A 144,179-nucleotide genomic window follows, 5' to 3' on the forward strand; every position below is an offset into this window, starting at 1 on the left:
CGATCATATTTTTCCACTTCCACTTACACCCCCGTATCTCATGACCCAGGTGAATTAGAAAAAGTTTGTTATGTATGCCATTTTGTAAGTTAGGACTAAATCTTTCGATCGATATATAACTCGATCTGATCGGAAAGTCGTAGCAAATTTGCCTATCAGTGATTCATTAGTTCCAGGCATGACATATGTTCACGACGTGTGTAATGGCTAATGTTGGTTGATTTCATGTTTCATCGATTTCATGTTTCATTTGCCCGATCCTCTTTGGGGGAATTTTCAGATTTTCTCTGGGTATGGTCAAGGCCCAGTCGTCTTGAAGAAATATATACTCGCCACGCGCTAGCCTCGTAACTAGCAGCAATCACAACTTTTCCATGACGTAGCGGACAGTATTGATGCAAAGATCGCAACGGCCCACACTGGCGCCGCAGGCCGAAAAGCGTGTCAAAAATCTTTATTTTGACGAAAGCGTTCGTAAAAAGTAATATTACAAAAAATACAAACTAGCTGAATTATAGACAAGTTATGCGACTGATCATTTTGCTTTTGATTTCATCTGAAAAGTATGTTTATTTTTAATGAAGTCCTCAAAAAAAATTGTATTTACCAGCTAAGAATAAAACTAGTCGGCCGGTGCTACAGTCGAGCATACTCGACTGTCAGAGACCCCGTACTTACTTTCCAAAAGCAGTCACTTCTAAAAATTAAATAATATTTAAGATAAACTTAAATTCTTATACATAAGCCTACATAAATGTAAATCCTTAACAGAGATTAAATTAAGACCACATGTTCAACATGCAATACATTAGCTATTAAATTTCTCTTATAATATGGATATCGCCGATATGCCTACCTCAAGCGTTATAACTGGATTAGACGAGGACGATGTGCTGATAGCAACCTACGCGGATGACACTGCTGTGTTGACCAGAAGTCCAAGCATTTTTCTAGCTACGGAAGCCTTGCAGCAATACGTGTGCAGCTTTGAGAAATGGGCTGCGAAATGGAATATAGGTGTCAACAGCAGCAAATGCGCAAATGTTACCTTTGCTACAAGGACATTGTCGTGCAGCGGCATTACGATGCTGGGCTCCACCCTTATGCACAAGAGCTCCCACAAATATTTAGGTGTTGTACTGGACAGGAATTTCCAAGCACATACAACAATGGTCCGACAATCGGTAATGGCAAAGGCCAGAAAAATGGCGTGGTTATTGGCTCCCAGAAATAAGCTGTCATTGTACAGCAAAGTCACTATTTATAAATCCATATTAAGCCCCATATGGAAATATGCACTTCAAATTTACGGCATTCCGGCAAAAACAAACTTAAACAAAATCAGAGTTGCCCAATCAAAAATCCTGAGGCGAATATGCAACGCACCATGGTACATGCGAAATAGGGACATCGAAAGAGACTTAAAGGTTCCTAAAGTGCACGATGTTATGCAACTACAGGCCTCGAATTACGTTCAACGCCTTGGTGGTCATCCTAACGCGCTAGCCAGACGACTAACTACCAAACCCAGAAAGAGAAGACTCAAAAGGTGCCATCCATTGGATCTCCCTACTAGGTTCCTTCATTAATTTGTAAATTTTGTAAATAATATACTGTAAATAATATAATTCTATAGATGTATCTCCTGTGATCAATTGTTCCTTCCCTTAAATGTAAAACTAGATTAAGTTGCCACTAATGGTAGCAGAAAACCAGTTTAAATAAAATATACAAAAAAAAAAAAAAAAATGCAAGCACCAAAAACAAAAAAAAAAATAATAATAATAATAATATGGATATCAAAATTTTTTAGTTGATTTTTGGGCGGTAAAGGGGGCGTGTCCAAATTTTGAAAGAAACTTGATCTGCTTGCAAAACAGAGGAGCGTACATACCAAGTTTGGTATGTCTAGCTCTTATATATATATATATATATATATATGCTTTATAGGGTCTGCCACGACTCCTTCTGCCTGTTACGCACATATTCGTTAAAACAAACCCAATAGACCCCTCTACTTTTTTTAAATGCAGGGTCTAAAAAACGGTGTGTTATAATTCACAGAAACGGATGAAAATTTACGAGCCAAATAATACACGTCTGATTCGCTTAAACAAAAATCTCTCTATACATCCTTACCAGCTCGAATTATATATCATCGCTTTTAATATATTGGCTTAAAGGAAGAATTTGCTTTTTTTTTTTGAGCTTTCCTAGAAAATCATACAAAAAAAAACCTAAAGGAAAGCGTTCTTTTCTATTACTAGTTTAACATTAATTTGGATTTATTTGTAAAATGTTATAAAACTCTTTCAAGTCAGTGACAATACGTAACATTATAGATTATCGGCCGCCAGCTCTATAAGAACCACGATGCCTTTGTCTATAGATAGTAAATCCTCCAAGTCCAGCTAGACACGCCACAAGGACGATAATTCCAGTAATGGTCCATTTACTCATTCTAGATTTATAAGGTTTGGTCGTTGGTTTCGGATTTGGCTTTGTGGTCGTAGTACTTGGCTTGAGGGTAGTTGATGTTGTATTATGAGTTGATGGTAAATTTGATGCAGTAGTGCTGTGAGTCGGTAAGGTGCTAAGGCTCTTCGGTAATTGTGTTGAAGTCGTTTTCTGAGAAGTTGTTTTGTTATCCATGTCGCCGTCGGTTGATGTAATTGGATCGCAATCATTTTCTTCTGGTTCCTTTTCATAATATCCATCTAAGCACATGCATTTTTTTTCAATAACATTACACGGCTTATGTGGTCCACAGATCTCGCTACAGTAAGAATTATCCGGTTGCTGAACCTCATTTAATGTATCGGTAATGGGTACAGAAACGCCACAAGTCACATAGACGATCAGCAGTACAAGCAATCCCGATTTGGAGAACTTCATTTCGGAAATGTTTCTAATATTCAATGTTTATACAATAGTTTAAGAGAAGGTCGCCCACTGAACTAAGTAAATTTCACGAAAGACATTGCTATTTATATGTGCAAAACCCTTTGTTTTTTCAATCGTCTGGCTTTATTTCTGCTGGTAAGGTAGGAGTAACATGGTTTTAATAATACAATTACCCCTATTTCGGAGGCTTATGTAAATGGGGGATTAAGACCCGTAGAAATTGTTGTTTTAACTGCAGTCACTTCAGTGATTAAAATTTTTAATTTACTTTAAAAAATTGTACTTTGATACGCTGAATTTCCATCAGTTAATTATGGGCAAAAATACGGCAATTTTAAAATTAATGCACTGTGGCGTCTATCAGGAAAGTACGTGTCGCGTTGTTCAAAAATTTGAGTGTGGTTCGATTGAGAATTGGTTCCAGTAATTTATACAGAAAGTTTTATATATTTAGTAAAATTTTTGTGGCGTGTGGGGCTTTTCAAAGTTGGAGTTATTTTCGAAAAATTTCTAAACGAGAGAAAACATGCATTTTAAGTGCAACTTTTGATCACTATATATTTAAATCGATGTGAGGATTGGAATCAAACTAACTTAATTCTTTTATATTTAAAAGTAAGTTAGTAAAAAAAAAATAATTGACTTAAAAAAAACAATTGACTAAAATTTTTTTTTTCTTTGAACTTATAATTTTGGAGACCTTTTCAACTATAGGTTGATTTTCGAAACCGAATCTACCAATTTTGGTTCTGTAAATATTCAAGAATATTTATGTTAAAAAAAACCATTGCCATAATTGTGCCCGATTGGAGATTTTTTACTTTTAGTAACAAAACCCACGGTATTTTCCCATGTTACGCCATAGAGGTAGGCAAATAATTTGAAATGTTTAATTGCTTTACTGTGGCAGCATTAGCTAAAGTTGATGGGAAAAATCTCTAGCTATTGAACTGGGTGAGATATCGGTCTGAAATTTGAAAGATGTATTTAAAACACTTCAGAAAAAATTTCGAGCACAAAATAAAGGTAGGGGTGTCATGAGCGAGGAAAAGGTGCTCCCAGGGTAAAGACGACGCCCCCTCTGTTTTAAGTAAATAAATAATTTTTGTTTTAACTAATAAACAAAACATCTATATCCCTAGGCAACAGCCAAAAAATGATACAAACCAAATCCACCTTTTTTGATACATATGGAGCCCATATGACGAAAAACATTTTTTTTATAAATTATAAACCAATCGAAAATCAACTTGGTTTTATATCCTGACCGAAGTTGGTTAAAATCGGTCTACTACATCATATAACTGTCATAGGACTGATCGCGTCGAGAGAGATAAATATTTTACGGGGTCTCTGACAGTCGAGTAAGCTCGACTGTAGCACCGCGAGCGAAGCGATGATTTAATCCAGTATTTTTAGACCCCGTACTTAAAAAAGAACAGGGGTCTATTGGGTTTGTTTTAACGAAGGAACGAAGGAGGCAGAAGGAGTCGTGGCAGACCCTATAAAGCATATATATTCTTGATCAGCGTCAATAGACAAGTCGATATAGCAATGTCCGTTTGTCTGTCTGTCCGTCCGTCTGTATGAACACCTAGATCTTAGAGACTATAAGAGCTAGACATACCAAACTTGGTATGTAGGTTCCTCTATATTGCAAGCAGATCAAGTTTGTTTCAGAATTTGGCCACGCCCCCTTTACCGCCTTAACATCGACATAGGAAATTTCATATCCAAATTATAAGAACAATTTAAAAGCTAGTGGAAAACTTCTCAAGTTCATCAAGCATATCGTCTTCTGCAGCTGAACTTATGTAGGTCTGATTGGTCCCTATCTTTTTTAAGCATACTGCTGGCAATTCATAATTATGACAGCATTTCCTGTGTAATCCGTAGCTTATGAGTAAAATTGAGTTTTATGTTTGAACAGCCATTTTATTTCGAAGTTTAGATTAAACATTGTTCATTTGACTAAAGACTCTTTCCACCTCTGAGTTCGACCATTTCAGTGATAAAAGGCTTAGCGCAAATGATACTAGTGTCGATTTCGAGTTTCTTCATACAACTTTCAGGACTGATAAATTTGAGCCCGCTGAATCCGAAAAAAACATTTTTTTTGTTCGTCCTTTTCAGGATAATAGACAGGACCATTTTTTCGGCTTTTACCTTATAGTGACGCTAGTACCAACAGGGTACAGATTTGCTTTAAACAAAGCTTTATCCAACGGCGGGGTGGCTCTTTCTTGGTATATCTGACCAAATTTGGTTTAAATCGGTGCACTATATCGTATATATAACATAGTTGTCATAGGAACAATCTGGGTCAAATTCACCTTTAGTATGGAAAACTTTTTTATTTTCTGAAATATCTCAACCAAACTCACAGAATATGCATATAACTTGGTTTTGTACATCATGACTAAATTTGGTACAAATTGGTTTTCTTTGTCATATAGCTACCACAGAAACAATCATAATTTATGAACAAAACAATAACGAAATGCGAATTAAGTGTATGAAAAAAACCCTGTCGTTACTAGCGTTATAACGCTAGTTACCTTATGGTAACAAGAAAATAAAAAGCGTTTATTTACCGAAAATAAGTGTTTTTTTTCGAATTTTTTTCATAGTTAAAAAGAGCACTTTTTTACCTTTCTAATGATGTGTGCATGCATATAGTTCTGTACTTAAATTAGCTAAACGATATAAATTTACTTGCGACGAATTGCCAAATGCCGTTTTTTTGCACTGCAGACGAATTGCCAAATGCCGTTTTCTTGCACTGCAGAATATAGTGAGCATTTTAATTATTATTATTAAACGTTGGTCGACAGAGTTTAATGATACTTTCACCACGAAACTCCTTTAGGTTTCTTTAGTTCGTCCCATCCTGGAATACTGTTCATGCATTTGGAGCCCACAGTATCAAATAAACCAGAATCGAATTGAATCAGTTCAGTGGTTTTAACTGGGATCCCAAACTTCGTTTACCACCGTGCTCCCATAGGCTTCGTCTTCTCAATCTTCCGTCTTTAATTAATCGTAGGAAAACTCTTGGTGTTGTTTTTCTTCACAAATTGATTATTGGCGAGATTGATTCTAGTTCCCTTCTGGCCCGCCTAACCTTTTCGGTCCCCCGCAGGTCTACTAGGAATAACAAGCCTTTATTTTGATCTACATGCACAACTGATTACGCTTCACACGATTTGTTTCATGTTTTATGCACTACCTATAATAGCCTCTTTCAAGTTCTCTTTTCAGAACTCTCTCTCCCGCTCCCTTCCCTAAAATCCGCAATTTTCCAATACCTATCGTTAAATCCCTGACCTTACTTATACTAATAGCTTGTTATGTTACTTAATACTAGTCTAACATTCATTCTATAATTATTAACAATACTAATCACAATTGATCTGATTGGGTTTTTCTGGGTTTTCCCCAATCCTAGCAACAAATGTTGGTTCATTTATAATTTTTGCTTACCCCAGATCTATATTTATTTTTTTTTCTTTACAGTTCATAATTTATATTTAATTGTATTTGTATTTTTAATTTTAAACTTAATTTTTATACTTGGTAATTTTTTCTTTGCCGACTGCTTTTAGTCGTGCGTAAATAAATATATAAACTAGTCGGCCGGTGCTACAGTCGAGCATACTCGACTGTCGGAGACCCCGTAATAACTATGGAAAAAGCTAATAATGGAAAAAATAAAAAAATATTTAGTTAACTTAAATGCATATTCTATCAGTTTGGTTACGATACCTCAAAAAATTGTTCATACTAAGACTTGATTTTCATCCAATCGGTCCTATGACAGCTTTATGATATAGTGGTCCGATTTGAACCAACTTTGGACAGAATATATAAAACCAAGTTTAGTGCCTATTCTATTAGTTTGGTTACGATATCTCATAAAACAGAAAAGTTATTCTGACTAGGACTTAATTTTCACCCAAACGGTCCTATGACAGCTATATGATATAGTGGACCGACTTGAACCAACTTCGGTAAGGATGTATAAGACTAACTTAAATGAATATTCTATAAGTTTGGTTATGATATCTCATAAAACTAAAAAGTTTTTCATACTAAGACTTGATTTTCGCCTGATCGGTCCGATGACACCTATATGATATAGTGGTCCGATTTGAACCAACTTTAAACAGGATATATAAAACCAAGTCATATGCTTATTGTATCAGTTTGGTTACAATATCTCATTAAACAAAAAAGTTTTTCATACTAAAACTTGATTTTCGACCGATTGTTCTATATACCAAATTTGGTTTCACTAGCTTTTAAATTGTTCTTATAATTTTGTTATGAAATTTTTTTTTCGATTTGTGGGCGAGAAAGGGGGCGTGGCCGAATTTTGAATCAAACTTGATCTGCTTGCAATACAGAGGAACCTACATACCAAGTTTGGTGTCTCTATCTCTTATAGTCTCTGAGATCTAGGCGCTCATACAGACGGACAGACAGACAGACAGACGGACAGACGGACATTGCTATATCGACTCGGCTATTGATGCTGATCAAAAATATATATACTTTATAGGGTCTGCCACGCCTCCTTCTGCCTGTTACGCACATATTCGTTAAAACAAACCTAATAGACCCCAGTAGTTTTTTTAAGTACGGGGTCTAATAAAGGAACACTTGTTAACACAACAAAATCAATTTTCAAAGTCACTTGTACACAGCGCGCACAAAAGAGTTGAAAAAGAGTCAATGTAAAGTCAAATAGACATACATATGCATTAATCATTAGGAAGAGCAGGACAGCCATATGTGCAATTCAAAGATCTGTTAAGTGCACACATACATACATTTGTTGGCACGCGCCAAAACAAAAGAAGTTGCTAGCTAAGCATTCATATATATAAACATGCGTTCATGCATTTTTGGCTGTAAAACCTTAACAGAGATTAAATTAAAGCTGCATGTTCAACATGCAAAATGTTGCAATAAATAAGTTAACCAACACTTAAATCATATAGTAAAATAATTGAAGCCCAAAAAAGATAAATTTACTAAAAACATAAAATTACACAGTAAATTTATAATAAACATGAAATTTACATAGAATTTTAACATAGCATTTATACAAATACCAATATAAAATAATTTAAGTGAAATGATTAAACATGTATTCAATATTTAATGTCAATATAACATTCATAAATAATAATTTCAATAAATTTTAAAAATTAAAAAAATAGCTTAATATCAGCTGGAAAAAAAGTTGTTCCGCCGGAATCAGACCCGCAACAAAGTTGCAAAAAATTTTAACTGACAGAGGCTCAACGTGTTGAGCCACTCTCACTTGCGTTCAACCTCCCAAATGGCCATATTGCTTGTTTTAGTGCTCAATTACAAAGTAAAAGAAATAAATTATATTTTAACATTTAGTGTTAATATTACATTTTATGTAAGCCCTGAGTTTGTTTTAATATAAAATGAAATTGAATTCGAACATAAAAAATTAAAATCTTTCGCCCACGGCAGGACTCGAACCCACGAGCACCGTCCGCCGTAAGCCCACGACCGATTGGACGCCAATTTGTGTTATAATATTTCAATACAATTTTTATTTTATCAAGTTATTTACTTTAGTTTTAATTACTGCCACCAACGCGCCATCAACGAATTAAACAGCAAAATTTATTATTTGAATATCTTCGCTATTTACTGTGTGATCGGAATGAAATTTTCAGGAAAAATCTAGGACAATTATATCTTCGTTTGTGCAAAATCTGGGATTCCTGGCTTTCAAATTGCTCTTATAATTTCGTTATGAAATTTTCTATGTCGATTTGCTGGCGGTTAAGGGGGCGTGGCTAAATTTTGAAATAAACTTGATCTGCTTGCAATATAGAGGAACCCACATACCAAGTTTGGGGTCTCTAGCTCTTATAGTCTCCGAGATCTAGGTGTTCATACAGACAGACAGACAGACGGACATTGCTATATCGACTCGGCTATTGATGCTGATCAAGAATATATATACTTTATGGGGTCTGCCAAGCCTCCTTCTGCCTGTTACGCACATATTCGGTAAAACAAACCCAATAGACCCCTGTACTTTTTTTAAGTACGGGGTCTAAGAAAAATAATGCGTATTTTTCGATCAGCTAACTTCGAGAGGTTGCTTCAATCAACTTTTTATCGGTTAGAGACAACAATTTACTTTTAGAATATTATATATAAGTTAGTCTTATGTAAATATGTTGTTTAAAAACTAAATTTTAATAAATATCTATTGCGTGTTACCATATGGTTACGCTGGGCTATTCAGGTTAAAATAAGAACATATTACTAATACTAAGAATATTAATCTAATAAAAGAAAGTTCTTAAAACCAATATGTGCGTAACAGGCAGAAGGAGGCGTGTCAGACCCCATTAAGTATATATTTTCTTGATCAGCATTAATAGCCTAGTCGATATAGCAATGTCCGTCTGTCTGTCTGTCCGCCTGTCTGTCCGTCTGCATGAGCGCCTAGATATAAGAGACTATAAAAGATAGAGACACCAAACTTGGTATGTAGGTTCCTCTATATTGCAAGCAGATTAAGTTAGTTTCAAAATTCGGCCACGCCCCCGTTATCGCCCACAAATCGAAAAAAAAAATTTCATAGCAAATTATAAGAACAATTAAAAAGCTAGTGACACCAAATTTGGTATGTAGATTCCTCAACATTGCAGGCAGATCAAGTTTATTTATTTTTTTAATCGGACCACTATATCATATAGCGCCCATAGGAACAATCGGTCAAAAATCAAGTTTTAGAATGAAAAACTTTTTCGTTTAATGAGATATTGTAATCAAAGTGTTGCACTAAGCATATAACTTGGTTTAATATATCCTGTCCAAAGTTGGTTCAAATCGGACCACTATATCATATAGCTGTCATAGGACCGATCGGGTGAACATCAAGTCTTAGTATGAAAAACTTTTTTGTTCTATGAGATATCGTAACCTAACTTATAGAGTATGCATTTAAGTTAGTCTTATACGTCCTTACCGAAGTTGGTCAACTATATCATATAGCTGTCATAGGACCGATGCGAAATCAAGTCTTAGTATGAAAATCTTTTATGTTTTGTGAGACATCGTAGCCAATCTGATAGAATATACATTTAAGTTAACTAAATATTTTTTAATTTTTTCCATTATTAGTTTTTGCCATAGTAAGAACGGGGTCTCCGACAGTCGAGTATGGTCGACTGTAGCACCGGCCCATTAGTTTTTTTTTAGGTACGAGGTCTAAAAACTGTTGCCTTTAATAATAAAGAGAACAAAGGGGCTCCGCTTTTTTCATACTAAACCTTCATTTTCGATGTATCGTTCCTATGGCAGCTATATGATATAGTGGTCCGATCCAATAATAAAAACAAAACGTGATCTGCCTATGGTATCCTACATACCAGGTTTGAAGTCTCTAGCTCATATGTTTTCTTAAATCGACACGTTCAAACAGACGGACGGACGGACATGGCTCAATCGACTCGGCTGTTGATCCTGATCAAGAATATATATACTTTGGGGGGTCTACCAAACAAATTATACCCTTATTTGCCCAAAAAATGTAGAATTTTATTGACTATAACTTATTGAAAATTGATAAAGATGTCATATGTCAATTTTTCAAAAATCGATAAAGTGTAAGCTAAAACACCTTTATTTACCTGTAAAATGTTACCTGAGTAATTTAAGCCCTAAAAGCCCTCAACTCACCTTTCAATGATATATAGGACATATCTGTAGCTTCTATGGTTTGGTGGGGGCTAAAATTTGAGCGGGATTAAGCGTTTTCCCGCTAAGCTAGCGGTTTTTTTCAAAAAGTCGTAAAACAAACTTTTCTAGATTTTCGAAATAGAATAAATACCCATCATAACACATAAGGTTTTGTAGAGTTTTGATGCAGACATACAAACAAACAATCTGACTTTTAATTTAATTTAATTAAATTATCGTTTGAACTAGGTGTCGCATTTAGGTGATCGAGGTATCAATTGACGCGTATTTTTTAAAAATACAAAATATTATCAAAAAGCCCCAACGGACTTTCGATCGGCATATAGGTCGACCTGATCGGATAGCAAATTGTCAATATTAGCTGTATATATTGTTAGTCGCCTTTTGCACCCTTCGTGCTGCTTTCGTCACTAACGCGAACTTTCGTGCGCAGTGATTTTAAACACATTATTTTAATATCTTACATTTTTTATTTATTTTGAAGTAACTGGGGTCAGTTGCCTCCCTCTGCCCATACCTGCGTACCTTGAATTCGCCTATGACTCAGCTCATCTATGTATGCGATTGAAATTAAATTCAAGCACATACCAAATGCCACAAGCACCGCCAATCGCACGAATTGATAAAAATAACTATTTGCGTCAGTATAGTTTTAGACGTATATCCAAAAACACAATTGATATTCTGTAAAAATTGAGATCGGTTAATAAATATGAATATTCGAGTAGGTGGAGAAAACAACAGTTATGACTAAAATCGATAACTTTTTTTTTTTAATATAATACGTGTGAATTAAAAAAAAAATACACTGAGCCCCGATTGAAAGAAAAACTATTACATATTTTAAGTAGCTTGTATTGCTTTAAAAATTTTAACGGCTATAATTGTCTTTCTTTTTAGCCTAGCCTATCTTGTTGCGATTGAGAGGGATGTTCGAAATAATGGTAAGTAACGTCAATTACTTTTGGCAAAAATTTAAAACAAACTTCATTTGCTCCAACTTTATTTTACTTTATCTTTACAACAAAATAATAAACTAGTGGGCTGGTGCTACAGTCGAGCATACTCGACTGTCGGAGACCCCGTTCTTACCATGGTAAAAACTAATAATGGAAAAAATTAAAAAATATTTAGTTAACTTAAATGTATATTCTATCAGATTGGCTACGATGTCTCACAAAACATAAAAGATTTTCATACTAAGACTTGATTTTCGCACGATCCGTCCTATGACAGCAATATGATATAGTGATCTGATTTAATCCAACTTTGGACTGGATATTTAAAACCTAGTTATATGCTTATTGTATCAGTTTGATTACGATATCTCATATATAATAGAGTGGTCCGATTAAAAAAAGAAATAAACTTGATCTGCCTTCAATGTTGAGAAATCTACATACCAAATTTGGTGTCACTAGCTTTTTAATTGTTCTTATAATTTGGATATGAAATTTTGTTTTTCGATTTGTGGGCGAGAAAGGGGGCGTGGCCAAATTTTGAAATAAACTTGATATGCTTGCAATATAGAGGAACCTACATACCAAGTTTGGTGTCTCTAGCTCTTATAGTCTCTGAGATCTAGGTGTTCATACAGACGGACGGACAGACAGACGGACGGACAGACAGACAGACGGACACTGCTATATCGACTTGGCTATTGATGCTGATCATGAATATATATACTATATGGGGTCTGCCACGCCTCCTTCTGCCTGTTACGCACATATTCGTCAAAACAAACCCAATAGACCCCTGTACTTTTTTTTAAGTACGGGGTCTAAAAATGAAAATGCAAATCGGGAATGATATTTACGTCTCACGCAATCGAGACCGCTCGACGGAAGCATTTCTCAGTTTTCATGGGCGCAGATTACACTAGGCAACAAATTTGAGCTTTTGGCTAGAGCCAAACCCACTTTTTTTTATGAATATGGGACCCCAAACGACGAAAAAAAAAATTTTTTTTCAATGATGAGATTATTTTTGTAGAATTAATTTAAATTTGGTTTTTTTTTTTAAATTTTTTTTATAGGTGCGCCCACGTTTGTTATCACTTTTCGAGAATGTTAAAATCGATTTTCAAAAGCTTAAAATTTAAACCAGTATTTTTAGAGCTATCAATGTTATAATTATTTTTTACCTTTTTTTACTTTAAAATTCGATGAAAAGTCGAGAAAATATTTTACATTTTTCTATTTTATTTGCTTAGTTGCATTAATTACACGTCGTTTATAATATAATATTATTTTGTGTCTAGGCATGTTTTTGTCGATTGTGATGACTTCCTTGTGGAGCGGCATCACATTTAGTATGAAAATTATTTGTGATTTTTCAGATATCTTAACCAATCTCACACAATATCAATTTTTTGATATTTTACACATTTTGACCATATTTGGTTCAAATCGGTCTACTATATCATATAGCTGCCATAGGAGAGATCAGATATATCATCCAGAAATCTTAACTAAACTCTTATAGTATGCATATAAATTGGTCTTATGCATCCTAACCGAAGTTGGTTCAAATCGACTCATTATATCATATAGCTGCCATAGTTCCGATCGGTAGAAAATCAAGTTTTAGTATGAAAAACTTTTTTGTTTTTAGAGATATCTCAATCAAACTCATGAATCGGGTATCTTTAATTACATTACATCCTAACCAAATTTAGTAAATATCGGACTACTATATCATATAGCTGCCATAGGAACGATCGATGCGAACGGTCGATAAGCAACCTTTAGTGTGAAAAACTTTTTTATTTTTAAAAGTAGCTGTACCAAACTAACAAATTATAAACCGTGTATTGCCTTATACAACCTGTTCAAATTTGGTTGCAATCGGACCACAATAAACAAATTTCGTAAAACTTGTTTCATTGTTTATATGATAGTTACTTAGCCGTCTGTCCATAGATTTTAATGAATCATATCTTAAACGACGCGTAATTATGCAAATAAAATATAAAACAAAATGTGATGTCTTTTTTTTCGACTTTCCTCGAATTTTAAAGTTTGATATCTTTTAAACTACTGTCTTAAATCTGAAACTTTGTATTAATGTATTATAGATATATTATTTAATTATTAATAATAGATATATTCAATAGCTTTCAGAAAAAGTGAAGCTTTTGAAAATCGAATTTGACGTTCTCGAGTAATGATGAAAAGTGTGAGCGCAGTTCTGAAAAAAATAATACAAAAAGGAAGATATTTTAAAAAATTCTAAAAAAAAAATCTCACCATAAAAAAAAAATTTTTTTTTTCGTCATATGGGGCCCCAAATCTATTCAAAAAAGTAGGTTTGGTTCACGTTATTTTTTGGCTGTTGCCTAGTGTTATTATTAAAACTAAATGTATTCATTGCATTGGAAATTACATTAAATTGTGTGTAGTGAGAAGCTTGAGAGCGTTTGTTGCTGATAGGGGTCGCCTTCCAAGAGCCGAAATCTTCAGCTGCTCATTTGCTTTAGGAAACTAGAGCGAGAAACAACATAGAATGCACAGGAATTTGAGACGGACGTTACTAAAAGCCGCTGCGCTGATAACACTAACAGCTGTAGCGATAGCGACGCTAGCAACGGAGTCAGAGCTCTACGGCGATATACACATTGAGGGAGAATTTGAATCACTCAGTCAAACTCGACAGCGTCAACAGCAGCAGCATCTCTGCCAGCGTGAGCTACCGTAAGTTGGTCGAAGCTTAATACTCGATCCTAAGATAAACTACCGGTGTGCATTTATTAAAATCTCTCGAAATAGTTCAATCTTCTTTCAGACCTTGAGGAATACACCTGTCCGAGGTAATGGATCTACCATATACTACCATCGCATTGAATTGTGCTGCGAAGGCTATCGTCCGGATCCTTATACAGGTTTATGTGTTGCGGACTGTGCCCACATTTCGCCGGACAACTGCCGGAATGGCTTTTGTCGTGATCCCGGGAATTGTGAGTGCTTCTCGGAGTTTGTGCGCAATGAACAGGGGGCATGTATCCACACTTGCCCCATTGCCTGTCAGCATGGACGTTGCTATCTGAACGGCACTTGTGTCTGTCAAAAGGGCTATGTCCTCGACAATGAGACGCGTCTCTTCTGCCGTGCCCATTGTCCCAAGGAATGTGGCACGCATGAGGAGTGCGTTGCCCCAAGTCAATGTGATTGTGCAACTGGATATCGTCGCACCTCGGAACTAGGATGCCAGCCCATTTGTGCCCCAGACTGCGGCTACGGCAAGTGCGTGGCTCCTAATCAGTGTGAGTGCTTTCCCGGATTTATTAAGAGGCCGCAGCGCAATGTCTGCGAGGCTGAATGTTACATGTGAGTGATCCTCGGATCCGGGAGAATAAACACATCAACCCCAACATTTCTTCCTTCCAACATGACCCCAGAAACTGCGAGAATGGCTTTTGTGAGTCACGCTACAAGTGTCATTGCCGTGAGGGCTATCGTTTCGATATTAACAGTACCAGCTGTCTGCCCGAGTGTCAGGATAACTGTGGCCAGGGCAATGGAGTTTGCATTGCTCCGGGTGTCTGTCGCTGCTTCCAGGGCTACGAGCTGCGCGGAAACAGCTGTGTGCCAAAGTGCACTGGGTGAGTTCATAAGAGATTTATACTGAATGCAAAATATGATCATCAGAAATTTGAAACTTTTCATCTTCAATGACAATATACCAAAGAATCAAGAATCTTTGACTGGTCTCTTCAAGGAACAGTTCCGAAAGTTGTGAGGGGTTGTTTTTAAATGGTACGTCAAAAAGTTTGAAATTGGTAATTAGTTTTTATCTTTTCCATTTAAAAGTAATTATCTCCATGAAGATATCAAGACACGATATTCACATGCGAGGAATTAGTACATAGGATGAGAAGATACTTAAAAGTGCGCTTACACTAGTTCATAAACAAGTCAATTTTGATGCCAACTTGGTAAATCCTAGTGTAAACAGCGGTCAACTCAGTCAACTGTTGAGTTGAATGCAAATTGACAAAACGAAAAACGCCAGTTGACATTGTGAGTGTAAACATAGTGCAAACGCTTGATGTCAACAGTTGAAGACAAAATGACCACGTTGACAATGACAATTCAAATTGACTTCATGTTCATTCTTTTGTTATGCACATTGCACATTGATTTTGGCATCAATGTTTTTTGCTTAACATTTTTTCTGATTTTAACTTAAATAAAACTTATAATAATTTTAAATAAAACCAATTCACAAGTACATTATTAATTGGCAATTCTCCAGAAATGTCAACCGCAGCCCAAAAACACTTCAATTCTAGTAATAAAGCTTCTTAGTGACTTAAAAATGTGCTTCGTGTGTATACGCTCTGGGCACCCCTGTTTTAGAACCATAAAAAATATTAATAAAATATGAAATACAATAAAAATCCATAAAAAAAAAAAGTATTCCGAGAAATTGTGTAAATTTTAAATGTTTCTTACTGTACACAATAGTAATCAATTAATAGCGAGCAACACAACACAAAAATAAACAGCTAACTACGTAGACATATCGTCGCATTCCAGCGAAATGATCGTATGTTGATTTTTTGCGAAATTGAGATTTTAATGCAGAACGGTTAGAAAACGTCTGTCTCACATACTTGCAAAAAATTACAAATTGTTAACTACTTTAAACGTACAAAAATAAGGCGAGATAAACGAATTTTGAGCTCTTTGTTTTGCGTATTCTTTGGTCGTTTTCTTTTGTGCCGTTATTCCTTGGCGTTTTAATATTCTTTGATTAAGCAGATAAGAAGCGATGCTGCGAAAGCTTTAATTAGTGTTACGTTGAGTTTCAGTGCATAAAGTCGCAAGCATAAAGGTAAAATTATTAATTGCTTTAGTTGTGAGAAACAAATATAAAAAAATGTCATTTGCCAGAAACGATGTAAGTACTTTTCTACAATATGTATATGTATATTATATTGTATTTGAGCTCCCATTTAGATGTGATGATGTGAAGCTTAATTGTTTTTGTGCCATTGTAACTGTTAATATGTTTTTATATGTGAATTTTAGCTAGCCTATCGTATTTCAGTAAATGTGAAATGTAAGTGTCACTTCATTAAAAGTATTAGTTGATGTTTGATGTCCAGACTGACAGAACTGATCAATTGGTTTTTTATAGCTTGTTAAATCACTAGTGCCCTATAGCGACAGCGATGAAAATGAAGAAGAGTGCAGCGTCGGCGAACGTGGACTTAAAATACAACGAAAAAGAAAAGATGTTACAAAGAAGACACGCAACCGAAGTGTTCTTACAAACCCTTGTCTTGGGAAAAAATGTAAAAAGGATTGCCTAAGTGTGTCCGAAATTTCGCGGACACATATAAATGAACAATACTGGGGATTGTCAAAAGAAAGACAGGTATCATGGCTTCACTCTCGAATTAAGCCAAAGCATATTAAAAAAAGGCGAGCTGAACAGAAAACAAAGCGCGTATTGAGGCGGAACTGGACTTATGAATATACATTATCAAGTGAAGGAAAAATATTTCAAGTTTGTCAGAATTTATTTTTAAGAACTTTAAATATTTCCCAAATGGTTTTGAGGCGTGCACTAAAAGGACCCAATTGTTCTAAAAGCCAAAACAGGACACCACATAATAAAACTGACATTCGTAAAACAGAAATTGTTAAAGATTACATAAAAAAATTGCCAGCAGTACCTTCCCATTATTGCCGTCAAAATAATACCAGGGTTTATTTACCACAAGAATTAAGGAATGTTTCCAATTTATATAGATTGTATCTTACTTATTTAAGGGATCAAGACTTAAGTGACTTTTCTGTCTCTTGTCGAATATTCCGAGCCATTTTTAACACAGAGTTTTCAATCGGTTTTCATTTGCCTAAAAAGGACAAATGCACGATTTGCGATAATGAAAAGTATCTAAGTAATGAAGAAAAACTACAATTTCGTAATTCACAACATTTTCATAATCACATAGAAAATAAAAATTTAAGTAAAAATTTATTTCTAAAAGACCAAAGTGAAAGTAAGATAAGGAAAGAATTTCTTTGCACAAGTTTTGATATGCAAAAGGTTTTGCATACTCCATTTTCCAAAAATGTAACCCTTTTTTACTCACGCAAATACTCCTACTACAATCTAAGTCTGTATGAAAATGGTACACGAAATGGGTACTGCTTTTTGTGGGGGGAAATTGATGGCAAAAGAGGCAGTAATGAAATATGCTCAGCTCTTGTAAAGTATTTGCTTATTCTAGATAGTAAAAAAACAACATCAAGTCTAAGCCTTTATTGCGATAGTTGTGCTGGTCAAAATAAAAACAAGGCTGTGCTGGCTGGTTTAGCACATTTTTTAAAGACTTCGCAATGTTTGGGCGCCAAGTGAATGGCCGACTCTTATAAGAAATTCAAGAACACATCCATCCGGATACGAGTGCGTTGAATTGACGTACAAGGATTTCCAAAATTGGAATCGTTTTGCCAATTCATTGTTTAAAAATCAAACATTAAATTTAAGCAAATTACGTACAGCTATTTTGCACAACGGAGAAATGGAATTGAATTATGAATATTTCGAAAACACAAATACAAATAAAATTATTCAAATATCAAACTTGAATCAAAATATTAAAAGTTTATACAAGAACAAGTTAAGCATTTCAGAAAGGAAGTTTTTAGATTTAAAAAATCTATGCAATGTTAACAGTATACCTACTAAATATCATAGTGAATATGTAAATCTTAAAAATTGTAAAACAATCGTAGATTGTTTAGATGAAACCGATGAAGAAGATGAAAACTGAAGATGTTTGCCTTATGCAATATTTTATTTTTTTTTTATTTTCATATATACTTTAATTTCATACAGAAAAATATGATTTATATGAATTTCTTACTTAAGTTTAATAAAAACAAAATTTTATTTTAACTTTTTTTATATAAATAAATAAAGATTTTCTCATATCGTATGTTGAACTTACATTGTTTTGCACCAAAAACATGACGCGCGAAATGATCGTATGTTTAAATAAATTGCTGCTGTAAACACAATTGGCCATATTTAAAAAAAATTTAACAAGCATTCGTTATTACAACTATAAAATAAGATCTTTTGAAAAAATGGCTGCTAAAAACCAACTCTACTTTGAGAAAATTAAAAAAAAGCTTCTCCTGTAAAATCACATTTTTCTACATACGATCATTTCGCGGGAATGCGACGATATGTACGTACATTCGTAAATATATGAAGTCACTCACTACTATACAGAGAAATAATTTAAATTTGCGAGTGTACGAATAATTATTGTTCTCAGTGTATAGACCATATAAATGTACGCACATTTATACACAAGCACTATTTGCTGCCCAAAGAAAAGTGAATAACAAAAAAAGATTACATCTATAAATACATACATATGTACACAAGCACTGCAATTCACACACATTCATATGAATGGATGTACAGTGCTGCGTCTACGTCGCCGTTGGTTCGTAGAGTTTTGTTGCACAGCTTCTTCGCTTTTGAGCGTCGCAACACGCCGCCTTAGCACGCCAATGTACAGTGGCGCACAGCTTCTTGTAAACGATTGCAAATATTTGTACACTGTTGCTAATACATTTATATTTACTGTTTTATTATATAAATAAATATTTGTGTATTTATGTACAGTATGAACGAATTTTTAATCAAAATCATCATCTAACAATTGCTACAAGAAATACCCAGTGGGCCAAAACTTCGTTGACGGAATCATTAATGATAGCTTTGCGGGTTTCAAGCGGACAAAACGTCCGTTTTCAGATTCACGAACGATAGGAAAATGAATCACCTCTCGCTCAGTTTGTGGCAGCGAAAAGCTCGTTTGCGATAGCTCGAAAAAGTATCGTTTGCGAGCCTTTTGTGATAACTTTTGCGGATCTAAAACGTGCAAAACTCTCAGTTGCGTATCCGAGAACGATAATAAAACGAATCATCTGTCACTTAGTTTGTGTCAGCGAGACGCTCGTTCGCGATAGCTTACAAAAGTATCGTTTGCGAGCCTTTTCCAATACTTTTGTCGGACGCTTTTTATATTAAAAACGAGTCGGGAGTAATTGATTATATGATACGCTAATGATATTAAAAATGTATTTTAGATGATATTGTTTTTAACTCGTAAACAATATCGAAACAGTATCGGCAATCATATTACTGCGGACGGCAGTTCGCGTTAGTGACGAAAGCAGCACGAAGGGTGCGAAAGGCGACTAACTATATATACAGCTAAGTTGGAAAATTTGCTACGACTGTCCGATCAGATCGAGCTATATACCGATCGAAAGGTTTAGTCCTAACTTACAAAATGGCATACTAAAACTTTTTCTAGCGAACCTGGGTCATGAGATACGGGGGTGTAAGTGGGAGGGGAAAAATTTGTATGATCGCAGCTTGTGGAGCCGTTGGGGCTTTTTGGTAAAATTATTTATTTTTTAAAAATTTTTATCAAAAATACGCGTCGATTGATACCTCGATGACCCAAATCCGTCAACTGGTTCAAAAGATAAATAGTGGACTTTTCAAAATGAAATGAAAAGTTAGTTTCTTTGTTTGTCTGTTTGTATCAAAGCGCTAAAAAAGCTAAGATGTAATGATGGGGATTTATTCCTCTTTGAAAATCTAGAAATGTTTGTTTTACGACTTTTTCAGTTTCCCGCTAGTTTAGCGGGAAAACGCTAAATCCCGCTAAAATTGAAACTCCAACAGTTTCCAAACCATAGAAGCTACAGATATGTTCTATATATCATTTTGTGAAGAACAAAATTCAGTTTAATCTAAAAGTTTTAAACAAAAATATAAATTATTAAAAAAAAAAGCGAAAATTGGCATTCGGCACTGCGCAAAAAGTAATTTTTATGTACAAAGAAGCTCACCCTTTTTGCTCACAGTGCACAATGCCAATTTTCGATTTTTTTTTATTAATTTATATTTTTGGTTACAATTTTTAGATTAAACTGAATTTTGTTCGTCACAAGATTAGATATCAGAAATTTTGGGGCTAGAAATTGCTTTCGCCACTAGACTTTTGCCTCGTGTAGAGGTTTTTTTTGTGGGTCATTTGTAATTCGAAAAAAATACAATTTGCAATAATTTTATGTATTTTTTTTCCATTAAAAAAGCACGATTAAAAATATATTTTTATATTTAAAGCTAAAAATACAAGTTCATTTTATAATCTATAACTATATCTAAATTATTTTGTTTGTTTTTAATTTTTTGCTTTATTTGGACACACGCTCCTGGGCGTATTGAAAAATTTCTGTGTAGTTCGATCGAAATCACCATCTTCCAACGCAAATTTTTGTTAAAAGGCCGCTGCGAATATATATAAAAGAACAATTACTATTTATAATTTATATATGTATATATATATATGTATGTATATGTTATAAAAATAAATATAATCCTCTTAAAATTGTAGCGATCTTAGCAGGAAAATTGCTCTACGCTTTAATTTTTTAAAAAGCAAAGGGTATATTACATACAAGCTATAAATATAGCAAGACTTCTCAAACTATTAAGTTGTTGTTGTTGTTGCTTAAGGCTTCGCAGCGGCGCAGCACGTGAAAAATAAAAAGTGAACCATGCACGCCAAGCCCAACTAACTAAAACTTAATATTTTGATGCTTTCACCAATATATAAAACATATAAGTAGAATTCAGTTAAATACTTACTTTTTCTTCACAAGATACGGCACACGTGTTTGCGGAACTTCAGTCATCGCTCATTTGTTGTCCGCAACTTGTCCGATTCTAAGCTAATTTTCGAACATTTTGCGACATGCTCGCTCAACGTCCGCACTTTGGTCCACTCAAAGTGCAAATATTTGCAAGCGTGTTGAAAAAGCTGTGCGCCACTGTACATTGTACATACGACGCGCCGGCACGCTCAACAGCAAAAATCAAAACTCTACTAACAGACGACGCACACTGGGGCAGGCGGCCGAAAAGCGTGGCAAAAATCATATTTTTGACGAAAGCGTTCGTTAAAAGAAATAATAGCATTCGATAGAGAAAACTTCAAAGATTTCGAATCCAAATCAGGTACAAATTGTGGGCGAAACAGCCTCTCAAAGTTGACCCATTTTTCAGTACGCGCAAGAATGTGAAAATTTTATAAAAAATGCAAACTTTAAAACTGATTTGATGACAAGCTATATGACCGATCTTTATGTTTTTGTTTTCATATGAAAAGTACATGCATTTCTAATTAAATGCCGTAGAATTTTGTTCCTTCACTTGTTGACCTTTTATCCCAGCGATGTTTAAAAAAAGAACTAAAATTAGGCTATTTTTTGACTTTGATGGAATAGAACAAAAATTGGACTCATTTGGACTCGATCCCACTACCACAGGAGTCTTTGTTAATCAATTCTCTAACGAAATAGCCCCGTTCTTTCATGCGTCCAGCTGCGTCTGGGGAAGTTATAGGACAAAAACTGATTCAACCTCGCAAAAAAATGGTGATAGAAGAAGAAGAGCGCAGTACAATTACATACGTTTTCGGTATGACAGGCATCATACCAGATTTTCAAATTTTTTTTAATTTTTTTTTTTGTAACAAGCGTAATAAAACTTTTTTATATATTAAACAATGCTTTTCAAAGGTTGAAAAAAATTAAAATTAGTATTTCGGACAAAAAAAAAAGATTAATTGTTTAAATTTTACATGTAAAATATGCACTGAAAATATTTTTCAACTTTGACCAAAATTTTTGAATTAATCAGTGGGCCAGTGCAAACACTCATTTTAAAGCTTAAAAAGTTTTCTATCAATTGCTTTTTAAATTATGAAAATATCTTCACTGGTTCAAAAGATATGATTTTTGCAACGCAAAACGAGGATCTGCCCCACTGTGCGGCGTCGCGACGCCAAAGTCTCGCTAACGCTGTACATTTACATGCGCATGTATGAATTCGTATGTACATACATGCATACAACTATTAATTATTAGTTAACTTCTTAGTTAATACCGGCAGCGGTTTTGCAGCTCGTGTGTACATACTCACATACATATACTATATATGTATGCAGCTTCTTTTTGTTCATCACATCACACATTGCGTTTTTTTGCCGCCGGCACTTTTTTAAATACATACGTTGTTTTATAATAAATTGCTCATTGACATTATATATATTTACTCAACCGTACGTACATACGTATGTAAGTATGTATATTAGCACTTCACTTTTTTTAGACCCTGAACTTAAAAAAAGTACAGGGGTCTATTGGGTTTGTTTTAACGAATATGTGCGTAACAGGCAGAAGGAGGCGTGGCAGACCCTATAAAGTATATATATTCTTGATCAGCATCAACAGCCGAGTCGATATAGCAATGTCCGTCTGTCTGTCCGTCTGTATGAGCGGCTAGATCTCAGAGACCATAAGAGATAGAGACACCAAACTTGGTATGTAGGTTCCTCTATATTGCAAGCAGATCAAGTTTATTTCAAATTTCGGACACGCCCCTTTTATCGCCCACAAATTGAAAAATAAAATTTCATATCCAAATTCTAAACACAATTTAAAAGCTAGTGACACCAAATTTGGTATGTAGATTCCTCTATCTTGCAAGCAGGTCAAGTTTGTTTCTTTTTTGAATCGGTCTACTATATCATACAGCTGTCATAGGACCGATCGAGTGAAAATCAAGTCTTAGTATGAAAAACTTTTTAGTTTTATGAGATATCGGAACCAAACTCATAGAATATGCATTTAAGTGAGTTCTTTACATCCTTACCGAAGTTGGTTCAAATCGGTCAACCATATCATATAGCTGTAATGGTACTGATCGGTCTTATGAGGTATCTCAACTAAAACAGTATGCATTTTTCTTGGCTTTATATATCCTGACCGAAGTTGGTTCATTAGGGATCGGTCATGGTACCGATCGGGCGAAAATCGTAACCAATCTGACAGAACTTGCTTTGAAGCTGGTCTTTTACATCCTTACCAAATTGGAGCAAGTAGTTGAAAATGTAATAAAGCGCTCTGCAAGAGCGTCGAGTGAGCTAAGTATTTTTGAATTTTTAGCAGTCTTTGCATTTTTCATAATTAATACGGGGTCTCCGACAGTCGAGCATAGCTTTGGCGAGCGAGGCGAGCAGGGGGCGCAGCCCCTTAGGTTTTTATTAATTTATATTATTATTTAAAATTGTTATATTATACTTAAATTTTTTCGCCACAAAATTGGATATTGGAAATTTGGTTCAAATCAGTGTACTATATTTTATGATATAGGAACTATCGGGGTCAAATTAACCTTTGGTATGGAAAACTTCTGAGATATCTCAACAAAACTCACAGAATATACATTTAAGTTGGTTTTATACATCCTGACCAAATTTGGTTCAAATCGGCTTACTATATCACATAGCTGTCATAGGAACAATCATATTTTATGATCAAAACAGTACCGAAACACGAGTAAAATGTAAGGAAAAAACCTGTACCCTGTACTTCCCAGCGTTACCATATGGTAACACGAAAATTTGCCAAAAAAAAAGTGTTGTTTTTTTTTTCGAATTTTTTGTTATATTTAAAAAGAGCACTCTTTCACCTTTCTACTGTTGTGTCCATTGCATATAGTTCAGAACTGAAATAAGTTAAACGATTTATATTTACTTGCGGCGAATTGACAAATGCCGTTTTTTTGGACTGAAGAATATAGTGAGCAACGTAATGCGCATTTTTCGATCAGCTAACTTCGAGATATTGTTTCAATCAACTTTTTATCGGTTAGAGACAACAAATTACTCCTACAATATCATATTAAAGTTAATCTAATGTTAATATGTTGTCTAAAAATTTAGTTTTAGTAAATGCCTATTGCTTGTTACCATATGGAAAAGCTGGGAATATTCGGGTAAACAAAAAATTAATTAACATAACATTCATATAACATGTCTAACGTTAATTATACCATGTTAATATAACATTGATGTAACATGTATAGCTAAAATTTTATTATGTTACTATAACATTAAGATAACATGTGTACCTGCCGTTACCCCCACCCCTCCAGCCTGTGCGTACCACGGCTCGCAAAGCGAAACTTATTTGCTTAATATATTCGTTGTTTATTGTCCGATCGCAATGAAATTTTAAGCATACGTCATAAAGATGGCAATCTGTACTTGTTTGAAATCTTTACCTATTAAGTTGGCCTTGTAATTGGATACTTTAGTTTTTTGTCGATTACAGGAAAATTTTAAAGCAAACTTGATCTGCATGCGCAACATAGCAGCATTGTCACCGATTCGGTAGCTCAAGCTCTTATAGTCTCGGAGATACGGGTGATTGTATGTCCTCCATATATCGTATTTCCTCAAATATCTTCTTTGTCTATGAACCGATCTCGATGATCTCAGCACACCTCAGGACTTGTCCTTTCATCCTGTGTACCAAGTCTCAAGGCTATAGCTTTAAAATTGCTCTTGTTATTAGATTTTATATCATTTACATGGGCGGAGGTGGGCGTGGCCAAATTAAAAAAAAAAACATTATATAGGACAACATCCTCGGAGTATTTTTACCAAATTTGGTTGCTCTAACTTTTATAGTCTCGGACACAATGGTGTTCAGAGTAGTGTACCAAAACTGTCACAAATATAATAGGCTATAGTACCCATTTTTTGAATACCGAGCTATAAACACCAGAACCCTGTTGGTACTAGCGTTACCATATGGTAACAGTCGAAAAATGGTCCTGTCTACTCTCCTGACAAGGAGGAACAAAAATAATGTTTTTTTCGGACTCAGCGACCCCAAATTTATAAGTCCTGAAAGTTTCATGAAGAAACTCGAAAACATGTGGCTCATGGACATTTGGGCTAAGAACAAAATATTTATGATGAATGTTCTTGATTTTAGAAGTAGGTGTTTTTTTTCAGTGTAGGTCAGTTTCTGGTTTGGCTTTGCGAATAAGTTTGGGTATACTTGAAGAAGTTTGTTTTATCTGTCACTCTGAGAATTTGTCAAATGCTCAATTCTAGGTACTATGGTACTTACCTCCTTAAATTTCTTTTCTTTTATGGGAATGTTAATTTTGTTTTTTACTGTCATTATTTTTTTTTTGCTGATCACTGCTAACGGCAGTTCGCGTTAGTGACGAAAGCATCACGAAAGGTGCGAAAGGCGACTTAGAATATATAAAGCTAAGTTGGAAAATTTGCTACGACTGTCCAATCAGATCGAGTTATATACCGATCGAAAGGTTTAGTCCTAACTTTCAAGCTGGCATACTAAAACTTTTTCTAATTCACCTGGGTCATGAGATACGGGGGTGTAAGTGGGAGGGGAAAAATTTATATGATCGCGGCTTATGGAGCCGTTGGGGCTTTTTGGAAAAATTTTTGTTTTTTTTTAAATTCTTATTAAAAAAACGCGTCGATTGATACCTCGGTGACCCAAATCCGACAACTGGTTCAAAGGATAAATAAATTTAAAATTTTTAGTGGTCATCTCAAAATGAAATAAAAAGTCAGTTTGCTTGTTTGTCTGTTTGTATCAAAGCGCTAAAAAAGCTTAGATGTAATGATGGGGACTTATTCCTTTTCGAAAGTCTAGAAATGTTTGTTCTATGACTTTAAAAAAAAAACAGCTTGTTTAGCGGTTAGTTTTCTTTATAACTAAAGAAAAAAATTTTTTTATATGTGAAATACGTTCAACAACTAAATTGATATATTTTACTATCTGCCCGCATTAATGATAAAGTTACAATGTCAAAAGCAAAAGCAATTGCAAAAATTTCTGATATCCCACAAAAAAAACTCTACACGAGGTAAAAGTCTAGTAACAAAAGCAGTTTCTACCCCCCAATCCAATTTCGTGGCAAACAAAATTCAGTTTAATCTTAAAATTTTAAATAAATATATAAATTAATAAAAAAAAAGCGAAAATTGACATTCGGCACTGTGCAAAAAGTAATTTTTATGTACAAAGAAGCTCACCCTTTTTGCTCACAGTGCACAATGCCAATTTTCGCCCAGAATGCCATCGAATGACTTTAGAGTCGGCAACAAAAAGAACTTAACGCTTATGTCAGGGTGGCTCAAAAGGTTGGCTATTTTATGGTGCGTGACAGAAACACTGCCCCCTCTGGACACAGCGCTAAAAGGTTTCTGATTAGGTATTGGGATGGTAACGTACTTGGGGTGGATATAATTTCTATTTGAGCCTGTACTTATTAATATTTTCAAAACTGTTCCATTCCTTAGCTTGCATTCAAAATATGGAAGTGCGGAATGATCTATTCTAAACTAGTGGGCCGGTGCTACAGTCGAGCATACTCGACTGTCGGAGACCCCGTTCGTACTATGGCAAAAACTAATAATGTTGGTCCGATTTAAACCAACTTTGGACAAGCTATATGCAACCAATTGCTATGCATATTTAATCAGTTTGGTTACGATATCTCATTAAACAAAAGTTTTTCATACTAAGACTTGATTTTGGCGACCGGTCCTATGCCAGCTTTATGATATAGTGGTCCGATTTGAACTAACTTTGGTCAGAATGTATAAAACCAAGTTATATGCATATTGTATCAGTTTGGTTGATATATCCCATAAAACCAAAAAGTTTTTCGTACTAAAACGTGATTTTCGACCAATAGAAAAATTTATATATTCAGTTAACAGGTAATATATTTAAAACCCCTCAGCCAAAATTTATGTTTCATGTACCAAAAAAACGCAAAACTTTACCTACTACAACATAATTTAATAAAAATAGTTCGAGCCGTTTTGTCAGAAATCGCCAAAATGTAAGCTAAAAAACTTTATTTCAATTGTAAAATGTTTCCTGAGTACTTAAGCAAAAAAGTTTAAGGGTACGCCTCAAAACTACCTTTCCAACGACATATCTGACGCTTCTTTGGTTTGTTGTTGTTGAGGTTTCAATTTCAGCGGGATTTAGCGTTTTCTCGCCAAACTACCGATTTTTCAAAAGTCGTAGAACAAACATTTCTAGATTATCGAAAAGGAATAAATCCCCATCATCACATCTAAGCTTTTTTAGCGCTTTGATACAAACAGACAAACAGACTTTTCATTTCATTTTGAGAAGTTCACTAAAAATTTCAAATTTGTTTATCTTTTCAACCAGCTATCGGATTTGGGTGATCGATATATTAATCATTGCGTATTTTTAATTTGAATTTTGTATGTCATTTTGAAGGTTAGGACTAAACCTTTCGATCGGTATACAACTCGATCTGATCGGACAGTCATAGCAAATTTTCCAAATTAGCTGTATATATTGCTAGTCGCCTTTTGCACCCTTCGTGCTGCTTTCGTCACTAGCGCGAACTGCCCGCAGTGATAAAGTTCTAGTCAGTTAGTTAGGTAGGTTCAATTCAATACTTTCACTTGGCCAGCGGACGGTTGGCAACTGTCGGACTTAACCCGTCACGAACCGAAACTTAAAGACGGTTTTGCTTTATGGATTTTTCCGCTGGTCTCTGCTCGGGCGCCACTTTAATCCTTTTATGCTTTGAGTATAAAAAAATTCAAACTTTATTTGTCCAATGGGACTGTTGTTGTTGACCACTACATCATATAGCTGAAATGTCGAAAATAAAGTTTTAGTACAAATAAATATTTTATTCTTTGAGATATCTCCACGAATCTGATATAATATGCATCTAGTTGGGTCTTTTGCATTCTGACCGAGATTGGTTTAAGTCCGATTAATACCATATAGCTATCATTGAAACAAATAGTCGAAAATTGAATACAGCCCTCTGCACGTGTCAAGAATTATTGAATATATTTAATTTTTTTGTTTTCTGCTTAATTTCTTTAACCTCGTCAACAGCATAGATTTCAAATATTGCTGCAACAGCAAAACTCCCAATATGAATTATTTTATTGTTTGCCGAATTCATCATTCATCGATGACAGTGCATAAAGAAAAGCATTGAGAAAAGTAGGCATTTTATTAAGTTGTCATTTTGTTACAAAATTAAGTTTGTGTCAAATGAGTGAAAACTTCACAAATTGCTTGCATGCTAACCGAATTTTGTACTAAATCAGCAGTTGTTTCCCTTTAAATTGTGTATGTAAACTCTAATATCATGTACAACTAGGTGTCTTGTTCAACACTGTTGCCCTCTGTTGAGCAAGCTATTTTGACAGTTGAGAAGCAAACTTCATGTTTGCTATCTCGTTCTAACGCCTCTATCTCTGAGAGTCGAAAGAGCACGACAAAATTTTTTATGTTAGCAGCTGTCAACTAGCAAGTCACTGTGTTTAATACATCTTGGTGTTAGCTGAGACTCTTTCAGTTGTATGGGATGACTTCTCTTTAGGTTATTTGCTTAGTGCTAATATGGTAAAACAGCACATAGAAGATAAATTAGATTCATAGCCTATTTCCACGACAGCAAATTTGGCTCATTCGACGCCATTTTCATCATTTAGCCGAAATGTGGACTTCATTTCAGTACAAAATCCGAATGATCATTTTGGCTCATTCATAATGAATGAGCCGATTTTTTGTCATTCGACCCTGTGAATTTCAGTATTTTTTTTATCGAACACGCGATGTTTATCGATAAGCTCGTAAAAAAAAAGCAATTATCACCTTAACCAGCTGTTTTCATCAATAAAATCGGTAGGCATACAATTTGCGCCAATTATCATATCGTAATAAATAATAAAATGTTGTTATCGTCTGCTTTTTATAATTTGTGCACAGAAGCCGAACAGCTGCTTTGCTTTAAGTGTCTTAACAGCTTCACATTTGGTCGTGGAAAGTCAATATGAGGCACATTCAAATGTGAGCAAATGTGGCAAATGTGAGTGGTCGTGGAAATAGCCTATTAAACTTCGTTGTCGAATTTTATTGCTCAATTAAATTAACTTTAACAGCTTTCGATTGCAACAGTTAAGGTAAGGTCAGACAGGCAAAATATTTGTGTCAAAATCAAACGTCAGATGTTTGTACAAAATAAAAAAATTTTGTTTAAATTTTGGTCGTCGGTCATCCGTTAGGCAAAATCATCGAAATAGTTGGCAATGCTGATTTAGTACAAAACTCGGTTAGCATGCAAACGTTTTGTGAAGTGTTCACACATTTGCTACAAACTTATTTTTGTTACAAAATGACAACTAAATAAAATGCCTACTTTTCTCAATGATTTGCTTTATGCACTGTCATCGGTAAATGATGAAAACACAACAATAAAATATTTTATATTGAGAGTTGTGCTGCTGCAATCATATAGTATTTGCACTCTATGCTGTCGAGGAGGTTAAAAATAATATAAATTTAAATATATTCAATAATTCCTGACACGGCATGTTGTGTCACACGCTTAGGTCATAGGATGACTGGGGAATCGCTTCGCTCGTGGGTAGATGCTGCTAGAGTCGAGAGCGTACTCAACATCAGCCCAGGCACTTAGATGCCGAAGATTTCATGCCCTTGCCGAGCGTTTTTTTTTTTAATTTTCGACTATTTGTTTTAATGATTACTATAAGATATTAATCGGACTTAAACGAACTTGGTCAGAATGCAAAATACCCAAATAGATGAAGGAAAAAATTTGTTATCCGTACTAAAAATAAACATAACTTGACCTGCATATCACATATTAATTGTAAAGACTGTAGCTGTAATAGTTTATAAGATTAACGCAAAGAACACACGGTCAGGGCTGTTGATACAGATCAAGAATATATATACTCTATGGGATCTACCATATCTGTACGGCCAATATATCCCATTTTGTCTATTTGTAGTCGGATCAGGATAAGATAAAATATTAATTTATTTTAATTAAATATCTTATATTCACAAGAAATTGGTAATTAATTATGCTCCAACTTGTATTTTTAATAGTTAGAAATATTATTCAAGTCTTTTCATAGTCCTCAGCACCATTTTCTATTTTCAAAATTTAAAAACGTTTGCACAGTTTGTACTAGCATTTTTTTTGTAAGTATAAACGTACACAAACTATTTTTATTTAGTTCCTGGATAGTCACAATGTGTTCAGACAAGGGCAATTACAAAGCACAATTTTAGCTTAAAATGTGTGCAAAAACCTTTTCCCAAAATTTAGTTTTGAAAAATGTAGGCGGTCAGACGTTTGTGACAGCATTTGGGAAAAATTTAAGTCATTTTGACACAAATATTTTGCCTGTCTGACCTTACCTTTAGTATCGATAGAAAAAATAAAGTGGAATTCAAAACAGCTTGGTTTAGTCATTGCCGCCCGGTGTTGTTTTTCATGCAATATTTTATAGATGTTAATAAAAAAAAAACTTTTAAAATATACTTCAACTTTAAACAGTTAAAGAAGTGATGTTAAACGATTCTGAAAATTATCAACATTGTTAGAATTTCCAGTTTACAACTTTTAGGATTTATTTTAATGCTTTAAATAGCATTACTTAATATCAAAAATCGTATAATTTATGTTAGACATTCTATATCAATGTTATGTTCATTTACATTTCTTCTGGTAATTCAATTGTTTCTTAAATAAATATATAATATATAAACTTTATTTAGCTATGTTAATCTTCAAATGTTAAACTGGCAAATATTTATGTATGTCTGATGGTTAGTATGTTAAAGTTAATAGTGTCAACTAAAATGAGCCTCTGTACGAATGTAACCCGAATAGACCTAGCGGTACGATATGGTAACAAGTGATAGACATTTACTAAACATTTTTTTTAGACAACATATTAACATAAGATTAACTTGTATACGATATTCTAAGAGTAAATTGCTGTCTCTAACTGAACAATCTCTTGAAGCTAGCTAATAGAAAAATGCGCAATAAATTGCTCACTTTATTTTGCAGTGCAGAAAAACGGCATTTGGCAATTCGTCGCAATTAAATTTAAATCGTTTAACTAATTTTAGTACTGAACTATATGCAATGCACACATCATTAGAAAGGTGAAAAAGTGTCAGATATACCAAGGAGGAACCCCCCTGTTGGACATAGCTTTGTTCATTAGACTTTTTTCAAATATTTGTATTTTGTAGTATTAAGAAAACCTGTACCCTGGTGGTTACCATATGGAAACAGCCGTAAAAATTGGTTCTGTCTCTTATCCTGACAAGGAATAACAAAAAGAATGTCTTTTTTGGATTCAGCGACCACAAAATTATCATTCCTAAAAGTTTCAAGAAGAAACTCGAAATAAAGTTACTTAGAACGATTCGGGTTAAGCATCCTGACCAAATTTGGCTTAAGTCGGCTCACTATATCATATAGCTTCCGTACAAACGATCGGCAAAAAATTACCTCTTAGTATGAAAAAGTTTTTTGTTTTTTGAGATATCTCAACCACTCTTAACGATAATGCATTTAAGTCAGTTGTATACATCCTGAACAAATTTGGTTCAAATCGGTCCACTACATCATATAGCTACCATCTGAACGATCGGTCGAATATCACGTTTTACTATGAACAATTTTTTTATATTTTGAGATATCTTAATCAGGAAGAATATGCATTAAAGTTAGTGTTTATGCTAATCGACAGACTACACCATATAGGTGTCATTGGAACAATCAGTCGAAAATTTAATGTCTAAGGCTTCGGCGTGCCGAGAGGATTCTAAATGACTGAGGTACTGTTATATGTTGAAACTGTGAATTGATTTTTAAATTTGAAGTAAGCATGAAGCAAGAATTACGATTTAATGCAAACAAACAAACAGACAGACAAACAAACTGATTTTTCATCTCATTTTGAGAGGTCCACTAAAATATTTAGAATATAATTATCTTTTGAACCAGTTGTCGGGTTTGGGTGATCGAGGTATCAATCGACGCGTATTAGAATTATTATTTGATTAGAATTATTAAAAATAAAAAAATTTACCAAAAGGCCCCAACGGCCCCATTACCTGCGTTCATTAAAATTTTTCTCCTTCTCACTTACACCCCCTAATCTCATGAACCAGGTGAGTTAGTAAAAGTTTTAGCATTTCGATAGGTATATTAAATACTTCATCCATCTTCATCAGCTTCATCCATAAGCACGGGCCCCAGAAGGTTATTTTGATAATTGCAGAAACATTAGTAGATTTATTGAAAATAAGTTTTCATTAAAACTTACATATTTCTGCGAATTGTTCCTTAGCAGCCGCGACCGACTTAAGCATATTAAAACCTCCCCTCTATCTCAGGAATGCTTGCTGGCATAGATACAGCTCTGCTTCTTTCGCTTTAATAATTGCAAGAAAATGCAGAGCCTACTATGCAGTGTTGCTTTTTCATAGTCGTTAATAGACTTTCTGCTTTTAAAAGTGCAGACATTTAGCGTTTCAAATTCAGAAATATAAATGTGCTTCCTTTCCTGTCATTATTTGTATGCTTGGCACACAATAAAGACATATACTTACTACTCATTTCGTAGGAAAGAGCATGCTTATAAGAAGGAATTGCCCGGGGGCACACATTCTCAAAATTATTATTACTGGGATGCTCTGTAACTAGCCTGTGGGCAACTAAATTTTTACCAAGAAAATCAATTTTCCCTTGTCGGCCAATTTGTCTAGACTGTAAAGTTGACAGCAAGATGATAAAACGGCGCACAGTGGATCTGCCACCTCTTTTGCGTTGCAAAAATCATATCTTTTGAACCAGTGAAGATATTTTCAAAATTTAAAAACATTTGATAGAAAACTTCATAAGCTTTAAAATAAGTGTTTTCACTGCTTACTGGTTGATTCAGGGCTTTCGGTCAAAGTTAAATAATATTTTCAGTGCATATTTTACATGTAAAATTTAAAAAAAAAATTAATTATTTTTTGTTCGAAATATAAATTTCAATCTATTTTATTCTTTAAACAGCATTGTTTAATATATAAAAAAAATTTTACTATGCTTATTTAAAAAAAAAATAATTTTTGTTTTTTTAATAAATTTTGTATGATGCCTATGATGATAATCGTATGAAATTGCACTGCGCTCTTCTTCTTCTCACACTAGTATATTGCGAGGTTGCTTCAGTTTTTCGACTAAAAGTGTTCTTAGGCGCACCCAGATACATGAAAGACCGCGGTTATTTCGTTAGAGAATTGATTAACAAAGACTCCTGTGGTAGTGAGACCGAGTCCAAATGAGTCCAAGTTTAGTTCTATTCCATCAAAGTTAAAAAATAGCCTTATTTTAGTCTCTTTTTTTTAAACATCGCTGGGATAAAAGGTCAACAAGTGAAGAATCAAAATTTAATTAGAAATGAATGTACTTTTCATATGAAAACAAAAACATAAAGATCGGTCATATAACTTGTCATCAAATCAGTTTTAAAGTTTGCATTTTTTTATAAAATTTTCACATTCTTGCGCGCACTGAAAAATGGGTCAACTTTGAGAGGCTGTCACGCCCACAATTTGTACCTGATTTCAAAAATCTTTGGATTCGTAATCTTTCAAGTTTTCTCTATCGAATGCCATTATTACTTTTTATGAACGCTTTCGTCAAACAAATGATTTTTGCCACGCTTTTCGGCCTCCTGCCCCAGTGTGCGGCGTTGCAATGCGTTGTGGTATTTTAAATTAATATTAAATTAGTTATTTTTACTTTCAGCTCTTGCGGATCCTATGGCAAATGCCTGGCCCCTAATATTTGTGGATGTGGACCTGATGAACAGCATTGCCTGTATGGGAGCTGTGATGCCAATGGCCATTGTCAATGCCCGTTCGGACAGACGCACTTCATCGACCGATGCCTGCAGCTGCAGCACATTGCTAATCAGCTGAGTAGCCTAGATCGACGAAAGGATCGAAATCAGGAGTTGAAATATGAATTTTACGCACTTATTGGACGTCTGTTTAATTGGATGTGGGATTAAAATTTTAACAAATAATTCGAATAAAATGCATACTAGACGAGCTGACAGCTTTGACGTCCTTTAATTCCGCTCTTGATGAAACCGGGCTTGCAGATGCAGAAGTTGGGCGCACTGCAATAGCCATTGGGACAACCTTGGGGACAATGTGGCTGGCAAATGTTTCGCTGATGTTCATCCAAAATGAAACCAGGCTTGCACTCGCACTGGTTCTGTCCAATGCAGACACCATTCAGGCAGGGCACATCACAGTGGGGTAAGCACTGAGCGGTCTTACGATCCCAATCATAACCAGGAGCACATTCACAGGTCTCGGGAGCAATGCAACGGCCATTCTTGCAGGACCTGTTGAAGGATTCTTGAGTTGCAGTAACTGCACAGATTAGAACTTAGTTACTTACTGCTCGCAAATGGGTTCACAACGTCCTTCCACCTTCAGGTAGCCCGCACGACAACTGCAATGTCCCGGTGCTGTGCATTGTCCATTCTCGCATTGATCACAGACGGGGGTACAGCTACCGTCAGCCCCTTGGCGAAATCCCTGGAGGCAATCACATTTGTTGGGAGCCACGCATCGTCCATTGGCACAGCCTGGGTTGCACTCTGGTTGGCAGTACTTTCGGGTAACGGGATCCAGTGTGTAGCCCTCGCGACAACGACATTCATTCTGTTCAGTGCACACTCCGTTGCCACAGCCTAGGGGGCAGGTGGAGATGCACTTTCCCTCGACGGTCCTTACATGTCCAGGCATACAGACACAGGTATTGGGCGCAGTGCAAATGCCGTTGGGACAGTTGTCATCGCATAAGGGCTCACAGCGTCGATAGATGTGGGGATTACGCTCATAGCCCTCGCAACAGATCTGAATCCGACTCATATCCGAGGTGGTGCCATTGCCAATATCATTATCCCGCGACCCATGAAGTAGTGAGGCAGTGCTGTTAAGTCAGAGTTAAAGATAGAATGAAAAGTTAGATCTAATTAAGAAGAAGAACAAGAGAGGGTCGCTATAGCAACGTCCGTCTGCCCTTCTGTCTTGATGTCTGTATAAGCACCTAGATCTCAGAGACGTTAAGAACTATAGACACCAAAATTGGCATGTAGACTTCTTTTGTTTGCTTTTTTTGGGATAGGACCACTTTTTCATATAGCTGCCATAGGTCCGTTGGGTGGAAAATCAAGTTTTAATATGAAAAACTCTCCATTTCTATGAGGTGTTGTTATCAAACTGACAGTCGTAAATAAAACTTATTGAATGTGCATTAGAGTGGGTCAATTTTTTTTTTCGCGACAAAGCGGTTATGAAAATCGCAATCTACGATGAGTTCTAAGAAAGAATTGCCCAAGAAATCCTGGGTCTAAAATCAATATTGTGCTTCCACTTTTTACGGAGAAGCTATTGCTTAAAAAAAAAATTAAAAACCCAAATAGAGGGCGATTTATGATGAATTTAGAGATAAGAATGAGTTGGCGTTCTTAACAAGTTTTTATTAAATTGGGTTGTAAACATACTCACTTTTGTCAAGTTTCTTAGAAGATTCAATTAAAAAGTTCATTTTGCATTCAATGTTTACTCAATATAAATTGACCCACTCTAATGTGCATATACGTATTAGTTTAAGTTAAGTTTTAGTTTTTTCTATAGTGCTTTCGTGGTCTCCGACAGTCGAGTATGCAGAGAGCGCAACGAGCCGGGGGCTTGCAAGCGAAGCGAGCAGAGGGCGGAGCCCCTCAGTTCAATTAAGCTTTGACATTTATGTATGTTAATTATATTAAAACATTTGCTATCACTTTAAATAACATTCATTGTTTGTATAAAATCGCACTTATATTTCAATTTCATTATCAAGCAAGTGAGGAAGTCGAGGTCTGTAGTTCAATGTGTTATTTTGAATAGATTTATTTACTGATATAAAACTAAGTTAAAGCTCATGCAATGGAATCTCTTCCAGGGGCCGACGTGAACTTACGGAACTTCCTTGTAGCAGATGCCACTAGCCATTGCCGATCGGGTTTTATTAATAAACAACGCCGTTTCATCAAGAATTTGAGGTGCAGGAGTAGCCGTGTTCAGCGGCTGCACGTAGTGACTCGCAAATTGGTTTTGATTTCCGCCCTGATAGGTCTCGGCGGGCACAAAATTGGAGTAGCTGCCGTAGCTGTATTGGGTCTGCTCAGTGGCATTGCTAGAAAACTGTAGGTTTGCAGAAGCCGGCTGACGGGTCTTGATGCCAGCCGTCTTAAACTGTGCCTGGCCTGTACCGCTTAGTGCGAGTAGCATAAGCAGTCCGATAAAAAGCTGCCACGATGACCTCATCTCTAATGTCGCTTTTGAAGAGGTCACTTATTTTCAATTCTAGAACTTCAAACGTCTAAGCTTAACAACTGCTGCGTTTTAACTAACAGAAAATCAAATCGCCAATCGTCTCGAGCCTCTTCTTTCAGCTTTCCAGCTTTAGCTCTACGACCTTAATTCTAATCAGCACCTCGTATTGTGTCTATCAATAATCTGAAGGTTACTCTCCCATCTGCTGCTTCTTACGTATTGTTTTCGTAATTGTTGTCGATATTGTTGTTGCTGGAAGGCACTATCCAAGCTCGCAGCTGTTTATAAGCTCTATTTTTGAAGATGACATACTGAACTACCTGACAAACGCCTATTTGTTGTTTGTTATACCCTGTGCCCATTTAAAATTGGCAAAAAAGGGTATAATGTGTTTGGCAGAATGTATGTAACAGGCAGAAAGAGGAGTGGTAGACCCCATAAGGTATGTATATTCTTGATCAGGATCAACAGCCGAGTCGATCTGGCAGAGACTATAAGAGCTATGAATTAAATGTAATTTCGAAATATCTTCTATATTTATGGGTCAATCGCTTTAATATTTTCAGGGTCGTTTAATAGACTTACTTTCTACCTGATTGTTCAGTTAAGGAGTGATATCTTAAAAATTGCGCCTTTAAATCATTGTGTGCGATTTGTGGCCGAAGGGGGCGTGACATCCGAAATTGGAAACAAACTTTACCTGCGTATGGTATCCAGGAGCCCACACCCCATATTTGAAGTATCTAGCTCTTTTAGTTTCTGAGATAGACTTTACATGATATCGATAATACTTTTGCTTATCGCTCGATTCTTACTCGGAACCCAAAAAAAAAAATGCGTACTATTGCGTACTGTCTTTGTGCGCACCCTGCATATAAACCTATACATGTTGTCTCGCTCGCACGTTCAACTTTCCATGCAATTGTAATTATTGAATCACTGCGGACGGCAGTTCGCGTTAGTGACGAAAGCATCACGAAGGGTGCGAAAGGCGACTAACTATAAATACAGCTAAGTTGGAAAATTTGCTACGACTGTCCGATCAGATCAAGTTATATACCGATCGTAATGTTTAGTCCTAACTTACAAAATGGCATACTAAAACTTTTTCAAATTTACCTAGATAATGTGATAAGGGGGTGTAAGTGGGACGGAAAAATTTCAATAATTGCATATAATGGGGCTTTTGGGGCCTTTTGGTTAAATTTTTTATTTTTTAAAAAATCCTTTCAAAAAAAACGCGTCGATTGATACCTCAATCACCCAAATCCGATAACTGGTTCAAAAGATAAACTAGTCGGGCGGTGCTGCAGACGAGCATACTCGACTGTCGGAGACCCCGTAGTATGAAAATCTTTTATGTTTTATGAGACATTGTAATCAATATGATAGAATATGCATTTAAGTTAACTAAATATTTTTTAATTTTTTCTATTTTTAGTTTTTTTACTATGGCAAAATTTTCGCCCGATCGGTCCTATGAGAGCTATATGATATAGATGACCGATTAGAACAAACTTCAGTAAGGATGTATAAGACTAACTTAAATGCATATTCTATAAGTTTGGTTACGATATCTCATAAAACAAAAAAGTTTTTCATACTAAGACTTAATTTTGGCCCGATCGGTCCTATGACAGCTATATGATATAGTGCTCCGATTCGAGCTTTGAAGAGGATATATAAAGCCAAGTCATATGCTTATTGTATCAGTTTGCTTTAGATATCTCATAAAATAAAAAAGTTGTTCATACTAAAACTTGATTTTCGACCGATTGTTCCTATGGGCGCTTTATGATATAGTGCTACGATCCAAAAAAAAGAAATAATCTTGACCTGCCTGCAAGATAGAGGAATCTATATACCAAATTTGGAGTCACTAACTTTTAAATTGCTCTTATAATTTGGATATGAAATTTAGTTTTTCGATTTGTGGGCGATTAAGGGGGCGTGGCCGAATTTTGATCTGATGATCTGCTTGCGATATAGAGAAACCTACATACCAAGTTTGGTGTCTCTATCTATATAGTCTCTGAGATCTAGGCGCTCATACAGACGGACAGACAGACAGACAGACGGACATTGCTATATCGACTCGGCTGTTGATTCTGATCAAGAATATATATACTTTATAGGGTCTGCCACGCCTCCTTCTGCCTGTTACGCGCATATTCATTAAAACAAACCCAATAGACCCCTGTACTTTTTTTAAGTACGGGGTCTAAAAATTCCGTTTTGGACCGTGTTGGGCCTTAGTTTTTACCAGACGAGCTTGGGCCGTGTCGTGCCTCAAAAAGGAGGCTCATGCCCATCTTTAGTTACAGTTGTTAAGGGCCAGGCGCAGGAGATATAATTTTCTTCATTCGTTCCAAATAAAAGACTTAAAATAATTTGTTAGCTCTGTTGCGCCAACATCACCTCCATTCCGTGTATCTCGGTCATTCTGTTTTCTCACTAGGGCCCAAAAATACTTACTATTTTTGATGCTTTCTATTTGAGCTTCAATTCTTTTCTGAAACTGTTGCGGCTTCTCCAGACAAAGTTGCTTGGCTTGTATATGCCGTTTTGATGTTGATACGCCAGTTTCGCTTCTTGGGAGTTCATGCTTCTGAACTGGTTCAGTAGTCCGAGTACTACCTTCCTGGACAAGCGATCATTTTGAAGCACTACTTTTGCATCGTTGCCAATATTCGTAAATTTTTAAATTTATATATAATATAATTTATATATAATATTTATATATATATATATAAAGATATATAATTTTTAAAACCCAGCAATATTGAAAAGCTTATCTCCATAGGTGAGCGTCATTTTTTAATATTACTCGAAAATCACACAGCCGATCCTTTCACAAACTTATATAAATTTTAATTAAATAAGCTTCCAATAAGATATTAAACATTAAAATCTATGGTAGAGAATCGGCTAGGCATATTAACAAACCTGCCCGACGTGAATTGAGGGGTTTGCTTGAAATTATTATAATAAGGCTTTATTGAAAATTTAACAATATTTTAAGGACGGCACGAAGGGTGCGAATGGCGACTTGCAATATATACAGCAAATTTGGAAAAATTGCTATGACTGTCCGATCAGATCGAGTTGTATGACAAAATGACATACTAAAACTTATTCTAGTTCACCTGGGTCATGTAATACGGGGGTGTAAGTGGGAGGGGAAAGTTTCAATGATTGCAGCTAATGGGGCTGTTGGTGCCATTTGCTAAAATTTTTTATTTTTTACAAATTTAAATAAAAATTACGCGTCGATTGATACCTCGACCACCCAAATCCGATAGCTGGTTCCAAAAGATAAATAAATTTGAAATTTTTAGTGGACTTCTCAAAATGAAATGAAAAGTCAGTTTGTTTGTCTGTTTGCATCAAAGCGCTAAAAAGGGTTAGATGTAATGATTGGATTTGATTCCTTTTAGAAAATCTAGAAATGTTTGTTCTACGACTTTTTGAAAAAACCGTTAGTTTTGCGGGAAAACGCTAAATCCCGGTTAAATTGAAACCTCAATCGTTTCCAAACCATAGAATCTACAAATATGTTCTATATATCATTGGAAAGGTGTGTTTGAGGCGTTTTTTAAACTAAAGTTTTTTAGCTTTCATTTTGGCGATTTCTGACAAAACGGCTCTAACGGTTTTTATTAAATTTGAGTACGTTGTAGTACGTAAAATTTTGCGTTTTTTGGCCTATGAAACATTTTTTCGTTTTTGTTTTTTTATTACCTTGTATTTTTATTTAAAATTTTTATATTAAACTGAATTTTGTTCGTCACAAAATTGGATATCAGAAATTTTGGGGCTTGAAATTGCTTTCGTCACAAGACTTTTACCTCGTGTAGAGGTTTTTTTTGTGGGATTTTAAGTTATTTAAAAACATGTTTTCATTTGGAAAACAAATTAAATGTTGGCAGTTAAATAATACTTTTATAGATTGCAAATTTTTCATGTTTTTTTATCCACTAGGGAACTCCGCCCCCGGCCTGATTCGGTCGCGGTGAGCCAAGTTGAACACCGAAGTTTTTCTTTACGTATGCCAGCGATATGATATAGTGGGCCGATTTGAACAACATTTTTTTTTTAGGATGTATATGACATAGGCAGACACTTGTCGGTTTTCACATATCACCACCAAGTTTTATTTTTATCTTAATATTTACTTGATTTGCCTGAAATTAAAGGAAGCCTACATTTCAAATGTACGCCTAGCTTTTACCATCTCTGAGATCTTTTACACACAGGGAAATAATAAAAATAATTAAAATTATTTTCGTACTTGAAACTCAACTTTTCGAACTTGATTTCTCACTAAGAATGAAAATACTGAAGTTAAAGATTTCAATCTCAATTCAAGTGCGATATTTTAAGAACGAAATGTAAGTATTTTAGTATTTTTAATCTTAAAAAAACCTTAAACCCTTCTTGATTTGAGTACAGTTGAAACTTGATTCAATTCCTTTTAATTCTGAAACTGAGTAACAAATTATGTTCAAATTTGAATATAATACTTAATTTAAGTATTCTGCAAACTTGAGTCAAAATCGTGTACACTTAATTGATATGTACAGCGCCGTTGCGACGAAAAGTTGCTCCCGGGGCAAAGATTTTGTCGGCGCCCCGCCACCCCCTATAATTTTTTTTTAGCAACACATTTTTTAAGCAAATAAACAAAACAAAGATAATTCCTTCAGAATCATATTAAATTGACAACTCCAGTGTCAAAAATTTTTACTAAAATAAATTAAATGTTACTACAATAAAAATTTATAACATAATAATTAGCTAGTTAGCAGTTTGAACACTTTTATCTCCGAGACTATTCGAGTTAGAGGAACCAAATTGGGTGACAATACTCTTAGGATGTTGACCTATCGGAAGTTAATTTTAAAATTTGGCCAGGACCACGTCAGCCCTGGTTTTTTTTAGTTAAATCAAATATTTGAGACTTCTTTGACTTTTAAAGTGCTGAGTCGTTGCCATTTTATCCGCATATTGTCTGAATTTAACAATTCCATCCTGAATACATAATTTAAAAATACATGATAAAATTAAGAATTTTAAACTTTAATTTTATAATGGTTTGTTTTTTCTAAAATTGTAAAATTGATTTAAGGTCCCCCAAATTGAGGTAATTAATTGTTAGCTTTTATGAAAGAAAATCATAAATTACTTTACCCATATTTGGAGATATTCGATTGATTGACTGCTTAGTCTCTCTTGTCCAATTGATGATCGTAAGTGGTTCAAATTTATTTGAAGTTTGCTAAATAAACGATGTACTAATGCTGATGTGATGTGAAGGATGTGATGTGAATCGTTTAAAAATCGTTGTCAAATTCATTGTATGCTTTTCAAGTTCACTGTCCAATTTGGATTTAGTGTTAAATACCTGTTTATTAATTCAAATCATCAGAAACAATAAAAAGTGCCTCAAATCGCAATTTTAAAAAATGGAATTCGAAATGTAGCAGTTTCTGGTATGTTTTTGCTATCATCTGCAGCCACATATTAAAATTGTTTTCGCACTTTTCGTTTTCTGATTTATTTGTTTTCATGCTCAACCCCTCAAATTTTTTCTAAGTTCAAACTCATTTTGAAATTTTGGCGCCCCTAATATCTTAGCGCCCGGGGCGATTGCCCCCTACTTCTTATATGAAGTAGGTTTGTACTTTATTAAAGAGTTTTTATACTCATTTTCAGTATTTCGTACTTATATCAAGAATAAACTTTAAGTATTGAAAATACTTATTTCGAGTTCATTCTTACTTAATCTTAGTACGGTTTTTTTTTCTCTGTTTAGTTCATACGAACAGACGAACATAAGCAGATGGACTCGGCTGCTGATGCTGATAAAGAATATATATACTTTGGGGGCTCTGCCACGCCTTCTTCCCGCACAGCCCAGCACAGCTAGACCGCAAAGAAATATTAAGGAAATGTTGAGGAACATTCCCTGGTCATTGAGGAAACATCGATCCGTTTCTATGAAAATGATTGACGAATTTAACATTTTAACCAAACTTAGTCAGAACATATAAGACCATGGCAAATATATAATCCGTGAGTCTCGTAAAGTTACCTTCAGAAACAACTGAGTTATTTGTACCAAACTAGTTTAAGATTTTTTTGTACTTAAAATAGTTTTTTTTTTTTGAAGATTTAAAGGAAGTTAAAAATAAGAGAGTTTCGTGTCGAGCCTTAGAATTCTCAACTGGTTCCAGCGACGCAAATATGACGTTAAGCTTGGATCGCTTTTAAAATCAGCACCTATTTCGAAAGGTCCAACCAAAAATATACACCATTATTTAATAGTATTTAATTTTGATATTTTGCCTCATTTTAGTACACATACTAGTGAATGTTTTAAGATTAAAATTAAATAATTATGACAATGTTTTGTACTAGAAACAAGTACACATACATTGGGTTCAGACTTGAAATAAACCCAAAACGTACTTAAAGTATCCCCGAAAAATCTTATTTTAAGATTTCCGTACTTGCGAAAACCGAACTTGAAATAAGATTTTTGTTCTCAACTTTAGAAATTCCGAACTTAGACGGCTTGAGAGATCGTTTATACTTAAAAATGGCCATTTTAAGGGATGTTTTTTTTTTTTATGACATCCTTGTGGAGCAGCATGTCCTTTAGTATTAAAATTTTTCGTGTTTCTTGAGATATCTTAACCAATCGCACAGAATGTCAATTTTTTCTTGTCTCACACATTATGACCATATTTGGTTTAAATCGGATTACTATATCATATAGTTGCCACTGGAGGGATCGGTTCAAAATCAACCTTTCGTATGAAAACTTATGCTGTTTCTTAATAAATATATTATCTAATATCGCAGGTTGAGTATTATTTATTCCTACCAAATTTACTTCAGATCAATATAGCTGCCATAGGAACTATCGGTCGAAATTCAAGTTTTAGTATGAAAATTTTTTTTGTTTTTTGGAGTTTTCTCAATCAAACTTATAAATTTTGTATCTTTAATTGCCCATTGCATCCTAACCTTATTAATTACTTTTCCGTCTCATGGAGATACCATAAATTTTAATGAATCATAGCTAAAACGACGCGTAATTAATGCATTAATGTAAATAAAATGTAACAAATTTTTTTCGACTTTCCTCGAATTTTAAAGTAAAAAAAAACTAAAAAAAAAGCTTTACAGATTTCATCATTTCCTTAATTTAAAAATTGATGTCTTCTAAACTACTGGTTTAAATCTTAAACTTTGTATTAATGAATTATAGATATATTCAAAAGCTTTCAAAAAAAGTAAAGCTTTTGAAAATCGTATTTGGTGTTCCCCAGTAATGATGACAAATGTGGGCGTACCTCTAAAAAAAACTACGAAATAAATAAACAGATTTTTAAAAATTTTTAAAAATAAATCTCACCATGAAAAAAAAAATGTTTTTCGTCATATGGGACCCCAGATCTATTCAAAAAAGTGTTTTTAGTTCTTGTAATTTTTTGGGTGTTGCCTAGTGTTATTATCAGTTATCGTACGATTTAAAAAAGTCTTAGTACAACATGTTGTTGGAAATTTCTTGCTAAATTTAAGAAGAAGTAACAAATTTATAAAATACTAGAGGGCTCCGCCCTCTGCTCCCTTCACTCGCCAACCCCCTGCTCGCAAAATTAAAATGTGAAAAAGAAGTGCACGTTTAATATTTTCCTTGAATAAAATTATTATACGCTAAAATAAATAACTGTTCTATTTCAATAATTCGGACACTTGTTAATAAGGACAACCTGAAATTTTGATCACTCAATTTTTATCTATAATAACATATTTTGTAACCCGGGAACCTTAAAAATTTTTTTGATTTTGAAATCCGATCATATTAACGTGTTTGTATGTAAGAAAATAATAAAAGTAACAAAAATATGAGCAAGAGAAGTCATTTCAGCTGCAGTTTCTGTCATTTAAGAGCAAAGGGTCGTTTCTAACATTGGGTTTATTCGGCACGTTTTTTTAACAGTCTATTAGTATTCTTTACTTCTGATAGATCAGAAATTAGTTCCTTCTAAATGACATGTAACCTTCTTATACAAATCAGACTACTACGAATTTCACCGTTCGAACGAAGCAATTATTATCAGTTATCAGTTATTTGAAAAAGATTTGAAATTTTTAGTCTTTGGAAATTTCAAGCTGAATGCAATAAGTAGCAACAAATTTATATATTATAACATTTTTAGTAAAAGAAACCAATAATTGTATCTGGCAGAAAAGTTCGATAATTGGAGTGCAAAAGCAAATCTGTGAGTTTGGCTAAGAAATTTAAAAAATTAAAAAGTTTTTCATATTAATGGTTAATTTAAAACCGTCGTTCATATGGCAACTATATTATATAGTCATCCATTTAGACCAAGTTTAAACAGGGTGTAACTATTAGTAAAACAGACATGTTCTGTGAGTTTGGTTGAGATAGCTAGTAAAACAAAAATTATTTTCATACTAAAAGTTAGTTTCCATCCAATTGTTCTAATGGCAGCTATGTGATATAGTTACGCGATGTTTACCAAAGTTGGTCAGGGTGTAATAGGCAGTCTCAAATACACAATCTGTGAGTTTGGTTGATATGTCTTAACTCGAATCTGAGCAACTATTTTTCGAGTGTCTTCATAAAACGTTCAGGACTAATAAATTTAAGACATTCTTTTTGTTCGTCCTTGTCAGGATAACCGACAGGACCATTTTTTCTGCAGTTACCATATGGTACACAGAGGAGACAACTTAAGTATTTCGTACTTAAAACGCCACTTTCGAACTTGATTTCTCTCTAAGAATGAAAATACTGAAGTTAAAGATTTCAATCTCAATTCAAGTACGATATTTTAAGAACGAAATTTTAGTATTTTAGTATTTTAAAACTTAAAATAACATTAAATCGTACTTGATTTGAGTACAGTTCAATCTTGATTCAAGTTAGGGTTGTTGATAATATATCAAAAAATCAATATATCGATTTTTTTTTTTCAAAACTGATATATTCATGTCGTTGTATTTTTTTGTCCAAATATCGAAAATGCATTATTTTTTTGGGATATTTTATGATATTTTTGTGTTTGTCACTCTGAAGTCTGGGTAGCGAGCGAAAACGACCCCGAAAATAGTGAGCTGAAGTTATATCTCAGCTAGCTGGATGCTTCATCATGATGCTTCTCATCAGCTCTGGCAGCTCAGTGCCTCAGTGAAATCAAAGTATTGGAACTAAAAGTTCGTTCTTTTTTATACCCGTTACTTAAAAAATAAGTAAAAGGGTATATTGTGTTCGTTGGAATGTATGTAACAGGGAGAAGGAGGCATCTCCGACACTATAAAGTATATATATTCTTGATCAGCATCAATAGCCGAGTCGATATAGCCATGTGTGTCTGTCCGTCTGTTCGTCCGTCCGTCCGTATGAACAAAAGGATCTCAGAGACTATAAGAGATAGAGATACCAAACTTTCACTCACAGACTTCTATATACCCCACGCAGATCAAGTTTGTTTCAAATTGAAGCTACGTCCCCCTCCGCCCCCGCAAATAGCGAAAAACCTTTCGCTCGTCTGTTTAAACAAAGGGATCTCAGAGACTATAAGAGATAGCGTAACCAAATTTGACACACAGATTTCTATATACCTTACGCAGATCAAGTTTGTTTCAAGATTAAGCCACGCCCCCCTCCGCCCCCGAAAATCGCGAAAAACCACCACACCCACAGTTTTTATGATAATACTTTTTTTGTGAAAATAAACGTTATCTATTAGTATTATCTATTATCCCACTGAATTGCATTAAGATCGGACAAGTAGAATGGCAGTTATGGCGATTTAATGTTTTCAAAGTAATTTCTTTTAACAAAAGGATCTCAGAGTCTAAAAGAGATGGAATAACCAAATTTGGCTCGCAGATTTCTCTACACACCACGCAGGTCAAGTTTGTCTTACATTTTTATCACGCCTCCCTCCGCCCTCGCAAATCGCGAAAAACCACCACACTCACAGTATTTAAGATAATACGATTTTGTGGGTATTAGAGTGGCAAGTTGCTATTATCTATTATCCTATAAAATCGCAGCAAGATCGGACAAGTAGAACAGCAGTATTAACGTGCCGAAGCTCTTGACGACGCAAATATGACATTCGGCTTGAATCGCTACTCGACTCAACCCAAATGGTACCGATGAATCTTCAATGATGATGGAACTGGCATCTATCGATTCGTATTGAGCATACTCCTTGCATTTATGCAAGTGTGGTATGTTGTTGAGCGTGTCAAGTCACCGGTTACCATATAGAGAGGTCGCTAACCAAGGGGATTGACATTTAGAAAAATTATAAACATGAAGAAGTTGCTAATTTAAAATAACAAAAATTAATAATAACAAAATCCTTTTTTCCTTAAAAAAAAATTCTTAAAAAAATACTTTTATACATATTTAAGTTAAGTAACGGGTATCCTATAGTCGGGATCTCGACTATAACCTTTCCCACTTGTTAATATTATTTAATTAAATTCGCTTTGTTATATAACATATTACATCGAATATAAAAAAATGTATTATAGTATCTCATTACACACTATTATCGAAGTAATAACAGACCATGTTTATACAGTGCATTCAGTTACTTTAGTTGAAAGCGAGCTACCTTAAACCGCCTTTGAAAAAACTTTTTTAGTGCGATTTAACGTTAACAGGGATTCAGCGAAGATCGCTTTTTAAACCTGTCGATAATTTTTTACGCCGCTTTATATATACGTATAAACACATCGCTTTAAAAATGTACTACCAGACCGTATGGTTGTATATACAGCTACTAAGTTCCATTGGAAATGCAACGATATGCTAAATATTTAATTAATACACAATAATAACATAATAAAGTTGCACGTATAAATGTGTTGTGTTGTAAGAACTTACGGTTTAAGTTAAAATCAGGTTTAGCTGCTCTAAAAACATGGTAATATACTAAAATTAAAGTTATAAGCAATGTATCTTATTACATACAAAAATCAAAGAAATAAACAATGTTATGAATTCTTAGTATATATAATCTACCCACAAAAAAACCTAAACAACAACAATTTTAAATAAAAATATAAATTAATAAAAACAAAGCGAAAATTGGCATTGTGCACTGTGAGCAAAAAGGTTAAGCTTCTTTGTAAATAAAAACAAGTGGCAAAGGTTATAGTCGAGATCCCGACTATAGGATACCCGTTACTTAACTTAAATATGTATACAAGTATTTTTTTAAGAATTTTTTTTTAAGGAAAAAAGGATTTTGTTATTATTAATTTTTGTTATTTTAAATTAGCAACTTCTTCATGTTTATAATTTTTCTAAATGTCAATCCCCTTGTTTGGCGAACTCTCTATATGGTAACCGGTGACTTGACACGCTCAACAACATACCACACTTGCATAAATGCAAGGAGTATGCTCAATACGAATCGATAGATGCCAGTTCCATCATCATTGAAGATTCATCGGTACCATTTGGGTTGAGTCGAGTAGCGATTCAAGCCGAATGTCATATTTGCGTCGTCAAGAGCTTCGGCACGTTAATACTGCTGTTCTACTTGTCCGATCTTGCTGCGATTTTATAGGATAATAGATAATAGCAACTTGCCACTCTAATACCCACAAAATCGTATTATCTTAAATACTGTGAGTGTGGTGGTTTTTCGCGATTTGCGAGGGCGTAGGGAGGCGTGATAAAAATGTAAGACAAACTTGACCTGCGTGGTGTGTAGAGAAATCTGCGACCCAAATTTGGTTATTCTATCTCTTTTAGACTCTGAGATCCTTTTGTTAAAAGAAATTACTTTGAAAACATTAAATCGCCATAACTGCCATTCTACTTGTCCGATCTTAATGCAATTCAGTGGGATAATAAATAATATTAATAGATAACGTTTATTTTCACAAAAAAAGTATTATCATAAAAACTGTGGGTGTGGTGGTTTTTCGCGATTTTCGGGGGCGGAGGGGGGCGTGGCTTAATCTTGAAACAAACTTGATCTGCGTAAGGTATATAGAAATCTGTGTGTCAAATTTGGTTACGCTATCTCTTATAGTCTCTGAGATCCCTTTGTTTAAACAGACGAGCGAAAGGTTTTTCGCTATTTGCGGGGGCGGAGGGGGACGTAGCTTCAATTTGAAACAAACTTGATCTGCGTGGGGTATATAGAAGTCTGTGAGTGAAAGTTTGGTATCTCTATCTCTTATAGTCTCTGAGATCCTTTTGTTCATACGGACGGACGGACGAACAGACGGACAGACACACATGGCTATATCGACTCGGCTATTGATGCTGATCAAGTATATATTCTTTACACTTTATAGTGTCGGAGATGCCTCCTTCTCCCTGGTTCATACATTCCAACGAACACAATATACGCTTTTACTTATTTTTTAAGTAACGGGTATAATTACTTTTTGCGCAGTGCCGAATGCCAAGATTCGCTTTTTTATTAATATATATTTTTATTTAAAATTTTTAGATTGAACTGAATTTTGTTCGTCACAAAAATGGATATCAGAAATTTTGGGGCTAGAAATTGCAATTGCAATTGCAATTGCTTTTGCTTTTGACATTGTAAATTTATCAGCAGGCAAATAGTAAAATATATAAATTTAGTTGTTGAACGTATTTCATATTTAAAAAAAAAATTTTCTTTAATTATAAAGAAAACCTAGGGGGCTCCGCCCCCTGCTCGCTTTGCTCTCGTTGCTACAGCCGAGCATACTCTACTGTCGGAAACTTCGTTCTTACTTTGAAAATTCATACTAAGACTTGGATTTCGCCCGATCAGTCCTATGACAGCTATATGATATAGCTGTTCGATTAGAACCAACTTTGGTCAGGATATATAAGTCTAACTTAAATGCTAATTCTATTAGTTTGGCTACAATATTTCATTAAACAAAAAAGTTTTTCATACTAAGACTTAATTTATTACCGATCGGTCCTATGACAGCTATATGATATAGTGGTCCGATTTGAACCAACTTTGGTCAGGATATATAAAACCAAGTAAAATGCATATTGTATAAGTTTGGCTAAGACTTCTCATAAAACATAGAAGTTCTTCACAATAGAACTTGATTTTCGCCCGATTGGTCCTATGACCGCTATATGGTATAGTGGTACGATAAGAACGAACTTCGCTCAGGATTTTTAAAACTAACCTAAATGCATATGCTATCAATTTGGTTAAAAAATCTCACTAAACAAAAAATTTTTTCATACTAAAGCCAAAGTTTGACCCGATCGGTTCTATGACAGCTATATGATATAGTGGTCCGATTTGACCGAACTTTGGTCAGGATATATAAAACTAAGTTAAATGCATATTGTATCAGTTTGGTTGAGATATCTCATAAAACCAAAAAGTTTTTCGTACTAAAACGTGACTTTCGACCGATAGAAAAATGTATTTATTAACTTAACAGGTAATAACTTCCAAGCCCCTCGACCAAAATGTATGTTTCATTTACCAAAAAACGCGAAATTGTACGTTTTACAACATAATAAAATTTAACAGAAATCGTTAGAGCCGTTTTGTCAGAAATCGCCAAAATGTAAGCTAAAAAACTTTATTTCACCTGTAAAATGTTACTTGAGTACTTTAGAAAAAAAGTTTAAAGGTACGCCTAAAAGCCCTAAAACACACCTTTCCAAAGATATATAGAACATATCTGTAGCTTCAATGGTTTGGAAACTGTCCAATTTTAGCGGGATTTAGCGTTTTCCCGCTAAACTAGCGGTTTTTTCAAAAAGTCGTAGAACAAACATTTCTAGATTTTCGATAAGGAATAAATCCCGATCATTACACCTAAGCTTCTTTAGCGCTATCGGTTTTGGGACCTTTATTATTTTCTGTCTATGTTAAAGACCTTCCAAATGTTCTGTCTAACTGTGAAGTCCACTTTTATGCCGATGACGTTCAAATGTATATTCGTCGTACATTAGATCAAATAAATGAATGTATTAATATTTATATTAATAATATGGATCTAGAGAAAGATGCACAATGGGCAAAGGATAATGGCTGGGGAATAAGCCCTTTGTCTTCCTTGGGTTTATTCCCCAGCTATTATCCTTTGCCCATTGTTAATCTCTCTCAAGATCCATATTGTATACATTAATACATTCATTTATTAATTTGTTTAATCAGAATAATTTCTGCCAATCCAGATCAAACTGCTAAATGCAAAATTGTACCTGATACCTACTTTATTTTATGGTGTCGAAATATTTGCTCTCTGCAAAGCAAACGACATGAGCAAGCCAAATATTGCATTTATTGCAATCGCAAGATATGCTTTTAATGGTAGACTGTTTGAACACATCTCTGTTTATCCCAACAAAATTAAGCTCTAAATTGTAGACAGATTTTAGAGCACTGATTTTAATGCACAGGATAATTGTAACAAAGGAGCCTGCATATCTGTTAAAAAAAAATTAAATTTGCTAGCAAGCTGTGAAAGTCTCTTTTTCCTGTACACTGCTCGTTTGAGTAATGGTCTGCCTCACGCATTGAAAATAATAAGGAGTTCAACGCAATTTAGTAATAAGTTCAAATGATATTTACGGATATTAGATTAAACTGAAAAATGATGTGATAATTAAATCAAAATAACTTTAATTAATTTAATTTTATTAATAATATTATTAAATTAATAACTTTAATTAATTTAATTTTATTAAAAATAAATAATTTCACCATTACTAGCATTTTCAATAACGAGGTTTCAACTACCTCCTATCAACCGTGTATTCAATTCACTTGGCATATTGATCTCATTGATTCGCGAAAGAGCATCAGCAACAGTTTTGTCTTTCCAATTTTTAGCCCCAAAATTTATAATATCCAATTTTATGACGAACAAAATAAAGTTAAATATAAACATTTTAAATAAAAACCCGTGGGAAAAGCTATAGTCGAGATCCCGACAGTAAGATACTTAATTTAAATATATATAAAAGTAGTGTAAAAAAAAATTTTTTTTTAATTTTTTTTTTGAAAATTAACTATAATTATTATAATTTATTATTATAGGCCCTGAATCCCCATTGGGGCATGGCTTGTTGCTTAATTTGCCTCGTCCTCCTAATTATGAGAATCGAAAGGGAAGGTTTTTATAAAAATTTGAAAATTAGTATAAACTGATTTTGGTTATCAACTGCTTCATGTTCACAATTGTTTCAACATCCTCAGATTGTGAACTGCTTTTTATTAGCAACTGCTTCAGGTTTAATTCAAGTAGCAACTCAATTCAAACTTTTATGGTTTACAAAATATGGTATGAGATAAATTAGGCAAAAACAAAAATTATGCCTTTTGTTGGTTTACTGTCGATATGACATCTTCAGCAAGCAACACAACACTTGAATAAATGCGAGGAACATGATTTCAAGAGATGTTAATTTTCCAACCTCAGTACCGTTTCTGCTAGTTGACCAACAATTTAAACTTAATGCCATCTTTGCGTGACTAGAACTAGTTGAGAATTTTAAGGCGAAAGAATGATAAAAAGGTTTGAATGCCATATTGTGTTGCTGTTGTGACTTAGTTGAAACATAATACATAAGATTTTAGGCCAACTTTTAAATCTCTTTGACTACCGACCCCTCTACTGAGTAACAGGCCATATGATACAACCAACAACACACACATACGAATTGGGTTGCATCGATTGGCGATTCAAGCCGAATGTCATATTTGCGTCCTCAGAACCACTTGAGAATTATTTGATGCATTTTTGTTGAGTCTAATAATATTAAAACTATTGCATACTCTAAGGAGCTTACTTTGCTTCAAGAACTTTGCACGTTAATACTGATGTTCTACTTGTCCGATCTTGCTGCAATTTTATAGAATAATAGATAATAGCAACTTGCAACTCTAATACCCACAAAGAACTTATTATCTTAAAAACTCTGGGTGTGGTGGTTTTTCGCGATTTGCGTGACAAAAATTTATAACAAACTTGACTTGAAAAACTTTTTGTTTTATAAGATATTGTAAACAAACTGACAGAGCATGCTTTTAAGTTTGTTTTATACATCCTAACCAGTTCAAATTGGTTTACTTTAACATATAGCTGCCATTCAAACAAGTAGTCGAAAATGTAATGCAGTACTCTGCAAGTGAGTAGAATATTTTTCAATTTTTTACAGTCTTAGCTTTTTACATAGTAAGTACGGGGTCTCCGACAGTCGAGTATACTCGACTGTTGCACCGGCCGACTAGTTCTATGCTAATTTTAGCGATTTATATTTCTTCGTCTTACTTACGCATTTGATAGGTAATAAATTAATCTTAATAAGAATTTCGATGCAAATCGATAAAAGAAACGCGGAAATGATATTAACAGCGAATTATTACAGAAAAAATTCTATCAATCCATACGAAAAGAAACTGTGAAATCGTGACTTTTCGGGCCTACCGGGCCTCGGGCTTTTTGCTGCGGCCTGAACCCGAACGAAAAAAGGCCCGTTTACGATTTTCAGGCCTGAAGCCCGTGAATTTATTGAAGAGGCCCGCGGGACACGATGCCCGAAAAGGCCCGTGCCCATCTCTAGGCTGGAATATGCTATCGTCAGTAGACTTTTACCTCGTGTAGAGGTTTTTTTTTGTGTGATCTCAGAAATTTTTGAAATAGCTTTTGCTTTAGACATTGTAACTTTATCATTAATGCAGGCAGATAGAAAAATATGTAAGTTTTTTGTTTAATTTATTTCATATTTAAAAAAAAAACGTCAAAAAACAAATCTAAACGGTCTGATAGCACTGGATATTTCAGCAACGCAAAACATAACAAAAATGTCTGGCAGCACGTGATATTTCAGCAACGCAAAACAAAACAAAACTGTCTGGCAGTACTGGATTACTTCTGAACCCCTTAACCAAATGTTATGTTCCATATACAAAAAAACGGGAATTTGCAATTTAACAAAAATCGTTAGAGCCGTTATGTCACCTGTAAAACATTACCTGAGTACTTTAGATAAAAAGTTTAAAGGTACGCCGAAAAGTCCTCAAAAGTACCTTTCCAACGGTTTGGCTTTAAACTAGCTAAACAAGCGGTTTTTTTAAAAAGTCGTTCAACAAACATTACTAGATTTTCGAAAAGAAATAAATCCCCATCATTACATCTAAGGTTATTTAGCGCTTTGAAGCAAACAGACAAACAAACAAACAAGCAGACAAACAAAAAAAACTGACTTCATTTCATTTTGAGAAGTCCACTTAAATTTTCAAATTGTATTATCTTTTGAAATATCAATCAAACGTATTTTTGGTAAAAGTTTTTAAAAAATAGAAATTATTTAATCATTTGAATTTTGACCCTGATACTTACACCCCCGTATCTCATGACCCAGGTGAGTTAGAAAAAGTTTTGGTATGCCATTTTGTAAGTTAGGACTAAACCTTTTGATCGGTACATAACTCGATCTGATCGGACAGTCGTAGCAAATTTTCCAAATTAGCTGTATATATTGCTAATCGCCTTTCGCACCCTTCGTGCTGCTTTCGTCACTAGCGCGCACTGTCGTCTGCAGTAATTGCATTTATTTAAATCTAAGTATATATAAAATATTACTTATCGACAGAATATTCATTTTTTATTTACACAAATTGCAGAATTTGCCATTGCTGGATAATCTGACTCCCATTGCAACTGTTTACCTGTTCCAAATTAAATGCTAACATACGATTGCTTATGTATTTTCGTATGAGTGTATTTTTGGAGATATTTTTTCTGTTGATTTTACGCTATGTCTGACATTGTTACTTCTCTTTTTTTTATCAACTCCTTTTATAACTCGGTACGTCGGGTTTTTTTTTTTGAGGCGATTTTCTATTTCGATATTCAACTTGATCTTAAATGTGGATGTACTATATGTACCTAGTGTTATTGCTCAAATTGACAGCGAAGGCATATATTTCGGTAATTTTTATTGTATTCAGCGCGGACACTATTCAAAACAAACTTTATTCATCGTATTTACGACAACGTGACTCCATTCTATAATATCCGGGGGCACACTCACAGACTCCAGGCTCCAGACATATGCCATTTGTGCAATCCTCCTGACAGATAGGCTCACATTTCAGCAGCTTAGAACTGCCGCGATTCAGGTAACCATCGCAGCAATAGGAGATCTCACGTTGTCTCAACTCTGGATTCAAGGTTTCAGCTCTGCAAATGTGTTCTTTTGAGATTAATGCTCTTATGTAGATTGTTCAGCAAAATATTTGTACATTTGATTTTTGTAGCAAATGCCCGAACCGCGAGAAGCGATCGCCTCTCTTTGCCAGTCTTCAGATTCTGTGTGGGATTTCTTCCAGAACTGGCCATGTGTGGGCATAGGTAGATCCAATGTTAAACAGATAATCAACAGACCAATTACTTTGCATTTCCAGATCATCTCTCTTTTTTTTTGTCTCACGGACAGTCCTTTACTATCTCTTGGGAAATTACCGTGAATTTGTCGCGATCGCAGAATAAACTGAGCTGCAGTCGTTTTAGACGCTGCTTTTATAGAAAATAAACTGAACTGAAATAATTATATTTGGGCAGTGGTGCCATTTACAGGGGTTCTCATATAAATGTGAAATTATAAAATTATTACTGGGAACTGACAATTACTATGGGGCCAGGGTAAAGCTGAGTAAGCCCCCTGACAGCTACGCCACTAGCTTACTGATAACAGCCGCAATAAATATATGTACTCATTTCAATTTCAAGACAACGTTTTCTATTGTGCTTGACATCGAAAATATAAATATAGAATAATAGTTTAAGCAAATTGATATAAGTATGTATATGTATATATATTGAATTCATTCTTATCGTCAAGTCACAACCACCACATTGAAGAGTGGAACTCGTTGAAGTGCTCAAAGTACTTTCCCAGCAGCAGACCGAACTCGTGTATCAATGAGGCGTTCACCCGAGGCGGATCCATGGACGCATATGTGGTAACCGTATCCGGTGACATGCACTTGTCAATAAATCGTGTCTTGCCCACCAGACAGCGACAATGTCCCTCAGCATTACAATAGCCATTCTCGCAACGCTGATAGCTACTTTCTGGACCCGAGACCACAGCACAGCCACATACATTAGGTGCTATGCATCTGCCATAGAATCCACAGCCACGATCGCACACCGCGTCGCAACGCTGTCGATTCCTCACGTATCCATTAAAGCACCGACAATTTCCGGGTGAGATACAAACACCATTATCGCAGTCATCACCACAATCCGGCAGACAGCTGGTGGTATTGTGATCGTAACGATATCCATTTTGGCACACGCACGTGGTACGATTCGCACAAAAGCCATTGTCACAGCGCCTATTTGAAATGGAGAAATGTTGTGTATAATAGCAATAAAATAAAGCGAACGTATCGAGAGAGAATATATTGAATTTTCTATTTGTAAGTAATTGGAAAGGTAAAACACACTTTTCTTCTTTAAATATAAATGAAATCTCTGACGTTAATATAAATATTGATTTCGAAACTTCGTTCAGTTTATTAGAGTATCAGAAAATACCAGTTATTTTTTTGTTAAGCTCAAAGCATTTGGGACCTTTGCTAGATTCTCAATAACGAAATGTGTTTTAATAAATATTTTTAGAGTTAACTTATTATACTTTAATACCAAATTCCTTACAACGGTATTTCTAATACTTCTAATCCCTAATACTTCGAGAATCTATCTTGATGAAGCTTGGTACAGATAACGCATTAATCGGGTCCGGAAGTGCAGAATCACTATCTCATATAGCTGTCATTGAATAGATAGGTTGAAAATGTATACAAATTTAACAGAATTTGTGCAAAATTAAATATTTGATAAAACTGTCGTCGAAAAAATCATTCAAATATTAAATATAGGGCTCGGCAGAGAATGGAAATCCTCGACCTGCCGAAGAAGTCTTCTATTTCTTGTTTCAAATAATCCTATTTTGGTCCTATAAATATATTAAACACTTACAGATAGCAAATACTTTCACAGGAAGTGCCATTGGCGCGTTTTTGAAAATTGGGAAAGCACTCGCACTGATTGGGAGCCACACAGTGTCCGTAGCCACAGTCGGGAATGCACATGGGCTGGCAACCCAAGGCATTGGATTCACGCAATCCTTTTGCATAGCCCTCGGCACAGACACATTTTCCTGGCTCTATACAGATCTCGTTATGTCCACAGGTGGCATTGCATTGCGGCTGACAGAAGCGTCGAGAGCCGTCTAGCTCATAGCCTTTGTCGCATCTGCAGGTGCCATTTAAATAGCACTGACCATGAGGGCAACCCAATGGGCAGATAGGCACACAGTTGTTGCGATAGTTGAGCACAAAATCATCAAAGCATTTGCAGTGACCACCAGGCAAACAGAAGCCATTCTCCTGACAACGCTCTCCACAATCCGGAACACATCTACTCCAGTCGTACTCATAACGACGCCAGCCCTTGCAACAGACCTCAATGACATTGAAGGATGGATTTACGGTACTGTTGCCCACGATTTTCACCTCCTTGTCGTACTGAAAGAACACCGCACTATGGAGAAGATTAAGTATGGATATTGGGTTCAACTTTATCGTTACACTTACGGCACTTCCCGGAAACATTTCGACGGATTAATACCTCGTTGTGGCAGGGACAGGCCCTGTGGTATGATATAGGGCTTGCGAGTGGATGTGGTCGATGAATATCGTCGCTGCTGACTCTGTTGCTCCCGCTGTTGCTGCAACAACAGTTGTTGTTGGTGCAGACGTAGCTGATCATCCAGCAGTTGTTGCTGCAACTGCTGTTCGTGCAACTGAAGCTCCAGGCCGTGCATCAAGCAAAGGAACATCAATAGTAGACAACCCTGAATGGCCAGAGTCTGCAATAGCTTAGACATGGTCAATGATACATTCACGTTTCCTGGATTATAATTTCGCCTCTGGATTTCAGTACAGCTCTCGATTGTTGCCGCACTGAAGCGTTCAACTCGCAGTTGTTTACTGTTGTTCCGGCTGCGGCCAAGTTGGAGAAACGGGTCAACGCCTAATCGCTGCTGGTAGGGAACCAGCGATAAGAGGACTGGCTTTTAATAAAAATTATTATTAGCAAGAGACTGGGTGCCTCACAATTAAGAATACTTTAGCATCAACATACAGCCAAAGAGAGTCAGAGAGACTAAGTGAGCGAAAAAAAGAGAGAGCGAGATCGAGAGAGAGAGAGAGAGAGATATGTAACAAGCATTTGGAAACTTAAATACATTGTTTGTGATTGCGCTAAGCATATAAAACAGCATCAAGACGTCTAAATGCGAGAATTTGGAAATATTATATACAATTTGCATTTGATTTGGTTTCTTATTCTCTGCAGTTAATAATGAATATATGAAACAAATTTCTAAAGTATAAAGACATCAATATTAATAAATACCAATGTTTTGTTTTTTTACTACGCAGAAAGTACTTTCAGTACTGTACTAAAGTATTTTTCTGCAGCCTAGCTTCTGTTAATTAAATATTATGTTAAGAGGCACAATTGAAATATTTTACAGTTATCTACAATGTTCGTTATATTCATTTTATCAAAGAAAGTGAAAATTTTCTTCATAACACTTTATATATTATCAGTGATAGTGAAATTTCATTTCATAACTAACATATTATGCATATCTAATTATAGGAAAATTAATTTTATTTATATTTTCAATGCAGTAAATAATAAAATGTGAATCAAATTTTAAAAAATCGGAAGACGTTAATAGTGATAAATACCAATGTTTTGTTTTTTTGTGCCTTACAAAAGTATTTTTCTGTTAAATAAATATTATGTTAACAGGTACAAGTCTAAATATTTCACAGAAGACAACAATCTTCATAAATATATATATATATATTAATTTATAGGAAATTTGAATATTTTATATATTTAATATCAATAAATTAATTTTTTATAATGCAAAGGAGAATGCTCAAGGGCGTAGGCAGTTTTGAGCGAAGGGGGGCTTCTAAAAATATTTTTTTTATGATATCTCCACAAACCATGCACAATTTGTGGCCCACAAACCTCTAGAGATTTTTAAAATAATTAATTTTGAAACAACTGTTTGGAAATTTTCGAGCTATATAAATGTTATTTTAGGTTTGCTTAAATAATTAAAAAAATTAATTCAAAATAAATTTCATTTAATTTTAAAATATACCTTAATACCTTAATCTCTCCAAAATATATTTGTAATTTGAAAGCATTGCTTGCTTGTTTTCAGAAACACCACCTTTTGGATTGCTTTAAGAGATTTTTAGAATACACATTCTTATGAGCAATATAACTACGGAGTAAAATTAGTCTTTGTAGTCATTTTAAGCTTATATAAGTCAAAAATGTTTAAAAACTAACCTTTCCTACGCGCTCAGCATACAAGATCTTTAAAAAAAAAAGATTAAACAGTAGAGTGGGTCATTTTTTTTTTGCGACAAAACGATGAATTCTAAGAACGTATTTTAAATTAATTTTTTTTGTGCCAAATAAACCAACAATGAAGTTAACTCATCTTTGTGTACCCGCAAATAGGTGTGAAGTTTAGAGCTCGACACTTCTGTATCTTGTATATAATTTCATGAATAGTACCACTGTTGGAAGTCAAACTTGACAACTTTTAATCAATGAAAGATCCAGAGTTTCAATTTTTTGTTGTTATTTTATGTGATGTGATACCAAAATGAATGGATTTCGGAAGCTAAAATTTTGTAATCAAGAGTATAGGGGGCAAGTGCCCCACTGTGCCCCCCCCCCTGCCTACGCCCTTGAGAATGTTATGATAATACTTTAAGACACAACAGTGCAGAATTCTAAAAAAAAAAAACAAAGATTAAATATAAATGGTCTAAGAAATAAAATAAACAGCTTTAAAAATAATTTTGGTATTTATAGGATTTTTTAAACTAAATATAAATATATGAGTAATGTACAATAAGGCTTTGGACTAATGAAAAAAAAAATTTAATTAAATTTAAAAATATTCGTAAATATCAAATATTATTGGATAATATAAAAATATTTAAATCACAACTTAAAGTAATAATAAATCTGGCTGCATATCTTAATAAAATGTTTCTATACTTAAGCACAATATTATGAAAAAGCAAGTAGATTTTTCTAAAATATTATAATAATAGACGAAATTCGGAGAATGCTGTACGATGTACAGTGTAAATAGCTCAAATTACGCAAGGTTCCGTGAGAGTCTTGAAACTTGCACGAAATTCTCTTGCTGTAGAACAGAAAACAACAGATAAGCGGGCTTTGAATTATTGGGGCAGTGGAACAGCAACGGATTTCGAGAGCTTAGTATGAATTTAGCAAGTGATTTGCAAGCTATAGATGCGGGAAATTGTGTAGGAAATGTGCCTAATAATGCATTACAACAGGCAACTCGTGCTACTGTGCCTGGCCAGCATTGCGGTGAATGTGATCGGCTATTCGGAATATGATGCCCCTTCACGCTATGACACGCGGAGAGGGGGGCAAGAGGGGCACTCACGACAGTACTACGACTACGGCGCCGCTGGCGGAAACAGGCAGCAAACGCCTTCACAGACACTTTATCAACGTCCTGGTAGTGGCAACTATGAGCCGGTCAAGGCCGTCTCACAGCAGACGACGAGTCGTGAGTATTTGCAGCGTGCTCACGAGGTCATTGCGGATCGTGAGAAGCACAAGTGTCGCATTTGGGTGCCGTAAGTTGTGGCAGGTGTGGAGTATAATTACATTTGCTTATGCTGTGACTATGTTTATGTCTAGGGCAGAGACGGTGTCCAAGTATCCTTTAGCCAATTTCATACAGACTGACATGGCCAACAAGCTGTCCTATATTGAGGTCTGTTGCACCGGCCATACTCCCACCCGCCTGCGAGGCGAGACCGTCTGTCGACCCATTTGTGGTTGCCAGAATGGCGTTTGTCGCGTTCCCGGCGACTGCGATTGCTACGAGGGATTTGTGAAGAACGACAATGGAAATTGTGTGTTTGCCTGCCCATTGGGATGTCAAAATGGACGTTGCTTCCTCGATGGGAGCTGCCAATGCGATCCAGGCTACACTCTGGATGAAACTCGCCGCTTTTGTCGCCCCATTTGCAGCCGTGGCTGTGGCAACAATCCACGTCATAATTGTACAGAGCCCGAGGTCTGCAGTTGTGCCAAGGGCTACCAGCTGACCAACGATGGCTGCCAACCCGTCTGTGATCCGGACTGCGGCATCGGTGGCCTCTGCACGAACAATAATGAGTGCGACTGCGGACCAGGATACGTGCTCAAAGATGGAGTCTGTCAGACCGATTGCTATCAGTAAGTACGAGTATGATCGAGTAGGAACTTATCTGTTATTATAATATCATATGAAACTTCTAGAAAATGCAATAATGGAATCTGTGTGAGTCGCAATCGTTGTATCTGTGATCCCGGTTTCACCTACCACGAGCAGTCCACGATTTGTGTGCCTGTCTGAGAATCATAAAATATTCCGTAATTTATAGAGAATTTATTGGTGTAATAGCGTTATACACGTACTTGCATTAAATACAACAAATACAACATGCAAATTATTCGTATCATATTTATAGATAGTTAATTGGTTAAAACTCATTTTCAAAGCTAATTACGCTGAGCTCATCGGTCCGTCGAGATGTCACCTGTTGGCTCCTATGCCTAAGGTAGAAATGGATGATGGCTGTCAGCGACATCAAGATAATGCAGATGGCCACACACCACGCCAGGACCGATGGCCATTTGGCAGCACGCTGAACTGATTTTGAGGAGTTAAGAGCAGACTCTTTTATGATGGTTAAATCCGATTTTGGGCTTATCTTCGGACTGGCGAGCACCTGACATTCAAGAACTCTTGCCTCATTGGAGGCATCCACACCGCAAATCAGTTGCTTGCCATCTGTCTGCTGATTGCAGCGGCAATGAGTAAGATCTAGACAGGTTTTGTCATAGTCATCCATGCAAATATTGATACACTTGTTAGGAGTGGCATTGTCCGCAGCTGTAAGCTCGCTCCAACATCTGCAGCTATTGGTGCAATTCAATTCAGTTTCAAGAGGAGGGGCAGAGGCGGAAGTGCTGTTGCTTTTAGTAGTCATTGAGAGCTGACAGCCATTGGAGGTGTTCTCGAAGCCTTCAAAGCACTGACATGTTTCAGGAGCTACGCAGATACCATTTGGACAGCCCTTGCTACAGTTGGGATGACAGACTGTCGAATTGCCCTCGACAGAGGGATTAAATCCCGGAAGGCAGCTGCACTCATCCGGCAATGTACAAGTGCCATTCACACAGTTCACATGGCAAGTCGGCTTACACACGTGGACCAAGGCAGAGTCTTCGGGTACATGACCCAAGTGACAGATGCAGGTCTGGGGTGCCATACAATCTCCGTTCTGACATTTGGGCTCACAGATGGGCTCACAAATATGCTGGGAGTCCTGGACGAAACGGTAGCCAGGCTCACACTCACAGATCTCTGGCTGACTGCAATTTCCGTGAATGCAGTTTTCAGTGCACTGCGGATCGCAGCTGTTGTTGGGGCCCATTAGATAACCAGGGCTGCAGGCACACACCTCAGGCGTAAAGCAATAGCCGTTTGGGCACCCCTGACTGCACTTTGGCTCACACTTTTGATCAGTCACCTCAAGCCGGGAAAGCACTGACACTCGTTGGGAGATACACACCTGGCAAATGCTGGGCAGCCTTCCGGGCAGATCGGTTCACACACGTTTTGCTCCCTTTGATGATAACCTTCGTTACATTCACAGTGTTCAGGTGTCTTGCAAATGCTGTGCTCCTGGCATCCTGAGCTGCAAATTGGCTTGCAGCTCCCATCCTTCAGAAGATATTTCTCATTGCATCGACATACGTCTGGCGCGTTGCAGCTGCTGTTTGGCCCACACTCATTAGCACAGATTGGCTTGCATTCCCCTGAACCATCCTCGGTCGGTTCATAGCCCGCCTGGCACTCACACTTATCGGGCTCCTTGCAGTAGCTGTTGGCTCCACAACTGAACCTGCACACGGGCTCACAAGTGGAACTATTTGAGACTCGTTGATAGCCCACTTCACATTCACAATTGTCCGGCGCGGAGCAGAAGCTGTGATCACCGCATTCCTGGTTGCATATTGGCATACAGTCGCCTTCATTGCTGATATGCCGGTAACCGGAGTTGCATCTGCACAAATTGGGCTCCACGCAGTAGCTGTTTTTGCCACAGTTTGTACAAACGGGCTTGCAATCTTCCCCAGAATACCCATTGTCGCAGCCGCATCGATTGGGAGCTACACAGTGACTATTCTCGGAGCATCCCGCAAAGCATTTGGGCATGCAATTGTATATTGATCCATCATAGCCAGGACAGCAATAATATTGAGGCTCATATCTATATTTGGTCTAAAACGAAGTTAAATAATTTTATTAAACTATATATTTATCGCATCACTTCAACCAATACTTGCATAAATATTTAATATACGAAATCTAAGAAGTATGTACACCTTAACAAGCTTAGCAGTACTGTCAATGAATACTTCCATATATATTTTTCAAAACTCTTATAACCCTAAATCTAGCATATTTAAAATACATACCTATTTTAGCCTAAAATTAATATACCATTGATTGTAACGCTTTATGAGCCCGGAGTTTTGTCTCCAATCCCAGACTATTCCGAAACCATTAGGAAATTGGAAAATTATTGAGAATTATAATTCCGATGCATTTCAAGATTTAAGCATCTCATTCAATGATTCCCAAAAACACTCAGGCAACAGTTTCACCTAGTCCTATACCCATCGATATAGAAGAACTATCCTGATCAACAACTGCATGCTTCAAGCCTTTACAAAGCATTCAATCTTCATTACCCATACTTCAACCAACTAGTCGTCAAATCCAGTCTACTTCCCGCCGAGTTCTGCTCCAAGATTCAAGGAGTTATCGTAAATTCGGTATTAAGGAAAATGTAAGGATATCACCACTCCTCAGAGCCAATCCCAATGAGGAAAGAGCTAAAGCACTTCATTATTGTAGGATGCAGAAGCTTTATATGGAAATCAGTTGCCCCCAACTAAATAAGGAATACAATAATTTAGACTTAGTAATCACTGGAAACGAGCTGTTCATCTGACATCAGATAAAGATATAAAAATGCAAATAATTATCCAATTTGCTTATATAAAAAGGAAAATGATGCATACAGTCAGTATTTTGATAGAAGTGAATGCTCAAATTATACAAATGAGTCTTCCAAAATTATTTTTGGGACTACCATTACAAAAATAAATATATTTTAAGACAACTAACTTAAATTAAATACCTGTAAATAAGGATTTCCCACATATTACATAGAAACGGTGAACTCAAGCAATTGTTCATTTAAAATTACTTATAAATTAATATATTTAAAAAATAATAGACAATTAAATTTAAGAAAGTTGCAAACTAATAGTTATTTAAGTGATTACCAGCTCAAAAAAAAACATTAGAAACAAAAATTGCAAAAGATATCGTCTTGTGATGATAGCGAACGGCCATATTTTTTTCCGCTCAAACCGACAAAACCGTCTACAGACGGTCTTCAGTCTTTCGCTTTTTAAGAATACTTCAAATTGAATTTTAGTATTTATTTTTTTACAAAACATAAGAGAATAATATAACATACTAGCAGTCTAAATTAACAAATCTATATATTTTTTTGGCGATTGAAATTTATTATTTTGTAATAATTAAATATGGTGTTTTTCCCAATTTCAATGTTTAACAAAATTCTGTAAAAAAAACGGCTCATCAGATAATAATCATATAAATTTTAAAACGTCAGAGAATCAATTCTAAAAACATAATAAATAATCTCGAAAAGAAAAATTTTTAGTTTTCCATTTATAACTTAAAAACAGAAGAACGTCTACAGACGGTCTTACCAGTTAAAGGGTTAAACGACGCTCAATTCATGCAGCTTTGCAAAAAAAAAAAAAAACCTAAGTTCAGAATTTTTTTTGAGTTTTCCTTGCATTTTGAATTAATAAAAAAACTTTATAAAAAAGCTAAAAAAAAAAACTAAAAAAAAATCTTAATTCAAAAATTAGTAGCTCTTAAATCTTAGACTGTGTATGGATGAATTACAGAAAGCTTTTGATCGGTTTTGGCATTCTCAAGTTATGATAACAAAAGAGGACGCACCTCTAAAAAAAAACGGCAGGAAAATAAGCCAAATTTTTAAAAATTCAAAAAAAAAAATTTATTTTTGTCGATTGGGGCCCAATATCTAAAAAAGACAGCTTGGTTCAATTCAGAATTTGGCTGTTGCCTAGTGTAATTTGAAATGTTCAAAGGCTTTACTTTGGCAGGTTTGGCTGAAGTTGATAGGAAAAAGCTCTAGGTATTGAGCTGGTTGAGAAATCGGTCTGAAATTTGAAATATATATTTAGAACCCTTCAGAGAAAATTCCAACCACAAAATAATGGTAGGTGTGTCATGAGAAAGGGCGCAAATTAACGGTAAAAGGGACTTAACATATTGACCTTAGAAATTGCAAAAAAATAAATTAATTAATTAATAAAATAAAAATTATTTTCTTAAATTTTTTTTAACAACTTTATAATATTCTTAAAATAAAAACATTAAATTTTATATAAAAGCTTTAATTAAAAATTTTTTTCTCAAATTGTTATTGCATTTTAAATGTTGAAAAACACGAAAATTTGCGATTGAACGTTAATTTTAGCGCCGTTACGACGAAAAGTTGCTCCCGGGGCAAAGATTTTGTCGGCGCCCCCTCCACCCTCTACAATTTCTTTTAAGCAACACATTTTTTAAGCAAATAAACAAAACAACGATAATTCCCTTAAAAACATATTAAATTGACAACTCCAGTGTCAAAAATGTTTACTAAAATTAATAAAATGTTACTACAATAAAAACTTATAACATGATAATTAGCTCGTTACATAATAATGGATACTATTAGATTCGTGACAGATGATGGTATATCAGTTTGAACACTTTTATCTCCGAGACTATTCGAGTTAGAGGAACCAAATTGGGTCACAATTTTCTTAGGATGTTGACCTATTGGAAGTTAATTTTGAAATTTGGCCCATGTTTTTTTAGTTAAATCAAATATTTTAGACTTCTTTGCTAAGGCTGATGTGATCTGAAGGATGTGATGTGAATCGTTAAAAAATCGTTGTCAAATTCATTGCATGTTTTTCAAGTTCACTGTCCTATTTGGATTTAGTGTTAAGGTCCTGTTTATTAATTCAAATCATCAGAAACAATAAAAAGTGCCTCAAATCTCAATTTTAGTTGCTAAATGACGGGGTCGATTGATTCTAAGAATGGAATTCGAAATGTATCAGTTTCTGGTATGTTTTTGCTATCATCTGCAGCCACATATTAAAATTGTTTTCGCACTTTTCGTTGTCTGATTTTACCGAATATGTGCGTAACAGGCAGAAATAGGCTTGGCAGACCCCATAAAGTATATATATTCTTGATCAGCATCAATAGCCGAGTCGATATAGCAATGTCCGTCTGTCCGTCTGTCTGTCTGTCTGTCTGTCTGTCTGTCTGTCTGTCTGTCTGTCTGTATGAACACCTAGATCTCGGAGACAATAAGAGCTAGAGACCCCAAACTTGGTATGTGGGTTCCTCTATATTGAGAGCACATCAAGTTTATTTTAAAATTTGGCCACGCCAAATATTTATTATTTACTTAAGTAAATAACTTGATAAAATAAAAAATTGTATTAAAGTATTATATCACAAATTGGCGTCCAATCGGTCGTGGGCTTACGTGGCGCAGTGTTCTGAGTCGCGGAGTCGGACGGTGCTCGTGGGTTCGAGTCCTGCCGTGGGCGAAAGATTTTTAATTTATTTATGTTCGAATTCAATTTCATTTCATATTAAAACAAACTCAGTGCTTATTTAAAATGTAATATTAACATTAAATGTTAAAATATAATTTATTTCTTTTGCTTTGTAATTGAGCACTAAAACAAGCAATATGGCCATTTGGGAGGTTGAACGCATAAGTGCGAGAGTGGCTCAACACGTTGAGCCTCTGTCAGTTAAAATTTTTTTCAACTTTGCTGCGGGTTCGATTCCAAGCGGGAACAACTTTTTTTTCCAGCTGATATTAAGCTATTTTTTTAATTTTTACAATTTATTGAAATTATTATTTATGGATGTTATATTGACATTAAATATTGAATACATGTTTAAAAATTTCATTATATCATATAGCGCTCATAGGAACAATCGATCAAAAATCAAATTTTAGTATGAACAACTATTTATGAGATATCTTAAGCAAACTGATACAATAAGCATACGACTTGGTTTTATATATCCTGTCCAAAGTTGGTTCAAATCGGACCACTATATCATATAGCTGTCATAGGACCGATCGAGTGAAAATCAAGTCTTAGTATGAACAACTTTTTGTTTTTTGAGATATCGAAACCAAACTGTGCATAGTTTTTATCACATGGATGTCATATGAGCTAGAGACTTCAAACCTGGTATGTAGGATACCATAGGCAGATCACGTTTTGTTTTTATTATTGGATCGGACCACTATATCATATAGCTGCCATAGGAACGATACATCGAAATACCCAAACTTGGTATGTGGGTTCCTCTATATTGCAAGCAGATCAAGTTTATTTCAAAATTTAGCCACGCCCCCTTAACCGCCAGCAAATCGACATAGAAAATTTCATAACGAAATTATAAGAGCAATTTGAAAGCCAGGAATCCCAGATTTTGCACAAACGAAGATATAATTGTCCTAGATTTTTCCTGAAAATTTCATTCCGATCACACAGTAAATAGCGAAGATATTCAAATAATAAATTTTGCTGTTTAATTCGTTGATGGCGCGTTGGTGGCAGTAATTAAAACTAAAGTAAATAACTTGATAAAATAAAAAATTGTATTGAAATATTATAACACAAATTGGCGTCCAATCGGTCGTGGGCTTACGTGGCGGACGGTGCTCGTGGGTTCGAGTCCTGCCGTGGGCGAAAGATTTTTAATTTTTTTATGTTCGAATTCAATTTCATTTTATATTAAAACAAACTCAGGGCTTACATAAAATGTAATATTAACATTAAATGTTACAATATAATTTATTTCTTTTATTTTTTAATTGAGCACTAAAACAAGCAATATGGCCATTTGGGAGGTTAAACGCATAAGTGCGGGAGTGCCTCAACACGTTGAGCCTCTGTCAGTTAAAATTTTTTGCAACTTTGTTGCGGGTTCGATTCCCGGCGGGAACAACTTTTTTTCCAGCTGATATTAAGCTATTTTTTTTATTAATTTTTACAATTTATTGAAATTATTATTTATGAATGTTATATTGACATTAAATATTGAATACATGTTTAATCATTTCACTTAAATTATTTTATATTGGTATTTGTATAAATGCTATGTTAAAATTCTATGTAAATTTCATGTTTATTATAAATTTCATGTTTATTATAAGTTGACTGTGTAATTTTATGTTATTAGTAAATTTATCTTTTTTGCGCTTCAATTATTTTACTATATGATTTAAGTGTTGGTTAACTTATTTATTGCAACATTTTGCATGTTCAATATGCAGCTTTAATTTAATCTCTGTTAAGGTTTTACAACTAAAAATGCATGAACGCATGTTTATATATATGAATGCTTAGCTAGAAATTTCTTTTGTTTTGGCGCGTGCCAACAAATGTGTGTATGTGTGCACTTAACAGATCTTTGAATTGCACATATGGCTGTCCTGCTCTTCCTAATGATTAATGCATATGTATGTCTATTTGACTTTACATTGACTCTTTTTCAACTCTTTTGTGCGCGCTGTGTACAAGTGACTTTGAAAATTGATTTTGTTGTGTTAACAAGTGTTCCTTTATTAGACCCCGTACTTAAAAAAAGTGCAGGGGTCTATTAGGTTTGTTTTAACGAATATGTGCGTAACAGGCAGAAGGAGGCGTGGCAGACCCTATAAAGTATATATATTCTTGATCAGCATCAACAGCCGAGTCGATATAGCAATGTCCGTCTGTCTGTCTGTCTGTCTGTCTGTCTGTCCGTCTGTATGAGCGCCTAGATCTCAGAGACTATAAGAGATAGAGACACCAAACTTGGTATGTAGGTTCCTCTGTATTGCAAGCAGATCAAGTTTGATTCAAAATTCGGCCACGCCCCCTTTATCGCCCACAAATCGAAAAAAAATTTCATAACAAAATTATAAGAACAATTTAAAAGCTAGTGAAACCAAATTTGGTATATAGAACAATCGGTCGAAAATCAAGTTTTAGTATGAAAAACTTTTTTGTTTAATGAGATATTGTAACCAAACTGATACAATAAGCATATGACTTGGTTTTATATATCCTGTTTATAGTTGGTTCAAATCGGACCACTATATCATATAGGTGTCATCGGACCGATCAGGCGAAAATCAAGTCTTAGTATGAAAAACTTTTTAGTTTTATGAGATATCATAACCAAACTTATAGAATATTCATTTAAGTTAGTCTTATACATCCTTACCGAAGTTGGTTCAAGTCGGTCCACTATATCATATAGCTGTCATAGGACCGTTTGAGTGAAAATTAAGTCCTAGTCAGAATAACTTTTCTGTTTTATGAGATATCGTAACCAAACTAATAGAATAAGCACTAAACTTGGTTTTATATATTCTGTCCAAAGTTGGTTTAAATCGGACCACTATATCATATTGCTGTCATAGGACCGATTGGATGAAAATCAAGTCTTAGTATGAACAACTTTTTTGTTTTTTGAGATATCGTAACCAAACTGATAGAATATGCAATTAAGTTAACTAAATATTTTTTAATTTTTTCCATTATTAGCTTTTTCCATAGTTATTACGGGGTCTCCGACAGTCGAGTATGCTCGACTGTAGCACCGGCTGACTAGCTTTTTATATATATGGGGCCCCAAACGACGAAAAACATTTTTTTTTTCTATGGTGAGATTTTTTGTTTGGAATATTTTAAAATTTGGCTTTTTGTTTAATACTTTTTTTCAGAGGTGTGCCCACATTTGTCATCATTACTCCAGTATGAATAAAAATCTGTGGAATTTTCAATATAGATGCCATATGGACGATCAGTTGAAAATCCAACTTTAGCATGAAAAATATTTTTATTTATTAAGATATTTCAACCAAACTCACAAACTGTGTATTCTATGTTGTCCATTACATCTTCAACATATTTGGCTCGAATCTGACCACTATATCATATAGCTGCCATAGGGCCGATCGGTAGAAAATCAAGTTTTAGTATGAAAAACTTTTTTGTTTTTTGAGATATCTCAATCAAACTCATAAATTGGGTATCTTTAATTGCCCATTACATCCTAACTAAATTTGGTAGAAATCGGAGCACTATATTATATAGCTGCCAGAGGAACGATCGATGCGAACTGTGTCATAAGCAAAGAGACATGCATAGTGAGCTGTCGCCTTACCGAAAGTTCTTCTTTACTATATATATATATTAAATATATTAATTGTTGTAAAACCAGGTAAATTTTTGGAAAGGGCCATTAATTGTTCCATTAGATAAGTTGTGTGACATTTTAATTTTATATACGACTAGTGGCTCGGTTTAAATATTACTTAAATAATCACGTTTGTTTTGGTTCGGTACTGTTGCAAGTTAACTTGTCCTAATTGCACTAATTTCTTACTTACGGAATAACATTTACATTACGGTTACAATTAGTACACGAAGTACTTGAAAGCATTGAATTTATGCCGTATCAAAGTTTTACATTTATTTCGATTATTGTGAATTAACGTAAATATTGTAATAATATTCAAAGAAAAGAAATGTTAACTATTCAATTATAAAATGTGGTTGGATATCAAACGGGTATGGAACTGAAATAGTAATCATCTCAATATATAAATTCTTATTAGGATATTTCGACTTTCAATCACAGCAATCTTCGCTTCGTCGTCTCTGAGCTCCCCGACTTCACATAGTAAGTGTTTGGTAAAATGTTATAATTTAAATTGAATGAACATAATTTGATACAAACATATATATTATAAATCGATACCCTTCAGTATTATATTTGAACATTGGTAATCCCTTTTCTAATCCAACCATTTCTTGTTGATATTGATAGTACAGCTCATATGGCCAATTAGAAAATTGTATACTTTGAGTTTTCAATTATTGTTGCGAATACGAAATTGTATGACGAAAATATGTTCGATATTTTGAATAATGACTACGAAGAGGTCGTAAATATATATGTTTATGTTGAAAGAACATCCATAATGTACCAATTTCTTTATTGATTCGTCCTTAGTAAAGCATGGCTAGCACTGGAATCACATTATGATCATATAGAGCTTTTATAAGGGTACAGTAAGTTCGACTTCTGTGCAGGTAGGGAGGGTAAAGACAATGGGGCTCATGTCCATCTGAGCTCCCCCACAAGCTAACTAGGGTTGCAGAACACATTGATTGTCGGGATATAGTCTCTGTTACACATAATTTTGTTCAATTAAATTTCAAACTTATAATATTTGATTCTCACAGTGTGCACTTAAATATTGTGCTAGTGTGCGTGCGAGTAGGATTATGCAGGAGAAAGTAGATCGAACCCCGACACAAACCGACGAGCTAGCAAGAGCATAGCTAGAAGTGCACTTTTCCGAAATCTCCTCATACTCTGCGAGGGCTAGTGAAACTCCAATACCCACGCCCAAGGACACTAAATATGCACAACATTTTAGAGTGAATGTCTCATTTCTGACAACTCAGCTTAAAAGAATTATAGATATAGAATTTGTAATTGAAAAAAATTAATATTTAGATTAACCTTTGGTCGCGACTGGTATTCGGTTCGCCATCGAGTAACACGATGACCAAACCAATTTTTTTCTGTAAACGGCACTGATACAAGTTCATATTCATATTTGGTATACGTTACAGAATGCATTCGGCTACACACATTGTCTCCATATGCCCGAATAGATTCTATAAAATTGCACCCAAAAAACAAACAAATAAAAAAACACTGAATAATATTCATTTTATTTTTCAATCTACTTGGCGACTTGAGAAATCTCTATGTATTAATGATATGGTCCGTTCTATAGCGCGTTTTAGATTCAACTAACGGGTAGCTTAAGCTCAAAAACAGTATGAAAACCGTTTTATAAGCTTATTTACACATCCGTTCAGTTTTCTCGCAATGATAAAACAATCAAAATTCGAGAGCTTAGCTTAATTTTAGATAAGACTTATCAAGGGCGTAGACAGCTTTGTGCGAAGGGGGAGCACACTGAGACCGCAGCACAGTGGGGCCTTTTCCCACTTTGGTTTGCAAAACCATATCTGAACCAGTGAAGATATTCTCAAAATTTAAAAAGCATTTGATAGAAAACTTCTTAAGCTTTAAAATGACAGCTTACACAGGGTGATTGGCCACAGGGTAATTCAGACTTGTCGCTAAAATTTGAAAAGCATTTTCTGAGCATATTTTACAAGCAAAATTAAAAAATAATAAATTTAAAGTTTCAACCCCATTGCATAAAAAAGGTAAAAGAGTGCACTTTTTGATTATAAAAAAAATTCGGGAAAAAAACATTTTTTTTTCTTTCGGTAAATTTACGCTTTTTATTTTCGTGTTACCATATGCTAACGCTGGGAGTACAGGGTACAGGTTTTTTCCATGCATTTTATTCGCGTTTTGGTAGTGTTTTGTAGATACTATATTATTGTTCCAATGGCAGCTATATGATATAGTAAGCTGATTTTAACCAAATTTGGTCAGTATGTATACAACCAACGAAAATGCATATTCTGTGAGTTTGATTATCCTGACACGGACGTAAATAAACAATGTTATTTCGGATTAATACACTGTACACTGGATTAATACAATAAACTTAATTTTCGACCGATTGTTCCTATGGGCGCTATATGATATAGTGGTCCGATTCAAATAAGAAACAAACTTGACCTGTCTGCAAGATAGAGGAATCTACATACCAAATTTGGTGTCACTAGCTTTTAAATTGTTCTTATAATTTGAATATGAAATTTTTTTTTTCCATTTGTGTTCGATAAAGGGGGCGTGGCCGAATTTTGAAACGAACTTGATCTGCTTGCAATAAAGAGGAACCTACATCCCAAGTTTGGTGTCTCTATCTGTTATAGTCTCTAAGATCTAGGCGCTCATACAGACGGACAGACAGACGGACAGACGGACATTGCTATATCGACTCGGCTATTGATGCTGATCAAGAATATATATACTTTATAGGGTCAAACAAACCCAATAGACCCCTGTACTTTTTTTTAAGTACGGGGTCTAAAAAATAGTTAAATTGACCCACTCTAATGTAAACGTTTTTAACAATACAATATGATAGGGGTACAGTATTTCATATTAAATACGATTCGAGTAGAAATGTTTTAATATTAAAAGAAATATGTGCTCTAAAAGAATTAAACTATCGTATTTAGTCATATACATAAATGAATCATAAAATGAATCATGTTTTGTATAATGACTATCAGTAATTATATATACTCATATTTTTATTATATTTTCTGGCTGTGTGTCATAAAAGTACACAACACTCATTGTACTACGATTACAAATATTATGAAAATTTATAATTTTAATCAAAGTTAGGTATTCCCAAATATGTTAGTAACAATTAAATCTTTTATTAAAAATATTATTGTTTAAATGTAAGAGCTGTTATCGATACCCTCGAGTCTAGTATCATATCTACGTAGATCCACATTTCGCAGATCAGTTCCATCCGCATCCGTATGTTTCACAAAGACTGGTTCCTTGTAGCGTCTTGTGAAAACAAACGCTACACAAGATATAAGAGATATAACAGCTGTAATGCTGACCACACCGAGGAATATAATTATCCACATGGCAGTAGCACTGGAGCAGTTGATATTATCCTTATCATTCGCCTTATAACCTGCTAAACATTCACATATACCTGGTAGGACACAATAGCTGTTGTCCCCACACTCGATATTACATTTGGGAGTACAATGATTGCCCTCGCCAATGTAACCTTCCTTGCAATCACACTTGCCAGGACTCAAACAGTAACTGTGTTCTTCACATTCCGGAGCACAAATTGGCACACAGTCGCCATTTTCACTCATCTTATAGCCAGGATGACAATTACATTTGCCAGGATGTGTACAATCAGCATTGGATCCACAACCTTCTGGGCATTTTGGTTCACAGTCCAAGATGTCTGCCTTTGGCCGATGGTAGCCCTCCAAGCAGCTACAGTTTCCAGGTGTACTGCAGTAATTGTGGTTGCCACAGGCATTACAAATTGGTTTACAATCTCCATGGCCAGACTTCTGATAGCCTTCCTTACACTCACATACCTCTGGCTTGATGCAGAAACTATTTTCGGGACACTTATTTAGACATTCTGGTTCACAGGTTCCTACATGATTTCTAGTGTAACCCGTTGAGCAATGGCATTCCTCCGGTCTTATGCATTCTTCAAATTGACCACATTCTGCAGAACATTTTGGCCGACAGACTCCTAATTGATCCTCGGTATAGCCAGCTTGGCACTGACATATTTCCGGTCTAGCACAAAATTTATTTAAAGCACATCCATTGGAACATTGAGGTTGGCAGTGACCACTTGCATTACCATAACCGTCGACACACTCACAGGTATCTGGGCTTGTGCATTTTTCATAATTTCCACAGATGACCTTTTTACAAACAGGATGACAGACTCCCAGCTTATCCTCTGCGTATCCACTATCGCATTGACAGGTATCAGGTTTAACACAAATTTTATGAGCTCCACAAGTCGTTGTACAAATCGGATCACAGTTGGAAAAATTCTGGGCTGATCTGTTGTAACCCTTAATGCACTCACAACTACCCGGACTCTTGCATTCGGTATTAGTTCCACAATTAGAAATACAAACTGGATGGCACGGCATCGATGGAAGACGTTCGAAGCCTTCATGGCAAACACATTTAGGTTTTTGAGTTTTGTCTCTCCATACACAATCTGCATTAGGGCTACACTTCTCTTCACATTTAGGTTTACAATCATCTAGATATTTCTCTTTGACCTGTACAGAATATTTTAATAATTATATCAACGATTTCAGCTAAAAATGATTTATCATACCTCTATAAATTCGAAATCTTCCCATATAGTTTGATTTTGAACTTCTCCGGTTGTCCTCATTCGAAAGTGTGTCACATTCTGTTTAATTTTCTTGCTTTCTGTAAACAGATTTGGTATACACCATGAATTGTTCAGCGCGCATTTACTGAGATCCACAAACAGCAGGATCAGGCACAGAAAAATAAATTCCCGCCCAGCTTCCGCCATTATGCAAAACAAAATGATTAATATTAATTTTAATTTACGTCCCGAGCTTCTTTATTAAACTTATTTGCTCATGGTGCAACGCAGGCCTTTTAAAGATTTGCAAATCTCGAATATTGTTCGTCATGGAATACCGCAAAACCTCGGCAGCCACAGCTTTTATTGTAATGTTACTTTATTAGTTTTATTAATCAATATGTTATCTATAAAGGCATGATTCGTACTCAAAAGTTATATTGAATATATAAATGAACTGAGGTTGAATTGAATCTAAAACTAGTCGGAAAGACTAGTTCCCGATCATAGAATACCCGTTCCATATTTCAATAAATCGAGCCCTATTTGCATAAATGACGTAGGCGCCATATTTCCAAAATTTGTTTTTTGTATGCAAACCAACAGCATCTGCATACGAAATATTCAATTTCAATTTTATATGTTTATGGAGATATTGGCCTGTCAATTATGAAGTAATCGACAAACGGAGTACGAAACACGACACACTATAAGTCAAAGAAACTCTCTCCTGTAAAATTTGTATTTTTGTCGATTTTTGAGTTAGGTACAAATTGTTGGCGTGACAGCCTCTCAAAGTTGACCCATTTTTCAGTGCGCGCACAAATGTGCAAATATGACATAAAATGATCATTTTAAAGCTAAGTTGAAGACAAGTTATGCGACCGATCTAGATGTTTTTGGTTTCATATGAAAAGAAGGTTTTTTTATAAAAAAAAATGAGCTAGTTTGTATCTTCACTTGTTGGCTTTTTATCCCACCGATGTTTAAAAAAATTACTGAAATTTGGCTATTTTTTGACATTGATGGAATAGAACTAACAATGGACTCATTTGGAGTCCATTCCACTACTACAGAAGTCTTTGGTAATCAATTCTTTAAATACGTGTACGCTTGCGAAAGTTATAATGCAAAAAGTGATGCAACCTTGCAATAAAGTGATGATGAGGAAGTGAAGAGGAAGAGGGAAATGGTATTACATAAGTTTTTGCTATGCCAGACAAAATACGAGATTGAAAAAAAAATTTTTTCTTTTTTTTCTTGTAATTTGCGTAGTAAAACATTTTTTAAATATTTAACAATATTGTTTAAGAGATGAAAAAGATTAAAGTGAATAATTGGGACAAAAACAACTTTTTTTTTTTTAAGTTTACATGTAAAATATGCAAAGAAAATATTTTTTAATTTTAACCCACAAACCTGAATCATCCAGTGGTCCTCTCAAATCTTGTAAAGTTTTCTATCAAATGCATTAGACATTTTTTTAATATCTTAATGGCTCAAAAGATATGATTTTTGGATAGAAAAACCAGAGATTGGAATACCTTTAAACTGTAAAGTACTCAGCTAACATTTTGCAGGTAAAATCAGGATTTTCAGCAAATATTTTGGCGATTTTGGCGATAAAACGGCAGTAACGATTTGAATATAATTTCAGTATGTTGTACTACGTATCCCACAAAAAAAAGCTCTACACAAGGTAAAAGTCTAGTGACGAAAGCAATTTCTAACTACAAAATTTCTGATATCTAATTTTGCTACGAACAAAATTCAGTTTAATCTAAAAATTTTAAATAAAAATATAAATAAATCATAAATCGCCAAAATGTAAGCTGAAAAACCTTATTTCATCTGTAAAATGTTACCTGAGTACTTTAGATAAAAAGTTTAAAGGTACGCCTTAAAGCCCTCTAACACACCTTTCCAATAGATTTAGCGTTTTCCCGCTAAACTAGCGGTTTTTCCAAAAAGTCGCAAAAAACAAACATATTTAGTTTTCCGAAACGGAATAAATCCCCATCATTACATCTAAGCTTTTGTAGCGCTTTGATACAAACGGACAAACAGACAAACTGACTTTTCATTTCATTTTGAGAAGTCCACTAAAATTTTTAAGTTTATTTATCTTTTGAACCAGTTATCGGATTTGAGTGATCGAGGTATCAATCAACGCGTATTTTTATTTAGAATTTAAAAAAAATTAAAAATTTTACCAAAACGCCCCAACAGCCCTAAAAGGTGCGATAATTTAAATTTTTCCTTCTCCCAGTAACACCACCGTATCTCATGACCCAGGTGAATTGAAAAAAGTTTTAGTATGCCATTTTGTAAGTTAGGACTAAACCTTTCGATCGGTAAATAACTCGATCTGATCGGACAGTCATAGCATATTTTTCAAATTAGCTGTATATATTGTTAGTCGCCTTTCGCATCCTTCGTGCTGCTTTCGTCACTAACGCGAACTGCCGTCCGCAGTGATAATATCGCATTTGATATGATATGATATACAGGGGCTTTAAAGATATTACCTGTTAATTGAATTTATAAATTTGTGGTTCGCTGAAAACCACCACGCCCACAGTTTTTAATATAATAAGTTTCTTGTGGTTATTAACGTTATCTATTATTATTTTTCATTATCTAATCGCATCAATATCGGACAAGTAGAAAAGCATTTATGGCGAATTAAAGTTTTCAGAACAAATCAAGTAAATTCTTTAAAGTTATTTTATATATATCACTGCGGACGGCAGTTCGCGTTAGTGACGAAAGCAGCACGAAGGGTGCGAAAGGCGACTAACAATATATACAGCTAAGTTGGAAAATTTGCGCCGACTGTCCGATCAGATCAAGTTATATACCGATCGAAAGGTTTAGTCCTAACTTACAAAATGGCATACTAAAACTTTTCTAATTCACCTGGGTAATGAGATACGGGGTGTAAGTGGGAGGGGAAAATTTGTATGATCGCAGCTTGTGGAGCCGTTGGGGCTTTTGGTAAAATTATTTATTTTTTAAAATTCTTATCAAAATACGCGTCGATTGATACCTTGATGACCCAAATCCGTTAACTGGTTCAAAAGATAAATTAATTTGAAATTTTTAGTGGACTTTTCAAAATGAAATGAAAAGTTAGTTTCTTTGTCTGTTTGTCTGTTTGTATCAAAGCGCTAGAAAAGCTAAGATGTAATGATGGGGATTTATTCCTCTTTGAAAATCTAGAAATGTTTGTTTTACGACTTTTTCAATTTCCCGCTAGTTTAGCGGGAAAACGCTAAATCACGCTAAAATTTAAGCTCCAACAGTTTCCAAACCATAGAAGCTACAGATATGTTCTATATATCATTGGAAAGGTATGTTTGAGGGCTTTTATGCGTACCTTAAAAATATAAATTAATAAAAAAAAAAGCGAAAATAGGCATTCGGCACTGCGCAAAACGTAATTTTTATGTACAAAGAAGCTCACCCTTTTGGCTCACAGTGCACAATACCAATTTTCGCTTTTTTTATTAATTTATATATTTTTTTTAAATTTTTAGATTAAACTGAATTTTGTTCGTCACAAAATTGGATATCAGAAATTTTGGGGCTAGAAATTGCTTTCGTCACTAGACTTTTACCTCGTGTAGAGGGTTTTTTTTGTGGGATTGAAATATTCATGCATATTTGATTAAGGGATGAATAATCATACTTATACCTCTTAAAGATTGAATTTCTTCCACCAGAACGTCCAATTTCTCCTGCGTCGCTTGCATATTGGCTGAAAACAAGAAATATTCTAAAATTACATTACTTTAAATTTTTTGTCGTAGCACACTTACCATGTGAGGAACGAACTTGTTCTACTAGCTGAAAAACCATTCCCTCTAGGCGCTCGATGGTTCCTGAGCAGTTGCATCTTGACTTTTGCTCTAAAATACAAAAGATTTAATATTTATTTTAATTTTTATAAATTTATCTACAATTTAACACTTACGGGTATTAAAGACTCCAGTCTCCTAATTTTTCTTTTCGGACTGCCTGACATATTGTTTTGTTAACTAAATTTATTCTGAGCGGTTTGTGGTATCCAATTATAAATAGAGAAAATAAGTTTAAATAAAATTAAGAGTTCGACAATTCACTCATTTATCAAGATGATGTAGTAAAGGAATAATAATTATATCATTCAAAAAAGGGATGACGACGGTGAAGGATCCGCACCTGCAAGGTAAGTACCTATGTCACAGGAGTTAAATGGCTGAGTATAAAAGTTCCGCAGGTTTCTGAATCGTCTTGCTTTAAAGTGTTCCTCAGATTCTTCCATAATAGAAGTAAGAACTGTAGGAATATCTCCTTTAATATAGCAGTAATTATTTGGTTCTTTTTCCATTAATCTGCTGCCTTCAAAAATTATCGATTTCGATTGTTGGAAAACTTTCAACAAATAGCTGCAACATCCGCTGACAAGTTTCCAAATTCGATTTTCTGTGGTATGGGCAGCACAGCATTCTATACGCGCAATGCAGTAACATAAATGCATAATATTGATCGTCAAATTATTCATTTTTAAATACAACAATCCCTGTGTATAGTAAATTTTGTCGCTTTCCATTTTGAGAGCTCCTTTTAAAGATCTTGGCTTTCTTGGAAATTCGATAGGCATTTTTTTACGTCAGTCAAATAATTTTATGCTTTTTATCATTAGTTAATTAATTACAAATCTTATTGGTTATCATTCTGACAACAAAATTTACACATGACACATAACGTTTCAAAAGGTGTAATTTTTGTCAAACATGGTTTTGTGTGGTGATCGGAATATTTTCTATTTGTAAAGTCATCGTCTGTAATGAAGTCTCCACTTTCTGTTTGGTATTTTAAAACAACATTTATTTTTTTACCGACTTGGTTAAATTTTGAGCATCCATGCGATGATGTATGTCCAGGAGTCCCACTGACATAAGCCCTGGCTGGGGCATCACAAACAATGTCCCTAATTTTTATTTCAATACGCCTTTCGTCGGTCTAAATTCCATTTTGAAGCACATGCTTTCGGTTACAAGTAAATTGGCTAAGAAATTCATCACAAGTATAGGGCTTGGATTTACCCAAAAATATTCCAACAGGCACTACCGGTGAATTTAGGACATTTGTCAATTTTATCAAAATGGGCCAAAGTTGTGAGTTAGAACTTTTAAACCGAGGAATTCCATCAATGTTTATTTTAATATTTATGTTGTCATCACAATGTATTAAAGTCAAAAGTTTATTAATTTGATTTTTAATGCCAATGTGTAAATAAACCCCTCCATCCTCTCCACTGCAATGCTTTCACAAAATTTGTCAACCAGCAAACGCAGCAGCGATCAATCATTGCGAAAGAGCAGCAAACAAAACGAAAACAAACGGTACCAGCATCATAATTGTTTTTGTAAATCATAAACAAACAGCGACATAAAGCATAATTCGCAAATTAACAAAAGAAAATGTTATGCTAAGCCTTTACGTTTCTTTTACGCTTTCGTCCGCGAATATTTCTTTTTACTCGGTGGTTCGGCGTTCGCTTACCATAAGGTCAGTCGAGTAAGTATCCATGTACTCGGTGGTTCGGTGTTCGATTACCATAGGGTCAGTAAAGTAAGTACCCATGTAGGGAGTAGCGCAGTAGCTAGTTCAAGCATGGCCAATCGACACCTCCAGAACTACAGGGAATATTCAGTTTGTCAATTAATTGTTTGCAAAATGAAAAAACGGCACACAAATTCTACTTTAACTAAAGAATTTATTCAGATAGACACATTTTTCCAGTATTTTTCTTTTACAGGTGTATGTATCACTGCGGACGGCAGTTCTCGTTAGTGACGAAAGCATCACGAAGGGTGCGAAAGGCGACTAACTATATATACAGCTAAGTTGGAAAATTTGCTACGACTGTCCGATCAGATCGAGTTATATACCGATCGAAAGGTTTAGTCTTAACTTACAAAATTGCATACTAAAACTTTTTCTAACCAGCTTGGGTCATGAGATACGGGGGTGTAAGTGGGAGGGGAAAAATTTAAATGATTGCAGCTAATGGGGCTTTTTGGACCTTTTGGTAAAATTTTGTATTTTTTAAAAATTCTACTTAAAAGTACGCGTAATACCTCAATCACCCAAATCCGATAACTGGTTCAAAAGATAAATACATTTGAAAATTTTAGTGAACTTCTTAAAATGAAATGAAAAGTCAGTTTGTTTGTCTGTTTGTCTGTTTGTATCAAAGCGCTAAAGAAGCTTAAATGTAATGATAGGGACTTATTCCTTTTCGAAAATCTAGAAATGTTTGTTCTACGACTTTTTGAAAAAACCGCTAGCTTAGCGGGAAAACGTAAAATCCCGCTAAAATGGAAATCTTAACAGTTTCCAAACCATAAAAGCTACAGATATGTTCTATATATCATTGAAAAGGTGTGTTTGAGGGCTTTTAGGCGTACCTGAAGTACTCAGGTAACATTTTACAGGTGATATAAAGTTTTTTAGCTTACATTTTGGCGATTTTTGACAAAATACGTACAATTTCGCGTTTTTTGGTATATGAAACATAAATTTTGGTTGAGGGGTTTGGAAGATATTACCTGTTAAGTAAATAAATACATTTTTCTATCGGTAGAAAACCACGTTTTAGTACGAAAAATTTTTTGGTTTTATGAGACATCTCAACCAAACTGATACAATATGCAGTTAACTTGGTTTCATATATCCTGACTAAAGTTGGATCAAATCGGATCACTATATCAAATAGCTGTCATAGGACCGATCGGTCCAATATTAAGTCTTAGTATAAAAAACTTTTTTGTTTTACGAGATATCGTAACCAAACTAATAGAATATGCATTTAAGTTAGACTTATATATCCTGACCAAAGTTGGTTCTTATCGAACCACTATATCATATAGCTGTCAATATCTAAATTTATATATTTTACTATTTGCCTGCATTAATGATAAAGTTAAAATTTCAAAAGCAAAAGCAATTGCAAAAATTTCTGATATCCCACAAAAAAAACCTCTACACGAGGTAAAAGTCTAGTGACGAAACCAATTTCGAGCCCCAAAATTTCTGATATCCAATTTTTTGACGAACAAAATTCAGTTTAATCTATAAATTTTAAATAAAAATATAAATTAATAAAAAAAAAAAGCGAAAATTGGCATTCGGCACTGCGCAAAAAGTAATTTTTATATACAAAGAAGCTCACCCTTTTTACTCACAGTGCACAATGCCAATTTTCGCATTTTTTTAACAAATTTATATTTTTATTTAAAATTTTTAGATTAAACTGAATTTTGTTCGTCACAAAATTGGATATCAGAAATTTTGGGGCTAGAAATTGCTTTCGTCACTAGACTTTTACCTCGTGTAGAGGTTTTTTTTGTGGGATTAAACTATTACCTATATATATATAAAAAAAAATAGCAAAAATTAATTCAATAACAAAAGTAAAACAAAACGAACAATAAATGGTATGCTGTAAGGTGTCAAGTAGTTGTTTGCAAAATGACAAACTGTATACAGTTAATATGGAAAATTTGCAACGATTGTCCGATCAGATCGAGTCATATACTGATCGAAAGGTTAAGTTCTAACTTACACAATGGCGTACTTTTACTAACACACCTGGTTCATGAGATACGGGGGTGTAAGTGAAAGCGGCAAAATTTAAATGATCGCATCTAATGGAGTGGGGCTCTGTTATTCTGTTTGTCTGTATCAAAGCGCTAAAAAAGCCTGGATCTAATGATGAGGATTTATTTTACTTCAAAAATCTACAGATGTTTGATTCACAACTTTTTGAAAAAACCGTTGGTTTAGCTGAAAAACGCATAGTCGCGCTAAAATTGAAACGCCAACAGATTCCAAACGCTTGTTCGAAAATAAAGTCTTTAAACTAAAAACTATTTTGTTTCTTGAGATATGTCAGCCATCCTGACCAAATTTGTTTCAAATCGGTTCACTAATCGGTTCTAGCCCGTGGTAAAAGATTGGTTTATGGAGCCGACAATTGTCATTGAAATTATGTTTTAAATGCTAAATTCAAAAAAATCCATAGGATTATTGCCTATACTATATTGTTTAAAAATAATTAGGACAAATGCTTTAATTTTACTTGTACGACATTTGTTGATAAGAGAAATCTTAAATCTCATATGTTAAATTCAAAGTTTAGGACCTCAGCGTGCACTTGGAATCGTTTCATCTTAATCAACAGCCAACTGGAGTAGATGCAGATGAGACTATTGCCTTGGTCACAGAGGGTTCAAGAAACACATAGCCACATATATTTTTATATATATCTATGGAATACAGATAAGAAATTGTCAAGTCCGGATTATTCTGTTTTGCAATTGGAATATCATTGGACAGTTCATTTGTAAATTGTGACTTAAAACGAGTGGTGCGAGATCCCAGAGTTACCATGTGGCGACTGTTAATGATATGTTTGGCCAGTACTGGTCTTCTTTGGCTTCAAATTGATGCCTGTGTAGAACGCGTGCCGTAAGTAATTGTAGATGTCGATTGTGTATTATTTCTTCATGTGCTAACCTTACCCAATTTAAAGGGTAATGAAAGTGAGGGTAAATCTGGTGAAAATGCGAAAATTGCAGGGCTTAAGCAATTGTACCCACGACTGTGGACTACTGGTGCTGCAACCTATAAAAGAGGTGTGTATTACCAGCTGACAACGGATCTAGAATTGATCACAATTCAGTTAAGAGAGTTCATAAAGATCATCTTTAACCCACAAAGTTTTTATACTTCTAATATATGTACTTCGTAGATTCTCAAAATCGTGTTCATAAAAAATAAGTAATATAAAAACCAAGGCTGCATTTGTGTTGTTATACATTTTTCTCTACGTTTTGAACAAATTAAATTTTTTTTTTAAAGAAATCAAATTTTGATTATAATTTAAATTTATTTGAAGATTTAAATATGACTTATTTTAATCCGAAGTCTCAAATAGTTTTGTAATATTAGAAAAGCATAAAATGTATTTAATTTTTTTTTTCGAACCGAACCTTTTATTTTAGAAAGCGGTTCGGTTAAGGTCCGGGTTCGCAAAGTAAATAATTTCAAGGGTTCGGTTCATGATCCGGTTCACGCTGCTTAAAAACCCGAACCGAACCGGTTATACGAGGCTCTGCCAAGAACCGGTTTGCAGCCTTGATAAAAACTACGTTTGATATGCCTTGTTGTCAATGGCATGCCACTTAATTTCTATATGAATGTTTTTAATAATCACTCCCTTCTTTATCTGTTCCTTTCCGCAGACATACATGTCCGTAGATCTTGTTTGTTGTGAGGGTTACGATCGAGTTGCTGTGACGTAAGTGAGCTTACATATTTGATCGTCGAGGCGACTCTTTAACCAGTTGGATCGTTTCAGCGACGAGTGCTTACCTAAGTGTGTAGATTGCGGTGCAACCGGCAAGTGCATCTCGCCGGGATTGTGCCACTGTGGCGAGGGCTATAGTAACCAAAAGAATCGAAGTGTCTGCGAGTCCGATTGCAGTGAAGCCTGCATTAACGGACGTTGCAGCTCACCGGATGTCTGCCAGTGCTTGGAAGGTTATCGATTCCGAAAAGGTAGTCAAAGTGTTTGTGAGCCGCTCTGCAGCGTTGATTGCACCAATGGACACTGTGTGGCGCCGCAGAAATGTGTGTGCCACGTGGGCTATCAACGCAACGAGACCCTAGGAAAGTGTGTGCCTATCTGTGAGGCGCAATGCGAGCACGGCGACTGCGTGGCGCCCAACGAGTGTCGATGCCACGCTGGTTATGCGGCACGTGTGGATCATCCAAATCGCTGTGCTCCCATCTGCAGCAGCGGCTGCCGCAATGGACTTTGCATCGAGCCGGATCATTGCGCTTGCAACGTGGGCTTTGTTCATGTGAATGGTCGCACCTCTGATGGCTGTAAGCCCACCTGTCAGCCGGACTGTGTGAATGGCACCTGTGTGGCACCCAATCTCTGCCTCTGTCGCGAGGGTCATGTGCCCCTCAATGGTTCCCATTCCGTCTGTGTGCCGAGTTGTCGCCATGGATGTGAGAATGGTTTCTGCAATGCCCCAGGACGCTGTGAGTGCCACGAGGGCTACATTCAGTTAATGCCACATCGCTGTTCACCTGTTTGTCATCCTACCTGTGGCACAAATGCCCGTTGCACCGCCCCTGATTTCTGTCAATGCGATGAGGGCTATGCCCCGATTAATGGGAGCCTCCGAGATTGCGAGCCCTACTGCCAAAAGACTTGCTACAATGGTATCTGCAGCAGCCCAGGAGTTTGCTCCTGTCTCGCCGGCTACGAAGCCCTGACTTCCTCGTATTGCGTGGCCAGCTGTAGTCGATCCTGTGTCCATGGCAGCTGTGTGGCACCGAACCGATGCCGTTGCTTCACGGGCTACCGACCCAGTGAAACGGATCCGTATGTCTGTGAGCCCATCTGCACTGAGGATTGTGGATTTGGTCATTGCATTGCCCCGGAGATATGTAAGTGCGATACTGGCTATGCCAAGCGTTGGCCCAGCGGTGCCTGTGAGCCCTATTGTGCCCAGAAGTGTGTCAATAGTCGATGCGAAGGCGGCACTGGTCGCTGTCGTTGCTACCAAGGGTACAGCATGCGTCCAGGCTCCAACTCCATCTGTGATCCTGTCTGCATGCCCGGCTGCATCAATGGCAGCTGCGTCGAGCCGAATCTTTGCGAGTGCTGGGAGGGCTATGAGGACACCAAACACTCTTATTTGTGCGTCCCCAACTGTAGACCTGCCTGCGACAACGGACGCTGTGTGGCACCCGGACGCTGTGAGTGCAATGCTGGTCATCTGGTAACTAACTCAAGTGAACCACACATTTGTCTTGCGCAGTGCAAAGAGCGTTGCATCAACGCTGAATGCCTGCGACCCGATGAGTGTTCCTGCCTCTTTGGCTACGACTTCATTGCGGGCAGTACCACCGAGTGTGCCCCCATTTGCAGTCAGGGTTGTGACCGTGGCAGCCTTTGTGTTGCACCCGAAATCTGCGATCACCGTCCCTACCGCGCACTTTCTATGGGAGGAGCTGGCAGCCTATCGTCTTGGACCATGTTCGGACTGGCTGTGCTTCTGTGTTTAATGCTCGTGATGTTGCCCCTGCTAGTAATGCGACACGTGCAACAGCGACGACAATTGCAGAACGATAAGCATCGAGTTCACCTCATCGAAAATCCCAGCTATGGTGTCTGTCTGGCAGCAAGTGATGAGCAAAACAATGAGGATCAAGAGATCAGGTTGGGCGACTAACGAGTATATATGTGTTATTCTATAGCTCTATTTAGTAATTGATTACTATCGAAAAAACTTACATACAATTTCTTGAAAGTATGCAAGCTATAAATACTCTGGTAATATATCCGTATCAAAATATTGACTCTCAAAAAACGGCCAAATGATTTAGAGAAGAGAATTTAGAGCTCTTAAAATTAAAAGATCACATAAAATATTTCTGCCCTTTTAAAATTCGACCAAGGAATTACATCGTTGCTTAAAGTCAAAAGGTTACTCTCAATAGATAAACTTCAATATATTTATGGCTTGGTTTCGTTTCGTATCAAGTTTCCATCGAATTGGTAGCTTGAGAAATGCTTAGCATTTTCGGTATATTGAAATATATATATATATAGACATATATAAACTCTGTACTATACTATATACTATACCAGGTATGTGGTGTATGTTAGTCTATAGATACGGGTCTAACCTAAAGCGTACATCTAGTAATAAGTTACATACGTTTATGTAGTACATAATACTTTTATCGAAAAGCGTTTGTTTAACTTTTCTTAGACTATTGCAATAATCGAAGTAATTTTACAAAATGCTTACATTTCTTTATGCTTGGTAATATAAATTTAACCATCGACTTGAATTCAACAAATTGACTACTTAATATTATTTGTATATATGCATAGGTGCAACACGAGGTCTGCCCCGATATTACACTATGAACCTTTAGTCTGGTTTTTTCCCCAATCCACCAATACAGTCTATGAACACAGTGAGCTTTCTGTTCCCCATTGAACCCCTAGAGAAAAGTCTCTGCTTGAGGTTTCCTCCGATGCCTCCGCCAGCTGCCCCAAAATCCTTGAAAACCGTTTGGTCATGGTGGTGCATCATTCGGTGCTGGTGGCGGATTCTCCGGTTGTAGTTGAGATGCTGGCGTCACCAGAAATCCACTCGAGACACCAGGTAGGGGCATGCCCAGAAATGTAGCACTTCCCGCGGCAGTATTGGCCGAGTCACCGTCCTCCAAAATAACCGAGCTATCTGCTGCAGAGGGAATGGTGGGCAGAAACCGCACTCCCAAACGAGGTGGCGATGAATCCTCCTCCTCCTGCACTGCCTCCTGGCGCACCAGACGAGGTTTGCTCAGAGTCTCTTGCTGTTGTTTGCCATTGTGAGCTGCAAGCATATAACGAACTATTATTAAATATCATATGATTCTGGCTTACGAGTGTGCATTCCTTTAATCACTGCGGACGGCAGTTCGCGTTAGTGACGAAAGCATCACGAAGGGTGCGAAAGGCGACAAACAATATATACAGCTAAGTTGGAAAATTTGCTTCGACTGTCCGAGTAATATACCGATCGAAAGGTTTAGTCCTAACTTACAAAATGGCATACTAAAACTTTTTCTAATTCACCTATGTCCTAAGATACGGGGGTGTAAGTGGGAGGGAAAAGTTTATATGATCGCAGCTTATGGAGCCGTTGGGGCTTTTTGGTAAAAATTTTTATTTTTTTAAAATTCTTATCAAAAATACGCGTCGATTGATACCTTGATGACCCAAATCCAACAACTGGTTCAAAGGATAACTAAATTTTAAATTTTTAGTGGTCATCTCATAATGAAATGAAAAGTCAGTTTGTTTGTCTGTTTGTATCAAAGCGCTAAAAAAAGCTTAGATGTAATGATGGGGATTTATTCCTTTTCGAAAATCTAGAAATGTTTGTTATACGACTTTTTGAAAAAACCGCTAGTTTAGCGGAAAAACGCTAAATCCCGATTAAATTAAAACCTCAACAGTTTCCAAACCATAGAAGCTACACATATGTTCTATATCTCATTGGAAAGCCGTGCTTGAGGGCTTTGTGTACCTTTGCCTTGTACCATTTTTTCTTAAGTACTCAGGTAACATTTTACAGGTGATATAATGTTTTTAAGCTTACATTTTGGCGATTTCTAACAAAACGGCTCTAACGATTTCTATTAAGTTTTAATATGTTGTAATACGTACAATTTTGCGTTTTTTGGCTGAGGGGTTTGGAAGATATTACCTGTTAAGTGAATAAATACATTTTTCTATCGGTCGAAAATCACGTTTTAGTTCGAAAAAACATTTGGTTTTATGAGGTATCTCAACCGAACTAATACAATATGCATTTAACTTGGTTTTATATATCCTGACCAAAGTTGGTTCAAATCGGACAACTATATCATATAGCTGTCATAGGACCGATCGGGTCAAAATTAGGTTTTAGTATGAAAAACTTGTTTGTTTAGTGAGATATTTTAACCAAATTGATAGCATATGCATTTAGGTTAGTTGTAAAAATCCTGACCGAAGTTAGTTCTTATCGGACCACTATATCATATAGCTGTCATAGGACCAATCGGGCGAAAATCAAGTTCTACTGTGAAAAACTTTTTTGTCTTATGAGAAATCTTAACCAAACTAATACAATATGCATTTAAGTTAGACTTATATATCCTGACCAAAGTTGGTTCTAATCCAACCACTATGTCATATAGCTGTCATAGGACCGATCGGTCCAATATTAAGTCTTAGAATGAAAAACTTTTTTTTTTCATAGTAAGTACGGGGTCTCTGACAGCAGAGTATGCTCGGCTGTAGCAACGCGAGCAAAGCGAGCATATTATATTTGTATTTAAAATTTTTAGATTAAACTGAATTTTGTTCTTCACAAAATTGGATATCAGAAATTTTGGGGCTAGAAATTGCTTTCGTCACTAGACTTTTACCTCGTGTAGAGGTTTTTTTTGTGGGTTCCAGATATTACATTCAATGATTTGACAAATGTAAACTAACAGTTGCCAAGAACAGATAGACCGATATAATTAAAAAAAAAAATGATTTAGATACAATTTATTTTAAAAATTTTTATTATTTTTGTAATTTCTATCTTCGCCTTTTTTGCAATTTACTTCACCATTTATTAATTCCGAAATATTTGAATTCTTACAGTGGTCAATCTGTGAAAATGCCTTGTATGGCATATGTTTCAATTTATTTCACGAACTTCTTAAATTTTTTCAGCTTGCAAATAACTATAAGAGAAGCCTATTGATGTAGAGAGAATCAGATACGAACAAGAATAAAAAATTTTTAAATTCCAGCTGCTATAATCAGGAACAGTAAATAATGATTATATTGTTTTTTTTTTAAACGAAACAATCATTCACTTCTAGTAACTGTAAATAAACATGAAATATACCAAATTTTTTATTTTACTCATGAATAAATCATTATTTTTGACCAAAAAAAAATTAAATTCAGGAATATTCATTATTTTTGAGCAAGAAAAATAAAACTAATATCATACAAGTTGGTTGGTCAAAAAAACACCTTGAGTTTTATATTTGATTCAAAAAAATAAAACTCGAGATATAATCATTATTCTATGAGTTTGATTTCTTTGCTCAAAAATAATGATTATTCCTGAGCTTTATTATTTTGAACAAACGTAATCATAAGTAAATATTATAAAACTCATAGAATAATGATTATTTCTTGAGTTTTATAATAAAACTTATAATGATTACAGTTCCTGGTTATAATACTTATTAAGGATCCACATTACTCGAATATTTCTTTTACTATTGACTATTAAGTAGTTTAATCTAAGCAACCCTATTTCAACCTATTTCTCTGCTGATTAAATATTTAATAATGGCACACCATTGGACAGCAGTCTTACCAATTATCGAGGGCAACGGAGTGCTGCTTCCGGCACTTGAACGCGACAAACGGAATGTAGAGGTGCTGGCTGTTGTGGCCGAGGCCGAAGAATCGTTGCGCGAACTGGACAAATTTGAATCCTGTGATGTCTTTCTGGTAATTAGCCAGGCAGAGTGGCGTCGCCGGCCGTGTGCATGCCCCTGACCAGGATCCATTAGTTTCAGTGGCATGCTGCAGTTGGACTGAGGCGCCGGCGTCGATGAGTTGGCGCCATGTCGCCAGCTCGAGCTGCGTGAGCTGCAGAAGTTCTCGCTGGAGATAGAGCTGGCGCGATTCTTGCGCTGCTGCCTCAACTCTGCAAACTGATATTGGTAGGGATTCGCAGCTGCAGCTGTGTAGGCACGCTGGCGACGCTGCTGCGGCTGACGTCGCTGCTTGCGTCTACGTTGGCCGCAGCAGAAGCGCTTCAGGCGTTGCCACAGCGTCGGCGACCGCTCCATTTTATGCCAATTGGGCATCTCACTTGGCAGCATTCTCAGGCAGCGGCAGCCAGGCGGATGAGCCACTGTTGTGGCAGGAAGCAAAGGTGGTGGTAGGTCGCCTCCACGCTTGCCACGTGCCGCACGTGCGGCGGTTGTACCACCGACGCGTGTCTCCTCGAAATGTTTGCAGAGTGTTACGCAATCCTTCTTGAACTGCTTCGTCATGATGGCATAGAGAAACGGATTGCAACAGCTATTCAGCGGCAGCACAAACACTGTGAAGATCTTGGCCTGCTCCAAGGAGATTAGCTGCAGTCCAAAGATGGCCGTAATGGAGAAGAAGGCAATTGGTGACCAGCAGAGGAAATCCGTGAACACAAGCAGGGCCATCCGCTTGGCAATCCTCGAGTCATTCGTGTTCCAAGCCTGGCTGCCACGAATCGCCCAGTACATCTTCAGGTAGCAGCCCATGAGGGTGAGAAAGGCACAGCCGTTAATGAACATCAGGCTGATCACATAGGTCAAGCTGGCCACGCCAGTTGTCGTCTCAAAGGGCAGGCACACCGCAAACTTGCGGTAATCCGAGACTCCAAGGAGTGGGAGCAGAGCCATAATCAGGGCAAAGATCCAGCCAACACTCATGATGTAGCCCGCCTGTCGCAGGGACAGACGCTTGTTCAGGTGTATGGCATGGGTGATGGCATAGTTACGCTCTAGTGTAATCACGGCCAGCGTGTAGACCGACAGCTCGGAGCTGAGCACCGCCAAAAACCCAGCCAGCTGACAGAGCAACGACATCTGCCAGGGTATGGCAAACATGCGAAATTCACCCAGTGTGGCTGCATCCACAATGGCCAGGATGCCCAAATAGATGCCCATAAAGAAGTCAGCAGCAGCTAGATTACAAACTAGAAATCTGGGTACATCCATCTTAGATCTGGAACAGACGAGCACGAAGACGACTGTCCCATTGCCGAGCAATGCTAGCAGAAAGACAACCCAGACCCCACACCGCAGTGTCCACCAGTCAAAGAGATCCGCACAGGGCAAAAACGGACCAGGCATTGGTAAGCATTGTACCGAGCCCGGCTGCAGATCATCCGCTGTAATACCACTAAACAGACCCGTCCCAAATCCAGTTCCCGGTCCACTCAAATCATGGTTCTCAAAATAGTCCTCCATATAGCCGTTAGAGGATTGACTCCCAGTGGGCAGCTGTTGTGAGTCCTCATATTTGTAGTTGGTCATATAGCTGGGGGTGTCCCACAGATCGTGAGCTGTAGCTCCCAGCTGCTTGCTAAGATTGTCTGCAATTAAGTTAAATAAATAATAGAATCTATAGTATACTCGTTATCATACATTCATTATTTTGTTTAAGGTGTCAATAAATTGTATAACGGATCAACCGAGAAAAATATTGGAATTGTTTATCATCTGTATACTCCCACAGAGGTAAAGGATTTCACTGTAAGTTTGTTTTACTTATTAAGCTTCGACATTTGAATTTCCTTTCATTGGCAGTTTATCTGATTATCTTCAAATTTCGTTATAATGTAAAAGATAATACCATAGACACAATTTGTGTGTTTAATTGAGATTACTGAACTATATTTGAAATTTTGAGCCACTTGTAAATATAAGTTAGATAAAGAGATTTATATACAGGGGTGTTCCAGAAATGTTAACCAACCAAAAACCTACCGAATATGTATGTGATTTTGGTTGGATTTCGGTTGGTTTATATTTATGGAACACCCTGATAAATAAATTACCCCAGCGGTTGCCTTTATCGGCGAAGAGAAAGGTTCTTTGGGGACTGAAACCACACCGGTCTACTGACCCCAAAAAGTTTTATTTTGATCCTGAATCAATCGACAATGTCTAAGCCACTGTTTCTCACACTAAGCCAAGTTACTCACACATCTGAGGCCATATGTTCATCATGGTGGTATTCCAGAGATTCATATCGAATTCGGCATCGGAGGGAAAGAGCACCGCCTCTTGTACTTGGGAAGTCTTGCGCTGGGCGGACATGGCGACCAGTGGGATAAAGGCGCAGCAATGGTACGCATAAGAAAGAATGAGAGTCTGAATTCGTGGAAAGGTGTCAGGCGGTGGGAATTCTCGCAGTTTCGGATTGTTAAAGGTCTTCAGATGAAGTAGAGCACCTAGGCCTGCCTTAGGAAGATGTGGAAAGATGTTGTTGCCCAAGTTGAGATCCTCTAGAGCTGTGAAGCTTGCAAAAGCGTCCTTATGTATAAATGTTATCTCATTGCCCTCCAGATCACTGTGTAGGATTATAAAACAAAACACACAGAGTTAGGCATTATTTATAGAGAGACAGCTAGTGACACGTACAGTAACTGTAGCTTGGGTATACCCTGAAAGGCGTCCTGTGGCAATGACTTGATACGATTGTAGGAGAGCAACAGATCGTTCAGCTGTTTCAGGCCATAAAACGGTCGTCCTTGCAGTGTTTCGATTTGATTACTCGATAGATCTCTAATGAATAAACTTATGTAGTCATTAGGTTCTCGAAATAATGTAAAATTTTATACATACAACAGCCTTAAGTCTCTGCAGCTATTTAAATTTGGGATGTTTTTCAGGGAATTGGTCTTAAGTTCTCTAAAAATAATTTTATGTTATATGGAACACATATTCAGATCTTAACCGATGCTTACAAACTCTTCAGTCTTGGTGTTTGACGACACAATTTCGATGGCACTTCTTGAATGCCAGCACGGTCCAACTTGAGTACCTCCAAGGCATGGCAGGCCTCAAGTTCGGGAAAGCTTCTTAAAGTGCGCACGTCTGATAATATGCTAAAAAAAAGAAATCATTAGAAAATTATAATAATACTTATAAATTGTTCTTACAGTTTCCTTAGCTTGGACATGCCACGAAATGCGCCAGTTGTGATTGTGGACAATGGATTGGCTCTCAGGTCGAGCACCTGCATGCTCCGTGGAAGCTCCGTATCATTTATCCAGCGCAGACGATTGCTTGTCATTGAACTGCAGCCAAAAAAGAGTTGACATTTATACATACTATATTTCTGAGGCATACACTGATAAAAAAAATGTTCTAAAATCAAGATTTTGGTCTCAGAACTACGATTTTAGTCTAATAAAATGCGTACAGAACATAAAATTCTTAATTTAAGAGAACACATCATGATTTTAAGAACATTTTAAATAAAACTAAGTTCTTATTTTATGAATAAATGTTCTTAAAATAAAAATCGAAAAATAAAATAAATAAAAATTATTTTTTATATATATATTCTAACCAGAGCGCCACATGTCCACCATTTGTTTGATAAAAAATAGTACCTATTTATATTTTCCTAACAATTTAAGATTTTTATTTTTTATCAAGATTTTTTAGATTAATAATCTTAGTTTTAGTAATTTTGTCTTAAAATAATCTTATTTTAAGAACAAAAAATTTAAGGTGAATGTTCTTGATTTTAGAAGTTGGTCTCTTTTCTGTGTATATATTATGTATTTGTAAACTGCACTCTGCTTTCAAGTGCCACTCTGGTGCAGCTGCAGTTAAGAGTCAAGTTGGCGAGATACCAAGTCGGGGACATATGACAACAGCACGCATAAAATCAGTTTATATTTTTGAGCTAACATTTTGTTATCGTCTTGGCGTTTGTCTTGGCCAACGTTCAGGAAATACAAATACATATCTGTAGCCTGACCAGGAAATAGTTTATACATTTGACAGGGTTTACGGAAAATCAATACTTCGTAAAGAAATGCAAGTTATGGCCTGACCAAAACTAGAATGCGATTTACAATTTGCATCAAATATTTGTAACATGTATCCCAGTCCCAATAAAAATTTTTAAAATGATTTTGTACGCATGTATCTAACAGGCAGGATGAAGTCGACTTGGCCCTGTCTGTCTGTTTATATGACTATAAAAGTCAGAGATTGCATTCTCGACTAGAACGATCTCCATAAAAATCTAAGAAATTATATTAAATAGATAAAAACTATAAAGTATGCACAAGTATTGTTATGAATTATCTTGACAGAAACAGATTCCCTGAATATAACACGGACATGTATCTTTAATTAGAAGAGAAATACATTGAACTTCTAACAGATCTCAAGTTCTGTACAAGTAAAATTGAACCAGCTTAATATCACAGCCATTACACTAGGCAACAAATTTGGACTTTTTTCTTCTGAATTTAACCAAACCGACTTTTTTGGATAGATATGGGGCCCCAAACGACGTAAAACACTTTTTTTCTATGGCAGAGTTTTTTGTGAGTTTGGTTTTAATATCATAGAAAATGAAAAAGTTGTTCATACTAAAGGTAGGTTTTCGACCTATCGATCCTATTCCAGCTATATTGAATAGTGATCCGATTTGAACCAAATTTAGTAGGAATACATAACACATTACTAGATATATAACCTGTGCGATTGGTTGATATATCTTAAGAAATAACACACTTTTTCATACTAAAGATGGATTTTCGACTGATCGTTCCTATGGAAACTATATGATATAGTCGACTGATTTGAGCCAACTTTGGTCATAATGTGTAAGACAATTCGAAGTTACCGTTCGAATCAAACGCCTAGTTCGAACGATCCGCTTCGATCGCTCAACCAAAGTGAAAAAATCACAACGAGTACGAGTCAGCGTTCGAGCCTGATCGAACATCTCTTATCCGTTGCAGTTTTCTGATTGCTATATCGACTCGGCTGTTGATGCTGATCAAGAATATAATTAACATACTTATTTTTCAAGTAACGGGTATAAAAAAAAACTCTAACGCATACTCCTAACTCCTAACTCATAATCTTTTGACTTTTCTTATCTGCACATAAGTTTCAGGAAATCTCTTTATATATACGTTTAATTTGTTGCAACAAGTTTTGTTTTTATTTCTGGCTGGATACCCTCGAAGAAATAGTTACTTAGCTTGGTTGGCAATCAACAAACTCCACCATTACAAAATGTTTTTAATCCTTTTAATTTTTTTTTTCTAGTGGGAAAAACCACATCACATGTGAGCCAAGGAAAAAGTGCAAGATTTTACCCACACTTCACCCGGCAGCAACAGTAGCAGCAGCGAATTTATTTGCTAGTTTAATTTCCCAATCATGGGATATGGAATGGCCCGGCTAGATCGTGAGTGCAACGCAGCGTGGCTTTTATCGCAACATTTAACATGCTCATAATTATCCTGTTTACCAGAAATTGAATTTCCTTGGGGAGACATTTGGGAAACGTTGCAAGGCAAAAACTTGCAAGGATGTCAACGATTCCAATGACAGTCGCCAGTTGCCACAGTTGCTACTCGCAGGAAGGGCGTGACAAAAACAGAATGCAACCACAACTACTTAGATTTAAAAAAAAGACTAGTTGAATAACGAAAGTCACATACTCTTTACAAAACAAAATAAAAAAGGTATAACATTATTACAAAAATGTTACTTGCAGTATGTATGGCTTAGAATCTCGATGTTTTGAAAGCCGCTTATTTTTGACAAGTATTTTTAGATAAATTAATTGATTTTAATTAGACTAGTTTTGGTTATTATAAGGCTAGAAAAACTCGACTATTAATAGATGGTGTTATATGTTGTTAGTCTTTAATTCAGCCATACGATCTGAGTAACAGAGCAACTGTAGCCGATGCTACAAAAATAAACATAAAAATAGTTACAACTGCAATGGTTTCAGGATGTGGTACAAGTCAAAGGCAACTGCAATCATATCGGATGAAGGGGACTAAGCAGGGGCGCGTTGCGGGGTGTCTCGTAAATTCACAAAGTAATGATGCGTTATGATTTTTGGTTTCCGCTTGTTTGCCGCCTGACAAAGTAGCAAATGTTGTGCTGCCAACTATAACAAAGCAGCTAAAACGCCTTCCGCCTCTGCTCAGCCCCCTATCGCCGTGCCTCTCCTCTCTTGCCTCTGCTTGGCTAATCCTTGAACAACACCTATAAAGTGTATACTTACAGCTCTTGCAGCTGCGTCAATTTGCTGAGTCCCTCCGGCAAGCTGCTTATCAAATTATCATCCAATTCACTACAAAAGAGAAAGATGAAACAAATATTAAAAACTATATTTTATTGTTAAAACACATTTCAAAATTCTCTTCTAAATATTGTGTGTTCTCTCCGAACTGCATAAGAACATAGAGCACATTTGCATGTGGCTAGCATTGCGGTTATTTCGAGGGTCAGTCCGTACGTGTCCGCACGTAGCCGGCTACGTTCTGATTGGATCTGATTCTGGGACACCAACTGTGTGTGTCATGCAAATTTATGAATGAAAATAAAGTTTAGTTTCCAACAAAGTGCATTGATTTCAATTATACGTGAAGGTGTTCGATAAAGGCAAGAACAATTTTTAAAGTGTTCAGGTTTGGAACGAGTTTCTGCTTATTATTATTATAATATTTTTTTATTGCATTAAATTTTATAAACTTAATAATATAATAAAATATATAAGGGGTGACACAGAAAGCAAAACCAACCGATAGTCTCCCAAAACTACATAAATTTTTAGTAGATTTTCGTTCCCTGCGGCAACCCTATATAAAAAATATTTTTCTATAGTTTGTGACCCCAATTGGAGCATGGCTTGGTGCATAACTATTGCCTCCACTCATTCCTGTCCTATGTGTAATATTTATGTTATAATATTCGAACTATAAAAAAATATATTTGCTGATAATAATTGAAATCAATTTAGAATTTCATTTTGATTAATTTTAATTAAATAAATTATAACTTTATTTTAAATCTAAAAAATTATTTTAACATTTGAAGTTGAGTTGACATTGATTTAAGGTTGTTAGAGATTCTGAGAGCATGCTGGTATTAAATATTTATTGAAATTGATTTTCTTAATACATATTTTTATTTGCAAGCTATAGTAGATCAATTTGAAGAGTAAACAAAAATCTTTCATTTTTCCCTTAAGTCTTATAAATACCTTTCTATAACGTGCGTGTCTAGCATTAAAAAATACTTTACCAACTTACACTTGGAGAACACATTACAGACACGCCAAGTGGGGAAAGCATGGTAGTGGGTAGGAAAGCTCATAAATCTTCAGCGAATGCATACGGTAAATTTCTTTATACTTTTCAACACAGATTTACGCGTTGCACGGCGAAAGTTTTTCACTTTCACTTGATGCATACTTCTTCTTCAGAGGTTGCACGCTTGATTATTCCCTGGTATCTTGGGGATTGTCTGTTTAGTTTGACTACCACGTCCGTCAGCCACCACATAAATTTGCATATTTGTCATCGTCTGCAGCCCTTATCTGAAGCTAAGGGAATTTAATACGCACGCCCCAAAGTATGCAACGCAAAAGCCAAAAATTTGCGGTAAACAGCGACAACGACAGCAACAACAGCAACAACCGCGACTGTCGCGGCGTCACAACGACGACAATTTAAGCTGTCGCAAAGAAAATCACAAAAAAAAAAAACAGTTTTCGACGATTTGTAGCAAAATTGAAATTTATTCGTATCCTATTCCGAAAAAAAAGAAACGGATAAACACCATTTCCACTTGCACTTCAACTTGCTTCTGTTTACTCCCTTACGAAAATTCGAGTTTTAAAACTTTCGAAAAAAGTTTGTGGTGCAGTGTCACACAAAGAGTGTACCCTATAGCGTACTATTATGGATATTTTAAAACGACTTAATTTTTACCAATTCTGAATTATCAACCATTGTTGTGGCCTTATTTTCTTTAAGTTAAAAATAAATTATAGAAGATCATGAACTTAGTATTATTACTTTATTGAAACAATAAAATAATAACATAATTTAGAAAATCCATGTTTAATTGTCCCAATTTAAATCGCTTTATTAACTCAAACTATTTTTTTGGACCCAAAATAGATGCTAGAGTATCCAAAAGTCATTGAAAGTTCAATTTTCCTTTGATATCAATTGCATTTTGTAGGTCGCTTTTTGGGTTGTCTGTCCTGTTGTGTGCCATCCTGTCGTGTCCTGTCAAGTCATGTGTGTGTGCGTGTCTGAAGCTCTTAAAGTATTTGTTGTTGTCTAAGTTACTTACAAAACTTTTAAAGCCGTTAAATTCTTAAGAGCGCCCGCGGAAATTTTCATGATTTGATTTCGCTTCAGTAATCTGAAAGCAAAAAGAAGAATATCTGTTGGCGTAATATTAACTGAATAGTATCTATCAATGAGCATCACTTACAGCACGATCAAATTTGGCATCTTCGGAAAGTCCTCATCATTTATTATTGTCAACAAATTGCTGCCCAAATTGCTGTTTGTTCCGAATTCGTTAATAAAGTCGCATTATTGATGAAAGCAAAGATACGAAAAATTATGAGTAACCAGACAATTTTATGAAAAACAGCTTTCGTTCTTTTATAATTCAGCTTTTTATAAATGAGCTATTACAAATTCTTGAATAATGGATTATAATTGTAAATGCGATTATTGTAAGAATCCAAAGTACGTTAAAGAATGCGTATTAAATAAAAGTTGGTTAGTTTATTACATTAGAGTTATTGGCGAGTGATTTAATATATAGATTGTTAAAAAAAATATTTTATAGACAAGCTCAAATAATAAAGATAAAGTTAAAGAGAATAGTGCAAATAAGCTTACAATTCACTCAATTGATAACTCTATCACTTTTGTTTGTTCCATTATGCAAATATGCCAAAAGTGTTCTAGTTCTTAATTTCAAATAAAAATGTATAATATTCATTAAAAGTTCACGAATATGATACATACCTATATCCTTTTAACTTAATAGTTATATATAAATAAGAGAGCCTTTAGTATTCAACATGATTCTTTACGTTTATGCAATTTAATTAGAACCCAAACATTTGTAGTCAAACCACATATATAATATATATATCAACACTAAAACCAAATTTGCTAATTACACATTGAAAATTATGCAGCAAATAAGAGTTTTTATATAAATATGAGTTCGTTTGGCAAAAAATGCATAATTAGTTTGATTTTCAATTTGTGGAAGGATAATTTGAATTATATTTTTATGTGTAGCATGCAAAATGCAGAAAGGGTAGAAAATAAAATAATAAAAGAAAAAACTCTCACAGTGCTTCAAGTGTTCTGAGTCCGGCCAAAGCGTTTGTTGGAACGCGATAGAAGAGATTCCCCTCAAGGCGCAAGGAGCGCAGTTTCTGCAGGTTGCCCAAGCAATTGCCATCCAGGCTGACCAAGGCGTTGCCATTCAATTGACTGGTCGGTCAGGGTACAGGTTTCATGTTCGAGGGAAAGGTACGGCACAGTGGGGACGAGTTTGTTGTTTTTTTTTAAATATTTTTTTAACGATTGTAATTTGAAATGAGTAAAAGAAGTGGAAAAGCGAAAAATATGAGCGAAATAGCGTGTAATTGCTGGCAAGTGCTGGCAATACTCTTAAGTGTGCGTGTGCCTTTGTACGTTTGTATGTATGTATGTGTGAGTGCATATGCGTGTAGAGTGTATGTGTAAAGGCAGCAAACGAAATGGCAGCAAGCGCTCAAATTGATACTGCAGACGTCCGTGTCGACTCCGGACGCATCCTTCGCTGCTCGTACGCTTAAAAGCAAACATTAAAACACACTCACACGCGCACACAATCACACTCACACACACACACACTTACACACACACAGATATATAACGATTTGACTTGTATTGCATACTCACAGGCTGACAAGTTGGCCGAGTCCTTGAAATGATTGCGGAGCCAACGATTTAAGTCCACAGTTTTGCAAACTTAAACGCTTCAATTTGACCAGTCCATAAAACGTGTAAGGATCCATATTAATGATGCTATTGTCGGACAAAGTTCTGCAAATAAAAACCTTCCTTTGGTCAACAGAAGTCAAAAGTCTTTTACGCTAGGCTAAAGTGCAGGAAATTGCAAGGATAACAGTCTGAGTAATTAATCCTGCAAAGTCGCTGAAATATACAACGTAATCAAGTAATTAATATTGCGCCCGACTGCTGATGCAGCTTTCCAGAGTACAGTGACTATCCCCAACCATCCACAGCTGGCTGACCACTGTGATTTAATTTTTTTCTTTTTTTTGAGAAGGGTGTGTCATGGGGGTTGCTGTGAAATTGAATAATGAGTCGCAGCGCTCATGACAGGCAACAATGAAAGTTTTTCCGCATGTTGTTGTCGCTATTGTTTTGCTTTTGTTTCGTTTTTCGTACAATCACTAGATGCTTAGTATCCAGATTAAAAACGGAAAGGCAGGGACAGAGAGTGGGAACAGATGAGGTTTGAGGTATGCAAAAAAATAACATGGAAATGGTAGCTTGTGGCAAGGTAGGATACTTAAATAGCGACGCTTATTATAAATGCCCTGCTCATTTATTATACGGATAAAAGAGCATGCAGTTTTAAAGTTCGAGTATAGTGGTACCATAAGTTAGGCTGATAAGCAATGTATTAGGTAGAAATTAAAAAGATAATCAAAGATTCTTAGTCAGAAGATCTTAAATATTTCAGTAAATTATAACCAATTTCAAACTGTAATCTTATTGGAGTTCTAAAAATAAGTTTAAGATCTCTTATTTACTTGTCCAGAAAACTCACAGTATTAACAAAATTGTTTTTAAACAAAGAAAAACTGCCTTGATTTAAATTAAATTCTCATTTATTCATTTTAAAATTTGCAAGAATAAAATTTGTTGTCTTAAAAAATGTTATTTCACTTGATAAAAGTTATACTTACAGCTCCTCCAGATGCGGTACCATAAAAAATGAGTTTGCTTCCAGTTTGGTTAAATTGTTGTTGCCCAAGTCTCTGAGGAAGAGAGAAATTTATTGGCTTACACTTAATGTCATCTATCAAATTCAATAAGTTACTTAACGTTTACGTAAAATAAAATACCCATATCAACAGATTTGGGAATAGAGAGTGAATCGTGCTTGTTGCCAAACATAGGAAAAGTTTCTGTAGGTCATCAAAACCTTAATGGAATAAAATAATTTTTAAGCCAACCCTTAAACTTCTCCGAATGTGAAGAAAAATGGCATAAAAATGAAGATGTACTACGACATCAATTGAAGTTGTAAGCCTTGAATCATTTCATAATTAAAGTTCGATTTGATAGCTAATGACTTGTCTCTTGGCAATGCGTTAATTAATAAATTATTTATTTATGGCTAGTTCGTTTTGGCCATTAATCAATGGGTAACTTTGGCGCTGCTTGGTCACTAAAATGGGGGCTGACTCCTTTGAGAGGTCTGGCGGCAAGAAAACGTGACTTACATACAATAAAACTCCAACTCGACAGCGATTGTGAAACCTCGCACAACGTGGCGTATGTGTAATTAGATTAAACCGCATGCCAAGACAGAGCCGAAAACAGATTCGAAATACTGCGAAATTGACTTGTAATTATACGAGTGCGCAAAACAAGGAATTCACGCAGAAAAATGCCCAAGTTTTTATGATCGCTTCATAATGCAAACGCTTAATCATTTAATATCGATGGATTAATATATTTGAATGGCTAAGGATGTAGTACGTTTTCCTAGATTCTTTACGTTGGAAAAAAGGAAAAGTAAACAAAATTGGCATATAAGTGCTAACGATCTCGATTCGCCTCGACTCGTACTTGGGAACTGTCAAATTATTATCATATTTATTTCATCTATTTAATATCAATCAAAAGCAATTATTACCAAATTTTTTAATTAGATGATATAAAAAATAAAGAAATAAATTTTTTGAATTATTCTGATTATGGCATAATTGACTTTTTTAAGTTGAAATTTCTAAATCAATAAAAATCATTTTTTTGTGCGAATAAAATAATGTTTCAAAAAAAAAATTTGTTTTAAATATTGGGCTAATCGAATTAATAGTTTGATGGATTATACTGTATTATATTTTTGTGTATGCTGAAGAAGTTTATTGAACTAAAATATTAGAAGTGTTCCTTCTGTTCACACTTACATCAGCAAATAGAATAAGATTTGTATCATTTTTTTTATTTATATTCTATCGTACCATCATTTCGAGACATGTCTTTTTATTCGGGCTCAATGCGGCCATTAACATAAGCAATATATAAGTCGACTTTGGCTGCATCTAGTAAAGTGCAAATATCGGCGAAAAAAAAACGGAATACTCTAACGCAATTCATATATGTTGAAAAGAATTATTGTAACATTTAATCGATCATTTGCATAAATTATCTCTAAAGTTTTTTTAAATTGGCTTAAGTACCACGACTTTACGGTCACGAACTTACAATTTTTGTAAATTTAGTTAGTCATTAACACATTTAATTATCAAAATTAAATGTATTCTTTTTATTATATTTCGATTATTGATGTTATTTCGTCAGATAGTCGTTATTATACATACCATACATTAAAAAATAAAAAAAAATAAAAAATATAGAGAAAAACTCAATTTATTCGAAAAGTCGATATGTTAATTTTAGCGAACTAATTTATGCGTATACTGTTTAAGCAAGTCATTTGAAAATATTTCTGAATTTAGAAACAACTTAGGAATATTTAAAGATATATTTATTCAGCAGCTCTCCAAATATGCAAGTTTCTACACTGAAAAAAAAGACCAAGTTCTAAAATCAAGAACATTCATCTTAAATATTTTGTTCTTAAAATAAGATTATTTTAATACCAAATTACTAAAACTAAGATTATTAATGTAAAAAATCTTAAAATCTTAATATAAGAATAAAAAATCTTAAATTGTTAGGAAATATAAATAGGTATTATTTCGTATCAAACGAATGGTGGCACCGTGGCACCCTGGTGAGAGAGGCCGCTTCAGTAACACTCGTAACAAGTTAAAATAACATTTAAAAAATTAAATTAAAAAATTTAAAAAATCAAAATTTAAAAATAAAACAAATTATAAAAATATAAAATAATTTTTATTTACTTTATTTATTAATTTTAATTTTAAGAACATTTATTCTTAAAATAAGAACTTTGTCTTATGTGAAATGTTCTTAAAATCAAGATGTGTTCTCTTAATTTAAGAATTTTATGTTCTCGACGCATTTTTTAGTCCAAAAAATCTTAGTTCTGAGACCAAAATCTTGATTTTAGAACATTTTTCTTATCAGTGTATAACAAAATGACTTTCACTGTTAGGAAAAGAGTATCTGTAAGGTTTATCTATACCTCAGTAGTTTAAAACGATATAAAGGATGTAAAAAGTTGAGCCTTGTATGCTTGTACAAGTTAATATGAATATTCAATGGATACTCACAATTGGAACACCTCGTTGGGTAAGTTGACTGGCACCGCAAGGATTCCAATGCTGCGACAGCTCAATTTGAGGTTCTCCAGGGTGCCGGTGCAGTGACAATGCTTCTGCAGCCACAGCTCGCAGACACTGTGCAGGGAACGCTGTGCTGGGATCTTGCTGCCGTTGTCACTGCTGCTGCCTCTGCCGCTGTCAGCGTCGCTGCTGACGCCGGCAATGAATGTCGCTGTTTCCGTAGCAATCTGTGTGCCGTGATATTCCTGCAGCGACTTCTCGTAGAGAATTTGTGCCTCTCGCTCAGAGTCCGATGAGGACAGCATTACATTCTCCCTTATGCCCGTGGGCGTGGCAGTGGGCGTGCTTGACACAATATTGACATTAATTTCACTAAGTTGCTTTGTCGAACTTCGAATTTCTTTGGTTTCATGGACGCTGTCAACTTTTGGAGTTGCGTTCAAGTGCATCGACGTTGACGACAACGCCAACGCCGACTTCGAAGTCGACATCGCTGTTGCCGGTACTGCCAACGAAGCTAACAGCAACGACAGCAGCAGCAGCAAATGAAACCCGGCCGCCGTTGTTGTTGACGTTGTTAACGTTGCTGTTACTGCTGCTCTGCCGGCGTCGCTGCGCAGTTTGCGGCGGCGCCGGCACACTGCTTCCATCGCTTCTGTCTCTGTCTCTGTCGCTGCTGCAGCAGTTGCTGATTGATGCTGTCAAGCATTTGTCATTTGATGACAGTTTTGTGCGCAATTCGTTTCTCGCTCATGATTTTCTGCTCTCCTTGTTTTTGTTGCTGTTGCTCGTATTATTCTTGTGGTTGTTGTTGTTGGCGTTGTTGTTGTTGTTTTGCACAACCGCTTTGCCGCCGTATTTTCTATTACCTTATCGTTGTATTTGCTTTTTAATATGTATTTATTTTTTATTTTATTTACATTCACATTCTGCTTCAGTTGCATTACATTGTGTTTGAAATTTGTTGTCTGTATCGCTTCACTTTGTTATCTTGCACGAAGTTTACTTATGGTCATAAAGTTTAAGATCCTTTAGCAAGTCCTCAGTTTAACTTAATTTAAGAATTTTATGTTCACGACTCATTTTTTAGACCAAAAATATTAGTTTTGAGCATTTTTTTTATCAGTGTATGTTACAGGCAGAAGGGGGCGTGTCAGACGCCCCAAAGTATATATAATCTTGATCAGGATCAAAAGCCAAGTCGATTGAGCCATGTCCGTCTATCTGTCAGTCCGTCCGTCTGTTTGAACGCGTCGATCTCAGAAACCATAAAAGCTAGAGACTTTAAACTTTGTTTTGTAGTTTACTGGATACCATAACAAATTAAGTTTCTTTTTATTTTTGGATCGGACCACTATATCATATAGCTGCCATAGAAGAGATACATCGAAAATGAATTTTAGTATGAAAAAGTTTTTTGTTTATTGAGATATCGGAACCAAACTGACAGAATATGCATCTGGGCTAGTAATTTACATCGTGACCAAATTTGGTTAAATTCGGTTTACTATATCATAAAGCTGCAATAGAGACGCTCAACCAAAAATGAAGTTTTAGTATGAAAAAGTTTTTTGTTTGTTGAGATATCAGCACCAAACTCAAAGAATATTCATCTGGGCTGGTATTATACATCCTGACCAAATTTGGATAAAATCGGTCTACTATATCATATAGCTGCAATAGAGACGCTCAATCGAAAGTTAAGTCTTAGTATGAAAAAGTTTTTTGTTTTTTGAGATATCTTAATCAAACTGATAGAAGTTCGGTCAAATCTGTCGACTATATCATATAGCTGTCATAGGACCGATCGGTAGATAATCAATCATAGTATGAAAAAGTTTTTTGTTTTTGTATTTTAACCAAACTGATAGAATATGCATTAATGTTGGTTTTGTAAATTCTGACCAGATTTGGTTAAAATCGTTCCTTAAATATAGCTGCCATAGGAACATTTGGTCGAAAATCAACTTTTTTGAAAGAGTCCCTAGGCTCAGGGTATCTTACTGTCGAGCGTGCTCGACTGTAGCCGCACCTTACCGCGTAGCGAGACGGGGGTAGGCGAGCGAAGCGATGAATGATAAGTTAGTCTTAACCTTAAAGAAGGAAAGTGTATACTAGTGGAAAGCCATATGTTTCAAGAAATATAGGTGTGTAAGAGATGAGGCAAAATTAATATAAATAAGAGGATGTGGCCGTTGAGGATCAATTTCGTCACTGAGCAAGAATACAATTTTAGGTACAAAGCGGGACTTCCTTACGTTTTAAAATAGTGTAAATATTAAAATGATTTTTTTTTTATATCAAAAATTGTAAAAAGTATTACAAATATTTTAAAGGGCTCTTAAAGTTCACATTACAATAACTAGGAGACAATCTAAAACTTATTTATTCAGCCCACTCCAAAACCATAATGATTCAAAGTTACCCACTCTCATGATGAAACATGATTTTTGCCACTCTTTTCGGATTGCGGCCCCAGAGTGCGATGTTGCTGCTTCTGATGATGTTGCTGTCAGAAACAAAAGGCAGAATGAGCCAAGGGCTAACACAATTCTGGCCTGATGAATGACAAATTTGACAGATACTACGCCCATTTCTCAACACTTGCTGTACGTAATTAATGAAGCTGTTGACAGCTTTTGAATTTTTGAAATGGTCTTTAAATTGTGCAAGAGACAAGCAAACTGTCTCTGACTACGGGCAGAGGTAAGAATAAAGAAGAAGATGTCCAGTGATAGTATAAGCAATTCCAGACGATGCCAAAACTAGTTGCAAATATTTCACAAATGTCACGATAAATAAAAGATATTTCCTGCTCACTTTCACTTCGCTATCCCTCTCACTTCTTCAGCACTGTCGCTTGACTTTAATCCTTAGCACGCGCCTTCATTGAACTCGCACATTTCACCGATGATTTATGACATGTTATGTGCCGCTGACCTCACCAATTGTAACCGTATCAACAAAAGCACAATAAATATGTAAGAATAGTTTGTTTCTTTTTATAGTATTTTTCTAGTTCTTGGTCTCTGAATGAAGCCAATTGAATAATATGAATTAGCCTGCTAATCGATTTGATTGTGAATTGGTCTCAAAGCAAAGCAACATATAACGAATTGAATCTGTTTAGCATTTATGAGAATTCATTCATAAATAATCTAATGGTAGTTTTTAAAACTGTAAACAAGAGTCGTAGTTGTTTATTTATTAGCTACGATTATTGATTATAAACAGTAAATACATTCATATTTGCTTTTGTTGTTTAATGTGATTTGGAAAGAGTTTTCACAGATTAGCGACAAGCTGCTGAAAAATTTATTTCATTTCTTTTTCCCAATTGTTGAAATCTACATAGTTTTAGTTAGTTATTTCTCAATTTTTAAATATGCGAGTATTTATACCTTGTAACAACAGAAATATGAAAATAAAGTAAGTTTCCTTCCAAGAATTGACAGGAAACGAGGAAAACCAAAATGCAAATATTTACACTGAACTTCGGTTGAGTGGGTGTGAAACAAGAAAAAAAGGTATAGAAAATGAAGTAGAATGAGAGGAAATACAAAATACGAAATGCGCACACACGTGGCTGAGTTTGGGTTTTTTTTTTGGTTGCCATTTGCCGGTTTGTGGCAGACTCCTCCTGGCGGCGGCTGTGGCAAACTGTTTGTTATCTGCAAAGTGCTAATAATAACTGATAGGATGGTGTTTGCTCTTGATAAAACAGTTTTAATTTTGATGTCTTTATTATTATAGACAAGCTCTTTTCTTATTCCGAATATTTGTAGTAAATATGTCAGGCGAAGTTATGTTACCTAAGAGTGGGCTACCAGAAGGTTTTTTATTATTAAATAGTGCGAAAAGAGTTACATATTTGACGTTTTGTGTAGATATTTTCAAAAATAAAATGCGAAATGCTCGGTTTCAATTCCATTCGAAGCACGGCACTTTCAGATTTTTGAAATCATAATAATCCGCATGATACAATAAATATGCAAAATAATTTATAATTTTAATTTATTGTGTATTTTCAGTAAAATTATTCAACTTGAATAGAAATTTTATGTAGTTTGTCACAATTAGGGGTGCCACAGAAATCTCTGGAGATTTTGACTCGAGCTAATTTGCAAAATTCTTAAACCAAAGTGTAGGTGACACAGAATTTTGAGTTGTTTAATTTTTCGGAGTATTTAGTCCGAGTAAACGCGCAAAATGAGAACGGAAACCAAGAGTTGCTACCGTTCACCAAAAAAAATGCACTGAAATGTATTGTTATTTTTGTCTTTGTTTTTAAAGTCGATCTCAAAGTGTTAGTATTATATTTGATAAGTGGAAAAAAAAAACAATATTTTTGTGACTAATCGCTTGTAAACTAAACTCAAAAATATTCAATTATTTTGACCACCAAAACATTTAAGCTATGTGACAACCCTGCGTTCATATCAGCTGCTTAATCTTTTACTCGAATGCTTGTGAATGGCAAATTGGTTGGTTACATTTGTAAAGTGAAGAATGAAAATTTAAAAGATGACTCTTGCAAAATTGCTGACCATTGATTTCTTGCGGAGGGAACAGTTGGCGAAGGAAAGGATCGATCGCAGGTTTCTTCGAAGTGTCGACAAGGACACATTTATGATGATTTTTAATTTAATCGAAGAAGACATGCCATCTCTTTCTCTCTTTGTGTAAGCAACCCAGTTCTTCTTCTTACTAAAGACATTCACACATACCACAAACACTGCAAAAGTTGCCACTTAGTGAAAAATAGAAATGCTGCATAACATTTTTTTATTCACACTAAACTCTTCACTGCTTAGAGCTGCAATTTTGTCAACTTAAACTATTTTTTTTTTTTTTTTGATCATTGAATATAAAAAAACGCAATCAAAATAACATATACAAGACTCCGAATAATTTTAAATTGATTCAAAAACTAGGTGACATCCCGCTTGCTCGGGACAGTTTTGTGCGTTACAAGTGAATGACATAATGCAATAAAAATCTTAGAGACATTTTGTATTATTAAAAATCATGAATTAAAATCTTTGTAATATTGAAATGTGCCAATGCAGATAGTCAGCGCCGTTTCGAGGGGGAAAGGGGGGCAACCGCCACGGGCGCTAAGATATTAGGGGCGCCGATATTTCAAAAAGTGTTTGAACTTAGAATAAATTGAGGGGTTGAGCCTGAAATTAAATAAATCAGACAACGAAAAGTGCGAAAACAATTTTAATATGTGGCTGCAGATGATAGCAAAAACATACCAGAAACTGGTACATTTTTCGAATTCCATTCTTAGAATCAATCGACCCCATCATTTGGCAACTAAAATTGAGATTTGAGGCACTTATTATTGTTTCTGATGATTTGAATTAATAAACAGGACCTTAACACTAAATCCAAATAGGACAGTGAACTTGAAAAACATGCAATGAGTTTGACAACGATTTTTTAACGATTCACATCACATCCTTCAGATCACATCAGCCTTAGCAAAGAAGTCTAAAATATTTGATTTAACTAAAAAAACATGGGCCAAATTTTAAAATTAACTTCCGATAGGTCAACATCCTAAGAAAATTGTTACCCAATTTGGTTACTCTAACTCGAATAGTCACGGAGATAAAAGTGTTCAAACTGATATACCATCATCTGTCACGAATCTAATAGTATCCATTATTATGTAACGAGCTAATTATCATGTTATAAGTTTTTATTGTAGTAACATTTAATTAATTTTAGTAAACATTTTTGACACTGGAGTTGTCAATTTAATATGTTTTTAAATGAATTATCTTTGTTTTGTTTATTTGCTTAAAAAATGTGTTGCTAAAAAGAAGTTGTAGGGGGTGGAGGGGTGGAGGGGGCGCCGACAAAATCTTTGCCCCGGGAGCAACTTTTCGTCGCAACGGCGCTGCAGATAGTTATCAAATTGAATGACCTTTCCAAAACAGTCACACTTTTTATGCATAACAAGCTTTATATTAGTGAACTTGATCAAATCTCCGGCAAAAGTGATGAAGATTTTAAAATCATCTTGAACTATGGTCTGTGTCTCCTAAAATCTCCTAAAGTTGATTATTGGTTGGTTTTCGGTTGGTTTCGATTTCTGTGGCACGCCTCAATATAACGTTTTATTAAAGGTGTATTTTGAATGATCGACCCTACGGAAGCTATATAATATAATGGTCCGATTTCAACTAAAATTTAAAAAAATATATATATATGTATAAGACAATACAGAATACACACTTTGTGAGGTTGGCTTAAATAACTTAAAAATCAATCAAGGTATTAATACCAAACACTAATGCTATAAAAGCTAGATACTTCAAACTTGGTATGTATGTAGATTTCTGGATAACGTACGCAGATCAATTGTGTTTTTATTTTTTGATCGGACCTCTATATCATATAGCTGTCATAGAAACGATAGGTCGAAAAGGAAGTTTGAGTATGAAAATATTCTTGGTTTTTTATATATCTCAATTAATCTGACACAATTTACATAAGGGCTGGTAAAGTACATCCTGACCAAATTTGGTTCAAATCAGACCACTATATAGCCGCCATAGAGACGCTCAGTCGAAAATCAAGTGTTTTTTTTTTTTGTCATTTGTCATATTAAGACTAATATTGAGTGTAGTTGTCGTAGCTAGGTCTTTCAATTGTGGAAGCCAACGGTGTATATGTTATTAATTAAATGTATTAAATAAAAGGCTCTTTAACTAAGCCGTTCTCATGGTATATGCAAGTGATCACAACTGAAGGCATGCCAATTTTTAATTGTCACTCGATGTAACTGATATGACTGTAACTGATATATAACCACTTTATATTCACACATACACATATTTTCACATGTGTGATAAATGAAAATTTATTGATGCACGTGTTTAATTTTTTACGCACTTCAATGCTAAGCTCAAAACTTTAGAGCAACCCACACATAACTCAAAAGGCATCACAATTTCATGAAAATCTCATAAATTGCTGCACACACAGCGATTAATTACAAACAGACTTGCGGGACAGTGCCACGCCCCAAAAAACAACTTTGAATATGGAAAATTTGATATTTCATGAGTTGCAAAAATTATTATTAACTTTTAGTCACCTAATTGCACTAAAAACTGTTTTTGACACAACAGATAAAATACTTACAATACTATAAAATATTAAATTATTTAATCATCGAAAAGTTGACTAAAAATTGAGAGACACTCAAATCAAAACACAAAACGTTGTCGAGCTACTCATTTGGATTTTGAGTATTGATTAAATCATTTTACAATTCGTTCGCTATAAGCAAATAAAATGCCGCATAGTCAAAAACTCCACCTTTTGTTAATCTGTATACCCTGTAAAATTTAGTGCACTTAGTTTAAGTGGTAATTTATGGTACACGCATCAATGCATTAATTTATACTCAAGGGAAGGCAGCAGATGAAACGGTAAGGTGATGGAGTATTATAGGGTATCTTGTATTGGAATCTGTCGTTTATTTGCTACTTTTTCACTTGTTTTAAAATTTTCATTTCAAGTGCAGCTCACCAAATCAAAAACTGGTATTTCAACACAAAATGCAACTTTAATTTTATAGCTGTTGTTGTTGCATTTATGCTGCTTTATGCTGACCTTCATTCATTGTGGGATTTTTTCGCTCGACTTTATTAATGACAGTGGTTGCATAATTTATTTTATTTTTTTGGCTCGCTATACAAACTTTTAGGAGATAAATAATTAAATGTGATTTTCGTTTGGGTGCTGCAATTTTTAGATAACTAATTAGTAATTTTAATACACGTACTATAGTAAGTGATGAACATTGCTAAATTCAACAGAATATTGGAGAATTTGGAGAAAAAATATGTCGGCCTAACTAAAATTATCTAATTTATTTGTATACCCGTTACTTAAAAAATAAGTAAAAGACAATATTGTGTTCGTTGGAATGTATGTAACAGGGATAACGAGGCATATCCGACCCTATAAAGTATACATATTCTTGATCAGCATCAACAGCCGAGTCGATATAGCAATGTCCGTCTGTCCGTCTGTCTGTCTGTCCGTCCGTCCGTATGAACAAAAGGATCTTAGAGACTATAAGAGGTAAAGATACCAAAATTTCAGTCACAGACTTCCATATGCCCCACGCAGATCAAGTTTGTTTCAAATTTAAGCTACGCCTCCTCCACCGCCGCAAATCACGAAAAATCACTACACCCACAGTTTTTAAGATAATACGCTTTTTGTGATAATTAGCGTTAACTATTAGTATTATCTATTATCGCACTGAATCGCATCAAGATCGGACTAGTAGAACGGCAGTTATGGCGAATTAAAGTTTTCAGAGCAAAACAAGTATTTTCTTTAAAGTACTTTTATCTGTATTGAAGTAGGTAACGGGTATCCTATGGTCGGGATCTCGACTATAGCCTTTCCGACTAGTTTCGAATTGTTTTTATGTTGTCCGGTTAAAGTTTAAAAGATTAAAAATTAGAGCGACACTTGAAACAACTTTCAGCTTGACATGATCAACTGTGCAATAGACGGTTATATATACAGATAATTATAAGAAATTATTAAGATGGACTGATTTAAAAAGAATATTAAATGTATACCTTCAACATACAATCTTGTGTTTCAATATATTCCAAATATTATTGAACGTTAGAACTACTTAATTTCATAGGATATTAAATTTGGCTTTTTAAAAGTACAAAAGTCTCAAGTTAGTTTTAAATAACAGTCTAGCACCCATATCATTAAACTTTTTGCAGTAAAGTAATCAAAACATTAATTACAACTACAATTCCAAAAAAAAAATACACTTACATAAGTAAAACTGATTGATCATATTTATTTGCAAATTGATAAAAATATATTTTGACGGAGAACAGATCTCATTTGATCTAAGTGGCAAGATGCCACATCAAAGTTCACACCTTGCCGTTATTTAAAAATCAAGTATCTTTAAGATTCTTTGATCTTTGATCTTGGTGCTGAACTATTCCCCTTCAGCTTCACTTCTCTACTGTGTCTTGTCTTTGTATCTTTTTTTTGTGTTACCATTGAATCGATTTCGTGTTCCGCTTGAGGCATTCGCATTACTACTGATTATTAAACTGTTTATTTTATAGCTTTCTCATTACATATACAAATATGTAGAACGTGCGAATTTGGCAACGTCATCGAACTCATCATAATCGGGCTATTAGCGAAGCCTTCTTTACATTTATTTACATTTCATGCTACTCAATTTTATTGGCAGTTTGGGTCAATTGTCTGCCAAATGAAATGATTTTGAATTGCTTTGGTTTGTTCGAGTTTCAAGTGAGCGAATCACCAATGATGCAATTTAACGTTTGATATTCTTCTTTACAAAAGTAAGACAACATTTTCATACTAGTTTATTTAATAGAAGTAAACATAATATCAAAAAAGTCTACTTATGTAAATTTGGTCAATCTATGAGTATTTAAATTTGGAGACTAGTAAAATAAAATTAAAAGATTTGTCAAGTACTAAATGTATACCACAAATGCAATTTTTAGGAATTTTTTGAGTTTTCATAAATTTGGATATTTACAAGAATTGTTATTTTGTTGTTGCAACAGTAAACAAGTAAATGGTTTGAGAAGGAACTGAAATGTGTTTATTTGTTGTACACTTTTGGCAAACTGAATGGAATGCAGCTTCGAGTGGCGACAGTTGGAAATCAATAGAAACCGAAGGGAATACAAAAGCTGCCAACTGACCTGAAAATTTGAGCAAAACTCGATTAAGCAAATTGTAATTGTGACAAAAGCGAAACCAAAAAAAATATATATATATAGCATGTATAAAAGAAAATTTATAAAAGCAACGCAAATGAAGCGAAGCAGTAGCAGAAGCCAAAAATAATAGGCTATTCCATTCACAAAGAAATGTGAGTGGGCTGCCACCTCGTTGAACTGTGCGCTAGGGTCAAGCTTTTCATTGGACCAGCTGCAACAATTGATTGCGTATACGGCACGACTGCTTATAGATAACAATTGTAATTCAGCAGAGAACTGAGAACTAAACGAGATGAACGTTTTGAACATTTCGTTTGTTGTTCTCTTCGTGCAGACATTTTTATGAGCCTGGACAATTGAGGACGAGAGACTCAGTGTCAACCGCAGGACACCCCAAACAATGACGTGCTCTCTCAACCTCTCTGTGTGAATATTTTTGCGTGTTATTGTTGTTGTTGCCAGATTTTCGTGGTTTTGTTGCTGTCTATGAAGTGTCTATTGGACCTGTGTGCGTAAGTGTGTCAAAATATTCGCTAGCAGTGCAAATGAGAATGAGTTGAATAGCTTGAGCTTGAAGCACGCAACTTGACAACCTTTCATGTTGTGGCATCTTTTCATTTTTCCAATCAATCTGACACCGAGCTACACTTTTATCAATGTTGAGTAAATTTCACACCTAACTACGAATGAAAGGATACCCGTGAAATCCCCAGCACTTGTCATTCCAAGCGAAGCAGAAAATTTTCCATTTGTGGCAACTGTCGCAAATTGCATTAACGCAAAAGTTTTTCTTTCAACTTGAGCGATTTTCCCTTGCCACTCACCCGTTACACCTTACACCATTTCTTGGCCCATTTGCCTAATTATGTCAAAGTGGCAACATCATTAAAAACTTGCAACAGCTCTGTTTTGATTAAAACCAAGGCAACACAAAAGATATACCACGTGTAAATAGTCTATATATAGTTGCTAGATATATGCTATATATGTATTTGGAAAATCATGTCAATTGCGTTGCAATTTTCATTCGCAAATAAAAAAAATGATTTCCGCTGCTGTCTCAGACGATGTGACGCCCACGTATTTTTTTCCTCCAGACATCGGTCGAGCCTATCGTCGCACCATATATCAAATCAAAGAATTGTCGCCAATAAAAATAAGATTTTATTGAAAATATTTTTTTTTGCGCTACCAAAAACGATCGTTGCCCCAAGACTTGTTGGCATTTTCAATACGCTTTAAATTAGAAGAGTACAGCGATCGGCTTTACAATCTGACAGCCAAAAGACGATATAAAATCAATCGGATGATTATGGATAATCACCAATATAAAGTCATAATACTTCAGATTGAATTTACAAATTACACAGCTCACTGGGGCTAGTTCGTCGTAGTTAATTTGCAGGATAAGGTTTACTTATTCAATTCTTGATTAGCATCCGAAATAAGTAACCTACTCGTACAATATTTTCAAAGTTTGAATAAGGCATGAAAACCATACAAGAAAAAAGGATTTGTAATTTGTAATTGATTTGAGTATTTTGTGTTTACAATTTGGTGTTCAAATTAAAAAAGTTTAAATAAATAAATATTATAAGTTTTTGACTTCACAAACTGGGATAGTGCAACCAAAGAAAATATAAGTTAGCTAATCATTTGGGTGAAAGTGACCAGTATTAACATTTTAGAGTATTTCACAGTAGATTTCTGAGTACTAAGCACTTGATAATGCAGTTAGTTGACTGTGCGTAAAATTCGAAAACTAATAATAAAATATGTCGTCATCGGCTCTCCCCTTAGCCATACCCTTACCCCGTATAACGCTAAATCACTCCTCCTCTAAAGCTCGACTCGTTAACAAATTCACATAGTCAAGTCAGGTCCAGATCGCCTTGGAAATGCACTTAGACTTTTTTAATTCGATCTATACTCTTTACAATTGACTGCAATTTTGCATTAACCGAAGCTGCTGAAATTTTTGAGCAGCAACAAAATTGATGAAGCTCCAATAAACTGAAGGCTATAAAAAGGGGAAAAACACAGGTAGCCAGAAAAAGGTTTCTTGATGGATTACCAATGAAGACGTAATTGATATACTGCAGCCCAAAAGTCAAGTTAAAGTCTCTGAACGCTGCCAGGGTCTGATTAAATATGCAAGAAAGGTGCCTCAACAAAAGTTGGAGCCTAAATCAAAATCCAAACACGCGCCACTTAGTAACCACTTTTTTGGCTGGTCGGTGGGTGGCTGGACTGATGGTTTGCAGCTCTGTGGGAATGATTGGACAGTTGTCATGAGATTTCAATGTCTCTTTTTGTATCTCTCTCTCTTTTCTGTCTTTGTTTTATTTTACCACTAAAGTGTTATGTACATTCTGATACCTCATCGGCATACATAATTATTTGGTGAGTATTGCAATCAACGCGTATTCCTCAGTAGATGATCACTTTGATACTTTTTCATTTCTGTAATATTTTTTTTATGTTGTGTCTCAAGTTTGAACTAGAGTACATTGACTTACTTGCGCTGGGATATTTATTAAACTATAAATTCAAATGTATAGAAATCAAAGTCAAATTTGAATTTATCTATTTTCGAAAATTTAAGGAGACATTGAAAAACCGGGGCATAGTTAAAATTAAATATGTATAAAAGTACTTTAAATATTTAGGTGATTGTATTGACATAATAACTTTATTAATTAGTTTGGTTAGCTATTACTCCCGTTCTACTTCTCCGATCTTGCTGCGGTTAAGTGATATTATATTTATATAGTGTTTATAATTAACGTTAATTACTATAAAAACTGTATTATCTTAAAAACTGTGGGTGTGGTGGTTTTTCACGATTTTTGGGGGCGGAGGGGGGCTTGGCTTACATTTTAAACAAACTTGATCTGCGTTGAGTCTATAGAAATCTGTGTGCCAACTTTTGTTACTCTATCTCTTTTAGTCTCTAAGATCCTTTTGTTTATACAGACGAACAGAACGTTTTTCGCAAATCGCGGATGCGGAAGGGAGCGTGTCAAATATTTAAAACAAAGCTGACCTGCTTCAACGCATTTGGAGTCGATGGGTGAAAGTTTGGTATCTCTATCTCTTATAGTCTCTGAGATCTAGGCGCTCACACGGACGGACGGACAGACGGACAGACATACATGGCTATATCGACTCGGCTGTTGATGATTATCAAGAATATATATACTTTATGGGGTCGGAGATGCCTCCTTCGTCCTGTTACATACATTCCAACGAACACAATATACCCTTTGATTTTTTAAGCAACGGGTATAAAAAATATATATATATATATATATTAAGTGGTAAATATGTGTATATTGACTTAAAAATACTAGCAATATTGATCCTAAGCTGTGCTTAATTAGACCCCTTGTCCATTGAAGATCTCTATAGTATTACTTCTGAACTAAAGAGATTATGTTTATAATAATAATAATAATATTATATGTTAATATAACAGTTTTAACAATATTTTGCGAAGAGAATCGCAGGGTGTGCATTGAATATCTCTAGATTTGTAATATAATCATTGGTGCCAGAAAAATCCCTTTCAACAAAATGTCAACTCAAAACCTATTTTCGTTGTCACGAAAACAAAAATTAGATCTGTTCCATGTGAGATAGTGATTTCGTGAATGCAAATCTAGAAAACTTATTTTATTTATGAATTACCTAAATAATCACCATTCTACTTTTATTTCATTATTTCCGCAATTAAGAGATTTAATAATTTATAATAAAATAATGCAATAAGCTTCAAATTTATATTTAAACTAAGTAATGCCACTAAGCGATAGTTAAGTTAAGTTAAGTTTTTCCTTACCACGATTTAATTTCTTTAAATATTAATAAAACTAACGATAGTTGAAAACTGTAATATTTTGATATAAAATAATTATAGAGCTATTATTTTAATTGTTGCCACATAATATTCGATTATTCTTTTGATATTTCTAGTTGGTACACAATCCGAAGTTCACAAATAGCTGAAATTAAATTATTAAAGAAAATTGTATTGCGTTTACGAGTATAACTATTTTAACTAAGCAGAAATTTCATGTTTATAATATATTTTCAGCATACTAATTTGATTAACTTTTTATATATTTAAATATAAAGTAGCATTTAACATTAATTTAATAAAATCAATTAATTTATCTGCAGCAAATCAAAGATAACGATTTCCTCATTTCTTTTAAATTATTGTCAACTTCAATTTTTTGTTATTGTTTGATATCATATGTTTATTATTTGGATAGCACTTGCAAAATTATTTGAGCTAATTATTTGCACATCTACACAGAAATTATAAATTATTATTTAACCAAATTAAAATAAAGTTATTTTTTGATTAATTTGCGCTAGATTTAAAATTTGAGCAAAAACACTAGATATGAATGTGGCACATGAAGTAACTGGTGCCATATATGTATATATCTAATCGTTTTGCTACATCATATATAATATTTTTATAGGCTATTAAAATCATGATTCTGTGTGTAATATCGTCACGAGTAATACAAACAAATCGACGTCATCGATCAGCAGCGCAGCGCGCGAATTTTATTGAAAATTGAAAGTGTGTTTAATATATGAGTTACAAAAACAAACACACGCTCGCACAGTCGTACACTCGTTCACACGCACAACAGTGGCAAACACATTACACAGGCAGATGAAAATCAAAACAACAACAAAAGTTGTTGATGCCGCCAAAAAGTAAACGACCTTTAACGCCAATAAAAACCGCAACAGCAGAAACGGCAGCAACAACAGCAACAAACAGAGGAAAGCAGCACCAAAGCTGTCGACTCCTTGCAACAAATTGCATGTAATTGTTGTTGTTGTTGTTGTGCTGATCTGTTATAAAAAACTCGGTCAAAAATTTAATTTATGCGTAACGAGCTCACGCGCCTACAAAACTTGCGGCACCTTTTCGCACAGCAGCAGCGACACTAACACAGCTCTAAACACTAAGCCAAGTTAAAAGTTATGTCCACGATTCTGTTGCCAATTTCCTTTATTTATCCAGTTATCCGTTTATATGAACCGCACGCGTCGAACGCACAAAGCGTACTGAATTCACGAATGTTTTGGTTTTTTCGAGGAACCTCACATAGCGGCTACAGTAGCAACATCAGCGGCAGCAACAACATCGTCAGCAACATATTAAAATGTTGCTAGCAACATTTTATGTTGTTATGTTACATTGTTGGTTTTATGTATTTCCTTTAGATTCCTTTAATTAACGTATATTAATTATTAATGATATCTTCCGACTTAAAACTCTAACTAAATCAGATACTTAAATATATTAAACAGAATTAAACCCGTAATCGGAACCGAAACCTTTAACCATTATTAACCGATTCAATTTGGTAATCGTTACTAAATTCTGACCGAAACAAAATTTGTTCGACATAGTGATCACGTCGAGCATTCACGAGCCTGAACCGCAACATGAAGCAAACCCTTGAAAGTATATACCCTGCGAACCCGAGCCTGAACCGAACCCCTTTCTTAAAAAAAGCTCGGTTCGAAAAAAAAATTGATAAAATAATATATAAATACTGAGGTCAGGAAAATATTATAGCAAGAAAAATATTTTTTTTTAAGTAAATTAAACCAAGGCTTTGCAAATTGAGTTCAAGGGGTACTAAAACAGAATAAAATGTAAATAAATCAAAAATTAAAAAAAAAAACAAAATTTTATATATAAAAAATAATTTTTATTAATTTTATTTTTTGATTTTAATTGTAAAAACATTTATTCTTGAAATAAGAACTTGGTCTTATTTAAAATGTTCCTAAAATCAAAATGTGTTCTCTTAATTTAAAAATTTTATGTTCTCGACGCATTTTTTAGACCTAAAATCTTAGTTCTTAGACCAAAATCTTGATTTTAGAACATTTTTTTTTTATCAGTGAATTGGTTTAAAATACGTGAGTTAAATGGTATTTCTCAAAATACATAGTTTTCCCTCCAAATCTGGCTTTTTTCCATCAAATTTGGTGATTTTCCCAAAGTCCAATTGCAGGGACAGCGGACAGCGTGAACATAAATATCACTGCGGACGGCAGTTCGCGTTAGTAACGAAAACATCACGAAGGGTGAGAAAGGCGACTAACAATATATACAGCTAAGTTGGAAAATTTGCTACGACTGTCCGATCAAATCGAGTTATATGCCGATTGAAAGGTTTAGTCTTAACTTACAAAATGGCATACTAAAACTTTTCTAACCAACCTGGGTCATGAGATACGGGGGTGTAAGTGGGAGGGAAAAAATTTAAATGATATTTTAAAAATTCTAAATAAAAATACACGCCGATTGATACCTCGATCACCCAAATCCGATAACTGGTTCAAAAGATAAATAAATTTGAAAATTTTAGTGGACTTCTCAAAATGAAATGAAAAGTTAGTTTCTTTGTTTGTCTGTTTGTATCAAAGCGCTAAAGAAGCTTAAATGTAATGATCGGGATTTATTCCTTTTTGAAAATCTTGAAATTTTTGTTCTACGACTTTTTGAAAAAACCGCTAGTTCAGCGGGAAAACGCTAAATCCCGGTAAAATTTAAACCTCAACAGTTAAAACCATAAAGGCTACAAATATGCTCTATAAATTATTGGGAAGGTGTGTTTGAGGGCTTTTAGGCGTACCTTTAAAGTTTTTTCCTGAAGTACTCAGGTAACATTTTACAGGTGAAATAAAGTTTTTTAGCTTAAATTTTTGACAAAACGGCTCGAACGATTTCTGTTAATATGATGTAATACGTACAATTTCGCGTTTTTTGGTATTTGAAACATACATTTTGGTTGAGGGGTTTAGAAGATATTACCTGTTAAGTGAATAAATACATTTTTCTATCGGTCGAAAATCACGTTTTAGTACGAAAAACTTGTTGGTTTTATGAGATATCTCAACCAAACTGATATAATATGAATTTAACTTGGTTTTATATATCCTGACTTAAGTTGGATCAAATCGGACAACTATATCATATAGCTGTCATAGGACCGATCGGGTCAAAATTAGGTTTAAGTATGAAAAACTTTTTTGTTTAGTGAGATATTTTAACCAAGTTGATAGCATATGCCTTTAGTTTAGTTTTCAAAATCCTGACCAAAGTTAGTTCTTATCGGACCACTATATAGCTGTCATAGGACCAATCAGGCGAAAATCAAGTTCTACTGTGAAAAACTTTTTTGTTTTATGAGAAATCTTAACCAAACTAATACAATAAGCATAAAACTTGGTTTCATATAGCCTGTTCAAAGTTGGTTTAAATCGGACCACTGTACAATATAGCTGTAATGGGACCGATCGGGCGAAAATCAAGTTTTAGTATGAAAATATTTTATGTTTTATGAGACATCGTAACCAATATGATAGAATACGCATTTAAGCTAACTAAATATTCTTTAGTTTTTTCCATTAATAGTTTTTGCCATAGAAAGTACGGGGTCTCCGACAGTCGAGTATGCTCGACTGCATCACCGGCCCACTAGTTTTATATAAACTTGTTTCTACTTATAACATTCAACAGGAAATTTTCAACAACAAAAAATTTTTAATTCTTCTCAAATAACTTATAACTAATAATAACTGGGCGCATTCACCAGGCAGGTTTGCTCCCTGATAATTTGTGGGATACCTATGATACTTCTGGTGAACGGCAGTGATACCATTTCATGATACTAAATTTTATGTATCATGATAACTGAGCTTGTTTCATAAAAAAGGCTGCTACATTGTGCTACTTACAAATAAAAATGTTTAATTTAATCGAAGAAGACATGCCATCTCTTTCTCACTTTGTGTAAGCAACCCAGTTCTTCTTCTTACTGAAGACATTCACACATACCACAAACACTGCAAAGTTGCCCTTTAATGTAAAATAGAAGTGCTGCATTAACTTTTCAACTTGCACTTTTTTTTTGTTCATTTAATATAAAAAACGCAATCAAAATAACATATTCAAGCCTCGGAATAATTTTAAATTGATTAAAAAACTAGGTAGAATCTCGCTTGCTCGGAACAGTTTTGTGGGTTAAAAGTGAATGAACACTTTTTATGCATAACAAGCTTTATATTAGTGAACTTGATCAAATCTCCGGTCAAAATGATGGAGATTTTAAAATTATCTTGAACTATGGTCTGTGTCACCTAAAATCTCCTAAAGTTGATTTATAGTTGGCTTTCAGTTGGTTTCGATTTCTGTGGCACCCCTGGTATTTTTTCTAAGGCATTCAAAATCGCATTGGGAACTTTGTACAACAATGAAGACAATATTGTCAGCAAGTTGTTTCCAAAATGTTGCGGAGTCTGCGCATTTGTTTGCATATAAAGCCGGCAGCAAACTTGTGTCGGACATGTTTCAGGTCCTTTAAGTATGCTTAATGCAAAATTTACGCTTTCATTCATCGAATGGCCATTAGCACCTGTTGAAGGTGCCCCAATAAAGCACCTTAGTCCTCCATACCGTTCACTGATATTGTTGTTGCAACAATAGAAACTTTTTAAGACCCTCTCCCACTAAAATTAAGTTTCATTTTGGCAAGTTTTCTAGAATTGCGTCTATTCAGAGGGAAATAAATATAAAAATATGTTATTTATCTCATTATATTTAAATCTATGAAACAAAATTGAGATACACGTAAACTTGTTTCCAAGTGAAAATTGTCGTATGAATGACAGCTAATAATTGAAATATGATCAAGTTTATTTTAAAATTTGGCCACGCCAACTTTATCGCCCACATGTCGAAAAAAAAATTTCATATCCAAATTATAAGAGCAATTTAAAAGCTAGTGACACAAAATTTGGTATGTAGATTCCTTTATCTTGCAGGCAGGTCAAGTTTGTTTCTTTTTTGAATCGGACTACTATATCATATAGCGCCCATAGGAACAATCGGTCGAAAATCAAGTTTTAGTATGAAAAACTTTTTTGTTTAATGAGATATTGTAACCAAACTGATACCATAAGCATATAACTTGGTTTAATATATATCGTTTTTAAAGTTGGTTCAAATCTTACCACTATACCATATAGCTGTCATCGGACCGATCGGGCGAAAATCAAGTCTTAGTATGAAAAACTTTCTAGTTTTGTGGGATATCATAACCAAACTTATAGAATATTCATTTAAGTTAGTCTTATACATCCTTACCGAAGTTGGCTTAAATCGGTCCACTATATCATATAGCGCCCATAGGAACAATCGGCGAAAATCAAGTCTTAGTGTGAAAAACTTTTTTTTTGAGATATCGTAACCAAACTAATTAAATATGTATAACATTTGGTTTTATATATCCTGTCCAAAGTTGGTTCAAATCGGACCACTATATCATATAGCTGTCATTGGACCGATCGGGCGAGGATGCATAAGACCAATTTCAATGCAAATTCTGTCAGTTTAGCTACGATGTCTCTCAAAACAAAAAAGTTTTTCGTACTAAAACTTGATTTAAGACTGATCGGTCATATGGCAGCTATATGATAGTAAGCCGATTTTAACCGTTATTGTTGGAGATATATAAGGCAATATAAAATACACAATTTATGAGTTTGGTTGAAATATCCTAGAAAATAAAACTATCTTATTTTATCTATCTTATCATACTGAAGATCGATTTTCGATCGATCGTTCCTGCGGCAGCTATATGATATAATGTACCGCTTTGAACCAAATTTGGTATGAATATATATAACACGTTACTAAATACACAACCTGCGAGATTGGATAATATCATATAGCTGTCATAGGACCGATCGGTCCAATATTAAGTCTTAGTGTGAAAAACTTTTTGTTTTACTAGATATCGTAACCAAATTAATAGAATAAGCATTTAAGTTAGACTTAAAGACCCTGACCAAAATTAGTTCTAATTAAAAGTCTATGTCATATAGCTGTCATAGGACCGATCGGGCGCAATCCAAATCTAAGTATAAAAACTTTTTTTTCATAGTAAGTACGGGGTATCCGACAGTAGAGTATGCTTGGCTGTAGCAACGCGAGCAAAGCGAGCAGGGGGCGGAGCCCGCTAGTTTTTCTGTATAATTAAAGAAAAATTTTATTTTAAATATGAAATACGTTCAACAACTAAATTGATATATTTTACTATTTGCCTGAATTAATGATAAAGTTATAGTGTCAAAAGCAAAAGCAATTGCCAAAATTTCTGATATCCCACAAAAAAAACTTCTACACGTGGTTAAAGTCTATTGACGAAAGCAATTTCTAGCCCCAAAATTTTTGATATCCAATTTAGTGACGAACAAAATTCAGTTTAATATAATACTTTTAAATAAAAATATTAATTAACTAAAAAAAGCGAAAATTGGCATTCGGCACTGCGCAAAAAGTAATTTTTATGTACAAATAATTATATTTTTATTTACAATTTTTAGATTAAACTGAATTCAGTTCGTCACAAAATTGGATATCAGAAATTTTGGGGCTAGAAATTGCTTTCGTCTGCATTCAAAGCGGCAAATGAGACGTTCACTCTCAACTGAATTGAATGAAGTCGGCTGCGTATTCTAATGAATTAAATGAGTGAGTGTTTTATCAGCGTGCCGAACTCAAAAGAGGGAGAGCGAATTGAACTACGAAATAACCGAAATAAACGAGTAAGAGTTAAAAGTTTCGTAATTTTTTTTTTTATTGATTTTGTTTATTTTGGACGAAATAATTAACTTACTGTTTACACATTGAAAAAATTGCTTAGTATCAATAACCTTGGTAGTTTTAGATCTATCTGAACCAAATTCACAGATTGTGTCTTTTTCACCATATGTTACTTCCTGACCAAATTTGGTTATAATCGGATAACTATATCATAGAAGTTAGTTTAATACATCCTGACCGAAGTTGGTTCTTATCGGACCACTATATCATATAGCTGCCATAGGACCAATCGGAAGAAAATAAAGTTTTACTGTGAAAAACCTTTTGGTTTTATGAGAAATCTCAACCACACTAATACAGTATGCATTAAACTTTGTTTTATATATTCATACGCTTGATCTTCTCGGCTTTCCGAATAATCTTCATCTTTGGATATCCAATTATTTAAGTAACAGAACTCAAAGAGTTAGTTTCAAAACTTCATTTTCAAAATCCATTAAGGATACGTCTGGAGTACCGCAAGGTAGTCATCTTGACCCACTTCTATTTACATTATTTATAAACGATCTTCCAACTGTTCTATCTCACTCACTTGCACTCATGTATACGGATGACGTCAAGCTTTGTTTAACCTATAGTGAATCTTTTTCTGATAGGTTTTTGCAAGCGGACTTAAGCTAATTTTCTAAATTTAAATAGCTCAAAATGTAAAGTTTGTTTGTTGTCTTACGAGATATCGTAACCAAACTAATAAAATATGCATTTAAGCTAGACTTATAGATGCTGACCAAAGCTGGTTCTAATCGAACCATATAGCTCTCATAGCACCGATCGGCGAAAATAAAGTCTTAGTGTGAAAACTTTTTTTCATAGTAAGTACGGGTATCCGACAGTAGAGTATGTTGACTGTAGCAACGCGAGAGGGGCGGAGCCCCCTAGTTATCCTTATAATTAAAGAAAAAATTTATTTTAAATTTGAAAGAAATTTAACAACTAAATTTATAGTAAAATACTCTCTGCCTGCATTAATGATAAAGTTACAAGGTCAAAAGCAAAAGCAATTGCAAAAATTTCTGATATCCCACAAAAAAAAACATCTACACGAGGTAAAAGTCTTGTGATGAACAAAATTCAGTTCAATATAAAAATTTTAACAAATATAAATTAATAAAATAAAAGCGAAAATTGGCATTCGGCACTGCGCAAAAAATTTTGTGTACAAAGAAGATCACCTTTTGCACAGTGCACAATGTCAATTTTTTTTTTGTATTAATTATTATATATAATATAATATAATATAATTTAATTATTATATATTTATATTTTATTTAAAATTTTATATAAACTGAATTTTGTTCGTCACAAAATTGGATATCAGAAATTTTGGGGCTAGAAATTGCTTTCGTCACTAGACTTTTACCTCGTGTAGAGCTTTTTTTTTGTGGGTACAAACTAACTAGCAAAAGTAAAAAAAAACATAAGTGTATGTATAACCAAACGCATGCAGCCATGCGCATTAGGGTGGAGTGAATTTCAAATTTTTTTTATTTTCGAAAACGCTGTGTCATCAATGGATGATACGATATAAAAGCAATTTCTGTAAAAAAAAACAATTTTTTTGAGGTCATCCTGAGATGGCGCATCGACGATCAATTTTGAGCAACCAGTAAAAAACTTAAAAATCCGATATCAAGGTGATTTAACCCCAAAAGATAATGATTTAAAATCAAATATTATTTTCCTTAGTTAGTCTGTTTGCATTCTAAAACCATATCAACTGTTAAGATTGGTGTAGAAACATCGGACTAACAGATTTTTAAAGAACACCAAAATTAGTAAAAAACTGTTACATTTCAGGTGGATACATTCTTTTGGAATGTATGCAATGTATGAAGAAGGCATGTTATTTTGGCAAATGCTTAAATAAACTATTAAGGTTGATTAATTTTATAACATGGTATTGAAAATGTTAGAAATGACCTGACACTATAGTAGGTACCAGTATCGTTTATAGAATTATTCAATACAAGTACCTAACAATGCATATGCTATCAATTTGGTTAAAATATCTCACTAAACAAACAAGTTTTTCATACTAAAACCTAATTTTGACCCGATTAGTCCTATGACAGCTATACGATATAGTGGTCCGATTTGAACCACTTTTGGTCAGGATATATAAAACCAAGCTAAATGCATATTGTATCTAGATATCTCATAAAACCAAAAAGTTTTTTCTACTAAAACGTGATTTTCGACCGATAGAAAAATGTATTTATTCACTTAACAGGTAATATCTTCCAAACCCCTCAACCAAAGTTTATGTTTCATATTCTTTGTTTGTCTGTTTGTATCAAAGCGCTAAAGAAGCTTAAATGTAATGATCGGGATTTATTCCTTTTTGAAAATCTTGAAATTTTTGTTCTACGACTTTTTGAAAAAACCGCTAGTTCAGCGGGAAAACGCTAAATCCCGGTAAAATTTAAACCTCAACAGTTAAAACCATAAAGGCTACAAATATGCTCTATAAATTATTGGGAAGGTGTGTTTGAGGGCTTTTAGGCGTACCTTTAAAGTTTTTTCCTGAAGTACTCAGGTAACATTTTACAGGTGAAATAAAGTTTTTTAGCTTAAATTTTTGACAAAACGGCTCGAACGATTTCTGTTAATATGATGTAATACGTACAATTTCGCGTTTTTTGGTATTTGAAACATACATTTTGGTTGAGGGTTTAGAAGATATTACCTGTTATGAATAAATACATTTTCTATCGGTCGAAAATCACGTTTTAGTACGAAAAACTTGTTGGTTTTATGAGATATCTCAACCAAACTGATATAATATGAATTTAACTTGGTTTTATATATCCTGACTTAAGTTGGATCAAATCGGACAACTATATCATATAGCTGTCATAGGACCGATCGGGTCAAAATTAGGTTTAAGTATGAAAAACTTTTTTGTTTAGTGAGATATTTTAACCAAGTTGATAGCATATGCCTTTAGTTTAGTTTTCAAAATCCTGACCAAAGTTAGTTCTTATCGGACCACTATATAGCTGTCATAGGACCAATCAGGCGAAAATCAAGTTCTACTGTGAAAAACTTTTTTGTTTTATGAGAAATCTTAACCAAACTAATACAATAAGCATAAAACTTGGTTTCATATAGCCTGTTCAAAGTTGGTTTAAATCGGACCACTGTACAATATAGCTGTAATGGGACCGATCGGGCGAAAATCAAGTTTTAGTATGAAAATATTTTATGTTTTATGAGACATCGTAACCAATATGATAGAATACGCATTTAAGCTAACTAAATATTCTTTAGTTTTTTCCATTAATTGTTTTTGCCATAGAAAGTACGGGGTCTCCGACAGTCGAGTATGCTCGACTGCATCACCGGCCCACTAGTTTTATATAAACTTGTTTCTACTTATAACATTCAACAGGAAATTTTCAACAACAAAAAATTTTTAATTCTTCTCAAATAACTTATAACTAATAATAACTGGGCGCATTCACCAGGCAGGTTTGCTCCCTGATAATTTGTGGGATACCTATGATACTTCTGGTGAACGGCAGTGATACCATTTCATGATACCAAATTTTATGTATCATGATAACTGAGCTTGTTTCATAAAAAAGGCTGCTACATTGTGCTACTTACAAATAAAAATGTTTAATTTAATCGAAGAAGACATGCCATCTCTTTCTCACTTTGTGTAAGCAACCCAGTTCTTCTTCTTACTGAAGACATTCACACATACCACAAACACTGCAAAAGTTGCCCTTTAATGTAAAATAGAAGTGCTGCATTAACTTTTTCAACTTGCACTTTTTTTTTTGTTCATTTAATATAAAAAAACGCAATCAAAATAACATATTCAAGCCTCGGAATAATTTTAAATTGATTAAAAAACTAGGTAGAATCTCGCTTGCTCGGAACAGTTTTGTGGGTTAAAAGTGAATGAACACTTTTTATGCATAACAAGCTTTATATTAGTGAACTTGATCAAATCTCCGGTCAAAATGATGGAGATTTAAAAATGATCTTGAACTATGGTCTGTGTCACCTAAAATCTCCTAAAGTTGATTTATAGTTGGCTTTCAGTTGGTTTCGATTTCTGTGGCACCTGGTATTTTTTTCTAAGGCATTCAAAATCGCATTGGGAACTTTGTACAACAATGAAGACAATATTGTCAGCAAGTTGTTTCAAAATGTTGCGGAGTCTGCGCATTTGTTTGCATATAAAGCCGGCAGCAAACTTGTGTCGGACATGTTTCAGGTCCTTTAAGTATGCTTAATGCAAAATTTACGCTTTCATTCATCGAATGGCCATTAGCACCTGTTTAAGGTGCCCCAATAAAGCACCTTAGTCCTCCATACCGTTCACTGATATTGTTGTTGCAACAATAGAAACTTTTAAGACCCTCTCCACTAAAATTAAGTTTCATTTTGGCAAGTTTTCTAGAATTGCGTCTATTCAGAGGGAAATAAATATAAAAATATGTTATTTATCTCATTATATTTAAATCTATGAAACAAAATTGAGATACACGTAAACTTGTTTCCAAGTGAAAATTGTCGTATGAATGACAGCTAATAATTGAAATATGATCAAGTTTATTTTAAAATTTGGCCACGCCAACTTTATCGCCCACATGTCGAAAAAAAAATTTCATATCCAAATTATAAGAGCAATTTAAAAGCTAGTGACACAAAATTTGGTATGTAGATTCCTTTATCTTGCAGGCAGGTCAAGTTTGTTTCTTTTTTGAATCGGACTACTATATCATATAGCGCCCATAGGAACAATCGGTCGAAAATCAAGTTTTAGTATGAAAAACTTTTTTGTTTAATGAGATATTGTAACCAAACTGATACCATAAGCATATAACTTGGTTTAATATATATCGTTTTTAAAGTTGGTTCAAATCTTACCACTATACCATATAGCTGTCATCGGACCGATCGGGCGAAAATCAAGTCTTAGTATGAAAAACTTTCTAGTTTTGTGGGATATCATAACCAAACTTATAGAATATTCATTTAAGTTAGTCTTATACATCCTTACCGAAGTTGGCTTAAATCGGTCCACTATATCATATAGCGCCCATAGGAACAATCTGGCGAAAATCAAGTCTTAGTGTGAAAAACTTTTTTGTTTAATGAGATATCGTAACCAAACTAATTAAATATGTATAACATTTGGTTTTATATATCCTGTCCAAAGTTGGTTCAAATCGGACCACTATATCATATAGCTGTCATTGGACCGATCGGGCGAGGATGCATAAGACCAATTTCAATGCAAATTCTGTCAGTTTAGCTACGATGTCTCTCAAAACAAAAAAGTTTTTCGTACTAAAACTTGATTTAAGACTGATCGGTCATATGGCAGCTATATGATATAGTAAGCCGATTTTAACCGTTATTGTTGGAGATATATAAGGCAATATAAAATACACAATTTATGAGTTTGGTTGAAATATCCTAGAAAATAAAACTATCTTATTTTATCTATCTTATCATACTGAAGATCGATTTTCGATCGATCGTTCCTGCGGCAGCTATATGATATAATGTACCGCTTTGAACCAAATTTGGTATGAATATATATAACACGTTACTAAATACACAACCTGCGAGATTGGATAATATCATATAGCTGTCATAGGACCGATCGGTCCAATATTAAGTCTTAGTGTGAAAAACTTTTTTGTTTTACTAGATATCGTAACCAAATTAATAGAATAAGCATTTAAGTTAGACTTAAAGACCCTGACCAAAATTAGTTCTAATTAAAAGTCTATGTCATATAGCTGTCATAGGACCGATCGGGCGCAATCCAAATCTAAGTATAAAAAACTTTTTTTTTTCATAGTAAGTACGGGGTATCCGACAGTAGAGTATGCTTGGCTGTAGCAACGCGAGCAAAGCGAGCAGGGGGCGGAGCCCGCTAGTTTTTCTGTATAATTAAAGAAAAATTTTATTTTAAATATGAAATACGTTCAACAACTAAATTGATATATTTTACTATTTGCCTGAATTAATGATAAAGTTATAGTGTCAAAAGCAAAAGCAATTGCCAAAATTTCTGATATCCCACAAAAAAAACTTCTACACGTGGTTAAAGTCTATTGACGAAAGCAATTTCTAGCCCCAAAATTTTTATATCCAATTTAGTGACGAACAAAATTCAGTTTAATATAATACTTTTAAATAAAAATATTAATTAACTAAAAAAAGCGAAAATTGGCATTCGGCACTGCGCAAAAAGTAATTTTTATGTACAAATAATTATATTTTTATTTACAATTTTTAGATTAAACTGAATTCAGTTCGTCACAAAATTGGATATCAGAAATTTTGGGGCTAGAAATTGCTTTCGTCTGCATTCAAAGCGGCAAATGAGACGTTCACTCTCAACTGAATTGAATGAAGTCGGCTGCGTATTCTAATGAATTAAATGAGTGAGTGTTTTATCAGCGTGCCGAACTCAAAAGAGGGAGAGCGAATTGAACTACGAAATAACCGAAATAAACGAGTAAGAGGTAAAAGTTTCGTAATTTTTTTTTTTATTGATTTTGTTTATTTTGGACGAAATAATTAACTTACTGTTTACACATTGAAAAATTGCTTAGTATCAATAACCTTGGTAGTTTTAGATCTATCTGAACCAAATTCACAGATTGTGTCTTTTCACCATATGTTACTTCCTGACCAAATTTGGTTATAATCGGATAACTATATCATAGAAGTTAGTTTAATACATCCTGACCGAAGTTGGTTCTTATCGGACCACTATATCATATAGCTGCCATAGGACCAATCGGAAGAAAATAAAGTTTTACTGTGAAAAACTTTTTGGTTTTATGAGAAATCTCAACCACACTAATACAGTATGCATTAAACTTTGTTTTATATATTCATACGCTTGATCTTCTCGGCTTTCCGAATAATCTTCATCTTTGGATATCCAATTATTTAAGTAACAGAACTCAAAGAGTTAGTTTCAAAACTTCATTTTCAAAATCCATTAAGGATACGTCTGGAGTACCGCAAGGTAGTCATCTTGACCCACTTCTATTTACATTATTTATAAACGATCTTCCAACTGTTCTATCTCACTCACTTGCACTCATGTATACGGATGACGTCAAGCTTTGTTTAACCTATAGTGAATCTTTTTCTGATAGGTTTTTGCAAGCGGACTTAAGCTAATTTTCTAAATTTAAATAGCTCAAAATGTAAAGTTTGTTTGTTGTCTTACGAGATATCGTAACCAAACTAATAAAATATGCATTTAAGCTAGACTTATAGATGCTGACCAAAGCTGGTTCTAATCGAACCATATAGCTCTCATAGCACCGATCGGGCGAAAATAAAGTCTTAGTGTGAAAAACTTTTTTTTTCATAGTAAGTACGGGGTATCCGACAGTAGAGTATGTTCGACTGTAGCAACGCGAGAGGGGCGGAGCCCCCTAGTTATCCTTATAATTAAAGAAAAAATTTATTTTTAATTTGAAAGAAATTTAACAACTAAATTTATAGTAAAATACTCTCTGCCTGCATTAATGATAAAGTTACAAGGTCAAAAGCAAAAGCAATTGCAAGAATTTCTGATATCCCACAAAAAAAACATCTACACGAGGTAAAAGTCTTGTGATGAACAAAATTCAGTTCAATATAAAAATTTTAAACAAAAATATAAATTAATAAAATAAAAGCGAAAATTGGCATTCGGCACTGCGCAAAAAGTAATTTTTGTGTACAAAGAAGATCACCTTTTTTGCGCACAGTGCACAATGTCAATTTTTTTTTTTTGTGTTAATTATTATATATAATATAATATAATATAATTTAATTATTATATATTTATATTTTTATTTAAAATTTTTATATAAAACTGAATTTTGTTCGTCACAAAATTGGATATCAGAAATTTTGGGGCTAGAAATTGCTTTCGTCACTAGACTTTTACCTCGTGTAGAGCTTTTTTTTTGTGGGTACAAACTAACTAGCAAAAGTAAAAAAAAACATAAGTGTATGTATAACCAAACGCATGCAGCCATGCGCATTAGGGTGGAGTGAATTTCAAATTTTTTTTATTTTCGAAAACGCTGTGTCATCAATGGATGATACGATATAAAAGCAATTTCTGTAAAAAAAAACAATTTTTTGGAGGTCATCCTGAGATGGCGCATCGACGATCAATTTTGAGCAACCAGTAAAAAACTTAAAAAATCCGATATCAAGGTGATTTAACCCCAAAAGATAATGATTTAAAAATCAAATATTATTTTCCTTAGTTAGTCTGTTTGCATTCTAAAACCATATCAACTGTTAAGATTGGTGTAGAAACATCGGACTAACAGATTTTTAAAGAACACCAAAATTAGTAAAAAACTGTTACATTTCAGGTGGATACATTCTTTTGGAATGTATGCAATGTATGAAGAAGGCATGTTATTTTTGGCAAATGCTTAAATAAACTATTAAGGTTGATTAATTTTATAACATGGTATTGAAAATGTTAGGAAATGACCTGACACTATAGTAGGTACCAGTATCGTTTATAAAATTATTCAATACAAGTACCTAACAATGCATATGCTATCAATTTGGTTAAAATATCTCACTAAACAAACAAGTTTTTCATACTAAAACCTAATTTTGACCCGATTAGTCCTATGACAGCTATACGATATAGTGGTCCGATTTGAACCACTTTTGGTCAGGATATATAAAACCAAGTTAAATGCATATTGTATCAGTTTGGCTGAGATATCTCATAAAACCAAAAAGTTTTTTCTACTAAAACGTGATTTTCGACCGATAGAAAAATGTATTTATTCACTTAACAGGTAATATCTTCCAAACCCCTCAACCAAAGTTTATGTTTCATATACCAAAAATTACAAAATTTTTCGTACTACAACATACTCAAATTTAATAAAAATCGTTAGATCCGTTTTGTCAGAAATTGTCGAAGTGTTAGCTAAAAAACTTTATTTCACCTGTAAAATGTTACCTGAGTATAAAAGATAAAAGATAAAAGGTACGCCTAAAAGCCCTCAAACACACCTTTCCAATTATACCTGTAGCTTTACTGGTTTGGAAACTGTTGAGGTTTCAGTTTTACCGGGATTTAGCATTTTCCCGCTAAACTAGCGGTTTTTTCAAAATGATGTAGAACAAACATTTCTAGATTTTCGAGAAGGAATAAATCCCCATCATTACTTCTAAGCTTTTTTAGCGCTTTGATACAAACAGACAAACAAACAAACTGACTTTTTATTTCATTTTGCGATGACCACTAAAAATTTAAAATTTAGTTATGCTTTGAACCAGTTGTCGAATTTGGGTCATTGAGGTATCAATCGACGCGTATTTTTAATAAAAATTTTTTAAAAATAAAAAATTTAAAAATAAAAAATTTTACCAAAAAGCCCCAACGGCTTCATAAGCGATCATATAAATTTTTCCTCTCCCACTTACACCCCCGTATCTCATGACCCATGCCATTTTGTAAACCTTTCGATCGATATATAACTCGATCTGACAGTCGTAGCAAATTTTCTAACTTAGCTGTATATATTGTTAGTCGCCTTTCGCATCCTTCGTGATGCTTTTGTCACTAACGCGAACTGCCGTCCGCAGCGACAGCTCAAATGAAAGCAGCAGACAAAAAAATATATGTATGTATGTATGCCTGTTAACACATTAAAAGTTTCAGAGCACGTTCTTTTTATGATGACGAAATCAACAAGCAAATGACGTCATCTTAGCTGAAGAGCGCATGAAAATCTTTCTTATTCTTATTATTTCTCTCTCTCTCTCTCTTTTCTACTCGTTCTCTTCAACAAAAACATCGAGCATGTACATATTGAGCATTTCTAGAGAGTGTACACCAGTGTTGCCAGGTGTTTAGCGCCCGCATAAGCTAGATTCAGAGTAAAAATAAGCCAAAAAAAGCTTAAAAAAAAAAAATTGCTGAAAAACAAGCTAAAATATATATTTACAAATGCAAGAAAACATACCAAATCATTCGATTTTTATTTAAATTAAATTAGTTAGTTGTGCAAATGTGTTCAAAAATGCCGACAGCATCTGCACTCAAAATATTGAATTTTAATTTTATATATTTACGGAAACTTGCCCTGTCAATTATAACGTAGTGAAGGACGGCATACGAAACACGACACACGATTATTCAAAAAAACTCTCTTCTGTAAAATTTGCTGTTTGTCGCTTGCGTCTTTTATGCAAATATATATCGATATATAGAAGATGCTAATAACTTTAAAATATGCTAGATTTAAGGCTATAAGCTATTTGCAAACTTTATAAGCTTTTCCATTTTCAAATATGCTAGATCAGCCTGAAATCTGCTAAACTGGCAGCACTGGTGTATTAATATATTTATGATACTCGTATAAACACTTACATATAGATATATACATATACATTTTTATATGCATCAAACATTCATGAAATAATGTTTCAGTTTCGCAGTTACTCATTAATCTTCGTATAGGAATATACATATGTATTTAAATACATAAATATATTGTGTTTGTTTGTGTATTTCAGCGGTGGGCACGAAATTTGCAATTGGGAGCACTACAACACCATGACTTCTGAAGTTATAAATTAAAGCAAAATGAACACATTTTTGACTCTGTGCGTCGCGACGAAAAATCTGTGTGATTGTTGTTGGTTTTAACAAACCAAAACAATTACGCACTAAAAGAAGTTCTAATTAATTTTATTTGCAAGTCAAATCAAAACGCATCAAAACCAACTTTACTTTTTTACTCAGTGTACAAGACGCTGCTGAAATCATAAATCATAACAAAATTAACACTTTTATGACCGTACGCGTCGCAGCCGAAACTCGAGCATTTGGTGTGTGTTTGTTGTTTAGTTTTATTGGAGGGTCATAAATGATTTGCGCGCAGCGTCAAAAGTTGTTGTTGTAGCGCGGAGCACTGGGAGCAGCGAGAGCAAGGGCTTGCCCACCGCTGGTGTATTAATTTAAATATTTGTAATTTCATTAATTAATATTAGTAATTGTTTTAAGGGTTCACTATTTTGTGAACCCTTTTTTGCGAGTCAATATCGAAAATAAAAAACGAGCGTGGCTTCGATTAGGCAGCGTTGTGTGCAAATAAATTGAATTAAACAGAGGAAATGATGATATGTATGTACATATGTATGTATATATATTGGCGCGTCGACAGCTCAGTTTATGTACAGTGTACCACTAAAGTCCCCGTACAGCAAAGCATTTTTTTTTCGAACTAGAAAATTTAATCCATAAGTTATAGAAAAAAAATGTAAATGCAGTATGTTAAATTCATTTATTGTCTGTCATTTAAGATGTATATAATAAATATTCTTAATTGTTCTTAACTTATCAATGTTTAAACAAATTGAAATTCATATTTGACTCCACTAAAGTTTTCGTACAGCAAGAAAGATCATTCTAGTACGTACCAGAGAGCTGCAATGGGTATGTTCGAGTATGATCGGTCATGTGTGCAAAAAGTTTAACCAAATCAACTCAGCGACTCGGGCACAACGTGCTCGATCGGGTTCCCCGCCTCTCTGTTTACGATCGAGAATAGAGCGTGATTGTTTGTTTACGAACTACTCAACTCGATTGAGGTTCGTTTGTGACGATACCCAAAGCCACGTTTTGGTTTGGGTATGCTTCGAACTTGGGTATGCATGGGTATGGGTATGCAAACATGTGTCGGTTTTGGGTATCAAAATGGGTATGGGTATGGGTATGCGAACGAGTATCGGCTTTTGGGTATGCAATCAGGTATGAGCATGGGTATCGGTTTTGGGTATCTATATGGGTATGGGTATAAGTGCGTGTGTTTAACAAGAGTGCGACAGAGCGCGCAATAGCGAGCACGCGCGGTGTTTACTTTTACACTAAAATGTGTATATAAAAAAATAGTATGTATTGTACAGGTGTAAGAAAATATAAAATTTTACCTTTTGCTTGAATAAGTATAACTTTCGGATTAGGTAAATAAAATTTACAACTATAGTTTCGTCAATAATTTTAAATAAACCTTAAAATTAACTTCTAGAAATAAGCTAATAATAATTAGTTTCTTTCGTTTAATTTACTTAAAAAATGCTGTCAGTAAAATGTTTAAAGCATAAGTTCATTATTAAAATTCAAAAATAATATTTATTATTAATAACACGTTTTTTTTTTAAATATTTTCAAAATAAAATAATTCATATATTTTCAATTATTATTTCTATGTCATACAATTTATTTTGCCATTCAATAATAATTTTAATACAAACAAACTAACAAGAGTGCAAAAAAAAAACATACGCGTATGTATACGCTTGCAAGCCTGCATAGCCAAACACAGGCAACCATGCGCACAGCCATACTCATACCCATACCCATTTAGATACCCATGCTCATACCCATACCCATACCTGATCGTTTGAACAAAAAGAATAAGCATCAAATCAAGTCAGCCTGCCGGTTCGATCAATGCTCGTGATTGAACAAAAACAAACGAGCACAAACGGTCATGAACACAAACTGGCAATGTGTTCGAACTGAGCGTTCGAGCCGAGCGCTCAGTTCGAACGATCCGCTCCTGTCGTTTAACCAAAGCGAAAAAATCATAATGGGTTCGAGTCAATGTTAGAGTATGATCGAACATTTCATACCCGTTGCAGTTCTCCACTGGAGAAGTCTATAATCCAAAAACACAATTAAGACTGTCAAACATTTAGGTGGTGGAGTAATGGTATGGTGCTGTATGGCGGCCAGCAGTGTTGGAAACCTGGAAATGATAAATGGTGGGATAAAGATGCCGCCACAAAGCCCAGATCTCAATCCTATTGAGCATATGTGGGATAGGCTCGAAATAAAATTGAGGAACCCTAATATAATCTCAAAACCAATGCTCATACAGGCTTTACAAGAGGACTGGTCAAAAACAAAGCAATCATATACACAACATTTGGTAGATTCGATGCCAGACCGACTAAATTCTGTTATAAACACCAATGGCTATCCCACAAAATATTAAATTAAATTTATTTAAAGTTAATTTAATTAAGATGATTTTTTTTCTTTTAATTTTTTTTGCTGTACGAAGACTTAAGTGGAGTCAAATATGCATTTCAATTTGTTTATACATTGATTAGTTAAGAACAATTAAGAATATTTAATACATATGCATCTTAAATGACAGACAATAAATGAATTTAACATACTGCATTTCAATTTTTTTTTCTATAACTTATGGATTAAATTTTCTAGTTCGAAAAATAAAAAAATGCTCTGCTGTACGGGGACTTTAATGGTACACTGTATATTTTAAGCAAATTCTGTGATGTTTCAGTATGCGTAGTTAGACCCCGTACTTAAAAAAAGTACAGGGGTCTATTGGGTTTGTTTTAACGAAAATGTGCGTAACAGGCAGAAGGAGGCGTGGCAGACCCTATAAAGTATATATATATTCTTGATCAGCATCAACAGCCAAGTCGTTATAGCAAACACCTAGATCTCAGAGACTATAAGAGCAAGAGACACCAGACTTGGTATGTTGGCTCCTCTATATTGCAAGCAGATCAAGTTTGTTTCAGAATTTGGCCACGCCCTCTTTACAACCTAAAAATCAAAATAGAAAATGTCATATCCAAATTATAAGAACAATTTAAAAGCTAGTGACACCAAACTTGCTATATAGATTAGTAAAAACTAGTCGGCCGGTGCTACAGTCGAGCATACTCGAATGTCGGAGACCCCGTACTTACTATGGCAAAAACTAATAATGGAAAAAATTAAAAAATATTTAGTTAACTTAAATCATATTCTATCATACTGGTTACAATGTCTCATAAAACATAAAAGATTTTCATACTAAGACTTGATTTTCGCCCGATCGGTCCTATGACAGCTATATGATATAGTGGTCCGATTTTAACCAACTTTAAACAGGATATATAAAACCAAGTTTTATGTATATTCTATCAGTTTGGTTACGATATCTCATTAAACAAAAAAGTTGTTCATGCTAAGACTTGATTTTCACTCGATCGGTCCTATGACAGCTATATGATATAGTGTTCCGATTTGAACCAACTTTGGACAGGATATATATAACCAAATCATATGCTTATTTGTATCAGTTTGGTTACAATATCTCATTAAACAAAAAAGTTTTTCATACTAAAACTTGATTTTCGACCGATTGTTCCTATGGGCGCTATATGATATAGTGGTCCGATTCAAAAAAGAAACAAACTTGACCTGTCTGCAAGATAGAGGAATCTACATTCCAAATTTGGTGTCACTAGCTTATAAATTGTTCTTATAATTTGGATATGACATTTTTTTTTCGATTTGTGGGCGATAAAGAGGGCGTGGCCGAATTTTGAAACAAACTTGATCTGCTTGCAATATAGAGGAACCTACATACCAAGTTTGGGGTCTCTAGCTCTTATAGTCTTCGAGATCTAGGTGTTCATATAGACAGACAGACAGACGGACATTGCTATATCGACTCGGCTGTTGATGCTGATCAAGAATATAAATACTTTATAGGGTCTGCCACGCGTCCTTCTGCCTGTTACGCACATGTTCGTTAAAACAAACCTAATAGACCCCTGTACTTTTTTAAAGTACGGGGTCTAAAAAGTGGTAGAATAGATATTTTCAGTGTTTAGAAATGATCTACTTTTTCAGCAATTTTTATGCTATTCGGTTTGAGTGCTCTTCTCTTGTGAATTTTCAAATTGAACTGCTAGTTCGTGCAACTTTTTTAAAATCGTCGGTTTAAGGAAACATGTCATGGCAATTTAGAATGAAACTAATTTTTTTGGTAATTAACGTAATCTTTTATTTTAAAACGGCAGCAAGGCTGCTTTAATTTTTAAAACAATTGAAGCTTTTAATAGTGTGTTACAGGTGTTTGTGTAGTCAGAATCTCGACTTTAGCCTTACGCTTTATTATTCTTAATAATGTACTTTTTTTAAGTACGGGGTCTAAAAATGCACTAAATTTGACTAAGTTTACTATGGTAACTTGTTAACATTAAGATTTGACGACACGTCAGAAGTCCTGTTATCTCCATTGTGTGAAGTACTTTATAGAAGAATGATAATCTTTCTTTAGAAAAAAATAACCATATTATATTAATATTTATTTATTTAACATCCTAGGGCTATTGGAGAGAAGTTAAAGGATTTATGATTTTGTATATTGATGAATAACATAACCACACGTTAACCCTAAAAATGCAAAGGTCAAAAATCCTAAAACAACAGTTTGAGTATCGTACTGTTTTGAAATTAAATGGCAATTGCCGTCTTCATCTTCTTGATAGCCATCATCACAGACGCATTCTTCGACATCCCCGTTGTATTGTAGCTTATGCGTTCCAACTGAGCAGTAGACACATTTACCCAGAGAATTGCGTGCATGTAATTCGTAACATCTACACTCCCTAGTAATGGGGTCCCGTTTTTCATTATCGTTACACCGCTCGCATATTCCGGCATTATTTCGCGAATATTCATTTATGCATTCACAGGCTAATCGACCATCCGATTCCTCGTTGTCTCCGCATGGCTCACAAATTCCATTGTGGCGAGAAAAGTTCTTTAGGCAAACGCACTTTTGGAAAGAATAACACCATCTTTCTTTCTTATCTGGGCAATGGACGCAATTGTTGTCTTCATTTCTGCTGTATCCCTCGGCGCAGCCTTCGCATCTGCCGAATGCGTTTAGGTAGTATCCTTCTCCGCAGTGACAGTCAATAAACATCATGTGTTTTGAGTTAGTCCAGCACTCTGAATTTCTAATCACAGGCGGTTTTACATCATGATCATACCGGCAGAAATCAACTCCAAAATTATAAGAATTGTATTGCGGTATCCTCCAAAGCAATGATACCAGTAAGAAAGCTCTAAGGCCCACTTTATTTGTCATTACCAAAAATATTTCAGAAAAAAAATTTCAAACGACGCAACTTAGTCAACAGGCATATTAAGACTGAAAACAAGTAACAGCGAAACACCCCAAAAACCCACAAGCGCTTACCACAATATTTTTTCTCTTGTCTCGACTCGCCTCTCTCTTTCTCTCTCTCTCTCTTTTTTAAAGTTTATTTTGGCTTATTTTTACTCTGAATCTAGCTTATGCGGGCGCTAAACACCTGGCAACACTGGTGTACACTCTCTAGAAATGCTCAATATGTACATGCTCGATGTGTTTGTTGAAGAGAACGAGTGGAAGGGAGAGAGAGAGAAATAATAAGAATAAGAAAGATTTTCATGCGCTCTTGAGCTAAGATGACGTCATTTGCTTGTTGATTTCGTCATCATCAAAAGAACGCTCTGAAACTTTTAATGTGTTTACAGGCATACATACATATGTACATACATTTATTTTTTTGTCTGCTGCTTTCATTTGAGCTGTCACTGCGGACGGCAGTTCGCGTTAGTGACGAAAGCATCACGAAGGGTGCGAAAGGCGACTAACTATAAAATTTTCTACGACTGTCCGATCAGATCGATTTATATACCGATCAAAAGGTTTAGTCCTAACTTACAAAATGGCATACCAAAACTTTTTCTTATTCACCTGGGTCATGATATACGGGTGTGTAAGTGGGAGGGAAAAACTATAGATGATTGCAGCTAATGGGGCTGTTGGGGCCTTTTGGGGATTTATTCCATTTCGAAAATCTAGATATTTTTGTTCTACGACTTTTTAAAAAACCACTAGTTTGTTTTTTCCCGGTAAAACTGAAACTTCAACAGTTTCCAAACCAGTGAAGCTACAGGTTGGAAAGGTGTGTTTGAGGGTGTACCTTTAAACTTTTTTCTTTTATACTCAGGTAACATTTTACAGGTAAAATAAAGTTTTTTAGCTTACACTTTGACAATTTCTGACAAAACGGCTCTAACGATCTTTATTCAAATTTGAGTATGTTGTAGTACGAAAATTTTTGTAATTTTTGGTATATGAAACATAAACTTTGGCTGAGGGGTTTGGAAGATATTACCTGTTAAGTGAATAAATACATTTTTCTATCGGTCGAAAATCACGTTTTAGTAGGAAAAACTTTTTGGTTTTATGAGATATATCAACCAAACTGGTACAATATGCATTTAACTTGGTTTTATATATCCTGACCAAAGTTGGTTCAAATCGGACCACTATATCATATAGCTGTCATAGGATCGATCGGGTGATTTTTATTTATTTATTTAATATTTTTAGATTAAACTGAATTTGGGGGCTTGAAACTGCTTTCGTCACTAGACTTTTACCTCGTGTAGAGGTTTTTTTTGGTATATTATATTCAGTCGATTTGAATAAAGTTTAGTCGCAGTGCAAAAGACCATTTTTAATGCATATTCTGTCAGATTGAGATATTCCAAAAATCAAAAAAATTTTCGTACTAAAACGTGATTTTCGACCGATTGAAAATTTATATATTCAGTTAACAGGTTATATCTTCCAAACCCCTCAGCCAATTTTACGTATTAACACATATTGAAAATTAATAAAAATCGTTAAAGCTGTTTTGTCAGAAATCACCAAAAAGTAAGTTTACAAATATTTTTTCACCTGTAAAATGCTACCTGAGTACTTTAGGAAAAAAGTTTAAGGATACGCCTACAAATAACTTTTCAGCTATATATGGGACACATCTGTATCTTTTATGGCTTGGAAACTTTTGTGGTTTCAATTTTAGCGGGAAATAGCGTTTTTCCGCTATGTATATAATTTTGCTTATTTTGCAATCTATTAAAAAAAATGGAAATTGAAGTTAGGTTTATCTCGATAAAGTACGAGCATATTGTACGTATGTCTTCGAAAATCTGTTAATTTATTTTTGTTTTAAAAAATTTAATAATTTTTTGTTTTCATTTAACTGCTGTACTGGTACGTACAGTTACTAAGACCGGAGCCGAAAGGAAAATACCGAAATAGATCCGTTTTCCAAAACAGTTGTTTCGGGACGTACCGGAACCGAAACCGGAACTGATATTTGTTTCTGTTTGGCTCCCTGGCTGCAATCATTAAAATTTTTCCCTTCCACTTAGACCCCCTTATCTCATGAACTAGGCGAGGTAGCAAACGTCTGATCGGACAGTCGTAGCAAATTTTTAAATATTAGCTGTATATATTGCAAGTCGCCTTTCGCACCCTTCGTGCTGCTTTCGTCACAAGCGCGAACTGCCGTCCGCAGTGCCAGGTCATTTCACAATCTAACCAATCTAAAAAATAATTTTAAACATTTCGCAAATATAACATTCCATTCCAAAAGATCGTGTCCGACTTAAATTTATCGTATTTTTAGTAGTTTTGGTATTCTTAAAAAGCCCGTAAGTCTGATCTTTTTAACCGATTTTAACAGTTAATATGGTTTTAGAAAGAAAACGGTTAGAGCTAACTGCAATTTGGACAGCAATCTGCGCTTGTGAAGACTGGGGAGCATTGTATACAGCAAAATTGAAAAATTGGCTTTGACTAAATATTTACGACAATGTTTACTGTTGTCGGCTGAAAGATATAAATTGCAGGGGGTGGGGGGGGTCAGTTTCCCCCACCCCCTTTTCTCATGGCTAACAAACTTTTAACTTCCTAAATCCACTGAGGGCCGGTTTTCAGTGTTTCGTTACAATTTATCAAAGAGATCATTTCAAATTTCACATTAATTGCCATACATTTTACGTCAAAATATCTCTGATATAGTTATCAATCCTCTTAACTAGACATTGAAAAGCCGGCCATCAGAGGTGTTAAGCTTCACATCAAAATTGCAAACTAAGGTTTGAGGTTTTGAGTATATATTTCAGCTGTGGTACTGTTCATAAGAGATACAGAAAATATTAACAACATTTTTAATAAAACTAGGCAACAAATTTGAACTTTTTGGCTATTTCAAGAACCAAACCCACTTTTTTTTTTTTAATAGATATGGGGCCCCAAACGACGAAAAAATTTTCATCACTTAAAAATGCCAAAAGTGATTTTCCAAATCTTTACTTTTTTTAAATGCTAATATATCTATAATTCATTAATACGAAGATTAAGATTTAAGCCAGTAGTTTAAGAGATAACAATTCTTGAATTAAGAAAATTATGATTTTTTTAGCTTTGTTATCTTCTTTTGGCTGTTGCCTAGTGTAATTGAAGTAATCGGTAAAAATAAATTTTAATTTGCTATACAAGTGTGTTCCGGATATCTCGAGGGATTTTGAAGAGAAATGTTTTGAAAACAACCGTATGAAATAAAAAAACCGATTTTTTAACCGATCGGTCCCATGACAGCTATATGATATAGTGGTCCGATTTTAACCAACTTTGGTCAGAAAATATAAAACCAAGTCAAATGCATATTGTATCAGTTTGGTTGTGATATCTCATAAAACAGTTTTTCGGACTAAAACGTGATTTTTGACCGATAGAAAAGTGAATTTATTCACTTAACAGGTAATATCTTCCAAGCCCCTCAACTAGAATTTATAATCGTTAGAGCCGTTATGTCAGAAATCGCCAAAATGTAAGCTTCACATTATTATATCACCTGTAAAATGTTACCTAAGTACTTTAGGAAAAAAGTTTAAAGGTAAGCATAAAAGCACACCTTTCCAATGATATATAGAACATATCTGTAGCTTCTATGGTTTGGAAACTGTTGTGGTTTCAATTTTAGTGGGATTTAGCGTTTTCCCGCTAAACTAGCGGTTTTTTCAAAAAGTCGTAGAACAAACATTTCTAGATTTTCGAAAAGGAATAAATCCCCATCATTATATTTAAGCTTCTTTAGCGCTTTGATGCAAACAGACAAACAAACTGACTT

General features: G+C 34.8%; 9 protein-coding genes across 9 annotated transcripts; 3 read left to right on the forward strand and 6 right to left on the reverse strand.

The window, feature by feature from the left end:
• The first annotated feature begins 14,172 nt into the window (after window positions 1-14,172).
• LOC117782599 (tenascin) lies at window positions 14,173-34,562 on the forward strand. The gene is made up of 4 exons (XM_034619617.1): window positions 14,173-14,360; window positions 14,436-14,993; window positions 15,065-15,268; window positions 34,258-34,562. The coding sequence occupies exons 1-4, from the start codon at window positions 14,173-14,175 to the stop codon at window positions 34,520-34,522; spliced, it is 1,215 nt and encodes a 404-aa protein (XP_034475508.1). The 3' UTR covers window positions 34,523-34,562.
• Window positions 34,474-36,911, reverse strand: LOC117782520 (tenascin). The gene is made up of 3 exons (XM_034619538.1): window positions 36,490-36,911; window positions 34,921-35,457; window positions 34,474-34,864 (listed from the first exon to the last, which is right to left on the reverse strand). Exons 1-3 carry the CDS (start codon window positions 36,834-36,836, stop codon window positions 34,555-34,557), a joined length of 1,194 nt encoding a protein of 397 aa, XP_034475429.1. The 5' UTR covers window positions 36,837-36,911; the 3' UTR covers window positions 34,474-34,554.
• A 17,910-nt stretch (window positions 36,912-54,821) lies between these two features.
• Window positions 54,822-55,351, reverse strand: LOC117782522. Its single transcript, XM_034619541.1, has 2 exons — window positions 55,145-55,351; window positions 54,822-55,082 (listed from the first exon to the last, which is right to left on the reverse strand). Exons 1-2 carry the CDS (start codon window positions 55,309-55,311, stop codon window positions 54,875-54,877), a joined length of 375 nt encoding a protein of 124 aa, XP_034475432.1. The 5' UTR covers window positions 55,312-55,351; the 3' UTR covers window positions 54,822-54,874.
• Window positions 55,352-55,624: 273 nt separating this feature from the next.
• Window positions 55,625-57,907, reverse strand: LOC117782519 (tenascin). Its single transcript, XM_034619537.1, has 3 exons — window positions 57,506-57,907; window positions 56,889-57,452; window positions 55,625-56,242 (listed from the first exon to the last, which is right to left on the reverse strand). The coding sequence occupies exons 1-3, from the start codon at window positions 57,796-57,798 to the stop codon at window positions 55,744-55,746; spliced, it is 1,356 nt and encodes a 451-aa protein (XP_034475428.1). The 5' UTR covers window positions 57,799-57,907; the 3' UTR covers window positions 55,625-55,743.
• A 2,340-nt stretch (window positions 57,908-60,247) lies between these two features.
• Window positions 60,248-61,504, forward strand: LOC117782521 (tenascin). The gene is made up of 3 exons (XM_034619540.1): window positions 60,248-60,631; window positions 60,696-61,238; window positions 61,302-61,504. Exons 1-3 carry the CDS (start codon window positions 60,297-60,299, stop codon window positions 61,396-61,398), a joined length of 975 nt encoding a protein of 324 aa, XP_034475431.1. The 5' UTR covers window positions 60,248-60,296; the 3' UTR covers window positions 61,399-61,504.
• LOC117782516 (platelet endothelial aggregation receptor 1) lies at window positions 61,416-72,074 on the reverse strand. The gene is given in 3 exon segments (XM_034619535.1): window positions 61,416-62,577; window positions 62,580-63,333; window positions 71,803-72,074. Coding segments are annotated over 3 exon segments (2,019 nt in total). The 5' UTR covers window positions 72,016-72,074; the 3' UTR covers window positions 61,416-61,525.
• Window positions 72,075-73,637: 1,563 nt separating this feature from the next.
• Window positions 73,638-75,338, reverse strand: LOC117782518 (von Willebrand factor D and EGF domain-containing protein-like). Its single transcript, XM_034619536.1, has 2 exons — window positions 75,134-75,338; window positions 73,638-75,074 (listed from the first exon to the last, which is right to left on the reverse strand). The coding sequence occupies exons 1-2, from the start codon at window positions 75,191-75,193 to the stop codon at window positions 73,680-73,682; spliced, it is 1,455 nt and encodes a 484-aa protein (XP_034475427.1). The 5' UTR covers window positions 75,194-75,338; the 3' UTR covers window positions 73,638-73,679.
• An 8,231-nt stretch (window positions 75,339-83,569) lies between these two features.
• On the forward strand, window positions 83,570-87,061 carry LOC117782676 (protein draper-like). The gene is made up of 4 exons (XM_034619705.1): window positions 83,570-83,653; window positions 83,718-83,820; window positions 84,430-84,485; window positions 84,546-87,061. Exons 1-4 carry the CDS (start codon window positions 83,574-83,576, stop codon window positions 86,434-86,436), a joined length of 2,130 nt encoding a protein of 709 aa, XP_034475596.1. The 5' UTR covers window positions 83,570-83,573; the 3' UTR covers window positions 86,437-87,061.
• LOC117782600 (leucine-rich repeat-containing G-protein coupled receptor 6) lies at window positions 86,692-104,518 on the reverse strand. The gene is made up of 15 exons (XM_034619618.1): window positions 104,069-104,518; window positions 103,857-104,008; window positions 101,334-101,405; window positions 100,297-100,440; window positions 99,700-99,843; window positions 98,816-98,887; window positions 98,672-98,743; window positions 96,591-96,659; window positions 93,475-93,612; window positions 93,280-93,420; window positions 93,158-93,223; window positions 92,954-93,097; window positions 92,515-92,882; window positions 90,133-91,902; window positions 86,692-87,594 (listed from the first exon to the last, which is right to left on the reverse strand). Exons 1-15 carry the CDS (start codon window positions 104,516-104,518, stop codon window positions 87,293-87,295), a joined length of 4,104 nt encoding a protein of 1,367 aa, XP_034475509.1. The 3' UTR covers window positions 86,692-87,292.
• Between the last annotated feature and the right edge of the window lie 39,661 nt (window positions 104,519-144,179).

Source organism: Drosophila innubila, assembly GCF_004354385.1.
Source record: "Drosophila innubila isolate TH190305 chromosome 2L unlocalized genomic scaffold, UK_Dinn_1.0 5_B_2L, whole genome shotgun sequence".
NCBI lineage: Eukaryota > Metazoa > Arthropoda > Insecta > Diptera > Drosophilidae > Drosophila > Drosophila innubila.

Bases quoted from the DNA above. Each gene is read 5' to 3' on its own strand.
- LOC117782599 (XM_034619617.1), top strand. From the start codon at position 14,173: ATGCACAGGAATTTGAGACGGACGTTACTAAAAGCCGCTGCGCTGATA. The intron at 14,361-14,435 runs GTAAGTTGGTCG...CTCTCGAAATAG, and splicing joins CTCTGCCAGCGTGAGCTACC to TTCAATCTTCTTTCAGACCT. The intron at 14,994-15,064 runs GTGAGTGATCCT...ACATGACCCCAG, and splicing joins TGCGAGGCTGAATGTTACAT to AAACTGCGAGAATGGCTTTT.
- LOC117782520 (XM_034619538.1), bottom strand. From the start codon at position 36,836: ATGAGGTCATCGTGGCAGCTTTTTATCGGACTGCTTATGCTACTCGCA. The intron at 35,458-36,489 runs GTAAGTTCACGT...CTGACTTAACAG, and splicing joins ATCTGCTACAAGGAAGTTCC to CACTGCCTCACTACTTCATG. The intron at 34,865-34,920 runs GTAAGTAACTAA...ATCCTTCAACAG, and splicing joins TGTGAACCCATTTGCGAGCA to GTCCTGCAAGAATGGCCGTT.
- LOC117782522 (XM_034619541.1), bottom strand. From the start codon at position 55,311: ATGATCTGGAAATGCAAAGTAATTGGTCTGTTGATTATCTGTTTAACA. The intron at 55,083-55,144 runs GTACAAATATTT...ACACATTTGCAG, and splicing joins ATTTGCTACAAAAATCAAAT to AGCTGAAACCTTGAATCCAG.
- LOC117782519 (XM_034619537.1), bottom strand. From the start codon at position 57,798: ATGTCTAAGCTATTGCAGACTCTGGCCATTCAGGGTTGTCTACTATTG. The intron at 57,453-57,505 runs GTAAGTGTAACG...TCTTCTCCATAG, and splicing joins AAATGTTTCCGGGAAGTGCC to TGCGGTGTTCTTTCAGTACG. The intron at 56,243-56,888 runs GTAAGTGTTTAA...CATTTCAAATAG, and splicing joins TGTGAAAGTATTTGCTATCT to GCGCTGTGACAATGGCTTTT.
- LOC117782521 (XM_034619540.1), top strand. From the start codon at position 60,297: ATGTGCCTAATAATGCATTACAACAGGCAACTCGTGCTACTGTGCCTG. The intron at 60,632-60,695 runs GTAAGTTGTGGC...GTTTATGTCTAG, and splicing joins AAGTGTCGCATTTGGGTGCC to GGCAGAGACGGTGTCCAAGT. The intron at 61,239-61,301 runs GTAAGTACGAGT...TGAAACTTCTAG, and splicing joins TGTCAGACCGATTGCTATCA to AAAATGCAATAATGGAATCT.
- LOC117782518 (XM_034619536.1), bottom strand. From the start codon at position 75,193: ATGAGGACAACCGGAGAAGTTCAAAATCAAACTATATGGGAAGATTTC. The intron at 75,075-75,133 runs GTATGATAAATC...TATTCTGTACAG, and splicing joins AAGATTTCGAATTTATAGAG to GTCAAAGAGAAATATCTAGA.
- LOC117782676 (XM_034619705.1), top strand. From the start codon at position 83,574: ATGTGGCGACTGTTAATGATATGTTTGGCCAGTACTGGTCTTCTTTGG. The intron at 83,654-83,717 runs GTAAGTAATTGT...CCCAATTTAAAG, and splicing joins GCCTGTGTAGAACGCGTGCC to GGTAATGAAAGTGAGGGTAA. The intron at 84,486-84,545 runs GTAAGTGAGCTT...GGATCGTTTCAG, and splicing joins TACGATCGAGTTGCTGTGAC to CGACGAGTGCTTACCTAAGT.
- LOC117782600 (XM_034619618.1), bottom strand. From the start codon at position 104,518: ATGGAAGCAGTGTGCCGGCGCCGCCGCAAACTGCGCAGCGACGCCGGC. The intron at 98,744-98,815 runs GTAAGTGATGCT...TTTTGCTTTCAG, and splicing joins ATGCCAAATTTGATCGTGCT to ATTACTGAAGCGAAATCAAA. The intron at 93,421-93,474 runs GTAAGAACAATT...TCTTTTTTTTAG, and splicing joins ATGTCCAAGCTAAGGAAACT to CATATTATCAGACGTGCGCA.